Source organism: Mytilus galloprovincialis, chromosome 1, assembly GCF_965363235.1.
Source record: "Mytilus galloprovincialis chromosome 1, xbMytGall1.hap1.1, whole genome shotgun sequence".
Classification (NCBI taxonomy): domain Eukaryota; kingdom Metazoa; phylum Mollusca; class Bivalvia; order Mytilida; family Mytilidae; genus Mytilus; species Mytilus galloprovincialis.
In genome coordinates, this window is record NC_134838.1 from 79243020 (window position 1) to 79387198 (window position 144179).

Genomic DNA, 144179 nt, shown 5'->3' on the forward strand with positions numbered 1-144179 from the left:
CATTGTTGGGCTTGGTGCTCCCATTCAATTTTGAAAATTGTTGTAAATACTTTTCCTGAGTAATGGAACTTTGGCCATCAGTAATGAAGGCAATTTTATAAGCCAAAATGAGATACTATGAAGCTTTTATATTTCTTAAAATAGATTTACTTTGAAGCTTTTCTTTTCATTTTCAGTGAGTATCAAAGACTAGTATTCGGGAGTGAAAGAGTAGTGGGGGAGGGGGCAATGAGCATCCAACTTTCTGGCAAAGTTAAAGACAATATTGATAATATTATTTTGTGTGTTATGTTCAGAAGTTTTTGTCTTTTAGTTTACGCCTACACTACTTCCTTGTATTTACTTGTGATATTTTCCTACAATATCTATTTATTAACATTATTTATAATTGGTAGAGTAACGAAAAACATCAGCCTACACCTCCCACGATTTGTTTTCATAGTTATATTAATAAACAGGATGACTGTGTTATTTATAAACATGAAATTTACATTATTAATCATGTTTTAAATTTATGATACTTTTATTGTAGTTAAGATTTTTGTTGTGAATAATTATTTATTAGATGTAGCTCTATAGTATTTTTTTCACTTGTTTATCAATTAATTGGTAGAAATTACTAAAAGCATCATTTCATAATTTTGTATTTCATATTTAATTCTTGTGGAAAACTTGTCTATTGTATAAAGACAGAAAAATGCTGAGAAATAATGAATGATTTTAAAGATAAAGAAATACAAGTTTCCTACAAAGTTCAGAAACTTCCAAGCTAAGTAACTGCTTTATTGATTAGACATACATATCCTCAAGTGTGTGTGAAGTTTTTGGAAAAAAAATGCTGATTCTTATTGTAATAATACACATTTTTTTTATCTTGTTTATCATGCACAATTTTTGTTACATAATGCATGTTTTCAACTTATTTGTTAGTATGTCAGATCAGTCTTAGCCCTCTCAAATTTTACATATTGTTTTCTTATTGTGAATGGATGCCGGCATTTTTAATTGTTACATTCATGTTTAGCAGGTGTACATAGTCTACAAAAAAACTTAAGCTTAAATAATGAACAAAAAGAGATGTAGAAATACACCAGTGAGACAGCAACACAACAACAACAAAAATCTCATCAAAAGGTCAAAATAAAGTCTTCCAAAAAAAAACACCATGTTTATAAACATGATAACAGTGTTTTTCAATGTGTTCTGTTGTTCAATAAGTCATTGTGATATTATAATGTTTAGGTCTGTAGAATATAGAAGGTAAACCTCAATTGACCGTTTCAAAATCTAAAGGACTATGGGTAATTTCATTGTTTGTACCCAAAATGAAAATAACGTAATGACATTGGTTGAATTTCCATTGTTTTGGACGTTTTTAACCAATCACAACGTTTTGGTGTACATTTTTGAAAATATTACCCAGAATGCATTAGATTCTGAAACTGCGAATAGGCAAGAGAACATAATGAGGATTTAGGGAAACTACCCTATGCAGGGTTGACAATTTTGGATATCTCCCGAGTCATTCAGCTAATATGTTTTATTATTCCATTAAAATATTGACATTCAATTTGCCTTTACATGCAGTAGAGATACAGCCAACCATTGGACTGTACAATTTGGGAAGATTATTCACTGGCCCTGCTGAGTTGGAGAAAATAATCTGAATTAATTCACACCTCATGATATTTTTATCAGATTTATTCAGTTTAATATACTTTAAGGTTTAATAAAAACCTAATTTTGTGTAAATGTTTAAAGTTCTTTGCTCTACTGTATGGTCTTAATTTAATTATTGATTACAAAGTTTTCTCTAATTCTTCGTCAATTTATCCCTTTCTGCACCCATTGTATAAAAAAATTTAATCAACTTGTGATTGGTTTGATCTCAGTTCTTCATTGTTTAAAATCCAATTGTGATGTCGACTTTTCTTGTTTTCCTCTGAATTTCCTATTGTGAAGGCATGAAAAAAGGCAACCATGCCTGATGACGTCACATAGAAAGAACACATTTTTTTTGCAGATCAGTCGCAAAGAAAGAATAACTTTGCCTGCGTATTGTTTGAAGATCATTAGAGAAACCACCAAATCTCGTTTAATAGGATATTCATCCACTCTCGACAGTTAAATTTTAAATATTTAACTGTCTCGAGTGGATTAATATCGTACCACACTTGGTGCAGTGGTAGAATCTATATTTATTGGCTATTGGGTCATGCCATTCTTGTCAGAAAAGGGTAGAATTATACTAATATAAATCAACTACATATTATCAAAAGTTTATTCTTTTTATATTTTCTTTGTTTATATTGTTATTTATATTTTAGAAATTAAATTCTAGTACACTAATTTATTGATATGTTGTTGTTTTTCTTCTTTGAGAATAGGCTGTTTGCAACATCTAGCACATTATCTTGATCTTCTTTCACCTTAGCCAATGATATTTTATGACATTCGTACCACTAGCAGGCTCCCTTAAAAAATGAAATTGACAACATCATGGCCCACGGAAAAAGGGCATTCTTTTACTTTAGGGGTCCCAGTCCTTATATAGCTATACTAAACTATCCTTTACCTAAAACCTTACCCTAACCCATACCTAAACCTTAAACGTGCTTAAACCCGAAAACCTAACCCTAACCTAAAAGAGGGACGAAAGATACCAAAGGGACAGTCAAACTCATAAATCTAAAACATCCCTATACCTAACCATAACCATAAATGAACCCTTAATCTTAAGTATTGGGACGCTTAGTAAAAGTATAAGTAAAAGAAGGCCAAAAAAAGGATTAACAGACAGTACAGTCAACAAAACACTACAATACATTTACTAAATTTAGTCCTGGTATCTATGATGAGTTTATTTACTACTATTGGGTGTTGAACTCACTTAACTACGTGTAAAGGTCGTGCATGGTTGGTAATACTATACAATAATTAAGCAACATGAATATCACCCAAAACTGGATATGTTATCTGGGAGATATATTAATCAGATTGAGACATGCTGCAATTTTGCTGGGTATAAAAAGAAAATTAACTATTTAAAATATGTTTATATGTGTTGTTCCCATCATGTATCCTTTGGTGCAGCTTTTTATTTTTTTCTAAACGAATAGCATTCTTTAAAAAAAAACATTGCAATGCCGTATGATAAATTTGTCTTTTAAAGTTGGTCTGTCTAATTTAAGATTATTTTTTTTGTACACCAAATATTTTACGTTTTTAAAAATTCGACTTCAAGTTTTTCTCTTGATAAATATTATTCCAGAAATGTGCGTAAAACTCACTGAAATTGGTAAATTATGTTGTTCGATGAAACGATTTTTTGTCAATATAATGATATAAAATGATTTAATGCATGTAAAAAGGAAAGGAAAAATATGTTCATGACCTTCAAAATATATTTATGATATCAAACATCTGACTGGACATGAAATCCATGCTAATTTCATAGTTCAATTGGTTTCAAATTTGATTGATAACTAAGGAAATGGTTATTTGACTTGAAAGTACAATAAATTTAACATTATCTTTGATGTAGATATTTTACTTATTAGTTTTTTACTAATATTTTAAATTTATTTTTAAAAATAGCTTCAATATTGGATTTTTGCCACATAATTCATAGCATTCTATATTTGAACATTGCAAATGATTAATATCAAAATAATGATATGTTATATATATTATTGCCAATGAGACAACTATCCACCAGAGTTCAAATGAGATAAATGTTTTTTTTTTTTAGCAATAACAATATAGGCAATCCAATGACCCTCAATAATGAGAAAACCCTTCAGTAATGAAGACGGATATAAAAGGTCCTGACAAATGTGAAATAATTCAAACAAGAAAACAAACATATATGACCGATATAAACCAACTACAGTCTCAGTCCTACTGACTTGGGACAGGCAAAGAAAGTTGTGGCGTGGTTAAACATGTTTGTGAGAGCTCAATCCTCCTTCTTATTTGGCCAGTGGTGTTACATTTGTATGGTGCAACATAAGATCCAACATAAAGATAAAAATCAGTTGCAATTGTAATAGGCATAACACAAAAGATTGGTACGAGTATAACTTGAATTGGAAAGGTAACGGTGACCAATGTAATGTGTTTTTGTTTGTAGTTTTACAGGTTGCACACTTCATAAAGCCGACCTTGCGGATGACAATTCAAAAATGTCGTGTCGCCTAAAATTTACCAGTTGTGTCGACACAAGAACCACAAATTCAATCAATTAAAGTTCGGACATTTTTTTAGGGCGTATGCCATTTTTTTTTTTCTTTCATTTGCACCGATTTCGAATTTGCTCCTAATTGAATTAACAGTTTAATAAAATTAACGGTACTAATTTTCTTGCACCAGATGCGCATTTCGACAATACATGTCTCTTCAGTGATGCTCGTGGCCAAAATATTTGAAATCCAAAGCTTATATAAAAGATGAAGAGATATAATCCAAAAGGTCCAAAAAATATAGCCAAATCCGTGAAACATAGGTGAGTAAATACTGGCCATACATATCGGAAGGTCAGTGCTAATGATCTCGAGAAAGGTACACTTATTTCTACACACCTCAATCTTGAATGTCTTTGCAATTATCTGTCTGTAATATGTATAGATGTGGAACTTTTAAGTACTGTTCTAAATACTTTAATCAGTTATATACTTTACACGGATGTAAATATGGAAACTATGTACCTATAATTTACGCAGTTGTTGTTCATTTGGTCTGGGAACAGTATATCTGTTCCTGATTTAGTTTTATGTGTTTTATCTTTTGAATTTGTCATTTGATTAGGGACTTTCCTCGGAGTTCAGTATTTTTGTGATTTTATTTTTTGCCAGCAAAAGATGAACAGTGTTATGAAGTGATGGGGTAAATAATTTGCGATCTCTGCCGTCAAAAACAACTTTCATTTGTTACCGAGATTATACATATTGACTTTGAACAAGCAATGCATAACGCAATTTTTGGTGCTTTTATGCAATGTAGAATAGATTGTTGTTTTTATCTGGCTTGTAACTGGTGTAAGAAAATCCAGTCTTTTGGGCTGAGCACAGAGTATACAGACAAATTAAGTGACATTGGCAAATAGCTATCCCAATTTATTGACAATAATTTATACCGTTTGTACAACTGGCTAACGGAAGAGGTCTATTATGATAAATGAAAAATAACATTCACCTGTAAGTTACCTGTAATTTACCTGTAAAAAAATCGACGCAAATGAAAGAAAAAATCGGCGCAAATGAAATGCAGATCGGCGTAAATGCAAAACGCCGTTTTTGGGCGATGCAAAACGCCGTTTTTTATTGTCACTATTTTAGTTACAAGAAACACCTGTATTAAACAATATCAGAGGCATAAAATACACATTTGATATTGTATTATATCCCTCTGACAATATGTTCGCCTGAAATAGTTAATAACACCAAATGGATTTTTTAAATAATGTTTATTTGGTTTGTTAGTAAATACTCATTTTCCTCTTTGGCGTTAACAGAAGAGTCCGTATCAATATAGAATTTCGTGCAGGAAAATTGGTGCCTTTAAAGTTATTACTGCCACTGGTTTGATACTATTACAGGAGGCGGACTGTGGGTTTCCTAGGGTATCAACAACCCAGTAGCCGGTGCTTTGGTGCTGGCATGGAAAATACGGACATTGTTTCATTAAAGTTTGCATTTCCAAATTTCTAAATTTATTTGAAATTATTGAATGTACACTGTCAGTACTGATATCCCACAATCAAAGCTCTGATTCATTGTCCGGATTTGTCAACCCTTTTTTGTCCTAATTTTGATTGTTTTATCAGCTCTTATTTTTGTAATAAAATTGGACTTTCAAATATTTTGCTGTCGATCATTCTTGTAGAGACATTTATTGTCAAAATCCGTATATGGTGCAGAAAAATTGTTACCCTTCAAGCTAAGCATATTTCATAAACACAATCTTAATCTTATCTGGAACCACCTTTTCATATCGGTGCCTTTTAAAGCTGACTATGCGGTATAGGCTTTGCTCATTGTTGAAGGCCGTACGGTGACCTATAGTTGTTAATGTCTGTGTCATTTTGGTCTCTTGTGGACAGATGTTTTATTGGCAATCATACCACATCTTCTTTTTTTTTTATATTGCATGAAAAAAATACTGTATTTTAATCCTACAGAAGGCTTTTTATTTTCTTTATTACAGTAAAAAATATGCATCAGTATAAATGTGACGTCATGGTTGACACATATCTATGAACTACATATTCTAGATTAATCTTCACAATTAATTCAACACATTTATGAAAGCCTTTGACCTCCTTTCATGTATTTACACATTTTAAAAATTTTTTTTATACTTAATTTATATATCCTAAAACTTAAATAAATATGAAAACGCATGTATAATTTGTTATTAGAAATTGTTCGGTTGTTGTTTCAGCAATCTTTGAAGCGTACTCGGAAGTGTAAAATGTATCCCAAAATGAGTTATGCTAGATGGTTAATCTTGACATAAAATAAAAATATTTTATCAACAAATGTTTGTGGTTTTATGAATATTAAGTAAATAAATGACATACATTCAAAATAACAAATTACAACGATGTCTTAGAGGTGTTACAAGTATCATTGTTACAGATGATCAGATGATACGCACAAAAGGTGATACTAAAAGTTAATATTTTGTGTGATCTGATCATTGTCCCTTAGGTATCAATGTAACGTCTTGTCAAGGAGCAAATGACAGACATGCAAAATAAATGTGCCTCAGGGCTACGAACATTGACATATCCGAATACATCACTAACCATATCAACAACTATGGTAATTTTGGAACAAGACAAGGAGTACCAATAAGTGATCATTTATATATTCGGAATATTTTATGAGTGTCATTGTGTTGTTTTTCAAGGAATATTTTCGTTTTTAGGATCTATTGTTTTCGTATTTGAAATGTAGATGTGTTTTGGATTTAATGATTTCTGCTGATTTTGCATTTTAAGAATATTTTCAAAGATATTACATGTAGAAGAAAAGTCTATAATTGTCAGAACAGACATGTAAGTAATCTTGCACATAGTGTTTTACCTTTTAAATTTACATACATCATATATATATTATATGCATTTGATATAGTCTGAGACATGTGTATATATGTCTCTGATATAGTGTACCACTAATATAATGTCTAAATGTTGCATCAGCTAAGTTTCTATTTGCTTTTTAAGAATTCGTAAAACTATTATTGATTTTAATAGAAACAACCTTTCTTTTTACAAAGGGGAAATATTTGTATAGACAAACCACTATAAAAAGAAACAAACATAAAACAAGACACATACAAACATAAAAAAACAACAATTTAAATAGTCTGAAGAATGTAATAGGAAATGTTTTCTTCAATATAGTTTTTTGAAGTATGATTATTCAAAAGTAATAGCCAAGACGTTTTGGGTTTTGATTTTTAAAGCAAAGTTATAATAATAGCGCCTTTATTCTTAATTTTACACCAACATATAATTATATTAAATTAATAATTGAAAGGTAAGATCTATATACGTTCTTGTGTTGATATTTTTATTGGTCTTTTGATCTTTTGAAAACAACAATAAATCAGATGTTTTAAATGTTCATTATACCCGGAAGTTTATAACGCAATCAAAAATATGTCATATTGTAGACTTTGTGACGTGTTGAAAGAACTGATATTTCGGCATTGATAAATATTATATTTAGTGTCGGAAAAAACCTTAACTTGTTAATATCTTTATAATAATGATAAATCTGATTAATATGTTAAATGTGCATGGTTGTGTGTATGATTGAACATAATATATTGTATATTCCCATGCAGGTGTAAGTTACAACGTCTATAGTTATTTCTTTATATACGAAAGCGTCAAATTATTATAAAAAACTAGTTTACATTTAGAATAATTATTTATTATATATAAAGTTATATATTAAGAGTAAAAGTAAAAAAGGACCCAAAATAATAAAGAAAGAGGGAAAAAGATGATGACAAATTGAATAGTTGTCCGATGTACACAGGGCACCAACAACACCTTAGCTACTATGTCTTAGATACAAGAAATCAAGTTGTTAACAACTATTTTGAAAGGTGAAATATTTATTAAATAAAGCTATTATTGTAAAAAATGAAACGTAGTAGCACACTTTGAATATAGTAAACCTCTCAAGGAATTTGACATAAAATACAAATATGCGGGAATGTCCCTGAATGGAATGTGATTTGAAGTAATTTCCTTAACCATATCTCTGAACAAACACTAATTACAAGTATATCTACTTTACAATAAGACTAAATTAATCATAAATCAACGTTATACAGTAATATGTGTGTGATATATATGTCTATTATAATTTACTGGTAACAATTAAGATGCCACCTTAATGGATATTTTCTTACTAATTATATGATTTTAACTGAATAATGCATGAATTCTATTATAAAGATATTTTTAATATTATTTATCGTGATATTTGTTTCGAATTCATAATCAAGACCCTATACACCTAGCCTTCCTTTAAACTCTATATTCTATACATATGAAATTTTAATTTGTGCTGTTACACCACTATCCAAGAATATGAAAATGGTGGTTCAGTGTTCACAAAAAATGACATCCACATAAGAAACTAAAACCTCAGCGACACGATCCCCACAAAAAACCGGAGGGAATCTCATCTGTTCCAAAAGAGTCACTGAAGCAGATCCTGTCCCGTATATGGCACCCTTCGTGTTGCTAATATGAGAACAAAACCAGTGACAAGTCTAGTTCTGTTAGTCACATTCGAGGATTTTATATCACCACTTTGAACTCTAGGTTTGATAGCTTCCTTGTAATCAGTAAAGTTAAACCCTTATCATGGAAATTATAATAGAAAGCTCAGGAATGATTATCAACTGTGAGTTACTAGTATATAATCCGTACGCAGGTAATGCTGACATTTAAAAAAAAAATAGAAATGGAAAGTTCACAATCTAGAAACTGCGATAATCTCTATTGTTATTTAGCTTATTCCGAATCGACCCTAATTGTCAAAATATACATGTAGATGCAAGTCAAGATATACGACAGATTTAACTGTAGATTTGTATATTTTTTATTTAATCGAGTTCAATGGGATAAATCACCAAACTTTGAATTATTTAGTGAGGAGGAGCTTTCTATATAGCGGAACGTGAAGTTAAAGGTTAGGCCTAGCCTCTTTTCGTTTTTCTTAACAAGCTCCTGTACAAAGTTAGTCTGACAGGATTAAACGAACAACTAAGCAGAAAGAGGATCACAGTTGGTTCCCATGGAGTTGTAAATAATTTGTTGAAAAACACGTTCCCCAAACGTTACAAATAGCATTGTCAAATGTCTATCAAGATTCCTGATATCAGTTTCAGAGACTTTCCTGTTCGATGACGAAATAATTGTATCTGCGCTGGCCATTCTTTTTTATGATTTACAAATCACAGGGTAATTTTTTTCAAATTTGCCTTTTTAATTTTTAATTGGGTATACTAGTGTAAAATGTAGAACAGCGAAATATTTAAATAAAGAGACTTAGATCGTATGTACTTTGTTGGAGTATGTGCAATGACCTATAACTGCTTAAATCCTGGTCATTTGGTGAAATGGATTGTTGTCTCAGTGGCAATTTCACCTCACAGTATTACTAGTCTTTATTTTTAATACAGACACATGTATAAAATTGTCTTACTCACTTTATATTTTATTAATAAATGTATGAAAACTTGCGTTGGTAATTAATTATGCAGACATCTGCATTTTATAGGCATTTTTATGGTCTTGTTTAACAAATAGTAAATTTTGTACAGCTTTAACATAAATGACTGAAGATGGGCCATTATACTTACATATTTAATGATAGAGTTAATCATGTATTATAAACGGCAAATGTTTTACTTCAATGTTAACCGTTTTATTAATATTTTTCTACTTTTTAAAAGGACTACTTTCGTTTTGTAAGATAGCAAACAGAACCGTTTTTCTTTCTATAGTTTTCCACGTTTTAATTTGCTGGAATTGCATAAGCTTAGAGAGAGAGAGTTTGGTTACCATTAATTTATCAGGGCATATGAATTTAATAAAAGGTAAAGAAACGAATTTTCTTTTACTTCAAATAAATCTAAAAATCAATGATTAAGAACTAACTTGCACGGACGGTGTAATACACAAAGAGTCATGAAGATTTATGTGTGACTCTAAATCATGTAACACATCAATTTTGGCGACGGAAATTCCTGAAATAAAATTTAAAAGGTAACAAAAGGGTCATTCTAGTACTCTATTTATTAGTATATGTATATTTTGTAAATAAAAAGACTTGACATTGTTTTTTCTCTGTCTGGTCTTAGATTGCAGGTAAAAAACATAAGACTTTACATCTATGTCTCTGAATTTGTATACAGTATAATAATTTATGCTTTAAAGTGGTGACATTAATTTAGATTTGGATCATAAATTTTGTTTTGTCTATAAAATTTATTACAAAACAATTCAAAAAGGGTTCTATAGAATTTAATTAAAACATTGTTAAAAACAATATGCATGGATATAGTAACACCGCCAAATTCAAAATATGACTCTAAATAACCTTATCATCATAAATTGAATAATCAAGATGTAAAAGGTGATACGACAGGGGTGTCCACTTAATCGCCGGTGATAAAAGAAAACTGTTTTGTAAAGGTGAAATACAGAAAGTTCTACAAGCAAGTATCCACTGAGAAGTGAATATTCAAAGAATAATATGCATTAAAAGGCTTATATTGTAAGTTCCAAGTTTAACCAAAATAATACGAAAAAACAACATTTAGATTTCAACAATAAATCATGGTAAATTAGGAACCTCAACATATTTGTTTTTATTATAGATACTTATGGTTTATGTGTTATCTTTGTTATTCTGTCAGTAACAGTAGTGTACGCCAGGGCGTGTGATAATATACATGTACGATGTTCAATTGCCTGTGTAATAACAAATTATAGTTAGTTTCCATAGTGATTGACATGAAATATAACATCTTTATTACACATCTGTCCTGTCAATGTCACACGATGGCGTCAACGATTTAGTGATGTAATTTCTACTGGACCATTAATATAAGATAAAAACAATAATTTAGTTTATAGCTGTCAGTTGCATTATGCAAATGTAAACGTTATTTGTGTTCACATTTATGTTTTAGTTGATACTGGCTATATATGATTTTTATTACTTTTTAAAACCATAGATACTTTGAAATAGACATTTATTTGAAAGCGTGGGAGTCATAAAAAATATTAAATTAGGCATGAATTTAATTTCAATTAAATTAAATATTTTGAATGGAATCACGCTCAAGTTTTCATTTTTCTTCAACTTCCTAATTTGGTTGTTGATTTTTTTTTTGCGGAACAGACACCGCGTGTGACATATTTACTTATTATAAGTCTGGTGTCCTTGAGTGGTGGTATTTGTACCATATCTGTTAAGAGAGGCATTTTAAGGTTCATAAAAACTCATGAATACAAATTTGAATAATTAAGAACAATATATCAAGAGAGTCATGCAAAACTCTAGGAAAGACACACACTGTTGTTCTGAATATATATAGACAAAACTCCAGAGGCACCCCCACCAGGTTCTTAGAAAAAAAACTGCAAAAAGAGCCGTCCATAATACATTGTACATTGTATTTCACCTTAAAATACATGTACTTCGCTTTACGAGTCCCATTAAACATTTGGCACTTACGACGATCAACGAATTCACCTTGTTGTTCATGACACATTTGATCAAATGAAGGAAATGAAATTTTATGTCGAAGAAATTTCGTCATTTAAAAGGTGTCGTATCACCTGCATTTTCATGTGCACCAATTGATTGACGAATTGTGGGAATAAATGAATATTTTAAATATTTAAACCTAAAATTTATGTTCTACACGAATATATCGTTTCCTATCAACTATTTAATAGAAAGGTTCAATAACTGATAAGTTTTCGCCTGTCTATAAATGTTCATGTACAAAAGATGATTAAAGTATATTTAAACTAATGTTTGGTGTTCCCTCTGACAAGTTGAGCTTTAATTTGATTGTTCTAGTGAGGGTCTCTATGGATTTGATGCTCCGGAGCTTGAAATGCATTTATCGTCCTAACTTTTTGATCTATTGCGTTCATATGGTTTATGACTTTGCGCTAATGTTCAGGCGCGTAGCTACGTTTACGTCAAAACGCCCGGGCATACACTTGAATTTTGGTAAAAAGAATATTTTCATCTCAATATTATACATTAAGAAGAACTGGTTAAAATCATATTATAAGCCTTGCATATCTTTCTTCAATGGCTTGTATAATTGCAATTAAATGTAGTCGTGCTTCCCATGTATTTAAATAAACACAAACACGTTGATAGGTCTTAGGTTCTTTATTTCATCAGAATTGATGTTAATATTCTAACAAAAATGACCCTGAAATAATAACAATATAATTCTTATACAATTCAATCAGTAGTAATTATCAATTACTATAAAATCAATATATCTATATGCATAGAAGAAAACTGTTGATTTCCTTTGCCCTTAAAATAATAGTGACGAAATTTACTTTTCAATCAAAAGGTATCGTATTATACATTTGTTCATTTTCTGTCAAAGTCTGAATCTACTGTGAATTTTAATTACTTTCCCTTTGTTTAAAGCTATTCATTATCTGTTGAGATTGGCATTTTTGTCGAGTCTGCAACTTTTTAGTCTCGAAAGCGAGACATAGCACTCCCAAATTCCGTCGGCAGCGTCAATATCTTGGTTCAGCATGTTATGAAAAGTTTTTTTTAGATATCAATGACTGTCAACTGTTCATGATATTTTACGAAAGTTGGATATATATTTAATTTTACCGTATTTACAGTCTAGGGTTTTTTGTTACACATCAATTACATTGTCTAACCTTCATCGAATTTTATGAAAATTAACAGTAGTTTTTTTATGATTAATGTCTGAACCAAAATTTTAAAAGTGTTTTTGTTTTAATTTTTCAGTTTACGGACTTATCTTTTCGCAACTAACAGACGGTCTGTTTAATACAATGTACTTGAAATGATATTTTTTTTTAAACCTTCATAGATTGCCATGCAACTTTGGCAGAAGAAGATCATGAAAAAATATCTAAAGAAAATGTTTAATATTCTTAAATCCTGGAATGGACTGACAAATGGATTAATTTTTTCAGGCGAGATCTAGGTTTCTACGGAAACCTTTACGAATTTTCATGAGACACCCGAAAACTATCAAAATTAATGATTTCATGTCCATTAACGAAATTTGCACATGAAAAGGGGTCTTGATTGAGTGATTGCTTTACCCCATGGCTCCTTTTAAACATATTCAGAGTAACTGGTTCGGACATTTTCTCTAAAACCAAATCAACACAATGAATAAATTAAACATAAAAGATAAACAAAATAGACTCTAAAGTATGTTGCTATTGGTGAGTTTTATTGACAGAAATGGTATCTCATTCTTGATAACTCGTTCACTTCAGAGGGGCTTTGCCCCTCGAACCCACTACCAACAAGTGCTATGACCAGGACACGATGGGCCCTCAGACCCCTTGCCGAGGTTCGGGCGTACACTTACAAATGGCCTAGCTACGCCACTGATGTTGGTATCATACGCTTTTTTCTCAAACTTTTTGTTAATGTAGCACATCTCAATTACATCTAGTGATAAAAACGGGTTTCAACAACAAACAAGTGTTTATACTAAAGATCATTCTCTATATTTACACTAGAAAGTCTGCGAATAAATGATAGACATGTATATGTATAGACTAATAATCAACATACACATATTTAAGGAACAATGAACTTCAGCTTTAACAAAGGCAACTGTTGATGATATAACTTGACCATAAGAGGAACTGTCATAATAAAACAACACAGAAACAATTAGATATCAGGTTTAAAAGCAAATAAGTACAGTTAGGAGTAAAACTGTACCATATAATGCCAGATTTAAATTGTAGTGACAGCTACTGATTGCAAGCTTTTAATAACACTTATAATTATAATTCTAACACTATAATATCAACTGCTGTAATTCCACGTGCATTTTAGTCTGTAAGCTTTGATAACAGTGCAGCATTTCACGATGCTGGCTGGTAATGTCGCCTGTCGAATAAGTCCGTTTATTGGAAATTTTTGTGTTAAAATTCTGAATAACAACGAACAAAATTGCCAGACTCGACTGTATCTGCTCAGCTACGCAGGTTAAAGGTATTATAAGAAGTCCGAAGTTGGAAGCACATGTGAGGGTAGGGATGGGATAAGTTAAAAAAAAACGATTGCTCTTGTCCCAAAAGTGTACAATTATTTGAAGTTATTTCTAATTTGTCATTCAATATTAGGAATTGTTCACTTAATTCAGGGCAATGCGATTGTTAACAGGTTGACAATTTTATCCAATCGTATTTATTACACTGTCCTTTCCATTGTTGTTGAATTCTGTTGTACATCTTGTTTACTTCGATGTATAGTTTCCTGCTTCTCGAACTAGTATACTATGTTTCATTCTTTAATGTTTTAATAAAAAAATAGTAATTTTAATAACCTTTCTTTCTTTTAGGTGACCAAACTAGATAATGACCAGGTGGCGGTATGTGGTCAGTACAGCCTTTGCATTTCTTTTTCTCACAGGTTAGTAAATAAATAAAGCATTTTTTTCATGTCATTTAATTACTGCTTACATTTTATGAAACATAAAACATAAAACTAAAATCGAACATAATGATTTCAGGGATAGTATCTTGATTAACGGACCTTCACTTTAATGCTAGACTATTTGCTTTGCTTTTGTGCCAATTGGCGATGATTTCATTGGCGCCAAAATAATATTTCATTTGCGCCACAAACCATAATTCATGTTGCTAGACTAGTGGGATAAATTATTAACATCGGTTGTGCAATATGTGGTTGAATAATGATAATTAAAAAAAAAAAAACACTTTACAAAAGGTAAATTCTTTAGAAAAAAATCAAAGAGTTACAGGAAGTTCAATATGCTTGTGAACTAGTAATATCCTAATGACATTTATTTATCTAATGATTGTTTTCCCTTTTTTTTCATGCTGCTATATGCCAATCGCAATGATTTTTATAGTAACCCTTTCCAATCGATTCTTTTCGTTTGTTGTTTTCCTATTCAAAAGCAATATGAATTAAAAATGCCCTAGAAAATGTAATTCATCAGGTGTTGTCAAATATTTAATATGCATATTGTCATAAATAAAATTATTGTTGTGGTAAAAACAAAGTATAGGTGTTTTGCCATATTTTATTGGTTACCGTAGTTTATTACAATGATATTATGCAAATAAAAACAGCGTAAGTTATAATTGGTCTAATGGCAATGATAGTCACTATAAAGCCTCGAACAAAGCACATTCCATCTATTTACAAATAAAATGTACATGTCATGTTTGACATGTTATAGCTTCATAGGTGATTTCTAAGTGGGTGGACAGTTTCCTTGTCTTTAATGTAGAGAAGATTTGTTTTCACTCAAAATCTTAAAAACTCGATGCCATAGATGACACATATCAAGTTTATATTTAAAATTACTAATTGTGGATTGTTTTATTTATATTTTTACCTGAGTTTACCTGTAAAATGAATGCGCACAAATGTAATCGAAAGCTGCGCGCAAACGTAAAACATTTTAATCCCCAAATGCGCGCAAATGTAGTGCAGATTTTTCACCAATGAAACCAACATTTTATTGTAGTTGAAGACTGTTTATTAACCTATAATTTCTTTGCTTTTTTCTTGACAAATAATGTCTTTATAATTATAATTATAATTGACTATCAGTTTTTAAGAATGCTACTTTAAAAACCCATCATTTTAACAATTGAAATTATTTTTAAAAAGAGATAATAAATATCTAAACAAAAACTATCACAGAGATAGGCCTATACGCTATTTTTATTTAAAAACAAAACTGGAAAATAAAATTTTTAAAAGGAAAAGATATTTCTTTATTTTTTGTACGAACTTAATTGGGGAAATGTTTCAATTCAGTAGGAACAATAGTAAAATCAAATACGAACTTGAAGATATTTTTGTGTCGATTTTATTTTAAATAGATGTAAGAAGATGTGGTATGAGTGCCAATGAGACATCTCTCTATCCAAGTCACAATTAATAAAGGTAAACCATTAACGGTCAAAGTACGGTCTTCAACACGGTGCCTTGGCTCACACCGAACAGCAAACTATAAAGGGGACCTGAAATTACTAGTCTTAGTTTTAAACCATTCAAACGGGTAAACCAATTGTCTAATCTTTATAAAAAACGAGAAATGAGAAACACTTATGAACCACATCATCAAACGACAACTACTGAACATCAGATTCCTGACTTAAGACAGGTGCAAACAAATGAAGCGGGTTTAAACGCTTTAATGGTACCAAACCTTCACCCTATGTTAAAGATATTGAGAAATTAGGTTTCACCATTGAAAATAAAAAAAGAGGTAAATTACAAAACAAAGGATACAGAATTGAGAAACCCAACTTTTGGAAAGATTATTCAATATTTAAAAAAAACCCACTGTCATTGTGAAAGAAAGACAAATTTTGTCAGTTAGAATTTTGAAATAAGGTATATGAGAAAACAGTTTTTATAATATATGGTTTTTTGCTACAGTTTAAAACGTTAAAATGTCATTAACAATTCTTTATTCTCTATACGAATAATCTCCCCTTATATGACCAAGTTGAAAAATTAAATCAAACAAAAACTAATATTTGGTACACATGCACTTAATTCTATCGATAGGAAGGTCGACTATATCCATTTCAATTTATATGGATAGTCGATAGAAACAAGTGCCTGTTATTTGGTATCTAAATAGTCCTAATAATACAACAAATAACTTTTTTCTTCAGTGTAACCTGTAAATTATCTTTTTGTCTCAAAATTTGTGGATTAAAGCAAAGAACTGGACCGATTGTGTACTGCTATTTTACAATCCAAGATGGCAAAATATAAGTGAAATAATGTACCATAATTACAAAGCGTAATAAATGGATGTAAACGATCAACATCAATTTATCGAAAAATTATTTCAAAATATATTTAAAAGTATGTTAAATGCGTAGAAATCTATTTGAAATTTGGATATGTGACAAATTGTCAAGGTTGATCTGATATTAATACAGATAAGGTTCTAAAATTAGTTTGATATGACACTATAAGGATGTCCAATGCATTCCTATCATTACGTTACATATTGATGAACAGATAAAACGTGATAAATCCATAAAACAAATTATCCACATGAATAAAGAGTGCCTTGTAGATATGCTTTACACCTTCAATACGTATCCCGTTTAGCATGAATGAATGAATAGATTTATTGTTTTCTGTGTTCAAGAATTTATTGAGCATAATTACTGTTGCAATAAAAGAATTAATACAATTTAACATAAACATAAAAAGATGTGATATACATCATGTAGTTTCCAATGTGACAACACTCCACAAGATACCAAAGGACACAGAAATTAACCACTATATATATGTCACCGTATGACCTTCAACAATTAGTAAAAGCAATACCGCACAGTCAGCTTTAAAACATGCTTGATGACAAATGTAAACAGATGATTTTTCTTATTAATTGTAAAGTGCGTTTTTGTTTATTTTCTTATTATCGAAAACAACTAAAATATACTTAATATATTAAAGATTTATTAGTATATAAAAAATAATTAGGAAATAAGGTATAATGACACCACGAGACAACAATCCATAATGATCAAGGGACAAAAATGTGAATAATTACAAGCCATTGTTCTACTATACAAATGAGCAAGTTCCATAAAAACTTTAAAAGGTCCCGGTATCACAAAATATGAAAAATGAAGCACATATTGTTAAACAGATAGTAAGCACATGGAGTACTTTTAGAAATTTGAGTCCTTATACATCAATGGTATGAGACGGTCTGAGCACATTCGAGAATCATTTTTTTTTCTGATGTAATTTTAAAAAAAGTCTGTTATGTTTTTAGAAGGTCCCCTGTAAAAATTGTAAAATTTAAGCGATTTTTGTAATTTAGTTTTTTTTCTATTTCGACATTATATCAGAATAAAAATGATTCTCGAATGTGTTCAGACCTTCTCATACCATTGTTTTATAAAGATTCAAAATCATTTTAACCCAAATCTAAATTTTACAAAAATATTCACAACTTTAAATTATCTACAATATATATATATATTCTCAGTAGCAACTAGTCGGAATGAATATCCTTTTATGGATTAACTTAAAATGTGGAAAGTTGTTTAAAATATTATGATATAGACTTATAAATATTCCTTTTATAGTAGGTTTTGATTTTTGTTAAATATTCTTACCCATTAAAAGATACACATGCATGCGAAAATGACCAAGGCTCATTACTTGAAGAATATCTAACATGTAATGAGGGACATAATAGCTAGAACTGTAATTGTATAATATCCAACATTTTTGATAAAGTTAAACATGACACGAAAGAAAGAAAATTTCCATAAAAAGATTTGATTATAAATTGTCATTAGTTAGTTATCTGTATCAATAAAAGAAAACAATATAACAAAGTACGACATGAGAAATGAATCATGATATTTTTACCGGATATAATTTAAAAGAAAAAAAAACCAAAACGATGAAAAAAAATAATGTAAATATTATTTTATTTTCAGATATCATAAGATTATCATATTGCCAGTTTCCGAATGGACCAAGACCATTTGACCCCATTAAAAACTTTCGAAATATACCGGATATTCCAAGATTTCGTGGAAATGCCAGGATTGGAAACTTTCAGAGAACAAATTTAAATGTTGTGCAACAAAACAATCTTCGTTTCCAACAGCAACAACTTGAACAGAGACTTTTAGGCAGACGAGAGGCGGAGGCATCTGAATCTGACCGCGGTTATATTGGTGGAAACAATGTTCAGTCTCAGTTTCCAAATACTGGATTTTGCCGTGATGGTTGGACAGAAGCATCATTAGATGGTGTTGCTATATGTATTCGTGTAAATACAGAGCCATCAAAATGGGATGATGCTCAAGAAAAATGTAGACAGGATTATTCATTTTTGTTAAAACTAGAAGTCCCTATCAAAGTACAATCAAAATCCATCGAAGATCATCTCCTTTCACTTGGTAAGTTTAACATATAAGCCGCATAGATATTAGAAATTTTAAACAATATACCTGAACATTTTCTTTATACAAACAGAGAATAAAGTCACCGAAAAAATCAAATCTTACATTTTCAAATGTATGCATGGGTCTCGCACATCACTGCAGAGACATTAATTATCTAAATTCATGTCTGGTGCAGTACATTTGGTACCGTTTATATTATCATATATCCCAGATTTATGTTTATGATTAAAAATTCCTTACATAAAATGGCGTTTTGATGCAAAATTACACCACTAAAAACTTTCGAACTATATCAAGTGTCCAAGATTCTTTTAATGATAAAAAATTCTTTACCTCAAAAATCGTTGTTATGAATAAATAACATCAGCATACGTTTAGTATGTATGTCAGGATATGGTTTACAGAATAGAGAATAATAACCAATACACAAAACTGGAAAGGGAAAAGTTAGCAGGAAACAAATCAATATAGTTTAATGGGATTCAAATGTATAAAGAATAACTTTGTAAAATAAGAAAGTTAAGCAATAAAATACTAATTATAGAATTGAACGATGTACAGTATAAAAAAAACAACATCTTTATGGTGGTAAATGGGAATAGTTCATCAATTCCATGAGAATTTACGAAAACATTTCAATTGTTTAACCATTTCATGAGAATTTTACAGAAATAAAGTTATTTTTTGAAGAGAAAGAAAATTAATGCTAGTGTAGGTTAGACCTTCTTGTATGACCGTAAATGGAGTTACCACACAGTTGTTCTAGCATTTTCTACCTTTATTTCAGGTATAAAAAATGTTTGGACCGGTTTACATTCGGAGCATACTCATTTAGTTTGGGATGGCATCAGTCCCAGTTTAGTGAAGAGTGAGTCCAGGTATGGCTTCAAGAAACATTTTATTGCTACTCATTGAAATTACATAACCTATAACCTATACACACATTTTATAAGTTAACACAATTTCAAAATAATAGTAAAAATAATCATTTAATAAAATTTTACAACAAAACCGCATTTAAACATTCTAGTTTATACAGCAATGCAACACATTCCACCAGCTGCAGTGATTAACAATTTCTGCATATTACACATCAATATTCTTATATCATGTATATGTGTTCCCTTTTAGAAACCATTATTGAGGATCTTTGTATAAACCAAAAAAAAAAAAAAAAAAAAAAAAAATGGTAAAGTGTTTCACCTTAAATCTTTGAAATAAATTTTTAAAAAATATATTTTATTTAATACTCACATACATGCTTGCTGTTGGATGTGAACCAATGCTTCGTGTTGTAGACCGTACATTGACCTATAATGGTTTATATTTGCAAATTGTGACATGTATGGAGAGTTGACTCATTGGCTTTCATACCAAATCTTCTTATGTCTATCTAGGAGCTAAACAGCTTGCTTTGTGTAATCTGATAATTATGAATTAGACAATCCCTATACTAATCTAAGGACCAACACCAAGTAAGGCTTCAACTCGTTTAGTGCTTTAAATTGTTCTATGTTAAAAACATCAGGTTGCGAATGTTGCCCCTTATTTGTGTATATGACTTTCAAACCTTTTCATCCCAGGCATACTTTTAAAATTTATCCCTAAATAAGTTGATTTGAAAAATAAATAAAAAAATATTAATAAAACCAGATATAAAACAATCAGTCCTGTGAGCTCTTACAATCTGTGCTTTAAATACAGTATTCATTTGACTTTTGATATTTCCAATTCGTCGAACGCCTTGAATAAAACATCCACCCTCCCCCTTTTTTTTTATAAACTAACACAAATAAAATATGCATTCTTATTTTTTTTAAAAGGTTTGAGAAATCTCCATGGAAATTCGATGAAAACTTAGTACACAATGGAAATCAACTTTGTGGAGAAATTGACATCCAAAATAACTCCCATATAGTCGAAACTAAACGTAAAAAGCGTTCTATTGGAGAGAAGCGAGAAAAGCGAGCCCCAGAAGAGAAAAAAAATCGCAACCGGTTTCCTAGTTTTTATCCATCTCAAACACCAACACCAAGTTCTAATGAAAATATTAATAACAACTTTCAAAAAGAATTTTCGAAGCTAAACATTGTAGATACATTAAGAACTTTAAACAATGCACGTAGAATTATCAATTTTGCCAACAACAGAAATCAAGGATTTTCAAATCCTCACAACAATCCGATATTTAATCAAAGACAAGTGCAAAATAAGAGGTATGAAAACTCACAAAGAATTAGAATCAACCAGAAGTTCAAGGGGCCTTCAGTATCATCCAACAATTTTAGACCAGTCAATAACCAAAGATATTTAAACTTGTTGAAAATGTTACGCAGCGGTTCGACTCAAATACAGCAAGATAATACCAATAAGAATTCAGACAAAATAAACGTGATGAATCAAGACAAAATTCTTAGCGAAAACACACCAACAACCATCAAACCACCAGAAGAAAAGGATCAAACTGGAAATTTAAATATGGAAAGCCTTCAAAAGATAGGGGATCTATTTAACAAACCTAAAGCTATCGACGATGATGATTCAAAACTTAAATTTGATAAACTCAAAGAAAAAATAATGACTACTTCTGAAAATTTGCAATTTGTCTCCAATCTTAATTCTGAAATCAGACCGACCATGGAGACCATTTTTAATACCATTAAGAAAAGTGCTGATACAGATAACAAAAATCCACTGATTGGATCGTTAGAAGCCAACACTGGATCAGAAAAGAAGAAAACATCTATTAGTGATGCATTCGAAAAAATATTAAGTGAAGACAAACCCAAAATAGACATTGAAAACGATGATAAGAATAACCTCGGTTTAATTGATTTTGGCTTTGGTATGCCTTTAGCTATATCGAAACAAGATCCATCTAGAAGAATAAATATAAACACATTACAGAATCAACCGTTATCAGTTATACCTACGACCCAAGTACCAGACAACGAAGCAAGTATTACCAAACCTAAAGATGAAGACGAAAAGAAAATTACAGACTCAAATTTAAGCCCTGACGAAACGAATTTTAACCCGATCTTGAATCCACCATTGACCATCGTTAAACCCAAAATACCGTTGAAACCTCACGATCTAAATCCAAATCAAATTACTGGTGATCAGGAAATACATGACACAAGTATATTAGTAGATACAATAGAAAGACATATCGGTAAAGATGAAAGTGATATTCCATCTAAAGCTGAGCAGAACCAAATTGGGGTTGATGTAACAAACAGCCTGCCTGTTGACCAAAGAAAACAAGACGATGTAAAACAAAGCACTGCAAATATGGGTATACAAATTTCATCAAAGGAAAATATAGAGGATGATATTTGGCCATCACCAAACGAAAATCTAGGCATTATTCAAAAGGACCAAAAACAAGACATTAAAATGAATGGTAAGACAGATGAGCATTTACCATCAGACATAAATATTGACAAGGCACTTTCAGATATAAACAAAGTTCTTGCACAGGATGATAGTCATAATTTGGCTGTCACAAGTCCACCGCATCCGATTATGAAGGAAATCAACACCAAGGTTGTTAGAACCGATAGTAAAAGTGATAATACTGATGAAAATATACCCGAGTCTGGATCTATAGTAGAACAATTGCAAAGGAATGGAGCTACAAAAGGAAAGACAGATGATGCCAAATCTAGTCATGTCAAAGGAAAGGAAAAGGATGTTAACGACATGCTTCTTAACATTTTAGACGGAATTGACAGTAATACTGATGTGAATTTAAACGATGGAACTTCAATTGAACGACTCCGGAAAAACTTAGAAAGACAATTTATACAGCCTAACAACCCACTCCATAAGAAAACAAAATCAATGGAGAGTGTTACTGAAGATAGTATCACAACCAAGACAGTTGTATCTAATGATAATACTGTCACTGAAACAGAAGAAAAGGCTTTATCTAACGAAGGTTTGATAATACAAACACCACATCAAGAAACAACAGATGATCAAGGAGAAAATGAAAAAGGAACAAACATGAACAAAAATCTCCATGGTAAGATAATCGATGAAAAATTTGGTGGAAATGTTGGAAACATCCTTAAAATACTAAATAAAATGAGTGAAACAAAACCAACTGAAGTACCAGATCATAATATTTTTGGTAGTAGCGTTGTTCAAAACATGATGACAAATGACAGGGAGGCTGCAAGTATAGCACACTCAACGACACCATCGAAACCCAAGAAAAATAATGGCGTTCAAATGATACTGCCAACAGCAGAATCAAAAGCAGAAGAAAGCAGTAAAATTTCTCAAGATATCAAAACGACACCAAAAGGTATTGTTATCATTGAGAACAAATCAAATGAAGACATAAGCGCATCGGACATCAGCGTGTCTGCAGATGACAGTGATGCTCCTGTAAATGAGATACTTATACCGATTGATGATATGATAAGTTCAGAAGGTGATACAACTGTCATATTAAAAATTCCAGACGAAATGCTGGTTGAGTCTTTAAATCCAGATTTGGAAGACAAAACAACAGTTTTAACTGCTGGTGATTCTGATGATATGAATGTTGATGTAGACGATAAATCACTGAATTTGGATGAGATATCAATCAAACCTGTTGAAATAAGTCTGCAATCTTCTGGGTCTGTAGATTCAATATCAGTGAATGATGAGAAGAAGTCAGAACTAGGGACAAGTAGAACATTATCAGATGACGATATTGGTGGCACTAATAAACATGTACAATCAGTAGACGGCATCACGGTTACTAAAACAGATGATATAACTAATGAAAAAGGTGAAAACATTTTTACAGAAGAGGCAACACAATCGGAGGATAGTAATGAAGACGATACCATTACACAAACCCCATCTGACAGTGATGATTTTCTCGTAGAGATTGACCAAGTGCCTCCAGCTAATAGCAGCAAACTTGCATTGGAAGAGAGTGATTCAACTTCCATGGAACACACTGGTGATGTTGACAACAAGGAAAACAGAGATAAAATAGAGAAAACTCGAGATATAATCGAGAATATTCAAGACTCTTTTGAAGCAATTAAAATGTCGAACGATGGAGAAATCAAAGAATCGTCAGAAGGTAGAGAAGCAATAACAATTGTACCCGAACTTTATGAAGACGGTATTGAAAAAAATGTAGATATAACAGACAATATAAAAGAAAGAACTAACGATATAGCAGACGAAACCGACGAAACTTTCGAGAATGACTCAGAAGATGACATATATAACACAGAGGAAGAGAGGCTTTCTGAAGAAATTGCATCAAATGAAAATGTAACTTCTGAAGAATATTTATCTGACGAACTTGACTTGAATGAAACCAATGATATTTCTGGCGAATATTTGTCTGATGAAGGTGACTTAAATGAAACCTATGATATTTCTGGCGAATATTTGTCTGATGAACATGACTCAAATGAAACCGATGATATTTCTGGCGAATATTTGTCCGATGAACGTGACTCTACTGAAACCAATGATATTTCTGGGGAATATTTGTCTGATGAGAGTGACTCAAATGAAACGGAATATTTTTCTGACGAATATTTGTCAGATGAACGTGACTCAAATGAAACTAATGATATTTCTGGCACATATTGGTCTGATGAGAGTGACTTAAATGAAACAGGTGATTTTTCTGACGAATATTTGTCAGATGAACTTGACTTAAATGAAACAAATGATATTGAGATTTTTAATGGCGAACACGATATGGAGGATATCTTACAGGACACATCTGATGACATAAGTGAAATCAGTGATAATCAAAATAATAAGTTTGACGATCAGTTCAATGATACAGATGAAATTCCAGGTGACGATTTAGACGTAGATGTAGACGAAAAAGAAAATGTAGCAAAGGAAATCATCAGCGAGAGCGATGAGCTATCACAGGAAGTTGGTAGTCAAACAGATGAAAACATTTCAGATGATATACTTAATCACCTCTCCAATTCAACATCCATAGAAGTTGATGAAAGTATTGAAAATATTACAGATAGTTATGATTCAAGTGATGAAATACTTGTTAGCGAGGCTGCAGCACAGGATGACGCAATACATCAGCGAGAATTTCGTGATCTTGACCCGGAAGAAGATGTAGAGGAGTTCGTCCCTCCAGAAGATATAGTAGAACATATACCAAAACGATCTGAAAACATAGAAGATACAAAAAATCTGATTATGCGTCTTGGAAGTTGTGAAAAGCCAAAACCATCCGTGTGTTTCACACAGCCAATTACAGTGGATACAACAGGTACTTAAAGTTTAAAAGTATTATAAGGCCCTTTATCATTTGTTGTTATTGATAATTTTTAGTTTATGGTGATGATTTACTTAAATAATTGATTATATTGCAATTCTAAATCTTTATATTTGCGTATAAATTTGTTATATATTTGAACCAAAAGAACAGCACAATATCTGATAGATCTAGCATGAATGGTTCCGGTTTGTACACAGGAACGGATAACACTTCCCATAACATTCATTCACCGAGAACATCAAAAGAAGTAGAAAGTTAGAACAACATTAAACTCACTATACGATCTATCAAAATTTGTGAGACAACATTATTAAATGGATGTAATTTTTACAGGCAAAATAAAACAACAGTGATATACCTTTTTTCATATGTTACGTACTTTTATTATAACATATACTTTTTTTATTTCTTAGTATCTATGTGTGGAATTGGCTGGTACGGGAATGTTTTTGTTGACAAGTGTTTCCGGTACATATCAGAAGCAATGACTTTTACCTTTGCCAGAGATACTTGTATTCAAGAAGGGGGACAACTCGCCAGTGTTGACAACAGCTTTCTACGTAGATTTATCTTAACATCAGTAGCACTGGCAAGATACAATTCTAATATTCAAAGTAGGTGTCTATTGTTATTTGATGATATGATGCAAAATGAGTTATCTTTGTTGACATGTATAGTATAAAAGATGCCATATACTGACTTATTTGACAAAGACGCAATTGAATTTTAGAAATAAATTAAAATAAAATGAATCGTATTTCTCAAAGGTTCGGTGTATATTTCCGGATGAACCTTCATTAAGAACAATGAGAAGCGAAACTTTTTTGGATAAAACAATTAGCAAAAGACGAATTGATGCACGAGGAACAGCAAAAAAATGCAAAAAGAGTAAAAGAACATTAAAAAACAGTCACCTAAACGATTTAAACAACTAAACTAAAAAAAAACATTCACAAAGATCGCATATAGTCATGTTAATGAGTATGTGTTGAGAACTTATTTTGAACAGTTGACTTACAATTAGTTTCTTAAAATACCGTTTGTGACACAAGTTGTTTGTATTTACAATTTGACAAGGGAAAAATCGAAAATCATAATTATAATATTAAAACAAATTACAGAAATAAATAGATTGAACAATGCTGATGCTGATTAGCAATGCTTTATTATATCTTTCAGATAACATTATAAATGTTTGGATTCATAGTGAGACTCCAAGTAATCAGTGTCGTCAGTTAAATAACATAGGAGTGCAGAATGCTAACTGTTTGACGTTAGCTGAAGCAGTATGCGAAAGACCAAAGCAACAAATAAGTGAGTAGTCTTCGATAACCGTTATCTAGCAAAATTTGATATAGACTATGAAAAAGCAATACAATCATAAAGGTACGTTTTTATATTATTTCATTTACATTTACAAATTATGTTGAAGAGGTCAGGAAATTATTGATATGCAATATTTGTGTACAAGCGAAAAGTTTTATTTTTATTTATCTAAATGTAATAATAGAAAAAAATTTCGTTAAAAAAAGTATGGTCTGAATATCTGCAAAATAGTTGTTGATCATGATTTTAAAAACAATTTCATATTTTGTATAATATATTATATTTTAGAACCATTCAATGAAGGCGATCTCACTGACCACGACTTTGAATATGTTCAACCCGAGGTCAAACAGTTTAAGATGGAAAGTGCTGATAACAAATTGGAATGTCCTCTTAACAATGAACATCCCGAATTGCCTGTTATGTGGTATAAGGATGGCATCCCTCTAACACCAAAGTTGACAAAAGAATCAAAGAGTATCACATTTCCTTCACTCTCAAATATAGGTAAGATACTCGTTTTCCATCTACCCTTTGCTAGTATAAAAAGTTTCGTTCGTACTATTATTTTCATGTCCAACAGATGAAACAGTATCAAAAATTAAAATCTTTTAAACAATTTCTTCTATTTTACAAATATTGCAGTTTATTATGCATCACAATGGATTCAGTCAGTGACAATTTCGGGAAAATTCATATAAGAAACATGTGTTTTAATTGATTACATCCAACATTGAATCGAAATTATAGTTTATATACAATGTAAGATTTATGTTCTGAGTTAATCTTACCAAAATATTAATTATATTATTTTCTATATGTACTTTAAACTATAAATTTATGCAATTAAATAATTGAGCTGTTTAAAAAGCAGTTGTGTATTAAAATAACCTTAATTGCAAGCAGTTTTATTTTAAAGAATTATAACTTTATATGGAAACAACACATTTAGGAACAATATCGTCATAAGTCTTCTGTTATTATTCCTCACAACCTAGCTCTTCTAAAAGTAGAATCATAAATTATATCCTTGTAACATAGAATGAATGTATAGTTGCATAGCATTTCTCCCAGATGCTTGATTAAGACCACTTTGAACCTTTAGTTTGAATCTCTTCTTATCATGACTCCTATTTATTGGTTAAGTTATTATTAAATAAACAGAAATTAAGGGTTGCTGCACAACAAATTGCTAGCCTCTAATGACCATGTTTGAATAATAAAGAAAAATAGGAGTGAAATGTGTATAACAAAAGTGCAATTATAATGGCTTGCTTTCATTGAGCTTTTGCATAAGCTCATCAACATGATTTCCTAACCTTTTATATGACCTTTGAATTGTTTAACAGATGCCACTTTGACGTCAGATCTGTACCTTACTACAGACCTTTCACGGTCACTAGATTTCAGCGATGCAAACGACACAATAGAAATACTTCAAGGAAGGTATTGGTGTGAAGTATGGACAAGCAACCCATTTAAACGTCTAGAATCCAAGCCAACACTCATAAGATACTCTGGTAGGAATGATTAGAAATTTGCCACCTTAAACATCCTTGCTGGTTAATGTGTCAATCATTTAAAATGATGAATGAATACTTATCGTATAACACAGTGATTTTTACAATCATAACTATGAGATGTAACACTTGTTCGATAACATCTTTTACTTAGCTAAAACTATTAATTTGTGCCATTCAAAGATTCAGAAAATCTAAAATAGCAGGCAAATGTGTTGCTTCATTTTGAAGTTTTGAGGCTATGTTTTAAGAATTAATAGTTTTTAAAAGTATCTGTTTGTGACAAACTGTTCATCAATTTTTTTATAAACTCAAGAGGATTACTTTGAATTGACATTTTGAATATTTGTTTTTGTCTTTCACAGACAATTAATGTGATAAAATGATTGTACAGCGAGTGCAAATATGTAATACAGCCATTTCAACTACAAACAAAAAATCTTTATTTATTGCTTTTACTCTCTTACATTCTGAATGTTTTGTTGTACAATATTCTTCATAACAGCATTGTTAACTTATTTACAGATGTTATGTCATTTGTTGGTTTCCTGAATATACATCCGCTAACGGTGTATGAACGAACTGTTTACAACATGATGAATGAAAAATCTCTGTCAATCCTTAATGTGGTGAAGGATCTACAGACGATATATGACAGCATCTTGTCAGATATTCAATTGATTGTTCCTGAAGTTGTTATAATCAAAGTAAACCCAGATTTTGTTGAAAGGTAAGGCAGACAAATAAAATGTTTTACAAACCAGAGTGAAAGTCTGACTTGATCAGTTTATGTATTTCAGTAAACTCAGTTACACAAGAACATATGACAATTTTCGTTAAATGAAATGTTATAGGCACTTAAGTTTTTTTCGTTTTAATTCTTTCAATTTTTTCATGATTCCGCTTATAGCTGACTGTGAAATATGTGTTATTTTCTAATTTTTGAAAGTCGGACGATGACCTTTAATTGCTTAGATCTACATCATTTGAATTATAGTAGACAGTCTCATGGGCAACTTATCACGTTTCATTATTTTATAGTTTTATTGAAACCGATAAAATAAAAGAAAGTAGGCCACCCATGTTTTTCTTTAAATAGAGGCACTTTGAAATAAAGCATGATATATATTTTTATAGTGGGAAGCCACAAAGGCTGAAATTTTACACACATGTCACCATGTCCACAACCTATACAATGGCAACAGAAAGATCAATTAACCTACTGTTAAGGAGAGAACTGAGGGAGAATTTACAGAACACGTCATTTATGCTGTCCCTTCCAGGAAGAACACCAATTCATCTAGTCAGGTCATTAAAGTTCTACAGCACAGGTGTGTAAATTTTGTTTTTCATATTACACTTTTTCAATCAAATATAAACTTAATAAACACGAGTTTAAAAAGATCAGTCGGTAATTCATTTTTAGATATCATTTCCACTGTCTGGAATTAATTTACAACGAATTAACATAATTTATTTCAATTATGTTGCTTGTCCTATGGACTAATTTAAAGAAAAATAAACTTAACTAGTGGCTACCTTTCTAAGCTCAGCAACAGGATTATAAGTCAGTAATTCTTTTTCATAATATTTCAACTAACTGCGATTAAACTTAACTTGTATTTCCATAATTTATTCCAAATTAGTTGCATGTCCCATGGACCAATTGAAGGACAAAGAAACGTCACTAGTTGCAACCTTTCCAAGTTCAGCAACAGGATTAGAAGTCACAAGTATAGAAACATGTGGTTAGTAACACTATTTATCTTTAATCTGTAAACAATGTTTACCCTAGAGCATGGACACTGTTCATTTACCGGATACTTTAGACCTATTTGTACATATAACGTTTAAAATTGATGTTATATGTTACATTTAAAAGTTTAAAACAGTGAAGTATATTATTCAACATGCGCACATGCAGTAAATGGTAACTAATAAAGGGTATAATATAGCAAGCGGTCAATCAAAAACATAAGTAAAAAAAAACCAGACAGCACAATGATAGCATACATTTACAAATATATCCTTAATCAGCTGATTAATTAATTCGATATAAATAATCCTAATAAGGTGTATAAAGTAAAAGACATTAGCTACTTGATATATTGCCAGTAACTGCAGAAACATCATTATGTCACTACATCCTAAGGACCTGTTTACTCACGTGTTAGTTTAAAGAAAAATCCTTGGCATACACCGGTGTTTGTTTCAAAATGGTACTCTATGTGAGGGGATATTTAATTATGTGCACTATTCTTTTACACAGTAAGTTTCTAATACTTTCATCTTAATGATAAAATGTAAATCTACCGACAACAGTAACAATACATATTAAGCTAATATACTTTTCAGAAGGAGAAGTTGCAGGAAGGGCGAAATGTGACGGTGATTTCGAAACAGGGGCCCATTGGACCGACGTTCGAGTTTTTAAAACATGCAATAATAATGGAGATGATGATAGTGAGAACACAGATTCTTCCTCAGAGGAACAAGACGATGCCACTGTAATGGGTCATATAAGTAGGGAGAGAAGACTTAAAGAGCTAGCAGAGGTATGATACATATACAGAAAAATACGTTCAAGAGTAAATATCAAGGAAACGATTTTTAGTTACAATATTCAGAATAGTTGTGTTCCAACATGAGTGAATTTAGTATGTTTTCCTTTTGATTTTACTGTATATTGTTCTTATAAAGATTTATCAACAATATTTTAGGGACTTTCCTTATTGTATATACCTCGGAGTTCAGTATTGTTATGATTTTACTTTTGAATGTTTATCAGAAAATTACGTTAGTTTTATTTTGAAGCTGCCATAATATATTTGTAACTGTATTTTCAAGCATTAATTTCTTTTTCAAATGATAAGGCTATGTATTTGGTACGTCTGAAACGTTCTCTATCTAAATTGACCAGGAACGCTCAATTCCACAAATTTTAAAACTAAGGATACATGTAGATGGTTCAATACTTTAGGAGAAACGTAACCATAAAGGTAATTTAAAAATACCATACACCTAAGGGTAGCTTTGTCTGATTTTGTTTGAACTTTAATTTCTAATAATTTCTAATTTTAAAGGTTGATGTTGAAGATAACAATGCAGAAACAGTAATGGAAGAAACGGCAGAGATAATAGAAAATGCACAAGAAATCACCGCTGAGTATATCGACTACATAGCTGAAATAGTGGACAAAACTTCAGAAGTATCCCAAGCTACACAAATGGTAAATCTATACTTTGTTTTCGTTGACCTTTTTATATTGAGGGCATATTTATCCATCTTGTATTGCGACAGATCTCTTTAGTTCAATGCAGACACTATAGTCAGGTCTTATATACAGCAGTTTAATTCAAATGGAGATTTGCTATAAAAGGAAAGTCAGTCAAATTATTAATCAAACTATGAAACTATTGTTTGTAACAAATTATTTTAAAATGTTTTTGAAATTTTGATTTGTGAAGGGAGATAACTCCGATATCTTTTTGGTTTGCAAGAATTTGTTGTATTTAAAATATTTCGAATAACAGCCCATAATTCAACTAATATCAAATTGAACAAATTTCATCTGTATTTTGTATGCTTATTGTAGCATATTGCACGTAAAGATTTTATCATTTAGATTTTTTTCTATCTATTCTTTTTTATCAAATACATGGAATACTTCTGTACAAACTCTTTCTGTCAACAAAGTCTGTAACATATTGTTCTCATTATAATGTAAAAGAAAAATCATTGGTGATCATATTTTCTACATTTTTATATTTCAGTAACAAACAAACAATATTTCCGTTTCAATAATTTCATTTTGCTTTCTATGAAATAAACATTATAAATTAATTTGTTCGTGATTTCCTTTTCAATTCTCACATTTCAAGAATTAAATGTTACATTACTCACATTTCAAGAATTAAATGTTACATTACTCACATTTCAAGAATTAAATGTTACATTACTCACATAAATGCTCTGTAATAAATTGGAAATACAACAACTCATATAATTTCAGACAAGTGAAAACATTGTTAAGACTGTGGATAGACTTCTAGATATTGACGATGATGAGGTCAAGAAATCAACGAAGGCCAACAGGTATGAATTCCTATTTGTAATAATAAGATGATATTGGTTGAAAGGTTCATTACAGCAAAAAGAAAACACAGGATATAGTTAAGGTCGTGCAGGTGTTAAATGTTGATGTTGTTTAAATCCGTTCTGATAATTTACATTAAAAAATATAAATGTTGAAAAAATAAAAAAAAAACCTACTAAATGTCATCTAAGACGCATGTTTCAAACAAGAACTATTTTTACTACAGATGGTACATTTCATTTGATACTACTTTTGGGTTCTTAGAACTGTTATCGGATTAAAGATGTATATGACGTTTGAACAGCGGTATACTACTGTTACCTATATTTGACATCATTCATGAAAAGAACAAATAACCTGGTTTTATAGCTAGCTACACCTCTCACTTGTATAAAAGTCGCATAGAAAGCATTGTAAACACGCTTTTCGTATGTTCAAAGTTGACGTTTCCTGCCATTTGAAATACTTGGTAATTTGAACACCTAACACAAACATGACAAAATGTTTATAAATACAACTATTCTACAAACTTTTACTTACAAATAATGTGTTTTATATTATTCAGTATTATAAACAGTTTGGAAAAGGTGGCTGGAAAAATGGATCTTGATGTGTACGGACAATTTAGAATAGTTACTCCTAATGTTGCTTTAGAAGTTTGGGATTTAAAGTATCAGAGCCTTCCAATAATTGGATTAGCTGCAAGAGAAGATCAAAAGAAGAAAGAATTCGACGAAAGTAATATCATAACATTGTATAACAGATCTCAAGTGTATTTCGAGAATATAAATGCCGCCATTGAATTACCTCCTGAACTTGTTGAGGAAGTAATGACAGGTATGTCAACGTTGATTATAAATTACAGGAAATTTTATATATTTTTTTTAAAGGATGTGGAAACAGTTTAATGGATTTTATATTTCTATAACATAACTGTTGTAGTTTAAATCGAGTGTCTCTTTTGTAAAAGAAACGCGAGTATGGCGTACACAACCATATATATGGTTATCTTTGATAAGTTTTTATGACTGTTTCTATCCCAATGCATGTATGTATCGCGACAAAAGTGGTTTGGTATGACGTTACAATTTTTAAATTTTCACTCCAAGCACTTATAACAAGTAAATAGTGTATAAATGTTCATTCCCCATTTGAGAAATTGTATTTTAACATGCGTTGTTGTGAGCTTATCTGTAAATAGGAAACTGATAAATAAAAACATATTTTGATTTTGTGAATTTTAGAACAGGAATCCCGTTTGTATATGATGGTGTACAGACATGGCCGTTTGTTCCAAACAATGACAGAAGCACAGGTAAACCTCGAACAAAACCGAGAAGCACAGTTTGTTGATGACAGTGGAACTTTGAATTCCTTTGTTATATCAGCTAGTATTGGTGGAAAGAAAATTGAAAATTTGAAGAACCACGTGAAAACCATCTTCAAACCTCTTAAGGTAATGCTTTAAAGTTTTATTTACAATACTTTATGTTGCATAGCATAGTCAGCTTTAAAACATTGGTATTGCATCATTGCGGTTCGTGTTGCTCCGTCATATGTTTATACGTAGTGTTGTGTACAATGGTGGTTTTCTTTTTGTTGCTTTTTCGATTCTTGTTTGCCATGATTTCTTAGTCTACTTTAACCTGTGTGTTCTGACTCCACCTTTGGAGTGATTGAATGTTTGGACGATTTTACAAAAATTGTGGGTTTAGTCAATGTACCTACTTAAAATATATTTTATTATTAATAAATCTAGAAAAAAAGAATCGAATAGAAGCCCGATTAATTCGATTAGTTTGGGATTGTTACTAGTACCTGGATTGTTCTCTTTTAAATCAATTAACGAGTTTTTAACATCGATAAACTGATGTGGCCGTCGTCAAATTCCTTTTGCCAACTTGCCATACGACAGGTAGTAACTTGCATTCTTCTCTAGAAATTTACTTACATCATTCATGCAATGAAGATCTATTCAGATGAACTTAAACTGATACTGCTCTTAGGTTAGGTTGTTGTCTCTTTGACACATTCCCGATTTCCATTCTCAATTTCATTTCTATACTCAGCTACACATGGACCATATGTTTTTCGTTGTCGATTGTCTTTGTTAATACGATATCCCGAGTGGTCCGTGTTTCTGTGGTTTGTTGTATTGGCTGATATATCATTGGTGATTCCTGTTACCATTTTTTATGTATTATTGTCTCCACCAATAATACACCTGTAACATACGTCAGTTTAGTTCATAAAGTTTTAACTGCATGTCGGGATAAACTTGTACTTATATTATATCAAGTGGCATCAGTCTGTCTCTTCAAGTGTATTGTTACACAATTCAAAGATACGTGTTGGGTTGAATGCGGTATAATTTTCCTGACAGACAAAACTGAGAAAGCAAATTAATTATTGTTACTATGCACTTTCAGAATATATGTTTGATGAACTCTTTTATAAATTGTTGAAGTAAACTGTCCTTAATTTTATAAACTACTAATTGTGTATTTCAATAAACCCGTCATGAAAAAAAACTTGGTTAAATGTTTGTTAGTCAGTTTGTTTAAAAAATGATTTAATTTTGATCAATATTTATATGTATTTCAGGACGTTAAAGGAAAAGAAAAGACATGTGCCCACTGGGATTTTACATTGAATAACAACCGTGGAGGATGGTCAGCCAAAGGATGTGTGTATAATGGAACTGTAAATGGGAGAGATATATGTCTTTGTAATCATTTGACCAACTTCGCAGTTTTGATTGTAAGTTTAAGGACAATTTTAATCTTTAGTAAAAGTTAAAATACTACTATTTAGTTAATATATAATACTTATCAAATGTAAGAAAACCTTTATCAAGTACATGTACTATTTACCATATAGGTACTAGAACAAAATGAGGATGTTATCATAATCAATAGTCAGAAAAATCAAGAAAACCATTTAGTATATGAATGTGTATCACCAGTAGTTTTTGTGTTTGATATTCCAGGACTTTTATGGTCAAGCAGAGCCTATTCCAGAACATCATGAGATATCTCTCAGTATAATTTCACTGATTGGTTTAAGTTTGTCTATCTTAGGACTGTCACTTACCATCATCTCATATGCCTTTTTCAGGTATGTTAATTATGTATCTTCATTCTCTCTCACTTCTGATTTACATAACAATTTAGATAAAAATCGGATAATAAGGGTTCCTTAAATGCAACTGTTACATTATTAACTGCAACTGTTAACCACTGTATATCCTTTGCTCTCAAATGTTTGGGTTTAAGCATTCCTAACAAAGTAAAATTCAAGAAAAGCCCATCGGAGGACAAATTTATAATGTGTCATTTTCAGTCATTTCGTATCTTTCAAATACCAATAATAGCAAGTTGTTCCAGCTACAGATTGCTTTCTTAAAGTGTATACTTCATCTATCTAGCTGTGAACATAAAGACATGTAACATCATATTCATATTAACATACATAATTGTATTTAAATACTTACAGGAAATTACGACGAGGACGTGCGCAACAGACATTATTTAACTTGGCCCTTTCGATGTTGTGTTCTTGGGTTGTATTTCTAACTGGTATTCGACAGACCCATAGTTTCTATGGCTGTATTGTTGTTGCCGTTTTACTGCATTACTTTATCTTATCGTCGTTTATGTGGATGTTAATGGAGGCATTTTTGCAGTACCTGACATTTGTGAAAGTTCTCGGAACTTATGTCACTAGATATAGACTAAAGACAGTCCTGGTAGCATGGGGTAGGTTGATTTGGCTAGTTCATTATTATATTATATCACACTGTATGGTAAACAACTTCTTTTAACTGCTTTCATGTGTCTTTATCAAAGTTCTTAAGAACTGTTTATTAAGAAATTAGTTAAAATATATAAAATATACTCTAAATTATAAGATTTTATGTTAACATTGTTTTGTAATAATCATAACTATGACTATATATGTAGTTTGCCTGTTGTTACACATGCAAATATGTTTCTTAGTGTTTCTTAATACAGTATATTGTTATTGTAAACTGAAAAGGTAAAATATCTGATTTTTGTGACTTTTATAATATAATTAAAAGCATTTATAATTAAAGGAAAAACTAAGATATTATACAGTTATGTAAATATTAAAAATTATATATAACTATGTTTCATAGCCAACTGAATACTCTGTAAGTTAAAATATATATCAACTTCTTTATTATTTTCATAACAGGTCTACCATTAGTTCCAGTAGTCGTTGTATTAAGTATAGACTACACATTATACTCTGGTGGAAGTAGATAGTAAGTATACCATTGTTCTGTTTTGGGGTCCATGTTTTTTATCTAAGATCTTATAACACAACAATGACCATCCGCTGTGCAGGTGGTATTGTCGTCGAACCATTTACTGATAGTACTAGAATTCTCCAAAATGGATTTTTATTGTTGGAATTAATTCAAGGCGTAAATAGCTTTTATAAGAAATGTATCACAGAGTTATTAATAGAAAAATATATGTATAACAACAAAAATATGACTACATTTCAAAAGGGTTGTTAGTTTAATTTTTATAGTCATAAAAAGAGCAAAAACATATAATATTTTCATCTCCAAAAAGCCAGAGTTCACAAATATGAGAAAAACCAGCTAGTTCTTGCAGTTGCAAAATAGCAGGAATAAATGTAGTATATGGTAGATATAGCACATGTTAAATATTAAGATAATATGTAAAAATAAGTGTGTTAAAATGTTTCTTTTTTTAGTTTTTAATGATCTTAACAGTATACATAGTTATTATAGTTATTCTTTTCTTGTTCTTTTTTAGTTGCTGGATGTCTCTAACAGCTTTCTATTACTCATTTGCCATTCCTGTTGGATTGATTATACTATGTAACCTGACTGTATTTGTGGTAACAGTCATTAGTATATGCAGGAGACCAACTGGTTTACGGACCAACCAGTCGAAATCAAAAATGGCAATGGCCAATTTGCAGGCTGCTATTACAAGTTTTGTTTTACTCGGTATGTGTTTATTTGAATATCATCTTATCATATAAAATAAAGCGTTTATTCTGCAATTCATTTCTGGTTCTTTAAATTTATTGAGTTGAGTAAAATAAGACGAAAACATGTAGCAGTGCATATAATTATGCTTCAGTTACACAAAACCATCATCTTAAAATGTATTTAACTTTTATTATTAAGCTAGATTAGATTCTAGAGAAAATATATAATTAAACTTAACTGAAATATATTTTTTTTGCATATAAAAATGCTTTGCAATCTGACTTATAGTTTTTGTAATTTTTCTAAAATAAATATTTTGTTTGTTTCAGGACTGACATGGTTTCTTGGTTATCTAGCAATATCAGACGCTCGACTTCCATTTCAGTATGCCTTTACTATCCTTAATTCATTACAAGGATTTTTCATATTCATCCTTTTTGTCTTACGAAAGAAACGTGTACGAGACCAATGGCTAATTTTGTGTTGCTGTAAGGTTCCAGAACAAGAGAAAGCATTACGATCATTGTCGGCATCAGGTTCAATTCCAAGTACCGGAAGTGCAAGGAGTAGCTATAGCGGAAGGAGCGAAAGATCAGACAGTACAAGAACAACAACAAGTTTTGTTAACGATTCATATGACTCTTTATTTTTCCCGTTTAAGTCATCAAGACCAACTCTTTACTACAGAGAAAAGTCGAACAGTATAACAAGTGAATAATATGCGTTTAAATATGCTTCTAAGTGCGCATATGCACTTGTTATTGTATAGAGTTCAGTGGTGGATCCAAGATTATTTGAAGGAGGTTCGTTATTCCAGAAAATTAATGGAAAATACCCAGCGAAGCGTGGTGAAAAAGTTTGAGACATTAGCTGCTTACCAATCATATCAAACATGAGATATTTAATTTTTTTTAAAGATAAAAAAGTATGCACTCTATGCCCTATTCTGGATCCGCCACTGAAGTTAGTTATGTCTTGAAGGCTGGCATTGTAGGGTATATCTATGCTTAGCAACGTGTTTATCAGGTTCAAACATGTGATAGGAGAGTGATACCGTTACAGAATATATCACTCAGTCCAGTTTTCTTATTTTTGTCCTACTTTGTAAGACTTGTATGTGTAAGAAAAAAGTTTAAAAAAAAACATATTTAACCATTGTCTCTTGTGATGTTGTATTATCATTGGTGCACTTTGTGTATATGTAAACTATTATAAACTTTTAGTGCTAATATATTTTGATATATACATCACATGATATTGTCTCATGATAAAGAGTCGTCTCTTGTGGTCTCATGAATATTAAATTGCACTCTGTTAAAATACAGTTGTCTCCCTGTAAATATAAAATTGTCTCCCTCTGACTAATTTTAAATATTATGTTATTGTGAGATAAAAAATCTCGACTGTTTATACCAGCATTCGTATATCAATTTGGATAACAATTTATTATGCAATTAATTTATTATTCTTGTAGTTGTGAATGTGAAATAAAAATAAAATTACATATTTGTCCATTTTAAATATAGACAAGAATCATATGAGGCTTGTAAGCAACCATCTCACTTTATGATGAGTGCATATACAAAAAAAAAAGAGTTAAATACATTAATTTACCTTTGGTTGTAAAACATATATTGCATCTTCTTAGATACGCAAAAAGATGTAAAGTTGGTGGTCATCAAAGAAAAGTGTGAAGTTGGATTCATATCTGATTAAAAAAATTTAACAACTAGAAATTAAAACCGTTTGTAGAAGATAACCATGAAAAACTATGCCCAAATGGAAAAAAAAAAACAACACTAAACAGAAAACAAAAGATTGTGTAACACAAATCCCAATTAAAACCCGGAGGTAAACTGAGTTGCTAAGGAAGTTTAAGCAGTTATTGCATTGTTAATGAGTTAAGACCACTGGGTCAATGCCACTTTTGATTGATATGTTTCTGTTCTGTAACAGTTTATAGAATGTTGAATTCCTCAAAACACTGAGGTTTGGTTTCTAACCTTAAGGATAGATTGTATAAGTCATATTTGGCACAACGCATCGTATAGTTTTGTTCTAATGCTCTTCAAATTCAAATTAAATTGACCTACCAACTGTTTCACTGATGAGTCTTTCGTATACGAAACGCGTTTAAGTATATACCAAATAGTAAGCCATGTTTCCCTGCTAAGTGGTTTTCTATAAATTTGAAAAAGGTAACTTTAAAATTGTTCTGGAACGTTTTTAATATGTTACTTATCAGCTGTTTAAAATCAAACACGTGATACATGTATATATGTTTATTTAAGTAAATTAAATGCTTGTATAACTTGGCCTTAGACATATATCATAATGTTCATTTCATATTTTATTTTCTTGAATTATTTAAAATTTTATTTTATAGTTTATAATTTTAGAGTTAAAATGTCAACCAACACATTTTACCGTTATCTAGAATCTAATTTTCAAACAAAATATTTGAAAATATTTAAAAAAATGTTCTGCTTTATGCGTATAACTCCTGCACCATAGTCCAAAACAAAAGATCATTGCTGTTCTTCACCTACAGGCAGAGTAAGTCCTTCAGCGTATTAAAAAAGCTCAAACATATCTAAAAATTCAGGCAGACAGATACCATAAGACAATTCGTTGAACGACCCAGTAATCCTCCATCTGAATTTTATAAAACCGATAAATACGGATTTATATCGACGAGGTGCTATCAATAATTGGCATAAATATTGAACAATGGTTAACATAGTGAATCGGAAAATTGTATAGGATAATACATAAGCAATAACAGATTTAGACGACCACTGATACAGCAAGGCATTTGTTTAAACAAGTTGAATAAACATAATGTATGACTAGAAAAAAAAGTTGAAATGGACAGCATATTTAAGATAATTGTTCATGAACTTGCAAACCAAGAAACAAAAGAAAAGCAGAAAACCTCAAAAGTTATCTTAAAATAAAAACACAATAGCTACAAATTTGGAAAAAAAAAACAAACTCAAGCCCAACTTTCTGCAACCTTATACATGCAATGGAAAAAGGGACACGAATGTTCACCAATTCAGCCAACAGGATGGTGCATCTCTATATTGTAGCCTGATGGGAATTTTAATACACGGTCGATAATTTACTTTAGCTATTTGTCCAAAATTAATTCTGTGCATGACTTTAAAACACATTCTTTTGTTTTTTTTTCGATCTTTATTTAAAGTTATTATTTAAAATTATATCCCTATACGATAACTTTACTCTGTCATTGATATAAAAGTGCATGCAGATTCAATAAACATGCTAAAGACGTTGAACCAACCATTTTTTTTTTCAAACGTCCTGTACCAAGTAAGGAATGTGGTAGTTATCAGATAGTATGTTTCTTTTTATGTTTGTGTTTATTTTTTATGCAGTTCAGTGATTCTGTTGTTTCAAAGTTTTCCTCTTATAGTTGATGTGTTTTACTCCGTTTCAGTTTGAAACTAGGATTTGTTTTCGTTCAATCGATTTATGACTATTAAATAGCTGTATACTTCTGTTTCCTTTATTTAATAATTACTATTTTTATGTCTTATTTTCTTCAATTTGGTTTTCATGGTTTTTATATTGATCTTTTTTAATGTCCTTGTTCCTCGATTCTATGATCTAAACGACTTTCTGACTAATCTAGACATGATTGCCCTTTAGTATTTTCTTTCTTTTTATTTTCGATTCATAAACAAAATTATCAAATTATCAGAACCATGATCAACAGTGTTCAAACATTTACAGTGACTTGACTGTCAGTGTTGCTCTCCACCATTTGCAACTTATTCAAAATTCTAACCAAATTGCAATTTGTTTTATTAAATCAAATTGTTCAACTGGTCAGAAATTTGAACTAACTGCTGTAGAAAACCACAGCCATGTCATGAAAGTGCAAGGTGATGAAATAAAACATACTTACAATCCTATAAGACTTTAATAACTCCACTTTAATGATGTCGTGACAAAACTAGTCTGTCAGTTTGTATAGGTATATTATAGTCATTTTCATGCTGAAGGAACTGTTATTATTTTGAATTGCTATAAAAATGTCCAAACTAAGCTTTCATATAGTCTTTCTTTCTAAAAGTATTCTATATTCAAAAGAAGCAGATATTATGTGAATTAAAACATTTCATATTCAGTAAAATATGTGTAAAATTGCAATATGCTTGTAGGAAGTTTCCATGGGGAGATAATCATTTTTTCTTTCAAAAAGTCTTTATTCAAAAGAATAATATTTTAGGTTATCTCCCCATGGAAACTTATCAATACCATATTGTTATTTCACACATATTTTACTGAATATATAATATTTTATTTAAAATGATATCTGATTCTTATGAATATAGAATACTTTTAGAAAGAAAGACTATATGAAAGCTTAGTTTGGACATTTTTATAGCAATTCAAAATAATAACAGTTCCTTCAGCATGGAAATGACTATAGTATACCTATACAAACTGACAGACTAATTTTGTCACAACATCGTTAAAGTGGAGTTAAAGTCTTATTGGATTGTAAGTATGTTTAATTTTTCACCTTGCATTTTCACATTTTTACTGAACAATTTGTTCAATATTTCGACCAGTTGAACAATTTGAATTAATAAAACAAATTGCAATTTGGTCAAAATTTTGAATGAGTTGCAATTGGTGGAGAGCAACACCAACAGTCAAGTCACTGTAACTAACCAGAGAAAATTTAAATACAAACATCAATGAACTGTTATACCAATTTCAATTGTCGTTCGGTATCAATACTCAACGTGGAAAAAAAACCTTTTCCAAACTGTTAGGTGAAGATGATTCAAAATAGTTATTGATTGAAACAAGAAAACATAACATAACACAAATATACAATTATATTAACTGAGCATATGTGAAGGTGGAGATTTGGAGTAAATGTCAGTTAAAACTAACCGGAAAAAGCAAAAAGGTAGCAGTCTTCTGTCGTAGTACTATATGTCTGGATAAATAGTATAGTAACGAATGAAAACAAGCTGGATCATTTGATCTCTGAATGTATTTCCACTTGGAGGAAAAAATTCAAAACGTCTTTCAATTATCAAGGCTTTTATGTATTTTATGTAGTTCTCAAAAGAGCTTTAATCATATATATGAACCAAATAATTAGCAAATTTTGCAATACATGCAGTTTTGTTTAAAATTGAAAGAAATAAGTAATATAGATATTCTTAACTTAACTCGCTTTGAATTCAATACGGATATTATCAATTGTTAATTTATTTTTGTTTACAACGTCTACCGATGCGAACTTGTACATTACACGATATATGCACTAGTATCAACATCGTGTATCTCTATTTTCTTCAAAAGTGGGACCAAAGATACCAAAGGGACAGTCAAACTCATAAATCTAAAACAAACTGACAACGCCATGGCTAAAAATGAAAAGGACAAACAAACAACAGCAATACGACACAACATAGAAAACTGAAGAATAAACAACACGAACCCCACCAAAAAACTAGGGGTGATCTCAGGTGCTCCGGAAGGGTAAGCAGATACTGCTCCACATGTGGCACCCGTAAGGGGAAATGCAAAATAGAAGTCGAAAATGAATATATGTTCTAACTCACCTTTCGGAAAAAGTTTTACTGAAGATAGGTATTTTTAGACAACAGATCAGTAAAACAGTAAAACATGTAAATAAAAAAATCATTTGCAATCTTCTTTTTATTTTCATACCATCTATGTCCTATAAACATTTAACTGAGTTCAAAAATTGTCAACTTTTAATAGCATGTCAAGCGTTGTACTTATATTGTTAGTTAATGCAGATGGAAGATCCATGACAACACATTTCAAGAAAGGGACAGGCACTCTTTTGGTGAATACTTGGAAAGTATGTTTTTTTCAATTATTCGATGTGCATTTGAAAACAGACTAACAATTTAGTAATATTTCTAATTTTGTACACAGAAAAAAAACCAATATAAATTCTACAGAAAATAATATACAATATATAGTGGTTGTGTAAGTTATGATTGATAGGACAACCCTGCATAACACCACATTTTACTTATATTTGTACAGTAAAAAAAATAACATTTTTTTTTCAGAATTCAATTTCCTGTTTTATAGGAAGAAAACATACGGTGACCTATAGTTGTTAATTATTGTGTCATTTTGGTCTCTTGTGAACAGTTGTCTCATTGGCAATCATACCACATTTTCTTTTTTCTTTTATAATTTTTTATAACAAAATCTGATACAAACCAAAAGTTCCTTGAAACTGATACCAAAAATTGTTTGAATAACAACATATGTTCTCTGTTTGGAGATACTATTTTTCAACAGACTATGCATATTCCCATATGAACAAACCGTGCTTTTACTGTCCATTTTTTCTTTGATCTTGTGGATGGGACTAACTTGTCAATTTTGTCATACAACTTCAATTTTGATATTATGCTTTATTCCTCAAGTGGCCGGTAGGGGCATGTCATTACATTGTTAAATATATAATCTTGAATTTTGAAGTAAATTTCAGGTGAAAAGGGTAGAAAATATTGTATGTCTGCAGATGTGAAAAAAAGAAAAATCACAAAAATACTGAACTCCGGGGAAAATTAACAATAGAAAGTTCTTAATCAAATGGCAAAATCAAAAGCTCAAACACATCAAACAAATGGATAACAACTGTAATATTCCTGACTTGGTACAGGCATTTCTTTATGTAGAAAATGGATTGAAACTGGTTTACAGCTAGCTATATTTCTCACTTGTATGACAGTCGCATTATCAAATTCCATTATATTGACAACGATGCGTGAACAAAACAAACATACATAATAGGTAAAAATGTCAAAATAAGGGGTATAGATGTCAAACATAATTCATATTTTCAGTTGGAGTTGATAAAGCTTACTGTAATAGTGATATAATTTGCCCCCAAAGTAGTACATCACACTGTAAAACATATTATTAAGACAGCACAGGTGCATTTTTGAGATTTGCGTTATTGTCTGTAGGAAATGCACCATGAAATTGTGTTCTCGGACCAGATGTAGTTAAGTGCAATGAAATCTTGAATTAAACAAACATGTGATCAAATGTATCTAAGTGTCCTGAATTTACAAAATGTATCATACTTTCCTAAAAACAAATACAGCCACATTTGTCCATTTGTTATGATAAACCTTAAAACTTTACAAACTGCGAAAGTAAGTCTGTACACAGAGTAGTTTTTGAGGTGATAATACGGCCATATTTGCTCATTTGTTATGATGAAATTTAAATGAAAAAAGAAAAAAGAAAGAATAATATATACGAATGAATGGATAATGGATATTTACGCTTTCAATTCAAATATACTGCTTACAAAAGGTTTAGATGTTAATTTTAGTGTGATACATTTCTTTGTAATCATATTGCACTAACTATATGTGGTTAATATTATTGATGAATAACACAAAAATTATAAACTTTGGATAATTATTCTATACAAATGATTGAAATGAAGACCATCCCATAAATGACATCTATATATATGTACAAATGTATATAGCTACCCTTTCAGGGCATTCACCTCAAATGTCACAAATAACTAATATGCTGTTAAGTCAGTGTCTTGTGACACAGCATTTTTCGTAATATAAAAAGAAAATGAAATATGTTTGGTTTATATAGTTAAAATAATGGGATAACAATGATCTCAGAATCTAATATTGAAGAGACATCTTTAACCGTTTTAAAAGAATAAAATTGATTCCAATATAATTATGTACCCCAAAAAAAAATTGAAATTATTTCATAAGGTGCTCGGAGGATAGGAAAACGATTTTTAAAAAGATTTGGGTTTAAGGAATGATGACAGAATTTAAAGTAGTTCAGTATTTGTGATTATTTTAAATATAGTGGAAACATACAATAATGTACTTAATTATAAATATTTACAAATAAAGAAGGAAATAAAAAAAAAACATTCACGACTCTGATTTGTTTTTTTTTTTATTAAAAAAAAAAAAACAAACTCACTTTGTCTTAATAGACCGCAGTGGAAATCTGATTTAATCGAGAATGATTCAATTTAACCAGTACTGATCTTATATCCGTTGTAAGAATATAATGCATCCTTACAACATAACGGGTACAAATAGAACATAGTTTTCATCTAATCCGTTGGTTGATATAGTGCAATGTTTGATTTTGTCAGGTCTCCTTGATTTTGGAATTTACCTTGGAGCATGGTAGTTTTGTAGCTAATTAAGGAGCTACCATTTGATTTTTAGGGGGGGGGGGGGGGGTGGCTAGGATAAAATTTGAAAAAATAGGCAGGACAGGAGTTTTGAGTTAAAAAAAAAAAGGCAGGATGAGCAATTTGGCAAAAAAAAAAAAAAAAGGCAGGATGACAATTTATGTAAAAAAAGTCAGGATAAACTAATAAAAAAGGCAGGACCGAATAGAGTGAAAAATAAAAAGGCAGGACAGAGATTTAAACTAAAAATAAATGCAGGACAACATTTTTCATTCAGCCCCCCCCCCCCTAAAAATCAAATGGTAGCTCCCTTATGCCCTGTATTTCCAAACACACTTTTTATGGTAAAATCATAAAGAAAAAAGAAAAATAATAATAGTTATCACCATCTTGTGTGCAATGTCAAAGGTTAATATATAGGTACAGACAAGAAATAATATGAAAAAGGTCTTGTGGTACGATTACCAATGAGACATCAAACAAACAGAAACCAAATGACGTAGACGCCATAAACTACAAAAGGTCATTGTATGGCCTTCATCAGTTACCATAATTCATACCTTATACATGTGTTATAGCTAAAAAAAAACCCACCGATATGGGAAGAATTAATATTACACTTTGAAAACAACTGAAATTTAGAATCCTTACTTGGAACTGAGACTTCATGAACGCGGAAGGGTTAAGCGTGTTTTTTTAGATCTCAAACCTTCTCTAAACATGGTTAGAAATGTTACATTACTTTATCAGAAAAAAGTGTAAACATCCGTTGGAAAAAGGCTTCACTTATCATGTCTGCACTACAAAAAAACGAACAAAGAGATATGCAACAAAGTATTCGTAATTGCTGAAAGATAATTGAAATCAATTTCACAAAAAAACCCGAGTACACTCATTATATTTTCTTTTAGACTGAAATTCAGTATACGACTCTTAAATAAAAAAAAAAAATTGGGTGTGGGGTGTGGGGAGTATTTCAGTTAAAGATTTTTAAATTTGGATCCGAATAACTAATTTTGTTGCTCTTAAAATAAGTTGGAATCTATTACATGGTTATACATCCAAAATGACGTTGGTAGTTAATCTGTGCACGTGGTAATAATTTAAAACGGCATAGTGTTATACTGAAAACCAATGTACAATAGTTGTCTTCAAAGTATATGCTTATTATCATATGACAGCTCGATAAAATTGTTTAATCAAACGAATGAAGATCCCAATATTTACCACTTACAATATTTAGTTTAGTTTACGCTGTGTGAGAGAACATCTTCTTCAGAAGAACTGATAACAGTTTTTTTTAAAGGTTAAGGTCAATGGTCATAGTTTATAATGTAGAATTATAAGACAAACACGGACAAAACTGTACAATTTCCGGTATCATGTTGTTTTACACATTCCAAACACTTGTACTAATTATTACTTGTAGAATCAACATTTTATAAATACGAATTCACTGGGTAATTTCCCGTTTTAACTGATGTAGGTCGAGTAATTTGTCATCAAAAAGTTGACTGAAAAGAGAAGATGACATCATAAGCTTAGCTTCGCTGTGTTATTTCTTTTTTGTTTCAGCGTTTTTGTTTTTGTTTTTTTGTTGTTTTTTTTTTTTTACAGTTTTCAAGGTTTTTTTTCATGAACTTACAATCTGTTGTAAGTGTCAAACATCTTTTTTGTAGACGAACGAATAAGACCTTATCAGTCGAATTCGACACGTGTCAATCGGAAGATCGTGTAATGACCCTATATGGTGTTGTTATGTTGACGTTTACATCACATTCTGACATTTGATTCTTAACTTTTATTTATAACATTCGATTAACCTTCCTCTGCGAACATTTTTCCTCGCGAAGCTTTAAAACTATTACAATGTAATCAAACTACTATTATACAATAAAAAAATAAACGATAGAATTAATAAACAAATAAACAAATAAACAAAAGAATAAATAAATAGAATGTAAATTTTCCTGCTTCTCATAGTATCCCATTGATCGTTACCATTTCATTTTCATGTAGATCACTTTTATAATAGGTTCTGGTTGTATTCAAAAGTTAATGGACTACATGTATTACAATAATGTTTCAATAACTATTATATGACGTACAACATGCAACTTTACTTTGTTTTTAACTTCTTTACCTTTTCAAGAGAAAATGTTTTAGCCCCAGTTGACTAAATTTTCAAAAGAACATGTGATAAAACGAATTTACAACATACAATATTTATCCAGATTTATCTTCAGAAGGAACTCTTAAACCTAGATATTTATAAAAAAGGAGAAAGATAACGAAAGGGTCTAATTTACCGGTACAAACAAAAATTGTAAATCCTTTTTTTTAGAAAAATTAATCACCACTTACAAATTTACCAAATATCCATATTTTTCTGTCGTATTTTGAAGTCTGTTAACAAGATATTGAGATGTGGCATGATTGTCAATGAGAAAATCTATTAATCAGACACCAAAAGGTGACTGGGGAATAAAAATATGGTCACTGGTCTTCTTCCAACCGGCAGTAAAACGCTTGCCAAAGTGGGGCGTCCGTTTGGCTGTGCTGGATGTTCAAATTTGCAACCGCTTCCGGTCCTGAACATGCCTGAAATGTTTGCATCTGAACGTTATTTAAAGCAACCAACAATCAATCAAAATCGAAGTATGGGGATGTAAACAACCTAAAACGTAAAAAGGACCTATACCATATTATAGTACTTTATGAAAGGTTCCGGTACTAGTATGACAAAATATGAAACATATAAAAAAAAAACAACACTATTTATGCAAAAATATGGGCGATTTAAACATGTTAAAGATGTTCCACATAAAAATACATCCATTTTACGCAATACACTCAACTTTTAATTAGTATTTGTCATATTAGATGTTATACATGTAGCATCATTGTCTTCAGATATACGTACATATTGCAGTTTATTGTCACGTGATTAAACATGTCACCTGAGTCATCCATCACAATTGGTGTGTCTGTAAAATAAACCAGAAGTGTATTTATTGTTATAATTTTTGTAGGATGTCTTGTTTGTGTCTAGTTTGGGCTTTATTTTTCGTGTTCACTTTTTTACAGGTAAGCATATGCATGGCTATTTAATTCGTTTTTATTTCATTTTGACGACCAGACGAAGTGGACCTGTATGACATTCTCTTTTTATATTGTATTATTATTTCATAAAACAAAGGTAAAAATAGAAATACATGAACGCTTCCTACAATTAATGTTCTTTTTTTTTCTGTGAAAAAAGACTATGACATTAGTCGAAGTAAACATATTGTTAATTTGAAGCCCAAAGAAAATGCATATGGATATGACACTCACACTAAAGGTTTGGTTGAGGAACTTCTAGACGAGACTATTATATATATTTTTTTTCAAAAATGATAAACGAAAGTGTTTGAAAATAACAAGACTGTATGATACTTTGCGTCTTTAGTTTCAATGTAGACTAAGTTGTCTTCATTAGAAATATCACTCTATTAACAAACAGACACAAAACAGCGTTAAACGAACTGGAATGGAAAACTAAATACAATTTTTTACAAATTATGATCACTTATTTTGAGAATTAATTTCGTCGTTATGACCTTATCATATATATGCTTGCTCCATGTCGAAATAACAGATAAAAATTGTGAAAATTTGTGAAAATTTTGAGAAAAGGTATGATGAAGAATTGGTATTAATTATTATTACAGTTCTATATATTGCCCTCTTTAATTACTTATATATACGATGACAGATTTTATGTCCTGTCGCTAAAGTTTACAGGTCTAATAAAAGGAATAGTCATTTATATTCAGAAATATGACGTGACCTTTTAGAACCTCAAAGTGTACACACAACCTCGTGTGACGTGAAATATCGTATAAAAACTTGGAGGACTCCTTTAAAATGAACTTTCTGAAAATATAAAAAAAATGAGATGTTGAAAATTAAAAGAATCTGCAAGCGGGTGTCTTTGTTGATCATACCACTCTGCAAATTAATATTAAGACTCGTAACAAATCCGGTCTAACATTATGAATACGAGTTGACTGGTAAATCAGTCGATACATTAGTCTGGAACTGCGAGTATAAATTTGGAAATTTGTTCGTATATATGCCATAACTTTCATTTATATAATGGATGTCGGAAAAAGAAACTACAGCAGTGTTTACTATCTACATAAACTGACTATGATTATAGTGGCATTTTGATTTTACAAACTTCTCTTGAAAAGGTGCAGTTGCAACAATGATTAGATAGAAAAAATAAAGAATAGACTAGAGAATGGAAACGAGAAAGCTTTTACAGAGACAACACCAGGGCCATAGAGAAAGAAAAATCAACACAAGGGCACCAATTGGTCTTTAACGCAGGGTTAAAATCTTGAACTCGGTGGCCGGCTTCAGCTCGCCCCTCAACAATAGTGTATACTAGATAAGCGAATGAAAGCAACACTAAACTCTGAAACATACAAATGAACCGCAATTGGAAGAACACACACGATTTACAAAGGCTAGAGGTTCTTGACTTGACAGAGGCGCACAAAAATGCATCAGGGTTAAACATGTTTTGTTTAGTTTTTTTTTCTATCAACAATCGTTCGTTTTATCAATACGTGTTCTTCATAGCTGATACATGTAGTTCCGTCAAAAATGGTACACGATAGACCAAATATTGTACCGCCGAAACTCTTTAATTTTGATTGATTAACTTGACAGAAGTTTTTCAACTCCGTAAACAAAAACGAGCATCCTTTTTGCAATTATATTAGGACGCTGCAGTATCCTATAGCATACGTGTAATTGTATTTCGAGCTTCAAAGGGATATGGTCTCCCTATATCAGTACCTTATATCCCCATGTGCCTGGCAGCTCATGGAATATATTACTCTGACATAGAGTATGTGTTCCATTCTCCCTTAAAAATCCCGCATAAAATGATATCGTCAATTGGTCAACACTATACTTAATATAGAGATGCATACAGGAATGCCGTTCTACTTGCATGTATTTCACAATAAGTCTTTATTGTATTATAATCATAAAGAAGAAAAGTTAGGGAATTATTCGTTAAGTCTTTTGATTATAATTAATAAATTATTTCTTTTAATGTTTGAGTTGAGGTTAACAGATATTAACCAACCTTCAGGAATGACTTCGTGTTACGTTTCAATAGATATCATTGTTTCCTCATTTAGAAACTACATTATAATTCTATATTTAGCGACTTCATATATAATATCTCTTGAGATCAAAGTCAAACAGTTTACATATTCCAAAATTATGGTAATATCATACAATGGCAATTGATCCGCTCTAATTTAAAGATAATAAAATGTGCAAGTTATCAAGTAAAAAATAGGTCTTCAGAAATAAAATATGAATGAAGGGAGATTTGGGGTATACATGAAGAAACAAGAATTCATCAAGCCAACAAAAAGGCATCTAAGTCCCTAAAAATGTTTCATTCGTCGGTCAAGCCCTGACCATGACAGTTTAAAATTAAGAATTTATCCAATAACAAGATATTTTCAAAGTTGGAAAGCGACAACCACTAGTATCATATTGATATAATGCCCACAGTAGAAAAACTGACGGAGAAATAATCTGAAATACAAAAGGAGAACAACAAATACTAAATTTTTCTCATACGAAGATAGCAAAATCATCTTTTTTTAAATTTTGGATAGTTATCTCTTTTAAAGAATGAAATTACAAAAAAAATGTCTAGATCAAAAGTCCAGGGCTAACCAGTGTTTTGTCTTACATTACACAAAAGTTATTGTAAGTGTCATTTCAATGCTTTACACGATGATCGTTATCTAATGTAACTTGACGTAGATGACACTAGTGTTGTTGATGTCTATGTGAGTATATGTTTACTTTCATACGTCGGTTAAAGGTCAACCTGTAACATTTTGTTTAACGCCTATAACAATCACCCCTGTTGACTCTTCTATCTAGACTGTTGATGAAGACATTTTTTAATTCAAGATTGTTTTAAATTGGTTGTTATTGTCTCTCTGTCTATCTCTCTCTTGTAAATAAGAAAAATCTCAACAAGAGACTATTTAAATGTCACAGAAGTTAACACAAGTCATCGTACGGCCTTTTACAATGAGTAAAACTCATACCGCATATGCAAGGAGCCAGGAGGTGAATTACTTTGAGATTATTTAAAGTAATTAGAGCATTTTGATCAATCATTATTATTGTGTTTTCACTTCTGTTTCTTATATTTTCAACGATCTACTTGAGTTCAGAATTTTAGGAAAATACCCAGGCAAGATAACTCAATAAGTGATAAGAATTTGGTAATGAACATTTGGTTTTTCATGAAGTTTATATTATGTTTTGTTTGGGTATTCCTCTGGTTGAAATAAGAAGGAGATTTGAAATTACACCCCAGCTCCTTTGTTCTAACAGGGGTGAACTAAGCCGGATCACCCCAACCAGATCACCCCAGTTTGAGTTTCTTTGTTATGCATGCTTTCCTTTGTTCTGTAACATTTTGGCGGGAATGTCAAATTCACTATAAAACTTATAATTAAATATACAATTATGTGGAAAAGACTATCAAAATTCACGTAGAAAAAATCCAGTGTATATGCTGGGATTCGAACCCAAGACCTTTAGCATATCAAGCCACGACACAACCACTACACCAGGACGACTGGATACGAACTATCAGTAATTTAACATACTTAATAAAGGAAGCGATATACTTTTATAAGTGGGGCGAGTTGGCAGACCTTTATTCAGTGGGGTTTAAACCCTTTTCGTTAATAAGTGAGTTGTCAGTGATTGTTCAGTTTGATTTTACACTTTTTCAAAAGTGGGGCAAGTCGGTAAACAAGAGTGGGGCGATTTTTTTCATAAAGTGGCGATGATAGGTTGGGCCGATTGGCCAGTGGGGCGAGTTGACATTGTTTGATATCTACTCATCGTGTTCGGGGTCAAAAAGGGTATACATCATATAGTAATGTATAAAGTATATTATAATGGTTGTGTGGCGTTCTAAACTAGATTTTATGAATTGTAAATGGTTTTTCGTCTAATATAAAAACAGCTGGGATGTAAAATAGTTATCCCACTCGGACGGTGTGTCAGTGTTAGATCACCCTCTGGCCTCCGGCCATCGGGGTGATCTTACACTGACACACCGCGTCATCGTGGGATAACTATTAATGTTTTTTTGGTTTAAAGCGGTCACATGTTAATGCGGTTGAACACTTTCAATAGTTGTCTATATTGATATTTTTATGTAGGTTGTTGTCATTCAGGATTTTGGGTATGTGTGCAGATCTTTGAAAATCTCTAATATCTTTTTTTTAAATGTTTTTACACTCGGAACGATTTCGAGCTTGATGTCAGATGAACTGTTAGTTTACTTTTTGAAGACCAAACAATAACATCTATGTTTTTTCGTTGTTAAGTTGCTGACTTGTTTACATAAAAGTTAAACCTCTTACATCTCTTAGTTCACATTGAAGCTAATGAAGGTCGACTAGTTATTTGTTAAAACAAACAAATACTGTCAAAATTAATGATAATAGACGACTTTCCAGATTCATTTTTATGAATGAACTACTGCGGTTGACCTAGGGTCATTGTGGGAAATACCCGTTTTTGGATATCGTGACGTGAATATATTTATGCGTAGTACTAACGTCATATTTTTCCTGAAACGATGCATTATTTGGAAATTCGTGTATATGTTTGCCCACCTCAAAGTTAATTTAACAAAAATGAGATCATATCCCTCCATTAAAAAAGAACTTAGCTAAACTATACAAACTCTACTTATCAACCGTTTGGGCATACAGGATTTACATCAATTTTGATTACAATGTGATCTTCAGCACACATTTCTTTGCTGTATAAAGCATGCTCATTGAATGTGAATATAATACATCTCAACGTGAACGTTTGTGGATGATATTGTATCACTAACAATGTTTCCATAAATGATTACCAAAAGTGTCCTTTTCATTCTCTACGTGTAGATATGCATGTAGGTACCGAAAGATGAAATGAATAAAAAGACATCCTGCCTAATTATGCAAAAATTAATTTTAAAATCGAAGATTCATTCAATTTCTTTACCGGATAGAAATACAAAATACAACTTTGGGAGTGTTGTTATTGTTTCGGATTCATAAAATAATATTTATTGTTTTGGAAATATAAAGTAAGACCTCCATTTCTTGTTATAATCTATTTTATGTTAAAGTAACATTAGTTATGACAGAAACATGACGTAATTATGTAATAAACCGTACTGTAAAGGTAGTCATACATGCATCGTTTTACATAAATATTTTATATGTGCATATCAAACCAGTTATACATAGATCTACATACTGCTTGTGAATTTAAGTCTTTAACATGACTAATTATTTTGTGAAAAATGAAATGATGAGGTTAAACATTTAAGGAAGAATGTCAGAAATAGCATATATTTATATTCAATGCATGCATGAGGTTTTATATATATATTGTTCATATTGCGGAAACACACGCAATTAGGGTTGCTATAGTGACGTACGAAGTCTGTGACTCCCAATTTTTTTTCATCATATTTTATTCCTAAAATCATGAAATACCATCAGGAAATTTTCAGGAAAAATCACTGGTAGATATTAATCAGCTGTTTTGTCTTAACTCGTTCCGGATTCACGTTTTACTTTTATTCAAGACTTTATACAAGGGTCTAGATGAGGTCCTTAATTTTGTCATTATTATATATGGTAGACAATCCTTATGTCCAAGCTACGATAGTAGAGGGGCATTATGTTTTCTGGTCTGTGGCTCCGTTCGTGCGTCCGTTCAGGTTAAAGTTTTTGATGAACCTGAAGTCCAATCAACTTGAAACTTAGTACACTTGTTGCTTATGAAATGATCTTTCTAATTTTAAAGCCAAATTAGAATTTTTAACCCCAATTTCACGGTCCACTGAACATAGAAAATGAAAGTGGGAGTTTCAGGTTAAAGTTTTTGGTCAAGGTAGTTTTTGATGAAGCTGAATTTCAATCAACTTGAAACTTAGTACACTTGTTGCTTATGATATGATCTTTCTAATTTTAAAGCCAAATTAGACTTTTGACCCCAAATTCACGGTTCACTAAACATAGAAAATGAAAGTGGGAGTTTCAGGTTAAAGTTTTTGGTCAAGGTAGTTTTTGAGAAATTGAAGTCTAATCAACTTGAAACTTAGTACATATGTTTCCTATAATATAATCTTTCTAATTTTAATGCCAAATTAGATTATTACCCAATTTTTACAGTCCATGAAACGTGGAAAAGGATAGTGCAAGTGGGGCATCCGTGTACTTTGGACACATTCTTGTTCCCTATGTTTTATAATTTGTTTGTTAGTCTCTTTTCTTTGTTTTATCATCCCTTTGTTCTCTATTTTTATTCAATTTTTATTTATCCTTTAATGTTTTGTCCTGTTTTGTTTTGCAGATTTTTCACATGTTTTGCATTATTCTTTTTTCGGTTCATCCCACCAATACTCTATTAAGTTGACCTTTAGATGTCTGTTAGGTTTCCGTGATACTAGGTAACTGTCTCATTGACATATACCTACATTTCCTTTTCAGTTATTATATATTACGGTAAATATTTGACATGAAATATATATTCAATACAATGGACCTAGTTTTTGGTAAACTTCCTCTATGACAGCCATTAAGCTATTAAGTTGACCACAATAGAATATATATATATTATATATATATATCATTAAAAAACACATTTGGCATTATAAACATTGCGATTAAGCTCCCTCTAAATAGTTTTTTGTTATAGTGCTTGTGGCATAATTTGTGTTTTTAGAAGACGTGAAACATGTCTAAATAGTTTTTTTGTTATAGTGCTTGTGGCATAATTTGTGTTTTTAGAAGACGTGAAACAAACATGCATCTCATTTACTGTTTGTTTTGTTTGTTGGAATATTGTTATTTTCTTTTAGTACAAAGAACGCATAGTATGAGGCATCCGATTGTCTTTTAGAGTTACGCTTATTGAAATAAAAATTTAACCTTTCAGAAGATACATTGTATCTATATCTATAGACGAGGAGAGAAAATATCAACTGCTAATTGGAAGAAAAGAGGGGTTCAATTCTTACTGGTGGCGGTTGAGTTTATGGACTCCCCAGTATTGCTTGTGGTTTCAAGCAGATGACTTCAGTATCGTCTTAAATTTAATGAATTATATAAACTGTATAAGCTGCTCACGTATCGGACATTCATCAAGATAAGCTCGTTCGTCAAAATAAAAGAAATCTTTATGAAGACATAACGTACGTCTGGCGTATCATATTAGCCTGGTATCTTTGTTAAGATTTTAGCTCTATATGTCATACAATGTTAAATCCCTACAAACTTAACATACCCAAGGGATGAAAAAATGATTTATTTAATATACAAGCATCAAATGCAGATGCATGTAATTGTTAAGTGTCCACGTCTGTTCAACCCATCTGTAGATAAAGTATTATCACCCAGTTATTCTGAAGCACGGATTCAAAGATATTCTACGGATCTCCTTTTTTCGACAATTTTAAGTACAAGACGGAATGATGCATCAACAGTGAACTAGACCCATTAGCGGCCTTGTTCTGTTTTCTGCTCCTTGGTAGGGTTGTTGTCTTCTTAATTGACATTTTCCCGGTTTCTAATATCTATTATAAATTATAAATACAGTACATTGTATGTCTTAATCTTTCTTTTTTTTTTTTTAGATTTGTGCTTTTTTGCGTTTTACATGAAAGTTCTTTTAACGTGTAATAAATTGCTATCAAGAATACATATATCTTAGTTTTTAGTCATTCTTGTTATTATTAATGACTCATAATAGTTATGGCATGTTAATTACATATCATATAAACAACTTGTATATTTTTATATTTATTTTATTTTGACAGATATGATATTTCAAGCATTGAAAAAATAAAATAAATAAATTTAATCATAATTATGTACAACAACCAACAATGAACATTATTTGTTGGTAATAAAGTAAAGTGCTTATTAATCTATTATTGTGTTACTGTGACCTTATTGGGTCATTAAAAGTTTAGTACACAAGATACGCCCCTTGGTATTGATGTTTCATCATCATTTATCATAATTTTATAGCACTTTTTTTATGAGCTCTTGTCTAATCATTTTAACCTATCTAATTGCAAGATCTTGTCCGGAAGTAAAACACTTGCTACATAGCCCGGCATTTGTTTGACTGTGATGAATGCATACAATGATATTCACCAATGGACGGATACGGAGTTGGGTAATTAAATCCGAGTGACTTGTACAGGTACCCTTGTACAATGCCCTTGTAATGATTATTTGAGGGATCAGTGAAACCTGTACTGAATCAAATTTGCTGCCCTTATTCAACATCCACACTGTGAATGTACCTTTATTTACTGGTGGCAAATAAATCTCCTTCATTAGAGACACTTTTTATTTTGCTGAATTAGTTTTTGTCATGCATATGTATGAAATATTTGCCACTGGACGTTAAACAAGCAACACTCAAACAAACAAACTGGTGTTTTTGCTTAAGTTTTAAAGAGATTCGCAAACGCAACCAAAATATCATGATTAAGTTTAAGGAATAGAACAATTTGAAATTTCAATGTTTACAATGCTAAATTCCAAATTCTCAAACGCAGTATTAAAACATGTCAATTCGTTTGAATTCAACAAAGAACAAAGGGAAAAAATATACATGTAATAGACTTATAATTCATCTATAATATCTTAGACTATCACGTGATATCTTAATAATTGATAAAAGTGCATGATTTTATAGCAGGCTAATTGATCTTTGAATACTAATCATGAAATTTCAAAATAGAATATAATAGAATTGGCTTTTATATTTATAATAAAAGTTATATTAGTAATAATGATTAAAATAGTAATAAATATTCAGCTTACAACACAGAAAACAGACACATACATAATTAAGAAATGAAATGGAGTGAATTTGAATTGTAAAATTCGTGGTCTATCTTTTTAAGCGATCTCCACAGTAAAGTTTAAAAACAATGTTTTTGTTTGAAACATTATTTTACTAATACAGCATATACCTTTGGTCGTATAAATCATTCAAGAGTACACGCACGTGTCATTTGTATAAAAACGTGAAAATAAAAAAATAAGGCTTAGATGAATAATGCATTCATGATGCCATGTTTATCTTTGTCTGTTAGACAATTGTTTACTCCTTGCATACAGTAGGAGTCAATAATTTATAAACAAAACATAAAGAAATAAAATATAATATTAAACTGTTAATAAAATAAAAAAATCTGTTGCAATTATTTGTCAGTTTAACATAACAATTGTAATACATGGTTTAGAAAATTCAAATTAAAAATGGTCGATTTTGTTTAGCGATGTTTACGTGTGTTGCATGATGAATTTCAAATCAGCTGGGATATACAATGCTAATCCATTATGTTGCGATTTATTGATAATACCTCGATCAGCAAAGCTCAAAATCAAAACATTAGAAAGCACGAGGTTTATGAATATATAGAAATATAAAGGGTACATAACAAAAAAGGGACATCGAAAGAACAGCCAAATTCATCTAGGATCAGCTTTGGCTAGGGAGTTCTAAATATTTAATCTATATTAATTTTGCATTTCAGACTGTGTTTAGCAGTGGTATCGTAGAAATCCGATTATTGAAATTCATAAACTCTGGAGGCGTTGGTTCTAATGGGCATTGCTGTGATGGAAGGGGACCGTTCTGCTTCAGTGACTGTGATCATAAGTTCAGAGTGTGCATAGATAATTCAGATGGGTAATACATACATAACTTTTTATGTCTGCAAAATGCATTAGCCATATAATATTGGCATATATTTTTATCATTTTCTTTGAAGTTGAAATATAAACTACTGTACCATATCCTGAGCGCACTTACGTAATTATTGATGTTAGTCCTGCATTCCAAACCTTACTCCATACATTTGTTACCCTTTTAGCCTATCAGTTAACGATTCTACAACCTGAAGGTACGTTTATTTTGGTATTGCATAAGCCGTGTCTTCTTTTACTGTAAATGACGTGAAAAAACTAAATCCCTAGGATGTGTGTTAATGATTTTAGTCTCTGATGCATGATTTTTTTATTGTCCATTGTTATGGCTTTTAACAAGTTTTCAGTAAGGGAGCTACCATTTGATTTTTATGGGGGGGGGGGGGGGGGCTAGGGCCCATAAAAATCAAATGGTAGCTTCCTAACTGTAAGTACCCTCAAATCGTACTTTCCTGTTTATTTGAACTGTTGACACAATTTGTGATGCAATTTAGTTATTCCATGTTTTGTTATTTTGTGTTATTATATTTCTTTTTACTGTTTTTTTTTAAAATAAGTTACACCTTTGATAAGACATAAGTATTTAGTATGACGATAAATTTACACTTCTGTAGTCATACTGTGAACACACAAATTATTAGTTTTGTAAAATATGTTTACTTCCGTACCCTTAACAACCACACAATTATGATTTTTCATTTAATCTGTGTAAGTTGTCTTATTTTACGCCATTTTGTCCTATTTAGAGTTGTCTTTTTATCACAGTTCCTTCATGTACATCTTTGACATTGTATTTATATTCTGCTGTATGATCAGGTTGTTGTCTCTTGGGCACATTTCCCATTTCCATTCTCAATTTTAAATTGTGTCATATGTCAAACTTATTCGTTCAGTGTATGTTTACTTGTTTTTGTTCAAATCTCTTTTTAATCGATTGGTTCCTTTTATGTTGCAATGTTACACTACTATCCAAGTTTAGGAAGAGGATTGGTGCCTGTTAAAACGTTTGACCGTCTGCTTTTTTAATGCATCTGTCCTAAGTCAGGAGTCTGTTTTTCAGTGGTTGTCTTTAGATTTGCTTGTGTGGTTCATGAGTGTTTCTCGTTCTTTATTTAGAATAGAACGCTGGTTATCCTGTTTGTTTTGTTTTACACTATAGTTATTTTTGGGTCATTAATAGCTTGTTGTTTGGTGTGAGTAAGGCTCCGTGTTGTAGGCCGTACTGCGAATTATAACTGCTTTTTTATACATTGTGACTTGGATGAAAAGTTATCTCATTAGCAGTCATACCACATCTTATTTATATCAACTCCCTAAGTGCACTTCCAACAAACATTTTTTTAATTTTGACATGTACATTTAATGAAAAGTGGTCTGATCTTATAACTGATACTAAATTTTTATTATCATTATACACAATTATGAAATGTGGAAGTGTGATATTTATGAATATATGACATCAACATAAATGGAAATCAAGTCATCGTTGATGTGAAACGTGTTGCTAATATTTTAGAAAATTATCTATTTTATACAAAGTGAAAAAAGGACAAAGTTAATTCTGAAAACAATCCCGATCTTTGACCTATGATAACAAATATTAAAAAAATAATCAATTAAATCCAAGCCACAATTTATAAAAGTAAATCATTATAGGTCAAGATACGATATTTAACACGGAGTCTTGGCTTACACCAAACACCAAGCTATAAAGGACAAAAAATGTGTAAAATGACTAGTGTAAAACCATTCAAACGGCAAAAGCAACGGTATAATTTCAATATATAAAATACGAGAAACAAGAAACACTTATGAATTACTGATCATAATGTTCCTGACTTAGCAAATTTGCAAGCACACACAGCGGGTTTAAACGTTTCAATAGGTTACAACCTTCACCCTTACCTGAAACTATAGTGTAGCATCTTAAAATTGAAAATAGAAATTGGGAATGTGTCAAAGAGACAACAACCCGACCACAGAGCAGACAACAGCAGAAGGTCACCAACAGGTCTTCAATGACATAGAAAGATAGACACACTATAAAATATCAATTGAAATTGCTTAATATGCAAATATCTAATTTAATTAGTCGTGTAAACCATGCTTAAAGTGAAACGTAAGATACTTTTGTTTGTACAGGTAGAACTATAAAATTTCTCCGTATCATGGCTAGACATTCGGAAAAAGGAATTCTGTGAGAAAAATACAAAATCACACGATAATAAGCCAGATGTTCCTTTTCATTCCGGAGAAGGAATTTTTAATTGAGGATCGATCGATCATATGATTAAAGCAGGTAAAACATGACGGAAATGGTAGACAAAATAATTTGCATAATTTATATGACTGTTTCTTTTCGTGAGAAGGTCAACTATGATGTTATGTAATAGAGGAAGGTGGCTCGGGCGCCTATTGTGACCTTTAACTTAATGCAAAAACAATCACAAGCTTATATGACAAACTATGATACCCCTCTTCAGCATTCCTCTCAATGGGCATCTTGCTAGTATGCACTAAACCGTGGTGTAAACTTGAATTTCTAACTTCTTACTAGATAGTCGTCGAACTTCACACTGATATAAACAAGTTTCGATGAGTTTAGCGGTCAAATAAATGACATATAGTCTTACTGAAATTCACAAGCTTAAAAAATGCAGAACATGTCTAAAGTTACAATCAAGGTTTCACGAATGCATTTTACCTGTTTTAAACGCAAATGTAATACCGTATAGCGGGTTATTTTCGCGGGGTGTACATTTTCGCTTATTTTCGCGGATAGATTAAAATCGTCAATATAAATTCCGCCAATTTAAAAGTGCATATTCAAAGGTATGGATTAAAGTTTTGAACCCCCAAAATAATAACCGCCAACATATTTCGTATACCTTATTCAATGTAAATCGCGAAATTTTACACCCGCGAAAATAACCCGCTTTACGGTAATATGATTTATCTTGTCTTCGTTAGATTCATATATTTTACATTGTTTCTTGTTTAGACCAGAAAATATCCATACGTGTCCATACTACCATAAAGATTCAGGAGAGATCCGGAACAGTAATACTGTGACATTTGGATCGTCTATAGCTGGTATACGTAATCCTATTAAAATTCTCTTTGACTCTTGGCCGGTAAGTATATAAATAGAGCCTTAATTTTGCTTAACAAAATCTTTCATTTGCGCCAAAAACTATACTCCATTTGCAATTTTGACACTATCAACAATAACGGAACATTAATGGGAGCAGCAGAACTATTGAGCTCACGAAACAGCGAACTCTGTTTTTTTCTGCAAAGTGCATGTAGTTTTAATGTGCAGAATTTCTCTAGTCACATATAGAATGTTTGTGTCTTGTAAGCAGACCTGATATGTTTTGTCCTACAATAGACCTAGACTTTGTGCGATTTAGAACTTGAAATATGCTGTGAAGGAGAGTTGTCTCATTGGCACTCGTATTGTTAATATCACGTCCTAATATATCTATGTAGGATTATTTTAATGCTGACAACCGTATATTGATCTTGCAATCCAGATTATTTTTCAATAAAAATAGCAAATATTTGTTGTTTCTAAAATTATTTTACTTTAAGGTAGGTACATGTTTTAGCTGCAAGCCTTGCGGTAAAAAAAAGATTGACCATATACACACATGTAGATTGACAAAACAAAAACAGTTAAATGATGGCTGTTCATCTCATCATATTTCACAGAACTGTCTTAATATGGCAGTTATAAAAAAAAACTTGTTTATTTTTTTCATGCTTTTGACGTTACAGTTTCGTCATAAATGGCATTACATATAGTATTAACTCATTAATATTATTATATATTAACATACATTAGTAATCTTAGCATTATGTTGAACGGACAAAAGAAATTTCTATATTCTTATCTATATTTGAAATGTTATGAGCCTTAGTATTATCATACTTTACCATGTTAAAGTTCCAAAATCTAAGAAAGCCAATCGCCAGTTTGAAAATGAATTAACATTCAAATACATTTAAAGATATATACATGTATATAAAATGCCAAATTTCAAAACCTTGTTTGGTTTTTAATTAAAAATGTATTCAATCTGAAGTAATATTTGTGCTTCTACTTATGATGTGCAATCAAGAATTATTATCCCCTACATTCAAAATGAAAAAATAAATGTGCTGATACAAAAAGAAAGTGTTAAAGATTGATAGACGAGCAAATCGACACCCCAAACATTATTGAGCGCTAAATACTGACCTTATTATGTCTTAAAATGTCTATCAAATTGATAAATTGTGAAAACTATGTTCAAAGTGAAACTTTTATACTTTTGGGTTTTTTTTTCAGGGAGAACTAAAACTGAAAGTAGAAGTGTGGGATGTAGATGACAATAACAATGATCATGTAGATTTCCTTAGTGGTGTGTTTGGACTTAAAGCCGCCAGATCTCAACTTGAGGCCCCGGTAGCAGCATTCCAAATAAGGAAAAGAACACTGTGAGTTGAAGCTTCCTTTACACTTGTTATCCCTTTTGTCGTAGGAAATTAATTTCACCATCCTTTTTAGCTAGAACCATTGTCAACGGATGGTAAATCATATGTGAGAATACAAATATCAGATTGTAATAAAATTGAGAATGGAAATGAGGAATGTGTCAAAGAGACAACAACCCTACCATAGAAAAAACAACAGCAGAAGGTCACCAACAGGTCTTCAAAGTAGCGAGAAATTCCCGCACCCGGAGGCGTCCCTCAGCTGGCCCCTAAACAAATACATACTAGTTCAGTGATAATGAACGCCATACTAATTTCCAGATTGTACACAAGAAACTAAATTAAAATAATACAAGACTAACAAAGGCCAGAGGCTTCTGAATTGGGACAGGCGCAAAAATGCACACTATTTCATTTGAACTTAAAAAAAGCTTTTCGTATATGATAAGAACGAACATATAAACATTTAAAAAGTCATTTGGGGCCAAAACGAATTGATTTGTTTGGTTGTGTTTGTACCATATCGCGAAGGAACCACTAATAGTGTAATAAATAAAATTTGTAAAGAAAAAAAATGTTTTTATTCTTGACAAATTTTTCGTACCCTCCAGCCTCCTTAATAAACTCAACAAATGAATTTGTAAAGACATTCAAGTGACAGAATTAAATATAACAAGTAAAATATTCGTGCAAACATGTAACATGATATTTCCTTTCATCCTGCTCAATATTCAATGTTTTTAAAAAGTTTTTTATGTTTTGCAGGCTAACATACAATGTTAAGGTTTATTGTGATCAATACTATTTTGGAGAGTATTGTGATATATTTTGTAAGCCGTCTGATGGAGACTTTGGGCATTATACATGTGACTCGACAACTGGAATGCAGATATGTGATCCAGGTAAACTTCTAAAAATAGATGTGTAAATCAAAAACAGTAAATCTGTCCACCTACCTGAAATGAAGCGAAAATGTATGTATCATATAAAATAAATTCATGTAGGCATTTCACTCAATCTCGTTTTCGTAGATTTTCAACTACATATAAAAGGGCAACCTAAACAGTCAATAAAACAAGACATGCATGATATATGTAAAAGCACAACGCATACTTTTCAGATAGATAACAATCCTTTTTTGTCAACACAGGCTTGCTCTGTTTGATGGGATGAAGGAATAGCAAACAAACAAATATCATATTCAAAATGTATGAATTGAAAGCTGTCATTTATTATTAAATTGACAAAGAAGCAACACAAAACAAAAATCCAAGTTTTGATTACTTTTATCTGATCCTAGTGGCGTTTAACATATTCAAATGAAACCTTTTACCTTTATGAATGCCTTAGAAACAATAATGATTTTTTTTTATCCCTGTGAATTAATGTATATTGTTAAAAAAAACCATAATATATTGTCCCCTTTTACAGGTTGGAGTGGTCAGTTTTGTGATGAAAGCAATATAGACGAATGTCGGACGGCACCTTGTAATGCAACTCAAAAATGTATAAATACTCTGAGTAGTTATGAGTGCGTATGTCCCGATGGTTTTACAGGTATTATTACATAATTTGAATGCCACGATATTAGATGGTATAAAGAAAATAGTGAAAAATGTCCAAAAAGTTTCTCATCTTGTCTTTCAACAAATCAATTAATAAATGATTAGGAAAATTTGAGAAAATTAAGCGATAGAAGTAAAAGACATAACATTCCTTGAATATGAATTGGATATTTATGATAGGCAAATTAAAAAAATAACACAATCAAATTGAAACATTGATTTATGCAAAAAAGTACAACGAATATGGACTTTTCAATACGTCTACAAAATTTGTTCCAAACAATAGATGGGGTTTATAAGTGTTTCTCTTTTCTCGTTTTTAGCTCACCTGGCCCGAAGGGCCAAGTGAGCTTTTCTCATCACTTGGCGTCCGTCGTCCGTCGTCGTCCGTCGTCGTCCGTCGTCGTCGTCGTCCGTCGTCGTTAACTTTTACAAAAATCTTCTCCTCTGAAACTACTGGGTCAAATCAAACCAAACTTGGCCACAATCATCATTGGGGTATCTAGTTTAAAAAATGTGTGGCGTGACCCGGTCAACCAACCAAGATGGCCGCCACAGCTAAAAATAGAACATAGGGGTAAAATGCAGTTTTTGGCTTATAACTCAAAAACCAAAGCATTTAGAGCAAATCTGACAGGGGTAAAAATGTTTATCAGGTCAAGATCTATCTGCCCTGAAATTTTCAGATGAATCGGTCAATCGGTTGTTGGGTTGCTGCCCCTGAATTGGTAATTTTGAAGAAATTTTGCTGTTTTTGGTTATTATCTTGAATATTATTATAGTTAGAGATAAACTGTAAACAGCAATAATGTTCAGCAAAGTAAGATCTACAAATAAGTCAACACGACCAAAATGGTCAGTTGACCCGTTTAGGAGTTATTGCCCTTTATAGTCAATTTTTAACCATTTTTCGTTAATTAAAGTAATCTTTTACAAAAATCTTCTCCTCTGAAACTACTTTGCCAAATTAATCCAAACTTGGCCACAATCATCTTTGGGGTATCTAGTTTAAAAAATGTGTGGCGTGACCTGGTCAACCAACCAAGATGGCCGCCACGGCTAAAAATAGAACAAAGGGGTAAAATGCAGTTTTTGGCTTATAACTCAAAAACCAAAGCATTTTGAGGAAATCTGACATGGGATAAAAATGTTTATCAGGTCAAGATCTATCTGCCCTAAAATTTTCAGATGAATCGGTCAATCGGTTGTTGGGTTGCTGCCCCTGAATTGGTAATTTTGAGGAAATTTTGCTGTTTTTGGTTATTATCTTGAATATTATTATAGATAGAGATAAACTGTAAACAGCAATAATGTTCAGCAAAGTAAGATCTACAAATAAGTCAACATGACCAAAATGGTCAGTTGACCCGTTTAGGAGTTATTGCCCTTTATAGTCAATTTTTAACCATTTTTCGTAAATTAAAGTAATCTTTTACAAAAATCTTCTCCTCTGAAACTACTTGGCCAAATTAATCCAAACTTGGCCACAATCATCTTTGGGGTATCTACTTTAAAAAATGTGTGGCGTGACCTGGTCAACCAACCAAGATGACCGCCACCGCTAAAAATAGAACATAGGGGTAAAATGCAGTTTTTGGCTTATAACTCAAAAACCAAAGCATTTTGAGGAAATCTGACAGGGGATAAAAATGTTTATCAGGTCAAGAACTATCTGCCCTGAAATTTTCAGATGAATCGGTCAATCGGTTGTTGGGTTGCTGCCCCTGAATTGGTAATTTTGAAGAAATTTTGCTGTTTTTGGTTATTATCTTGAATATTATTATAGTTAGAGATAAACTGTAAACAGCAATAATGTTCAGCAAAGTAAGATCTACAAATAAGTCAACATGACCTAAATGGTCAATTGACCCCTTAAGGAGTTATTGCCCTTTATAGTCAATTTTTAACAATTTTCATTAATTTGGTAAATTTATGTAAATTTTTACCAAATATAGTTCTCTGTTACTAATGGGCAAAGTTCATGATAGATATAATTGTAAGAAGCAAAATCGTTCAGTAAAGTAAGAACTTCAAACACATCACCATCACCAAAATACAATTTTGTCATGAATCCATTTGTGTCCTTTGTTTAATATGCACATAGACCAAGGTGAGCGACACAGGCTCTTTAGAGCCTCTAGTTATATAGATTAGACCGTTTGAATAGTTTTACACTAGTCATTTTTGGGGCACATTATAGCTTGCTGTTCGATGTGAGCCAAGGCTCCGTGTTTAAGACCGTACTTTGACCTATAATGGTTTACTTTTACAAATTGTGACTTTGATGGATAGTTGTCTCATTGCCATTAATACCACACCTTCATAATTTCTATTGTTCCACCATCTTGATCATACTTAGTCTAGTAAACATAAATCAGATGTAAATCAGACATTCCCCTACCGTCATATCACATACTGAAAATAAAACTTTCCTCGACCTTGATTAATATTCTGGGACCAACCTAGTTTCTGTATGGAAAAAACCTTATATTAAATGCCATATTCCTATATAAACAGAAAATCTCCGACTGATATATTATTGTATGAAAACAGTCATTTTTGACTCTTTAAAGAGGGACGAAAGATACTAAAGTGACAGTCAAACTCATAAATCCAAAACAACTGACAACGCCATGGCTAAAAACGAAAAAGACAAACAAACAACAGCACACACGACACAACATACCTTACTGGACAATTTTAAATCTCGGTCTATTTCTGAAATTAATTCTAACATACTCTTGATTTTTTAACCCTGTATGCCAACATTTCCCATGTGAAATTATAAAATTGTTTTGTATAAACATTGAACGACAAAATTTCTTCCTAGTATGTGACGTATAAATTTTCTGACGTCAGTCACGCGAAGCAATAAATGTGTGTTTATAATTTGATAGATACTTTTGTGCTTTTTTTGTAAAATTGTTCCTTTTACAATTGTAACACAGTGGTGACTGGTGTACCCATATTTTGACTATTTTATTTATTATGTCTGTTTTGTTCACGCATCGTTGTAAATATAACGGAATTTGATGAGACTTTCGTACAAGTGAGACCAGGTTCAATCCACTATTTTCTACATTTGAAAATGCCTGTGCAAAGTCAGTAATAATACAATTGTTGTCCATTCGTTTGATGTGTTTCGTCATTTGATTTCACCATTTGATTAAGAACTTTCCGATTGAATTTTCCTCTGAGTTTAATAATTTTGTGATTTTACTTTTTACTGGAAACAATATTTATAGAGCAATCGCAAGAAATTTTGCTCGACACGTATGTTTTGTAATGAAATAGTAATGGTCCTTATATTTATATCCAGTATCATATTATCATGTGCAGAGAAAATGCATGATTCTCAACATTTCCTTGTTATTAATATCTCAATTAATGATGAGTTATTTTTTTTATCTTGCATCATAATGATACATAATTCACAAAAAATATTTTGTTTCTTTACAGGATATAATTGTGATGAATCTATTAATGCCACATGTTCCCCTGATACATGTATGAATGGAGGCACGTGTAATATAGTTAGGGGTTACGTAGTTTGTGATTGTCCCCATGGATTTATTGGTCTGACTTGTAACATGGAATTCGATCTCTGTGCCGATATAAGCTGTCACAATGGAGGAACATGCGTGATAACTCATGCTGATTACGAATGTATTTGTCCTTCAAGATTCACGGGAGAATATTGTGAACATAAATCTGAGTCAAAGATCCTAAGACTTTTATCAACACCCTTTACAAATGCAACCATCGAATCTGCTTCCTCTGTATTTAATTCATCTGAATTGATACCTATAGAAGAAACTGCTACAAATGCAACCAATCTAACGGTTGACACTGTAAAAAATACAACAAATATTATAAAAACAACAGAAACAACAGAAACAACAACACATTTAACCAGTACGACTGTGTCAATAACTTCAACAGTCACACAAAACATACAAACAACAACTGAGACAATTACTAACCCGTACCTTACTGTGAGAGGAAGAGTAGATAGAAATAATAGAGAAAATGTCGGGAAAGGAATTAGAAGTTTATTGTATGATTTAATTAAAGTTGAAGAACAACTATATTTGACTATTCAGTACAAAGTAAAAACAACATCGGTAGGGTAAGTTCAGATTTAAATTCGTCTCACGTGCTTTACAAGAACTCATCACTGAACTAAAATATGTCGTTTTGTACGTTATAACATTTGTTTTGTCAAAAATATATATCTAATTTAGCAATCTGCGTTCTCTTTTTATGCGAATAATAGAATGTTTCGGCTGGACAAGTAGACAGGTGTTTCTACGACGTACTGTCAAATCATTCATTTGTTGATAAATAAAATTCTGATTTTTTTCTTCAAGAAACAAATGAATATATGTAAGAAAAAAATTATACATTTTCTTATTTATCAGTGGTGTTTAAATCCGACACATGAAGGAACTAGTTGACAAGGACTTGCAGAAAAAGTTACAAAGGCTGTTTTATCATTCTGTGAACGCAATACTTAATTTTTAAATGTATTTTGTCAAAGAAAACTGTTAAACATATGCATATGATTGATAAATTACTGGGACGAAGAAAGAACACGAGTTGGGAATTAAAATGAGGTGTTTTCGTTTCTGTGTTATTCTGGATTTTCTATGTAAAATTTAATTCTTTGTTTGCTGCATGGTGAGGCAATGTTTTTTTTTTTTTTTAACAAAATACAAGATATAAAAGCGGTCTATTTGTCTAAACACCTTTAGGTCAAGCCATTTCTTCTATCAAAATCCTCAGACATACGAATGGTTAATAAAGAAAATACATGATTAATTACTCCAAACTTTGTCATCCCTTTTCTTCATATGAAATTTAAGTCACGAAAGATTGAGAACAGGGCTTATACATTCAATACATTTTTATAATCCCGATCTTTTTCAAAATCAACCATGTTATCAGTACGGAAAACACTTTTTCTGGTCCAATTACTGTCTTGTTAGTATATATTTCGGACTGTGCCCTCCACTCATAATGACAATTGTGTTTAAATCCAAGATCTGCCACTTCTAATGTTGAACAGCAAGAAATAGTAAGATTATAGGTTGCAGCATAAGAATCACAGCTAGCCATTAAAATTACCTTTATATTCTTATCCTACCAGATCGCGAAACTACCAATTCAGAACATCTCAAACAAGTTTTGATCGTAGTGTTGGTCTTTGTACATACATTTTCTCGGAGGCGTTATCTTTTGTTGGATTTAGCGAATTGTCTAATAACTGTTATCATTGTTCTAATCAATACAGCGAGGACATAGTATGTTGATATATGAATATTAAAAGTGACAAAAGTTGAACATATAAGATTTTCCTACACATTCAGAGTGAAAGAAATTAGCCTGCTTTTGTCAATGTTTACACCCAATAATATGTACAGTGAATGACAATTTTTTTTACATTGAACTACCTCAAAAATTACACAACCCCTAAAATTACTTTATTCTTGAAATATAGCTTTAGTATCATATCGCTTTATATGATGTTTTTGTTTGTATTAATCTTTGCTTAGACATTTCATAAATAAAATAAAATAATTTATTCTGAGACATTTTACACTTTTCACCTTTTTCAATCATGTTCTTAAAATGATCAAATTATAATCAAATATTTTTCCTTTTATTTTCATCAGAGACATAGTCAGTGAAATAATAATAATGTCAGCCAAGGATGGACATCATACAGTAAACAATTCACTTATACAACATGTATTTGACGATACACCACAAGAAGTAATTGAAAGTCATATACATATGCCAATAGTACGAGAGAGATCTTCGATTGAACACTTACACGAAGTTGATCCACATGTATGTATTTATTCATCATAATTCTTGATTGCAATTGATAAACATAGTTACGTTCCTGAATTTAACACCTTGCTAGATCACGATGTGACAGACAGTCCGCCTTTTATAGTGATCTTAAAGTGTTATCCGTTAAGCTTGTTCTAAATAACTTTTGCTTTTTGAAAATAAATGGAATCCATTTACACATATTATACCATCATTAGTTAAAGTAATATGTCATAAGTTTCCCTCATTTTATACTACAGTCAAACATGATTAAACCGGACCCTGAATAAACCGGTTTCCTGTCCATTCCGGCCGAAAATGAAAGTCCCATATTTTTCCATTCAAAATCTTTGTTAAAATACCCTTTGTAAACCGGACCCTGTATATTCCGAATTCCGGTCTAATTATGAAGTCACAATACTCTTAATTACATTAATTATTACCTGTCAAAACCAGTTTGTCTAATTAATTTCAGTGATCGATATACAATCAAAACATATTTGTTTATACAACATGGCTTTTCGTGATAATCAATTAGTCAGGTGTCAAACTGTGAACCTACAATCGTACAGTAGTGAGCTGCATTATTTATTAAAACATTATAAACGTGTCAATTAAACGAAAAGACACACCGAATATATCTCGGATTGAACTTACGTTTTAACTTAGATAAACAAATTAAAATCGCGGAGTAAGACATTCACATCGGGATTTCGAAATCCTGGGTCCCCTGTTGTGAACCCCTAAACAAATGACCTTGATAATGAAAAACACCCGGATGACAACAATCAATGGATATTGTACACTGTACGACAACGTTTCGAAAGTGATGAAATTACGTTTGAAAATATTCTGGCTTTTTAATCGACCATTCCAACATTTCAAATTATTGATCATGGGAGTAAATCGAAACTCTTGTCCTACAATCCAAACAACGCGAGCATTATGATGCAAATGCAAACAATGAAAAACGAATTGAAAGTATTTTAATTTAAATCAGATATAATTTACAATCAGAGAGAACTTTTATATGCAAAATGTCGGACGTCACTAATCATTAACTTCCGGTCAACACGGAAACCTGAATAAACCGGCTCACTGTCCAAACCGGCCCTTTTTCATAGTCCCGTAGCCGGCCGATTTATACAGGTTTTACTGTATCGGTAATTGCAATTTATCACATATTTTATATAGTCCTATTAATTTTGGGAAGTGAATATATTTGTAAGTTATATTAACACACTCATCATATATACCATAATTGTGTGCGCCAGATACGAGTTCGTCTACAAAAGACTTATCAGTGATGCTCTGATAAAATAGATTAAGCAAAATACGTACGTTAAGAGCATTGCGGTTACATTTGATCACATTTAAGGACCCAGTATATTATTATGATTATAATTCATTACAGAAAAACAGTTTTATGCATGTATACTGGTATGTTGTGGTCATACTAGTATTGGTTGTTTGCTGTTTAATAATAGCTGTTGGAATATTTATATGCTTTAAACATAAAAAGTAAGTACCAATCACTAGTATGTGATTTTATATCTTCTTTTTTATATATACATGTACAATATTTATAAATGAAAATGCACATGGTAAACCACATACAAAAATCAAAAAGTAAATAACTATTATTTCAATTACAATCATTATTATAATAATGAAAAAAAAACTAACAGGATAAACACAACAGAAAAACATCAAGCACATTTTTCTATTATTACCATGAACACATAACATACTTTGCAATAGTCATTTCACCAAAAAAAGAATTCGAAAATAAAATAACGTTTGCACGACACATCCAAGATATTGACAGGATCTTAACGCATTGAAAATTTCAACCGTCCGAAAAGTACGTACCCTTTAATTGTTGTGAATCACTTCAGTTTGTTACACCATTTTTTAACAAGATTTTATTTCTGTCACTATATAGCAAGGTTTGCTGTGTCATTCCTTCGTTTATTCTTGAAAATAAGTTCATGTTTAATCCATAACATTACTTATGATTTGTTTTTCATAACATCTCTAGATCTTGTATTTGTTTTTTTTTTAGATTATCTGAACCTAACAATAAAGAAGAAGTACCCAATCAAAATTCAGGAATTAGTCAACCAACTTCTTCATCACAGTCATTTGAGAATTCACTGTACTTTGAAGTGAAGAAAAACAATACGCCGCAGAGTCATACAAACTTAGCTTATTCATCAGTGCCATAGAAAGGGAATTGGATAATAGTGCTTAAATAAGATAATTGTTTTCTAAGTTAGTAAATCGACATAAAGATACGCCTTTCATTGCCAGTTTCGTATTCCATAAAATATTTTGAAAGACATCGGTATCACAATTGTTTTAATATAATAATTTCAAAATTATCTAGATATAGACGATTGTTTTCTAAGTTGTTGCTCTTTCATGACTTCGAGCGATGTCCTTTATTTGAAGTAAGGAATCATTAGGAAATCAAATGATATTCATTTTAATTTTTGAAAAAATGAATAAATCCGTCAGAAATTTAGGGGCGCAGATATAAAAATTATTTGATATCTCAAATTTAAATGTTATCTTTGATTTTAAAGTGTGCTTTTAAGACAGTGTATTACAAAATATAACACTTTAAATCAATAAAGTGTCTACCCCGGGAAACACCCCTACCTTGATGTTAGATTATTCTAAATTCTCAATATATATCCGATTTAAATTTAAAAAAGAGTTGGAATATTGCATTGATTTATTTTATTCCTTATAGTGTATTTGACTTTCAGTTTTTATTATTTTTATTATCTGATTTGAGATAATAGAAACAATCTGCCTAACACAGTTTCTGCAAATATTGTCAATAGTAGTTTGTGTTATTATCTGTTGTTTTTAAAGGTGTGTTTATTTTTTTGTTTGAGAATTAAATGAAATATTTTACAACATATCATTGTCTGTACATCACTTCATCATTTTTCTTCTTTATATTCATACTTGTCGAGATTTAAAACATTTATTCTAGTGGACCTATATGAAGATATATAGGTTTCAATTTTACTGAAATTTGATGCCTCTGTAAAACTTCTTTCAATTCTTTTACAAAAGAGAGAAGAAATAGGCCAGGTATGTAAAGTTACCAGTTTTTGTTCTAGTTTCACCCAGACTTACGAAAGTATATTTCCTTCTTGTTTATTGAATTATACAGTACACCTACAAGAATTCATAGCATATCTGTTTTCAGAACATTTTATTTTTCATATTGATTATGTGTTACATATTATGTACCTAAAAGATACCATTTCAACTCATCCTGTACGTATAATTCCATTGCATCAAGATGTATTTTCTTCTAACAGTTAACTCCCAACTAGCTACGTTACGAACATTAGGTAACACATCACATGGTGTTCTAGTGTAAGGGAGATAATTCGAACCGTTTAATATTCGAATATCACATTAAAATTGATTTCATTTATAGGTCATCACATACATGAACTTATGATATACGAATGTACTTTTGCTTTGCTTCATAGGATTTCTAAATGTTACAAAAATAATATAAAAAAGGACAAGTTCGCAACTGTACTGTTAACTGATATATACAGTTATTAATGATTTTGATCAATGGTGTTGTCTGTCTGTATGTTAACTTTTGTTTCGCTCTTAATAAATGGAAAATGGTACGCTTGTAATGTGAAATTTGATTTAAAAGTATTCAATATTCCTACATTAATACAGATAAAAGGAAAATTTGAGTCATTCTATAATATAAAGATATTGGTTTATAAAACAAAACTTATATTCGGAAGTGATACATATAGCTATTAATTACAACAAAAAACGATTAAGATTGAAAAAGTTTGCAATGCGGTATTTGAGGAAAATTTGGAAAACCTTATAACCATTACTAAAGAAAATATAACTTATGACTATGAAATCTGTTTAATCCTTCCAAATACATTAGTTCCCATGAAAACACAACACATAATACTAGCTTTGTTTTCTGTCTAGTAGCTCCGAAAATGTTTCATTACCTTTTCAATCTATATTTTTTCGAAAATATTTATCTGAAATGATGGGAAACGACCAAATATTCAAAAACCTTAACAGAAAAGTATGAACATTTAGTAATATTGTGTGCAAGTATATCATAATCAGTAAGGTAGAGTATACAATTAAATCAATTGTTCATATTGCAGTGTTGCCTTTACATTGTTTATTAACTTCACGAAGGCTGGAAAAAGTTGACTGCAACAATGAATATAAATGATAGAAAACAATGAATTGTTGTTCAATTGATAATCAAACAAGTTACAAAAGATTGAAGTGTACATGCACATCATAATGTGAACTATTCAATTTGTAGCATTAAAACTTATGACAAATAGATGAAATGACCGGCTTATGGCGATTCACATGTATGTTATTGACTACGTGAAACATATTGTAATGTTACAGTTATGTGCTTATGCATGTTTTGTCTGTAAACGTTGCTTAAACGTTTCACTGTATAAGAATTCTGTCTCAAGTAACTGTTTATTAGATAACGCATAAAAACTTACTAGTTATATGATTTATTACATGTAATTGCGAAAAAAACAAATTGATGTGATGTGTGCAAATGTTTTACTTTTTTATATAAATATTATTGTAAAGAAAGTTAAAAATATGTTTTGTTATTTTTTTCACCTAATAGTGATTAATCCGTGCGTTGTTTTTTTGTTGTTTTTTGTTTTAGATTTGTCACCTAACGGGCTTTAATCTGAACCATTTTCATTTAATAGAATTTAATCTGGTTTGTAAGTCGTATGTTTAAATCATTAAATTATTATCGCAACAGCTGTTTGTCATGGACTGTTTTATTGGGTGTTTAATGACAAAAACAGTGCACAAGGGACTGCAACACAAATGTTTATCATCATAACACATTTCGAATGGATTTTAGGCATTTCTATTTCAAACAAAAATGAGTTCCATTGATGTTGTAATTGATTTTCCAATCCGGTGTTCAATTCATTTACCTGAGTTGGGTACACAAAAAGAAAAAATACATAAATACTTAAATCGGAGGAAAATTCAAAACGGGAAATCACTAATCAATTGGCAAAATAACAAGCTCAAAATCATCTAACAAATAAATAACAACAGTCATGTTCTTGACTTGGTATAATTAGTAAGCTATTTTCCGGGAATTAAATGCTTCCAATGCACTTCAACAAAAACACTTTAAACTTAAACCTAGACATAAAACAAATAATGCAAAGGTGTTTAATGATGGATATATATAAGATCAAATAACAGTACTCAGTCCTAACCCTTATCATGTTAGCATATGTTTTCTGTTCTTTCTACTAACCGTTATCAAATTCGGAAAGAACACCACAAATTTATTAAGTATCATATCAATTAACAAGAAAACAGAAGTGTCTTGGACCTTTCATACACATGCTAACTGGAAATAAACAATGACAATTTGTGATTACAAATGAGACATATCTCTAACAGAGATTAATTAACTATAGGTCACCATACGACACATTTAACAAGCAGCCATTTCAGTTAATTCTTACTAGATGCTGTATAAATGTAAGTGACACATATTTTGTTTTACACTTTCTGACAGTAGATGTATTCTTTAAGTAAATTGTAAATCCCATTGAGTTATATGTACCCTTTTGTATCATTTACTGGGCTTCAAATACACACACACACAAACAATACTTGTTTCAAAATAATGTATTCAAATTTAAATTTGATCTGATATCAATGACAGTCAATAGTAGTTTACCGATTTCAAATATCGTAAATTCATTTCGAATAATCTAGAAAAAAACAGAAAGTAAAAGAAACATGATGTTACTCATGCAGTTCAAATGAAGCGAAACTAGGTGCGTCTATATCATAAAACCCTCATTCCGTCAAAACATATAAAAGGACATCGTTCATATGACTTTTCTTGTACCAAAATATATAAGACCGCGAAAATATCGCTAGCTGTCCATTCGTTTGATGTGTTTGTGCTGTTGATTTTGACATTTGATTAAGGTCTTTCCGTTTTGAATTTTCCTCGGAGTTCAGTATTTTTGTGTTTATAAGTTTTGCGTAGTGAAACACATCCATATTGTATCAATTAAGTATTCAATGACCGTAAAACTTATGTGGCGTAATTTTCAGTTATTCATTAAAATAACCCAGTCAGGGCATTTTCATACCCCTTTAAACGAAGTCAGTATAATGTGAGCATGCGCTTGAATAGTGTATCAGTTGAGATTTGAAGACACCATATGGACAAGCGGGGGTTTTGTATTTCCAAAAACCGGATGGTGAATTATGAAAAAGAGGACATAGTAGTATTCATACTGATAGGAAGATCTAAATTTTTAAAACAAAAATTATCCACGGTGCCATGCTTGTATATTTTGTACGCCAGATTCGCAGGAGGTAAACTTTAATACAGTGTTGATATTAACATGATTAATAACCATTGAAAACAAAAGCTGACACAAATCTGTTAAAGGCAATGTACGCCTCGGGGAAAGGTGGCAATCGGTAGAAAACCCTTGATATTTCCAAAAATAATAATAAAAAAAATGAACAAATAATTGACTCAAAACACCTATGCTTCTGATATCTCTCGGGTTCACTTCAATCATTGACAAAACGATTTTTAATCTCATTAAAGATACCAGTCTTATAATAAAGCACGCGTGCTTAGTCGACAGAACAACAATAGGGAAAGAAATACAACAGTTGGAAACCAATACCAAATTAAAATTTGAAGAGTATTAATAAAACAAACATAAGTATTTTGAATAATTGTAATAGATTGTGAACAGTTAAATTGCAACAAAAAAAATCACGTCAGCATTAGGCTGATAATACCCTCTGAGACAGAAGGAATCATTAATTTGTCCATAATTGAAATGTTTAAAACACGTCATCGTGGCAAGGTGAAGTTTCGTTATGTCTTTAAAAAAGTTTTTTTAAATATTTTTTGCTGTATATGAGTAAACACAAGGTATTTGTTAATATTAGAAACTTAAGGAAAAAGGTCGAATATTCAAGTAAGAAAATAAGTTATGATGCCCCTGAACTTTTAATTAATTTTGTGTTGCTTAAGATTCACTGGCTTTCAAATGTAGGTCTTTCGCGTTTATCGGTTACTTAGAATATAAACCATTTTCACTTCATCAGAAAAATGAATTTGGCTTTCAGAATTATCTTTCTTTGAATACAAAGTAATATCCGATTTTATGGCAATAAAGCAAGTGTAATGAGATCCGATACATATAATTCATGTAATACAATATTTATGTCGAAATCTGTTCATTCTATTTCGATACCCCAATTGCAGTTTTTCAGTCACCGAAAAGTAGTTAAAACTAAATGAAGGATCACTTTAGATTGATGCTGCGACATTAATGTCACCAACTCGAGGAAACAACACTGGCTCTCTGCCAACTATTTCATTCACAAATGTCATTGAAAAAACATTTTGCAAGTTATCTATGGTAGAAAGGGACAACAGAGTACTACTAAACATTCACTACAAATGTTCAAAAGCCGCAAATACTAAACATAAATCACATACATATGTCCTTATGACTCTCTGTTACACCCCTGTTACAGGTAAGAGGAGGATTAATCCAAAGGAATCCGAACACGTTTTCAGTGTGCTTGTTTGAAGTGAACAACCATTCATTTAAATTAGTGGTTGACGATGGTTGCTGGCTCCTGTAAAAAAACCAACAGAGCCTATGAAGAATACAAAACAGTACAAGTCTTTCTTATACTGTTGAATGTCGTCCAGTGACAAATAGTTCCTTCAGTCTCTGATAGATAGTTGTAACATTGACAAATATAAAAAATCTCTTTGTCTTTATAAACGTGTTATTCAGATGAATCTTAATAATTAAGATGTTTAATATTTTTGAATTCTTAGATAAAAACACAACATAGAAAACTAAACGAGCAACACAAACCACACTAAAACCGGAAGTGGTAAAAAGTGCTCTTAGATAAAAAGTAACATATTTTTCTTGGAAATAAGACGTTTATTTTAAATGCCTTTTTCTGATAAAATGACGACCTTTTGTATGTTTTTTCCTGCATTGTAAACATGTCTGATCAATACGTGCTGAATGTAAAAAATAGAATTTATGCTGTATTACATGTATAAGATAATCATATTCGAAATGTCTGCTTAAACATTGTGGTATCTATTAAAAGGATTGCTAAACAGACGTTATGTTTAAATTCAACCTTACCTACATATCTCCATTCGGAATCAAAGCAGAAAGGGATACTGTTTCAATGGGTACCTTAAAAACGATTCAAATGATTTTGAATCTTAAAGTGATATATTGATATAAATCGTATAGATTAAAAGAGGGACGAAAGATACCAAAGGGACAGTCAAACTCATAAATCTAAAACAAACTGACAACGCCATGGCTAAAAATGAAAAAAGACAAACAAAAAAACAATAGTACACATGACACAACATAGAAAACTAAAGAATAAACAACACGAACCCCACCAAAAACTAGGAGTGATCTCAGGTGCTCCGGAAGGGTAAGCAGATCCTGCTCCACATGTGGCACCCGTCGTATTGCTTATGTGATTACAAATCCGGTAAATAGTCTAATTCGGTAGGTCACATTCATGAAAGGGAAGGGGATTATAGTTACGACGTAAGGAACATATCCGATATCATTTGTGAAACGGTTATTCCATAACGGTCAACCAACTCGTGATGGCGTCCGTAAAATTTACGAAGGGATGATTTCAACTTCACCATTTGGAACTCTTGGTTTAATAGCTTCCTTGTGAGCAGTAACCCTCTATCAAGAAAATCATGATAGGATATGCAAGCACAGGAATATCGTATCAATTGGGGAATATTTACCCCGTATGCAGGTGCTGCTGGAATGTTGCTACTTAGAAATAGAAAGTTCACAATTGGAAAGCTAAAATCATCTCTTTTGTCGTAAAGTTTTGTTTTCAATCGACCCTCATTGTCAATTTCTAGATGTAAGTCAAGATATGAAGCCGACCTAACTGTATCTGTAGTATCCTTTATCTTCAATTCGATGTGATAGATGCGTTCCACATAGTTACCAAATTTTGAATTGTTTAGTGAAAGAACGTCATCTATATAGCGGAAAGTAGAGTTAAAGGATATTGCTAACTTCTTATCTTTCTTCCTTAGAAGTTCCTGCATGAAGTCAGCCTCATAATAATAAAGAAACAAGTCGGCAAGTAGAGGGGCACAGTTTGTTCCCATTGGGATGCCGACAGTCTGTTGAAAAACACGTCCTCCGAACGTTACAAATATGTTGTCAATCAAGAAATCAAGCATCTTGATAATATCGGTTTATGAGAATTTTTTGTTGGAATCAGAGTGATTCTTTACAAAGTATGATTTGTCCTTCCCTAAGACAAGATACTTGTATCTACGTTGGCCATTCTTTTTTATGAAGCAAAGTAATACCAACTCTTTCAATTTGTCTTTTAGTTTGGAATGTGGAATACTTGTGTAAAGAGTAGAAAAGTCAAATGTTTTAATACTGTTACAAGATGAAAGAGAGTTAGATTGTATGTACTCTAAAAGATCTTTGGAATTTTTAAGTATCCACATCTGATTCACGCCACCTCTAGAATAGGCAGTTTCACAATAACTTTGAAGCCCGTCTTTGATTGCTGATGAAATAGATGTTAATAATTTAGAAAGAGGTTTCGTGGAGCACTTGGAAGACCCAGCAATATACCGTTGTTTGTAAGGACACTTATGTAGTTTAGGTATCCAATACAGTGATGGAAAATCCAGTTCTTCATCTTTGGTTGAAATACCAAAGGAACAAAGAACAGACCTATGATTATCCAGGATTTCCTCTTTGGTAAGTGTCGTGAGGGTATATGTTGAGTTTCCAAGTGAATTGTCTATACCTAATTCGTTTATCAAGCAATTAATGTAGTGACTTTTACAGACAAAAACGATGTTATTTGGGGCTTTGTCTGCGGGGACAACAACATATTTATCATGGAGGTCGGATAAGTGTTTAGCAACATTTGGGTCTTTAAAGATTGACGTAGCATGGGCATTGATGGACCCATTCAGTTTCTTGATTCTGATTTGTATTAACGACCTCACTGCCTTAATCCATTCGGATAGAGTGTCTACGTCTTCCTTTTCACGTTTAGCCCATTGCCTGGCATAATCCTCGACTGAGTCCATCAAAATTTTAAAGTTGTATTTCCAATTGATGGATTTAGGCTCATGATATTTCGGACCTTTCGATAACACATTTCGTAGAGAAGTGTTATTAACAATGTTAAGGTCACCGGTAATAACATGGCCAGCAGGATTATATATGAATTGGGAACTAGCACAAGTGTAATCAGGAGGTTTAGACTTGAAGTCGTCAATATCGAGATTCTGCAAAACGCGTTTGTAATTGAAAATTTTAGTTGCAATAGGTTTGGTATAGGTATAAGAAATTATTGGTACAGACTGGTCTTTGAAATAAGGAGGTATTTTCGATTGAACTAATTTAAGATGAAGGATATTGCCTAGGTAGACGCCATCGAGACCTTTGTTGGCAAAGGAAAGATTTAGAAAAGATCTTTTCTCTTTTTCATCTTTTCCAATGCGAACTGGCTTGACAAGTCTGTGACTTGAAATATCCGAAATTATAGCCTGAAGTTTGTATTGGTTTGAATGAGGGTTTGTAACCGTGGATTCCAAACATAAATTGAACAGAGAATGAAGTTTTGAAAGGGGTAATGAATAAAGTTTCGTGCGAATGTGATGAATACCTAACGGCTTTTGTATGAATGACAGCAAGTCATTAATAGAGACATCATGCAGAGAAGGTGATGTATAATGACGATGACCATGATTGCGTCTACGTCGAGGAGTCGAGTTGAAAATATTCATCACATTCACCGAGTTACACGAAAGACTAGATAGAATACCTATACCATCAATTTTGTCATTGCAGCCATACGGTGTTGCAGTTCCCAATTGTCTAATCCAGTAGTCTTCTTTTTGTCTACGGAGAGTCGTTGAAAGATTAGGATTGTTAGAGCTATGGTATATCTTTTCGATAATGCGAACTGTCATAGAAACGATGGAATGATCGGGCTGATTGAAATGCTGGTATAGAATGTCGTTAGCATTGAGGTTAATGTCTGATCTATGACCGCACATACGTTTTTTTAGCCTTCTTTTCGTTTCACCGACGTATACCAATCCGCAAAGGTTGCACTCTAATCCGTAGACGACATTTATCGATTTACAATTCAGATCATCGTAGCTTCTGGTAAAATATGACTTCTTGGTCAAATTGCTAGTGAATTCAGCATCTGTAGGTATTAGTAGTTTACCGATGTCCGCATCGTATAAACCATTACGAAGATACAAATTAAAGTAAAACAAATACAACGACAGAATCTGAAAGAATCCAAAAGAAGCGTGATTATTTTGCTTTGAAAAGGAAAATTCATCTTTCTATACATGATTTATGCATTACCAACCCTTAGTCATAGAGTCACATAAGTTAACATATCATAACAAATAAATATTCAAATACGATGATTTTGTTTAAATTTCCCCTGATAATCAAATGCAGACTTATCCATCTTGAATCTGAGTACACAAATGTGAAAAGCTTATTCATTTTTACGGAAAGATCATTAAATGAAAAATGTAAGTTCACTTACATTAAGATGAATATAATCAAAATTGATTACGATGCAAGTACAATGGATTATTTTAAAAGCAAAAGTACATTATTTATTTTAGTCATAAACAATGATGTTTTTGGTGTGAAAGAGGTATATTATGTAAAATTTACAAAATTATTGTCAATGCCAATTTAAAAAACAAGAAGAAGGTAGGCGTTCTACTATACTTTATGTAAATGATACCTCAGCTGTTATGCTTGAAAAATGAACTGGATGGTAATCTTATTATGAGTGTTATAATTGATCATGTTGATGAATTGTCTTGGCATGTAAATGACCTGTTAATAAATGTCTTTGTACAGTACTAGTGTCCACTGACGATAAATGTAACAATAGATAATTGATTGATCAGTGTTAATTGGTTATGACTATATGGAAATACCAAGGTAATCAAACATGGACACTGATGTCATAAATTTAGTCAATTTTCATCATTGGTACATTTTAATACATCATCTGTATTCTTTGTAAAAAAAGGAACTTAAATTGGTATAAGATTCTTGGGCATTTGTGACGATAGATGGTTCAGGTTTTTTTCTGTTATGTATCAGACAATTTTTCTTGCATATTGTTTGTTTTTGTTTGGCAAGGTGTATGTGAATCGACACAGCTCATTTGTATCATAAGATGTTTATATTAGTCTTCTCGATACGTTACGTGGAATCCTATTTTTTATATCCTTTATGTGTATTTTTTCATTACAAAGTTGTGGATTTTGAGCGTTTCATTTGAAGATTAGTTTTATATGCATTTTATAGTTATCGAGCCATTTTCATTAACGGAATGTTATTTGGGGGAGGGGGGTTATGCTCGGTAGAGTCCCTTGCTTGCATGCTTAGTATTCGATTGCTTTCAAAATCTTCTATCAAGAGGGTATGAAAATAATTCAAGAAACAAGTTAAGTACAAATTGTTAAAGTTTCGTTATTATTTGCAAATTACATTAGAAATATAAATTAAATAGTAGTTCACAAGTTAAAAGCAACATGGCAGAAAAGATTGATTTGTTGTCAAATGAAAACAGTAGATAATTTGCTGCAAATTATCGTACTTTTTACTTAATTTTTAGACACAACTAATAATAAACTAATATTAACCAAATAGAAGTGAACATTTTTTGACATTTTCATGTGCTCTTTGTATAATATCTTCATCTGACATATATTTCAATAAAGAGATAAGGATGAACAATGTCCACTGGTTGAATAACTAGGCTTCTTCAAATTTAGGTTTCTCATGTGTAATATTCTGTTCTTGTTTCTTTACGAATGTGTGTAGATGAAGGCAAATGCGAATTGACTGCAAAAAAACCCATATCTTATAATACTTTGATGTAACCTTCAGTGTAACTATTGAGAGATGTAGTATGATTGCAAAAGAGACAACTATCCACCATAGTTAAAATCAATGGGATGCAAGTAATTATAGACAACTGTACATCCTCCAACAATCAGAAAACCACATACCGTATAGGCTGCTATAAAAGATACTGACATGAAAAATGTCAATGTTATTCAATTCAGAAAACCAAATGCCCAGTTTATAACAAATTATGGAAATCAAATATGAAAGACGTCAACTCACCAAGACAACTGAACCACTTAACTACATGCTCTAAACACAAGCATATACAGAATTTGTAGGAATTAACCATATTTTAGAGCACCAAACAATCCTTTAAACTATTTTAGTGGTGTTAAAGGTGAAAGATAAGAACATACTGTAAAAGTCAGCTGAAATGGACTTCACTAAACAAATCGGCACAGGGCACAAAAAAACTATAATAAAACAAGACACTCAAATTACATGAAAACATATACTCGCATCTACTGAAAGCTAGTTATAAGCCAATTACATTTAATGATCAATCATGTTTTATCGGACAACAGTATCAACATTGACCATTAATTACATATCTAAAGGATCTTATATAAAGACGTCATATTCAGTCTGAGAAAACATGTGTAATGCCAAAACATAAGTAAATAGTAATGACAAGTCGAAAATAGGTCAATGATAATACCAAGAAAAAACAATAAACGAAAGGTTCAATTCTGCACCCGTGAAACTAAGAATACGATATGCCGTTTCGATAAGAACTTTGCAAGTAAAAATACTATTCCTTATTCAATATTTGTATATATGAATGAATTTGGTAAATATTTTTATAAGTGTATGGTAACGAAATCCTTGACTAGATGATTTATCAGTTATACAAAAATGCCGTTCATGGCAATGTAAACAGCAACTACAGACGCGGACATAGCGAATAAGACGTGACATATACAAACCGTAAGAAGGTACCACAGATCACAAAAGGAACACCACCGTTCTTAAAGTGAACATTAAAAATTGGACAGGAAACTTCGTCTCTTTTTTATTTAATGAAAATAATTATATTAGTGCCTGTCCCAAGTCAGGAGCTTGTAATTCAGTGGTTTTCGTTTGTTTATATGTTACATATTTGTTTTTCGTTCATTTTTGAACATAAATAAGGCCGTTAGTTTTCTCGTTTGAATTGTTTTACATTGTCTTATTGTGGCCTATGATAGCTGACTATGCGGTATGGGCTTTGCTCATTGTTGAAGGCCGTACGGTGACCTATAGTTCTTAATGTCTGTGTCATTTTGGTCTTTTGTGGATAGTTGTCTCATTGGCAATCATACCACATTTTCTTTTTTATAACATCTAGAAAAGATTATTTTTTGCTGTCTGTACATGTGTGTGTTCCCAGAAAATACTGTGGTATGTTTTCATCGCGTAAGACTTTTCTGAGGACTACTTTTCTAATGCTTATTGCTTCAGCTTATACCTTTATTCAGGTTAATTGCTCTATTATGGACTATTTGCAATAATAAGTCTGTAACATTTACCATATGTGAAAACACTTAAAGTGCATAGTGTGACATGTAGTATGCAAAAGTCAATTTTATATTGGTCAAGAAGGCGTTGGTATGTTCTAGATATATCTTGGGCAATAGTATTGTCTGACGACAAGCAAAACAGATTGAGGTTAGTCACGAAATCAATCATTTTTTACCCTAAATAGACAATAATTTAATGAATATTCCCCCTAAGAATATAAATTAAAATACCAATCTTCCATTTTGGTATAACTCTTGAATAAAATGACACGAATGCAATACAAACGTCATAAATGTTATAACTTTTAATCGGCATATATTTCTGTCTAATACTTATTCTGTAAATTGAGAAGAGCAGAAACATGATTGTAGACATTATATGTTCGCTTGCTATAAAGTGAAATTATTGAACAATTTCCTTAACTATTTTAATTTTAAAGATGATGAATAAGCCCATATAATATCTACACTTATTATGTAGACTTTGTATTTTGTATCACTATAATGGCATACATGCAAATGTATGTCGAAGCTGAACTAAAATTATCATTTAAGTTTTATTTGGGATACGACTAGAAATAATATCAAGATGTCATTGCTAGTGTATGTTTCGTTCCCAAAAATATCGCCAGTCCATTCGTTTGCCCTCACCTTTGTGCTGACAAGAACTTTACTCATGCCAATTATTTCTTTATTTGAAACAAAGATAAATTCTTATATTTGTTTGAAAAGTGCAAATTTAACAAAGACTAATATTGAAAAACCAATGGTGGTATTACACCTTTAAACAATTCACTCTGTATTGTCGTTTATTTTTGTCTTTGGCATTCCTTTCTAATCACCGACATATACCAACCACGCAAAGAAGTCGTGATTGAAGTGTTCAGCATATCAGTACTTCCAACATCTAGACAACAATAAACATAAAGTTTACTCGGGAATCACATTTCAATCCGTCTGACTATTTTATCGGAAGTTTTGAAACAGTGACAAGCTATGGATGTAATGACAAAATTTCTGTTATAGGAACTCTTTCTAGTCCACGATAAATTATTTAATGCATTTCTTATTGGCGCAGACATAACCATTGTCATCGTCTTCAGGGACCTTCCGTTTAGAATTTTCCAGTATTTTTATGATTTTACTCTTTAGACATCAACACATCATCGTGATTCCTCTTTATATGAGCTTCCTTCTAAAAATTTGCCACGGTCAAGTTCAACGCTTTTACAACCCTATGAAGTTACAAAAGCAAGCATTCAATACTTATAATTACATTTTTTAACTTGGGTCATGAAAACACAAGGGTTTTATTTAAATTACCAGGGCACTTTATTGTTGGGCCTCGTGTCATCATCATTGAATTTTATTGTGTTATGAAGTTGATTAAGGAATATCGCGAGATTGCAGCGTAGCTAATCAGAATAACGTATTATAATGAAACATAATCTCATGTAATTGCTTTGTTATAAAAGCAAAAAAGGTGTCCCTGTTTCAACAAGCTAACGATTTTTTTGACCACGTCTACGATTTTAGTTTATCATCTACGTCGTCTGTCTGCTGAGTACCAAAGGTGACCTATTTTCTAATTTGAATTTTACCGAGTGTGAATTTGCATTGATCAACGACCTGTATCGGTATTTATGCATTCAACATTCATGTACTTAGTTCAGCTAAAAAGTGTGTTTTGTCTTATCGTTTTAGGTTTTTATTCTGTATTTTGGTACATATCACATATGTTGTATTATTTAGTATTGTCAAGATGATTTTTAGTCATAATAATTATGACTTCGTCACATCTTTAATTTAAAATAACCTTTCAAGACCGTCATAATCATGATAATCATAAAAGTTTTTGAACTAGTATTGTAAAAATAAAAGTGATTTTTTAATCTCGTTCATTATAATTGTATACATCACTGTTTGTTGTATCTGGTGCTGTTGTTAAAGGGGGATTTTCGTTGCTTTTCTGTGGTGTACATTGTACACGTTTGTAATGTATTTTATATTACATAAATTTTGTTCATGTCTCTGTGTGGAGCGTCCATGTTTGTTTGTACTGTATACCTCCCACGTCGATATTTTTCACAATGTCGTATAAGCGGGAGGTTTGACTAGTCACACAACTTGGTTCAACCCATCATTGTTTTGCGAAATCAGCCGGCAGTTGTTATCAAATAGTCGGTTTCTATAAATGTTGCCGTTTGTTATGTTATAAATAAGTGTTTCTGTGTTTCATTTGTTTTCCACTTATGTTTGTGCTGAGCGTTCGTGTGTTTGTTTGTACTGTATACCTTTAACGTCGTGTTGTTATTTTAGCGATATTTTTAACAATGTCATTAAAGTCGGAGTTTTGACTGGCCACACAACTTGGTTTAACCCATCATTTTTCTCGAAACGTACCGGTAGTTGTTATCAAATAGTCGGTTATTATACATGTCGTCGTTTGTTATGTTATAATTAAGTTTTTCTGTTTTCCACATATAGTTGATGTATTTCCCCATGTATGAGTTTGTAACCCGGATTTGTTTTCTTTCAATGGATTTATGACTTTTGAACAACTGTATACTATTGTTACTTTTTTCTATAACACAAGTTCATAGTTTCTCAGCATCTTAGTATATGTGTTTGTGTACATATTATTTAGAGGCATATTTTTTTGCTGATATTGACGCTTTCGTAAAACCTGACTGCATTGGTCGACCTTTATCGGTTCATTAATACTAATAGACATGTTCATATTGCATGTACATAGTACGTTTTACATCCTGGTGGATTCTATTTAGGTTGTGACGCCATCTGTCGAATGATATCCGCAAGTTAACACTGATATTCAGGAATAGACAGACTTATTGTTTATTAGTCATCATTATTCCAAATCATGGGAATGTATGTATATGTTTTTTTTAAATTTATTAAACAGTTAATAACTTATTGGAAATTTCAAACCTTTGTCTGTAAGCTGTAAGTTAGACCAAATTGTGTATTCTTAGTTTTTCATCTTCCTTCTGATCCTCTTTTAAAGTTTGTCAAGGATTTTAGACAAGGATTTCAAATTAAAATAATACGCAAACAGAATGAATCATCATATAGATGTCCTAAAGCATTGTTTGTTTGAGAACAAAAAACAAAATTAGCTTTTGATTATAACCTTATAGTTTATAACAAGTATAGTTAAGAAAAAATCTTGAATGTCGTTAAAACCTACTTTATTTGAAAATCAAATGCACTATAAAATATACGTATTATTTTGTTTCCCGAATTTTTAATTATTTAAGTATAAGTAATGCAATAACAACTAAATATTGATTTCCAAAATATGATATGCACATATATCCTGTCGATAAAGTTCAAGTCTTTTTGACTACTAAGTAATGAAATACGGTATTTATCTATTGAATGTTTTATATTTAAAAGAACAAAATATAAGGCAAACAAAACCGTGTATGTTAAAATCAATGATCTGATCTAAAATAAATAAAAAGAAGTTCGCTGTCAAAGTAAATTTTTATATCTCTTATCACTTACATTAAAATGTCGTTAAAAGTCGAGATTTAAAAGAATGCTACAAAGTTCCAGCTAAATGAGCCTTAAAAATCGACAAAAAGAAGATATGCAAATGCATATAAGATAATAAATGTCAAATTAAAGTTTAAAAGAATAATTTCCAGGGCATGGTTAGAACATGAATACATTAAGTAGTATATTAGAAAAAAACAAATAATATGGGGTAACCATTCATAACACCAAATCAGTTATTGCACAGTGTTTTTAATTTTGAGTGCAAGCTTATAATACAATATGTTATCTCTAATATTAACATAATTAAGAAGGGTTTTCGTACAGCATGCTATTGAAATCTTCAAGCTGTTAGACAGAGTCTTTCAAATGTTGTCTTTACAATCTGATAAATCTTTTCGCATATCTAATACTAATAAAATATAATGTTAATCAAACTAAAACAAACGACATGATGATTAATTTCTCTTGTCTGATATCTCACACAATAGGTCAGAAGTGTACAAGTGTTTATGTGTTTTATAGAAAACAGATAGACACAGCGACAAAATATAGAGCAATATATCTGACCATTTCGATAGATCAGATTAAAAACAGGTGAAAACAAGAAATTAAAACAAAAAACAGACACAATATTCTGTATTATTTCTATACAGTACGTGTATTTTGATTACTTTCCGGGATTGAATTTTTTCATTATGGCTTTATCAGCTCTTCAATGAGGATAATGATTTAGAATTGCAATATGTTTTAGGTCTCAAGCATCATTCAAGAGACCTTTCTATTATCATGACTTTTTGATGCATGTCAAAAGTTAACTAATATGTTTAATTTTATACAAAAGAGGGGTAAATATCATTATGAATTTCACAAATTAGGTTGTCAGAACATAATTATTGATTGTGCATTGCTATTTTAAGATATACAGAAAAGGCCGATGCAACCCGGAGGTTATCAAGGAATGTAAGTCAAAGTAAATCTTCTATAGAGTTTTTTGTAATGGTAAAGCCAGTGGACGACAATGTTTACAAGGTCCTCGTGGACTGTACTACTAAGCGGAAAAGAGAACTTCGAATGCATTCCTGGCTGGAACAGAATTATCAAGAACAAGCTCCACGTCATTCAGGAACCATTGAGAGTATGCCAGGGGCAAAATACGTGCTTAAACTAAATGGTAATTTCAAGGCTGTCTCAGGGAGTTCCACTGCGAGTTTGATATTTTATCCAAAAGAAGATAACTACATAATCTTTGAAGTCACGGTGTTAAGCCCTTCAACAGCCTTTGTGAATGTTTTTGGAGTAAAAACTACATTAACGCAAAATGAGATTGAGGAAAAGCTCATTTGTTTGCCGATCGAATTGACTGGCATTCCTGTTGCTAGAGCACAAGTACCTATTCACGTACAAGCATTTTCAGGTAATGGAGTATTATTCATATTTCATATATCTACTATATTATACTAGTATTCTCGTTGTAAAAATTGTTTGAAATATTACCTTAATTAGAATTAAAGCATGCAAAGCATTCAAAGTAACCATTTAGAAAAAATGATTAATGGTATCAAATTTTCAAGGCCAATGTGTAGTCTTTAAGCGAACTGAGGCTTTACTGTCCTTAACAGTGAATTGAATTATAAGAATTGAGTCTTATTCACTACGGACACTAAATTTTTTATCAATTAAATTTCGATAGAAGAAATTTCAACATAACAATTGATGCTTAAACCTTGACGATGAGACTAGTTCTGATTGTATCATAAATAAGGTTGTAAGTTTTCACATATTTTCATGTCGATGACTTGTTTAGCTATACGGTGCAGTTTTATCGATGCAAGTTGGAGGCCGTACGATGCCCTATATTTGATTATATTCACGTTATTGCAAAGTATGATTGATTAACAATTGTTATACTTTTGACTCGGAACGATAACACTGAACGTAACCCTGAAAAGGACGGAGTACAAAGTTTGCATGCTGCACTAAGTCTATCATGTCGTTTCTAATAAGTTATGATTATTTTTGTTTTTGGAAATATATTTAATTTGCTATAACAATATAATAAATCAAAACAAAATCGTTAAAAGTAGAATTCTTAATTTTCGAGACATAAGATATTGAATCTGGAATCACGAAGGATTGTTTTTAACCTTCATAGATGTTTACCTTTGTGATTAGGTTTCACCAGCAATAGTTTCCTGAGATTGATATGTACACACTTAGAAGATGAATGGACAACATTGGCAATTCTTCTTGGCATGGATGTTCGTACTGTTGAGATTTATAGAACCAACGTCAACCTTTCTGATTCGGATAAAAAGTTCAGAGTAAATATATGAACCTACTTTATTTTCAATATTTTCGTTCAAATCAATGTCCCTTTGTCAAATCTCTAATGTGACGATAAAGGAAGATGTGGTATGCGTGACAATGAGACAACTCTCCATCAAATTTATAAACGTAAACCATTATAGGTCAAGGAACGGTCTTCAACATGGAACATTGGCTCACACCAAACAGCAATCTATAAAGGGCCCCTAAAACTTACTAGACTGTGTGAAACCATTCAAACGGGGTAACAACGGTCTAATCTATATAGAAAAACAAGAAACGAGAAACACTTATGAACCACATCAACAAACGACAATTACTGAACACCAGACTCCTGACTTTGGGAACAATTGCAGCGGAATTAAACGTTTTTATGGTACAAAACCTTCTCCTATATCTGAAACAATAGTGTAGCATCACTACATAGAAAGACACACTATTAAATTCACAATTGAAATGGCTATCTCGGATTATTTTCGCTTGTATTTAATTTTCGCTTTGTTCGCGGCAGCTGCAGAAACGCGAAAGTTTTACCCCGCGTAAATTTCCCTACATATTCCCACTTTTATCCAAATTTGAAAGGTTATGTAGTATACTGTTAATTATGGAGTATTTTGTGTTTTTCGACAGATCACAAGAATGTGCAAATTTTTTGTGTACTTTCGTTTGGTTTACTTGTATTTTTTTGTGATCAATTTGTATTACTTCCATCGATAACAATGCAATACAGTTTAATTTTTGCGTGTACTTTCCCATTCCGCGAAAATTATACACAGTGAAAATTTAACTGGCCCATTTTGTAATGAAATCGCGAAAAAAAGCCGACGCGGAAAAAACACGATATACGGTAGCTCAATCAAAAGACGAAGTAACACAAATTATCATACACTGACAGAATACATTTGATCTACGCTACAATGTAAATACAAAGTTAATAAAAATAAAGGAGGAATAATAAAAGTAAAAGTATTATACCGCTGAGAAATGCTAAACAATTATAGAAAAACTTACGTCATTAGCAATATCAAAATTATACATATTAAATTAATTTTGTTGCTAAGTATACTTCTTAGTCTGCCTATTAAACCTTCCGTTTGGGAATACCAAGAAAATGTCTTGAATATCAATAAAACTATTCTAAAACTAGGTACAGATGCCGGAAGTACATGTGTCTTTTCCTCAGATTCATGCCCTGTGACATTTTGCCACTCAGATATGTATTTCGTTTTTATAAAACGGACTTTCAGTAATATGATGCTTAATCCTAATTGAAGCAGGAACCGTTATGTTACAACACTACATTAAAAAACTTGTTAAAATCATTTTGACAGGGCATTACTCATCAGATGGACACAAACCACACAATTCAACTTACAAACAAAAAAGTAAAAACACAAATCTATTTTTTATTTGTTTGGCCTTCAAGTCCTTACTAATTTTACTAACCATTTGACAAAATTTGGGGTTCTTCGTTTGTTTGCATTAGCGGCCATATTGCCTTATCCTGACGACAGCCATTACCTGTTGATAATACATTACATAAAATAAATTGCAAATATGACAATTCAGTAGTCAAATCAACAAGTTCTCCGCATAAAAGTTAATTGTGCATGTTTATCGCTTTTACTTCGTTTACAAACTTCGATTTTGACAAGGGATTGTCCACTTTTTTTAGTCCACATTCAGTGAAACACATTCAATAGTGAAATTTTAGTTCATATAACTCTAATCCTATCTACTTTCGTAAGTTTTCGGCCAAATTAGTTTCAAAACTTGATGATATATATTCTAATTTCGTAAATAGTCAAATATGAGGCATTCTTTTTTCAATTACACAATATATTTGTAAATTTCTGCCAAAAAAAAGTTTTCAAACACACAAAAGTTTTGTGTCTATCTTCAAAGTCAATAAACAAGTAGCAATGGTAACCTTTTTCACAAAAAACGTGTTCTCCCGATTTCAAAATATAAATTACAAAATCGATAATACTCAGGCTAACTAAATAGTTTACCTTTTTAATATGCGAAAAACATCGACCACTGGATCCACTGGTCCAGCTTCCCTGTTTACTTTATCACCGGACGTGAATCGGTCAAGGTTTGTTTGTAAATGTTTCCCTATTTCCTATTTTATTCAAACAAAAAAGTAAAGAAATTCAAAACGGAATGTCCCTCATGAAATGGCAAAATCAAAAGCTCAAACACATTAAACGAATGGATAACAACTGTCATATTGCTGACTTGGTACAGACATTTTCTTAAGTAGAAAATGGTTGATTAAACCCCTCACTTGTATGACAGTTGAATAATATTTCGTTATATTGAAAACGATTTGTGAACAAAAAAGAAGAAAAAATATATCGAGAAAAAATATCACAATGTTTTGTACTCGTATACATAATTTTACTAATTATTTTCATTTATTTTATATATACTCGTAATCCAGAACACATACAGATCAGACAAATTTTCGATAAAAAATTTAAGAAAATTTTTGTTTTTGTCTAGGCAGAACAAGATCAGAATAATGTATTTATTAGAGACAAATATACACTAGAACGATTGTTTGCATTTATTTTTTGCTTTTAACATAGTTAGCAGTGTATCCATGTAAGCAGATCTTCAAACAAAGCAATGTAAGAGTGTATGGTCATTGACAGGTAAACAGTGTTTTTAGTTTTAAACATATTTATTTATAGTGGATTGGGAAACAAGTTTTACAACTTATATTAATCCCTTTTCACTTTGCAGGTGCGAGTGCTGCCTTGTTCTCCTTTATCTTGAAAATGTGTTTGTGATATTTTCTTTGTTACAGACACTCGAAGTATGGAGAGACACATGTAAACAAAAAAAGGACTTTGGAGTAAACCAAATCGCTTTAGCTGTTCGCATAATCGGAAGAGAGGATCTGTTGGAAATTATTCAAAACGAGATCGAGACATGGTTATTATATTATATAGTATTTGCAATATTGTTAAAAAGCGAAATGAAAAGCACAATACGTATAAATTGAACAGAATTCCCATTTTCATTATAATTTCCTAAAATATTTCGGAAAAGTGAATGTGTCAAAGTTAAAACAAACTTTTCTTGACTGTTTAAAAAAATCATTTTATGTGCTAGAAGTAGGGCAAAGTATAAACAGACATACTTACACTATATTTTCTCGCACAAAAACAAAACAAAACACATACGTGCATACATAGAAAGAGAGAACTGGTTGAATAAAAGGAAATATTGGGCATACGGCGATGATACTGCAACCAAATGGAACTAATCTTATATAAACCAAATAAATATCTGGATATCAAACGTAATTAGACCAATGTTTAGAAATTTGTCATTTTTTTTGATCGCCTTGAGATTAAATATTAATAAATCTTACAGAGATTTGACAGATAGTCAACAAAACCATATGATGTTAACGTTAAAAAAGTAAAATGAAAAAAGTAAAATACCTAAATTACTGAGAAGAAAATGCAAACCGGAAAGTCCCTTATCAAATGGCAAAATCAAAAGCACAAACACATCAAACGAACCGATAACAACTGTCATATTTCTGACTTGGTACAGGCAAGAAAAAAGAAAAGAGACGTTGTCAAAAAGTATGTTATGTATACAAAGTGTTCCATATCTGACTTGTAGTATGTGTAGTCATGTGACTATTTGCAGGCTAGAAGCCAACAAAGACCAACAACATAATTTTATTGATTTTTACCATTGGGCCAAAATCAATAGGATAGGATTGACTTTAGCGATCACAGATACTGGTAAGATGGGATTTTTACCATTTAATAACAATTCTTTGTAAAACCATACTATTTAAAGAGGAAGTTGGAAATGCGAGTTCCTAGCATTCGGCCATAGTTTGCAAAATTACTCATCTAATCATAAACATTACTGGAAGACATTTTTTTATGAACAAAACATGTGTTATCATAGTTACGACACCAGTCAATTTCGGCTCTGTTTTAAGCTTTTTTTAAGTCAAAGAGACTATTTTCATTGATCAAACAAAAGAAAACCACTATATATTAAATGGAATGTATTCCCGTTCATGCAGAGTATGCTTTTTTGATAATATTTTTGCTACATCTCATGAATTCCAGTCCTACACATTTTCAAGAATATATCGCAAGAAAATGTGCTTGTTTCAGAAAATCTAAAATTTGAGAATTTTACATTTGTCAGCATAATTTATGCTAACTTTCCTAAAAGTTATCGAAACAAAACAAATTAGAATTTTAATTGTGTTCACTAAGTACATTTGGATATAGCATATATATTCAGAAAAAATAAAATAAATGGGGTCACTATGGATTACCCCTTAAAAATCATGCTAAAATTAGCGTGTATCAGTATTTGGTTGAAAAAGCCAACAAACTCAAGATACTTATTTAAAAAAATATATATTTAAAGGTTGAACATGCATAGGTTGCAGTGATATGGAACAATATGTGGTATATAAAATTTGGAAAAGACATATCAAAGGTCTGCCTCTATTTTCGTTTGTATAGCAACAATGTGTTACCTTTGTAACAGATATGATTGTATAATCAAGCAATCTATATAAATAAAAATGTGAACCAGAATAGCCTTTACCTTTTCATATTGTGTAAGTTTTCCATACTCTCAATCCACTAGACTCCAATAGGAAGTTATATAGGAAGTTGGGTAATTCCTGGAATTGATTTAGTACTATTGTTTTCGCCGTCCATTACAGTTACTGTGTATACAAGTTTTAATCTAAATTGCCAATTTATTCTTACATCTATGACATACAATACAGTGTTGATATGATAATGTCCCCGTCTGAAAACACAGGGTCTCGGCTAGCAGATTAAAATTTTGTTTATGAATGTTTTTTTTCAAATGTGTTTTCGTAATTCCTGTCTATTTGTCGTACATTGGTAACGTTTTTATTGTTGGCATCAATTTCTCTTTGTTTTCTAGCAATGTTCAGTTAACTATCCATATCCCTGTACTAAAAATTTTAAATCTGCTAACCGAGTCTCTGTGTCTGAAAACAAATTTACCACATAAGAAACATAAGTAAAGTGTTTTTGACTTAATTGCTAAAAAAGGGCAGTGCAAAGGTGGCATCACTTGTGTACCGTATGACACATATGTCAATAGTTATCAAAGGTATCATGCTTATAATTTAATACACCAGGCGCCCGTTTCGTCTACATAAGACTCGTCAGTGACACTCAGATAAAATATAAATAGAAAGCCAAACAAGTTTAAAGTTGAAGAGCATTAAATAGTAGACCCAAAATTCTAAAGAGTTTTGCCAAATACGTCTAAGGTAATCTATGCCTGGGATAGGAAATTCCTTAGTATTTCGAATAATTCATACTTTGTGCAACGGTAAATTTTTTAAATTGACCATATCATTTATATGCATGTCAAGATACTAGTAGATGTAAAAGATGGATAAAAGAAATCAATGTTTTGTCACTGAAGTGATGTCATCTATTTCATGGTGTAAGTGTAATACCACCAAAACATGGTACGTCATATCCTATTTCAAACGAAAAAGGGTCCAAAAAAATATTTCTTTGAATTAGAGAGTTGTCAAAAATTTATCTGCATTTCATTGCCGAGTCATATACATATATATTCGGTGTTTTAATGCAACATACCTTTTTGTGTTGTGTTTCTATAAAATAGTTTGGAAAACTTGAAGTTACGTGGTTTCTAAAGCTTGTGAACAGGAAACAAGGGTACACATTTGATTAGTGAACTTCTAGTAATGGTTATTATCTAATAAGCAGTGAAGTATTAAGTGAAATATTGTCTGTCAAAAAGTCTGAAATTATAGATTAACAGTGCAAGGACTCGATAATATATATCAGCATTTCGTGTTTATTTTTATCTAAATGCCATCTAGTCAGCCATCGAGATGACTTCCGAAGACGGTCGACGGTCATATAATCCTAAATATGAATAGATAACGACTATGTGCAATTGAATGTTTCTTTGTATGTTTGATTTCATGGTATAGGTTAAAACGATAATTTTTTTTATCGTTTTTAGCTGTTTAGGAAGATTTTGTGTGGATCGAATCAGTCAACGAAATGGTTTACCCTTGTTTCAGTTTTAATGATGACTGTATGTTTCTTTCAATACTTTAATAGCCGAACACGCTTATAACATGCGTTATCAAGCTAAGGAGTAAATAGAAGGTCACATGGATACGGATTCACACGAGGTCGAATTATTCACTTCCAAGTGAACAATTCATTTGCGATGTTTTTGAGCTAGTTTGTAAAAAATTAGACCAAACTAACTGCTTGTAACGAAATAATATTTCAAACTTCTGCTTTTATTAATACTTGACACACAAAAATCGTATTCAATCTTTTATCTAACTCGTAGTTAATACCCCTTTATATATATTGTTTTAGTTTAAAAATGACTTAATTGTATCTGCAAAGTTTAAATTGTTAGCTCTCAGTTTACTTGCACACCTGTAAAAAAAAAGATTATGGTCAATATCAACCTCTCAGCATAATCGGTGGTTTTTTTTTTCATTTCAAAAACCAAAGACCACTGGTTTCAAAGCGATGATCGTAACTGCAATTACAATCATCCCAATACTTTAACAGCTTATTTTCAGATTTGCATTATGTCAAGAACATTTATATATGCATTGCCATTGCATATTGATTTCCTAAATGATGGAAAAGCAACCAGAAGAACGAAAATCAAGATATAGAAAAAAGACGATGATGATGGTAACTTTGTCTATTATTGATAATCGTAATTTGGACTTGTTTTTCATATAAAGATGATCGTGACTTAATTTTTACGATAAGTTTCTTCCCAGAAATGAAAATTACCCCCAATTCTTGTCCGCTATATTCGGATAATAGTAATTGCAGCTACGATCATTACGTTGACACCAGTGAAAAATACTGATAATGGTAATTTTTGAATATATTTGTTATGAAGAAAATATGCTTCGCACCAGGTTAAAGGCGATTGAATGTTTCGAAACATATCGAAAGGTTAAACTTTTGTCCATTTCACTTTAATGCATTATTATTACATCATTTAATTTCAGAAGATCCAATGCCAGTTTCAGATCAGTTCTTGATGTTGCTAATTAATAAGTTTCCATTCGGTAAATGTGGGACCATCAATGATATTGGATTACAAATGGGGTTATCAAAAACCGACAGAGAGAAAATACTAAAAGATGTCATTAATACAAATCCTGAATATCGGCTTTTACGGGTACATAAAAGTATAGTATACTATAGTATATGGTACAGTATGAGTTTTGTTCAGTCTTGAGGGCTATAAGTACTGGGTTGTCTATGTTGAATCTTAAAGTTGTTAACTTAGACAACCCAGATGTCTTTAAATCGATGAAATAATACACGCAAACTATGATAGTCTATATGACGGTACGAATTATCTCCATAAATATTCCAAATAGTAATATTTGTAGACAGTACGAGTTATATTCGGACCGAATTGCGTTGCAATCTAGCGACCTGGTTTGTGTTTTATTGGGGAGATTACCAGAAGGACATGTTATTGGTAAAATATACATATACTTTTTCAGGGCAATCATCGACATCTTTCAGAATAGCGGGGGTTTGTTTTGCGGCTTGCCATGCAAAGGTACTTGTGTCAGAAAAATAAATTCCTATAAATATGTTAAGGTATAAAAAAAAATCCGAGGCCAGTGCCTGTGATGACATGCGCATTAGCAAATGGTCCCAAAACACTATGAAAAGTCATGAGTCAATTGAATATTGTTGTAACGAAGTACTTTTTAAAAGTTATAAAATTTTTGATCTGAGCGTCACTAATGAGTCTTATGTAGACGAAACGCGCGTCTGGCGTATTAAATTATGATCCTGGTACCTTTAATAACTATCTACACCACTGGGTCGATGCCACTGCTGGTGGACGTTTCGTCCCCGAGGGTATCACCAGCCCAGTAGTTAGCACTGCGGTGTTGACATGAATATCAATTATATGGTCATTTTTATAAATTTCCTGTTACAAAATTTTGAATTTTTTGAAAAACTAAGGATTTTTGTTATCCAAGGAATAGATTACCGTAGCCGTATTTGGCACAACTTTTTGGAATTTTGGGTCCTCAATGCTCTTCAACTTTTAACTTGTTTGGCTTTATAACTATTTTGATGTGAGCGTCACCGATGAGTCTTATGTAGACAAAACGCGCTTCTGGCGTATTAAATTCTAATCCTGATACCTTTAATTAGTATAGCCATTTGCTAGATATACTCCCCCCCCACCAACACCACCACAAAAAAGGGCAATATGCATTTCTTCTCAGTTTATTCATTTCATTTAGATACGTTCAAAAACATATTTCTGATAACGGTTTTTAATTTTAATCAAGTGTAACTGTTGTGAGTCAGTATGTGTATGGCTGCACGATTAAGGCGTACGGGAATAACGAAAACATTTGTATCCGCCATCGTGTTTTTTTTTGTTTGTGTCCGTATGCTGAGTAAATATTAGTGTTGTCAACCGTTACGGTTAACCCATTAAACGGTTAACCGTTTGAAGGACCGAATATCAAATACCAAAAACGCTAACCGGATAACCTGACTTTTTTCAATTTTAATAGATTTGATATAAACTAAGTTTGTTCTATCTAAAAATTATCGTCGTTGCAATCACAAGTGTAAGCATAGTGACGTTGCTCTCTTGCATAGCCCAACCCTTTTTTGGGAGGAACCTTAAATGACCTTTAAGCGCAAACATTCGAAACATATTTTAATTTTGACTCAATGATTACTATTTAATTTCCAGATAGGCGCTGTCAGTAAAACTATGTTTTAAAAAAAACAAAAAACATTCTAACAGAAAAAAGATAAGTCGAGTATCATTTTGTAAATCGGTACTATCGAGCATTACTCGAGCACTCGTTGATATCTCTAAATTTTTGTGTGGCTTCTAATGATTCGCAATGGATAACTTACTACAAATTCAACGTCTGTTATCAAGATTGACAGTGTTTGCTTTCAGTTATACAAAATGGGAACTTGTCAAATAATATGGACGAGAAATGTTAACCCTTCCTGATACATCTTATAACTTCTGGTTTTCAATGATATGAATTTAGTTTTGCTATGAGTTTTATGTAAAATTGCATCAGATCTGCACGTGGTTGATGCAGATCGGATGTTTGCAAGCTATTCATTACAGTTTCCTTCATATGATCTTCTTATAGTTTTTGCTTCATATGGTCTTTTCTAGTTGGTTTAACCAATTATCTGTTGAAAGTATATTGTTCTTAGTTATTTTAGATGATTGTGGAAGCAAGAGAAAAGATAGATGGCATTCCAAAGACATTTGCCGCATTAATGAAATCGCTGGAGGTGCTGAAGCTGGATGCTGTCATGAAGTGGGCTCTATCGACAACTAATAAATGGTAAATAGAATAACATTAGACTATGAGCATGTATTCACCACACCGTAGTCGGAAATTTTACACAACAAATGGCAAAATCATAGGTATTTTTTTCATAGGATTTGCAACACATGACGTCGGTCCTTCTGGTTAAATTACTTTCCTTAGTTGTAGATTGAAAAATATAAAGTATATAAAATTTGTTGATAATCAAGTGTTTTTTCGGTCTTGGATGAAAAACTAATGTGCCTTTGAAAACTTCTATTGGCAGATATATACAAATATGTTGTGTAGTTTTAAGGAAAAATGCTTAAAATTTTACAATTAATGGAATGGGGCGTGTTCAATCCTATTTTAATGGCTGTTGTCATAATAAGGCAAAATGGCCGTTATGCAAATTATCAAAGTACTCCAAATTTTCCCATGTTAAGAATTCCGAAGAAAGCACAAAACGGATAAACCAGAGTTGTCACATAAGCCATTGTCAACAATTTTGCAATATTTTGACACTGTACAACAATCGGTTTGGGGAACGAGTTGTATGTTCCTGCGAAGGAAGTTAGAATTTATCAAAAAATACCAACATGATTTAAATACTTATATGGCCAGGCCGTTAATAACCAAACGAGTTGATATTCATATGGTCCGACTATACGCATATGAGTATACGCATATGGTCATGGTCCAAATACTCAAATGGTCCGGAGCATATATATCAACGGTTTTATTGGAAGCGAACGGATACGTTTGCATCATTGTTTATGTTGCGATTTTACTTTACAGTCCCCGTTAAAATGTTGTCGCTTTGTTTTCATGCGTAAATTATAAATTGTTGGCTAAAACACTAGTTTGTAAATAGTAGAAAAATAAAACATGGATTTGTAGTCGCTACAAAAAAGGAGAAAATTAAGCTTGGTGAACCTCGCCTTTCTGTTATATATTCCACAATACTCGAATTTTGTATTTGTAATTTAAAGGACGATCGTAAGGGGAGGTGTTCCCATAAGTGATTGACTACTACTCGTAAACGGAAAGCTACACCAATTACCACAATATGTTATACACCCGAATTGTTAAAAATTAAGTTACAAGAAATATAGTATTTTGTGACACCTAAATTACCTTTTTAGCAATTATTACATGGACTGTCTTTTAGAATAGTTCATTTAAGACTATTGGTAAATTATAATGCCTAACATATATGGTTTACCTTGTATATTTACAATAATAGATTTTGGGAAGATTATTTTAAATTGAGCGTTCTTAGATGTTTTTAAAGCCCTCAAACTTTACCCTGTTGGTCCATCGCTCTTTAGCGTGATACCGGTCTACAATCGTACTTTTATTAGCAAACAAATAACAATCGCACTTTAGCGAGAGACACCATCGTACTTTAGCGTAGACCATCGCACTTTAGCGTGACAATCTCACCAATGGGTCTTCAACAAAGCAAGAAAATCCCGCACCTCGAGGCGGGCTTCAGCTGGCCCTTAACAAAAATGTGTAATAGTTAAATTGAAAATGAACGTCCCACTACACTCCAAAACATATAAATGAACTTAAACTATAAAAAAAATCATACAAGACTAACAAAGACTAGAAACTCCTGACCTGGGGCAGGCGAAAAAATGCTTCGGGGTTTAACATGTTTTGTGAGATCTCTTCTCCCCACTATACCTCTAGCCAGCGTAGAATGAACAAACACACAGCAATACGCACAGTAAATTCATTGAAAATTACTCCGATGTCAGAATAGAGAAAAAAAGAAATTAAGCAAAATAACAATGATACATAAATGAACAAAGGACAACAAGGTGTGACTATCATGCCAGCTCCAGACCTCAATTAAAGTGATTAATATATTGCATCTTCATCATATGATAATCCAGACCATTCCCTTCCGTTAGGGGTGTAGTATCATACCATCATAACATATATGAGAAGTGCATAACCCGTATCATTCCAATAACTAGTTTTAGAAGAAATGTGTGTATTTCCGATGCAAAGACTCTAAGGATCAATATTAATACCAAAATATGCAATCATAATGACATGACAACAGTATCGTAACTATATCCGTACTGAAAAGGTCTGTTTAAAGATTTGGTAAGCTTTTGAGTTGAGCACCGATAATTTTGTGCTTTGTATAGAATATTACCATAACAGAATGTATGTGAAATACCCGAACGTATAAGATATATGCATGTTGATTTATATTTACAAATGATGTCCTCCAATGATAAAATTAAGGTAATGTTTTGACTAGTTTGTGATATTGAAAACCCTGGTGTAATAGTTTTATTTTGTAAAACAGGGATTTCTTTCGTTAAAATTAAATACATTGTAACATACACAAGCGAATCGAACTAGTTGAGATATACTAACAACAAAAGATGGTGCCAAGTGAACTTCATGATCTAAAACTGGATAATTAACAAAAGGAAATGGAAAATCATCTCTTTTATAATACATTTTGGTATTAAGCTTCCCGTAAAAGATTTAAATATCAAGATCCAGGAAATGACAGTCCTCATTGTTAGTATTAGCTTTATTTAAAGTCAGTTAAAATCCTTTTAGTGTACATACTGAAGTAGTCATTATTGAGAGCCAATATATCATTCAAAAATCTGAAAGTGTTATTGAAATGTTTGTATCAGATGCTGTTTTGAACTGTTTCTGCTGAGTTTTGTCATAAATTGTAACTTATAACAATACAGAAACAGGTCCGCAATAGGTTGTGCACCGTAAGTCCCCGTTGGAATTCCAATAACTTTACGACACACGGAATACCCATTGCGAACAAAAATGTTATCTAGTAAAAATTCAAGGGCAGCAGGTCCGATTGACATAGTTATTTGGTCGTTACTAAAAAATGACCTTAAATATTCTAGACGATCCGGTACATACCAATTTTGCTGGTTGGTCCCTTTTTTAGACTTATATATTTATATATATATATATGTAATTTGATTTGAGGGGCATTATCTGTCAATGTAATTTTTTTCAATTATAATTTTCAATCAATAGGGTTTCAACTACAATAAAGGACAAATCCCAAGCTCCATTCAGACAAGAAATTATGAATATTCTGCGCAACTTGGAAGGAAATGATAAAAGTAACGCAACCGGTTTACAGCGCAAGTGAAATATACAAAAAAAGATTTTGATATTGAAGTAGTTAGAAGCACCACCATATGCAGTTATTGTTGATTCGAAATGTGTTTTGAAACATCATATCAGTGTTGTTTGCAGTAGTGTATTGTATTGTGTTGCATAGTAGTATGTCCGTTCTAAAATTTTGTTGTTTTTTTCAAATTTACTTAATAAGGTTACAATTGTAAGTTTTTAATCTGTGTTCTCATATAAAACCACATTGCACGACTGTAATATCTGATGACTCTAACTTGGTAATGACATATATGACAAACATAATGAATACGAAACGCTTATGGTCACTTCAGATGATATGTGGTAAATTCATTTGGTTTTTGTTGTTACGTTTACAAAAATCGTATGTATTCATTCGATCTCGGCGTCTGAAGTATTTGTGTACATTAAGGTTGTTATAGATGTTGACATGAAACGTATAACCATTCCTATAGATAAGGCCTTTATATAGATATAGGAAGATGTGGTGTGAGTGCCAATGAGACAACTCGCCATATTTATCGCTGAACTGATGTTGTTGCTGCTAAATTCTTAATTTTACACATTTGCTTTGTGTGGTACAAATGAGAAAAATGTCCGGAACGTTCGATAAAAAAATCCGGATAGTCAACTCCGTCAAACTTTATGGTGTTCTCTACTTTATTTTATAGTCTATTTAGTACAAATTATATAATTTCTTTTGGATATGTCAAACATATTACATACCAAATAAAAGGTAAGAATTGGCATATATGTTAAAATTTCAAGCCGCCAGTGAGCCAATAAAATAATCTATATGGCAGTCAGATTTATAGTATAATGATAAACACTGTTACATCGTATCTAAGCTAGATATTTTTATCGTTTCTTTTGGATATTTTAGGAAATGTGTTTATAAACAAAAAGTAAGAACAAGTATATACATTTCTAGTCGTCAATTCACAAGCTATAAAATTTGTATTTGACTTGTATGTTACATATCTTATTTGTTTATGCAGTTACATTCACGTCTATACTTACAATAGACCCCAAGAGGTTGACTGCCAAATGTATGGAGATTTGATCATCAGGGGTTTTCCCATCCAGGAGTAAATTCAATGTTAAAAATTGTCGACCATTTATTTACATTGAATGTTTAATTACGTAGTCACGTAAGGAAGGTAGGGTATCACGCTCTCTATACTCCATGAAGCACCCACAGGTTAACCTAATACAAGGCGATATTACAGTCGTTTACCCTCATATTATTTTTCTAATGGCAAATAAAATGTTCTGCTCTCCATCCTGATTGACCTTCTTATCAAAACCTATACCTATTGTAGTCATTGTTGATTTGTTAATTTAGTTTTGCTTGAATAAGGATAAAATATTTGCTCATATTAATTACTCAAAGTGTCAGTTTATTTTTCTATTTTTGGTCGTATTTTATATTTCTCAAACACAACAGTTATGTAAGGTAGTAGATATACCATCTCTAGTTGTTTTACCCTCGCGGTAACGACGACTCTATATTATTTAAAAATGTCAATGAAGGTGCAATATCTTTTAAGGTAAGGAATTTGGTCATTAACAATGTAGCCCCGAGCTATGTGAAAAAAATGTCATTTAACGCCAATAATTTCAATTTCAAGATTGTTATGACTTCTTAGTGACATTTTAAAGGATATTTCCATTCGCAAGTTTCGTGCTTATATTATCCTATTTATCTGACAATCTGTATAATATATAAATGTTTCTGTACTAAACATATTTACGTATTGTGTTACTTGCATATATTCTTATGTACACGTTTGAAAATGTATTTGTTGGATTTTTAGCTATTATAAAATTATGCTTATCTTACATTTTGTTGTCTTATAGACATTATGACTTTGCCTTTAGAATTGTAAAAACAACAATTTAAATTAATTTGATTCTAACAATAGTTCAATCATAATTTCTACTTTAACGTTTTTGCATTCTTGATGAATCTTTAAAGGACGAAACTCACGTCTGGTTTTCTAATCCTGGTACCTTTGATAACTATTTCTAAATTTTAATCCTGGTATTTATGATGAGTTGATTTAAAGGGGTGCATGATTTTGTATGTCTCTTTTGATAGTTGCAGTGGTGATCAGCTAGAGGTGTGACGTACCTTCTATCTTGCATTTACACTTTAAAAAGTTACAATGGATTCGAGCCTCATTGACGAATATTATGTAGACGAAACGCATCGGGTGTACAACTTTATAAGCCTGATATCATTGCTGAGTTTAGTTTTTGCAAGAAGTCATTAGAAAAAAGGTTAAACAAAAATAGCGAACTCCGAGAACTCCGAGATAGATTAAAGTCCATAGCACCTAACAAAACTAAATGCCGAACTACATAAACCATCGAAACGAATAGGAAACAACTCTCATTTTCCTTTGACTTGTTACAGGCATTTTGCGAGGAAAATAATAGGTCAAACCTTGTAAAAATTAAGCAATTTCCAAGATATGAGGTTAAAAACATATCTCCAAAATTCCAACGTTATGTTTGTAAGCAATTTAAAAGCTTTAACACTTGTTGATTCTCTTAAAAACTTGGATTTTGAAATTCGTAAAATCTTCTTTCAATGAACAGGTACGGATTCTTTAAAGGAGTTTAAAGGAGAAAATACTTCAAAGATGATCATTTTGAGATTAAAGTCTGATTGAGCCGTTTGTATTTCCGACATCACAAATGCAGCTTTGAGTCCATTTTTATGGATATGTCGATTAGACAGGGATTTCATATGAATAAGCTATATAAAAAAAAAACCATATGCCTCACTCAATTATCATGAAACTACAATGTATGTCGTTTATCAAACATGGATCAGGTAGGAATCTCTTCGCACAAATAAGAAATGTGGAGAACAAGACATAACACCGAATCTGATATAGAACAACTCTACTCAAAAGGGGGGGGGGGGTATACACTGTAAGAAATTTGTTCATCTTGCTGTTATTCGGGCCATCTGTAACTTTTGCTACACATTACCATGATTACTGTCAGCTTCTGTATTAAGAAATTAGTATGTTTTTGGTCTTGGAATTGGAATTGTTAAATGTTATTGTGTCGTTTGAAGAATATCTAGATATGTAGAACAAGTAAATTGTTTTTTGCAGTACTTTGAATTATATGATACACACTGAGCATAGAATTTATAATAACATTTTCCTCAGATACAGTATAAAAGATTGAATGGTTATTTTGAGATATATCTTATGATGTTGTTTTGTATCGTGCAAGCGATTTCCATTTTTTTTGACAGTCGCTGACTGTTTAACAATATTTTAAATCTTTATTTTGTTGACGATTCTGGTAAAAATAAATATTTGTATGATTTCTTAATTCGTTACTCTGTATAAATTGTTGACGTTCATCTGAATATATGTGCTTCAGTTCGGAGATGTATTCTTATCGATGCAGAGGAAAGAATTCATTTTAAATTTACGCTAGGGTTCTGGTTCTTTTAAAGTTTGAGCCTAAAGAAGGATTGGATCACAACACTGAGACCATGTACAAATAAACTCATCATAGATTCCAGTTGAATTGAAGTTTTGTAAATGCGCCAAACACGCGTTTCATCTACAAAAGACTCATCAGTGACGCTCGAATCAAAAAAGGTTAAAAAGACCAAATAAGTACGAAATTGAGGAGCATTGAGTACAAAATTCCAAAATGTTTTTCAAAATACAGCTAAGTTTATCTATTCCTGAGATTAAGTATTTAAAAAATTCAAAATTTTATTAACAGTCAATTTATAAGTATGATCATATCAATGATTATTCTGTCAACACATTGCCATGCACTTTTTTCATTCCTCCAGAAGGTGCCAAAATAAACTAAGTTGGGAAACAGGTTTGAGAACAGGTAAAAATTAAAGTGAGCATTTTTAATTGACATGGGCATTAGATGGACAAAAGATACCTGACAATAATTGGTTATTTAAACAGTGAACCTGAGTGGACCATTTCAAGGTAAACTCAACTGTTTGTTAATTTTATTACCTTCTGCAGAGACGAAAAAAAAATGTACGGCAAAATCCAGTTAAGTTATGAATTTTCTAAATCATAAAATGCATTTGAATTCTATTTATCTAGGGAATGCTATGCCTTAAAACTTTTCCAGATGCACAGGTTTGCCTGTACTCAGAGAAAATTTTGAGGTGAAAATACGGCCATTTTAGCCATAGGGTCCACATGAACCTTAATAGATTACTTTCATGTTTAAATATGTGTTTTTCAATGATAGATATCGTTCTGTCATTGATACCCATTGATACACTCTTTTTATTACATGATAGTTTTCAATTTATGAATACTCGTTCATATCTAAACACTCGATATTTAAACCATCACAACTTCTCAATTGTTAATTCAAGATTTATGAGTCTTTCTGTAGCCATGTGCATTACGAAGTGTTCGAAGTGCAATAAAATCAAAACATCAAAGATATAATAGGGATTTGCCATGTTGTGCATATATACAGGGGAAACTTCGTTCAGAAAAATCCGGACTTATGGTTAAAATCTACAGACTTGAATATAGAGATTTTTATTATAAATTTTAAACATAGTTTACTCATTTCTTTGATCTTATATCGTTTATTTTTGCAAAATGTCATAAACAACTATTCAAAATGGCGCTATGGTAACATTTAAGGGAGACTCGGAAAATACTGAAAAAAAATAAAACGAGAGAAGCTGTGTTAGAAATAAAAACGTGTTAATAAAATTCAATAAAATTACATTGTCATGTAGAGGTGGCGAACCCTTTCTATAATTTATGTGAAAATATTGTAATATCAAAGTGCTTGCTTTCATTTTCGTATACTCGAATTTTCAAATCTTACAGCTTTAGTTTATGGAATTTCGAAAATGGCCGCCAGATTGCGAACTGACATGATATTTATCGTGACCTTTTCACACCATGAACATGATCATATTATATCCCACATGTACAAATTTCATAGGAATCCATTCAGTACTTTGGGTTTTTTTCTTCGTTTATATTTGGATTGTCAGTTATTGTTGTTAGTAAAGAGATGTGATGACCGTCCGCAAGAACTTGCGGTCATCCGATGTTCAGTACTTCAGTACTTTGATTCATATCTTTAATATAAAGAAGGGTTTTATATTTTTTACAAATTTCTTATTATCCTTATTCTATCTTGATTCATTTTGAGAACTCAAATCGTATCAATGACATACTGCACATTTAAAGATTTTAAAGAGTTAGCTGGCAATTGTTTCATGGTGCCTTAAACGGATGAACAAGAGGGTTCCGAAATTCCAACAATACAAAACATGACAAGTGAAGTTTCTTAATTTAAAATCAGTAGCAGGAAAATTACAGAAGAATTTAAGCCTTCCCTTTCCTGTTAAAGTCTGTCACAGTTTTCTTTTCGTTATATAGGTGATTTTTTTAAAGAAATTTGACTAAATATGTTACGTCGATTTCAAGGGGAACAAGATTGCATCAATTCAAGATTGTTTCCGAACTTTGAGGATAACTTGGATTGAATCATATGAACCTCATGCCTCGCTTTTTAAAATAAGATTGCTCAGAATAATGATGTGCAGCAAATCCCTTTTATGAACATTTGGCTTAATTGTGTATTTAGCTTTATCCTGCAATTGGGTGTCCTACTATACAGATACAGCCCTACAGATATCGCTATGCTGTATCTGTATACTATACAGATATCGCTTTAAAGCTCCACCCACTGTCGGACTGAGTATTGTTTTAACCTGTGTGACCTCAGAATGTGTATTCCAGTTGCATCCCAATGACGATGACAATTGTCGATTTCAAAACTTGAATGTGTATGATTGTGTTACAAAATCAACCATGTCAATTTCAGCATGCATGTTTAGTGAATGTCAAGTCTGAATCGTAGGACAACTCGTACACTTCTGTTTTAAATTTGACAATGTTTTGTTATTTGTTTTTACTGTTGAAATAAGTTGTTATGTTAAAATAGATAATTATTCATAATGAGCGATGTATTATTATTGACCCATTCAAGATTCTTTATTGCGAACCCGTCTTCAGCGTAATGTGTTATTTTGATATTACTACGCGGGCCTCAAGGGATTACAAATCGAAAATAAATGCTAAATATGTTAGTTTTTTGTCTTTCAAAACACAAACAATATACAGAATTAATTGCAGGATAAAGACAATAACTGTTTAGTGTCTTTAAATATCAGCAGATTTGTACTCGGCTCGAAACAGGTGTAGTAGCTCGCTAAAAGCTCGCATACACCTTGTTTCCTAGCCTCGTACAATTACAGCTGATATTTAAAGACACTAAACAGTTATTGTCTATATATTTATCGAACCATTCGCGTTCATAACTAAACGCATCGAAGCTTACCGTTTATACCGTATATCCCGCAATAATATTCATTGAATTTATGACTCTCCGTTTGGAAAATAGATGTTTCTAATTTATACGACGATAATCGTTGAAATATTGAACAAAAAGATAAATTCATATCAACAGCAGTGGAATAATGTCAGTGTATATAATGAGCGAATCCAGTCAGTTCATTTTCACTGTTGTACGCGAGTATGTGCATTGTAGAATAAAGCATCATAAACTTTATTTGTTTACGTTTTAAAAATACCAAAATAATTGATTTGAAACTAAATCTTAACATATTTTCATTTCTTTTTAATGTAAAATAACAGTATCAAAGTTCAAATATGTGTTATAAAAGCAACATAACATAGAATATCAGTTATTAAAAGCGATCCATTTTCACTATAGATGCGATGAATTATCACTGTATGACATTCATTTCTGATGTAGAATTTTCGAAAATGCGATGAATTTTTATTGTAGATTAATGTAATAATTAGACTTGCAACAAATGAAAAACTTCTTTGATTACTTTAATAGTTATATCTATTCATAATTTGTATATGTCTTTAGAAACTGGCTGGCCATTTAAACGTTTTCCCACAGTATTGACATTTGCGAACTGTTAACTGAAATGTTTCCCCGCAACGTTTTTTTTTCTTCCGGTTCGTATATTGCTATGATGTCGTTATCGTCTGCGTCGTCCGAAGACCCATTTGGTTTCCGGACAACTTTAATTTAAGTGAATGGTTCTATATCAATTTAAAAGAAAGTTCAATACCACAAAAGGAAAGTTGGGATAATGTTGGGGATGATGGTTCCAACCGTGTACGAAAAAGGGACATAAAAGAAGCAGGTTTTTAGTTTCAGGATAATTACTTGTGTATAAGAATTTTGATTGTTCTGAAATTGTACCACAGTGTTCAATACCACAAGTAGAATGTTAGGTTTCATTTTGGGGTTATGGTACTAACTGTTTAGGAATGAAGGAACAAAAAGGGACAAAAACAATCATGTTTGTAGTTTCCGGATAATTACTTGTATGTACGTTTGTGGATCTTTTTCGCAGTATCACAAAGGGAAGACTGGGATTTTGTTCGGGGATAGTTGCCCAAAACATGCAGAAATTAGTGGCAAAAATGTTGAATTTGGACCCTATGGGCCAATTTAAAACCGGACCTAAAATCAAAAATCTTACTTCAAAACCTCATTGAAATTGGTCAAGAAATGATTTATAAAAAATATTAGAAAGTATTGTTGTTTTTATCCCTTTTTATCCCATTCTTTTTCGATAGACATGCAAGATGTACGTATTCAGTGATGAAGTTTCAATGCATTGGATAAATATAACTACACTTTAAATAAAGATTCTGATAAATTATAAAAAATTCTATGACATGCTTCTTCTGATTGGTAAATAGACCCATACTCGAAATCTAATGATAAAATTTGTTTGCACATGCGTATAATGACTACTGCAGAAACATGAATTTTATCAAATTGGCATGCATTTGAAAATATTTTGCATTAATCTAAAACCACTTTCAACTTTGAAATGATCCACGTATTGTTATATTATGACAACGGTGTTTTATTTGAAATAAATATTAATTCTATTGAATTTATTAGAGTGTTCAATCAAACTTTTCATCTCAAAGTCAGCACTATCAAATCCTTGTCTTACTTTAATTATTGTTTGTGCAAGTCGGGTGAATTTGGAATTTAATGCATAAATAAAAAATTAGTAAAATTCATACAGTGAAAATGCACCGCATATACAATACTAATGAATCGCTCTACAGTGAAAATGAAAGTAAAGTATCATTATTCAACAGTAAACATGACTCGCATAAAGATAGCATCATAGTGGAATTCAATACAATATGGGCAAACTGAATAACAAAAGCTATTCTACGTTATACAACATTAATAATTGTGTTGTAATGAATATTTTTTTTGCAATTACATCTTTCCTGCTAGTTTTTAATCACCTGCACGATTTGTTCGTAAAACGTCCTAAATATTCACCTATTTCGGTATATATTTCACGTATGGATCATCTCTCGGCTCGATTAAAACCCGTTCTCATCTCTTACTTTGTATAACTTGTATTATGTATTACTAAATATAATACATGCGAACAATTTCTTCATTTTCTTCAAAAATCATAAATTTTTCGTCTGTTTATTTACCATTCTACATCAGAAATGCATGGCATATACAATGAAAATGGTATTTTAGGATCCACACTTTACATACACTGTAATGTATTGATTATAAATGTACTTTGTCGGTAAACGTGAAATTTATTTGTACGAGCTTAAGAAACAGGACAAAAAACGAGGCTTGCCGAATTTTCTCCTGTTTCGCAGCGAGAACTAATACATTTTATATTTCTGACAATGTACATTTATTGTTTACAATTTACACCTGGGGGCCGTGTCAACAAAGCTGTCCTAGGACTAAGATATGTCTTAGGATGGTCTTAGGACACGTCTTAGTCCTAAGTCGGGTTAACGAAAGTCTCCTAAAATAAGATATGTCCTAAATTTGGTCCTAAAGTTAGGACATACAATTAGGTGTCTTAGGATAGTCTTAAAGGTTACATCGTCCTGAAACGTAATAAAAACAACAAATATGGCATAAAGTCAATACTAAAAATACTAATACAATAAAATTAATAAAAAAAAATATTGTTTAATGTTTGTTAAAGATTTAATGGTGTTATATTAAATTATTTCGTGGTGCCTTTTTTGAAGCCTAAACAATACTATCATCATAAGCAACATATTTTCAAATATGGGAAAAAGTTTACTTCTTTTTTACCGAATCCTGATTCGATACATGTAATGAAATCGAGTGGACCTAAGGACAAAACTAGTTTATGTACTAAAACTGCAGCACGAATATCACAAAGTTTTGTGACCATTTACTTTTGTTGTCGTATTAAATTCATTTATATCTTTTATCACATTTAATAACGTATTTATTAGTGTTCCGTAAAAGCTTTTATTTTGCGTTGATTGTTTTCTATATAAGAGTCATCCTCCCTCTTTTTACATATATGTTCTAAAATACAATTCAATCTATGTCATACAAATCTCTACATATATTTTCAATTAAATAAATGTGTTAGGATGGTCCTAGGACCATCGTAGTTAGGACTATCCTAAGACAGCTTTGTTTTACATCCTAAGACATGTCTCAGACACGTCCTAAGACCATCCTAAATAATGTCCTAAGACCTATCGTAGGACATGTCCTAGGGTACTTTCATTGACACGGCCCCTGGTATTTGAGCATAAGTTGTTTAAATCTTAACCATTAATTGTCTCTGATTTTTACAATTATTGAAACGCGGACTAGAAGAAAACCCCAAAATGAACTATTACTCGGAAAGAAATATCCATATTACCGATTGATCAACATGGAAGCGAGAAGCAGGAAAATTTATTTGTACATGTACAAACAAAGCAAAAAAAATGTTGTTTACCTGTTATTTGTATACAATAACTAGCTAATTGCATGATAAAAGCGAATGACTTAATTGAAACAATTTTTTTTTAAACTGGTGAAAAATTAAATGGGGTAGAAAAATAAATAGATATGCACATCACTTATAAAAAAAATAATAGAAGAAAACAATTACAATTTACTAGAATATGTATTTTTTTGTATCGTTCTTGATGACACGGTTCGAAAAGTTACCGGACCAAATACGGATAAATGAAAGTCATTATCTGGAGTTTCAAGTTGCGGGATTTAATTTCAAGTATGGCCAGTGAAGGTGAAACAAGGCTGATAACCCTTCATTCAGAAGAAATATGTGTATGCGTCATTTTTGTTGATTATAGGATAAGGCAGTTTTTTATATGAAAAAAATAGTTTTTTTTAGAGAAATTGCAGCTTTTCGTTACACCCTTCCACCTGTCTGATCCCAAACTGAATCAAATTTTTTCAACATCCTTGTTAGTTTTAAAAAAATATTTTAGATAAGAGGGGCGGGTCACCTGACCATCCCTTTTCAGGACACCCACCCGTCTCAACACGCCTTGTCAGGGACGGAGGAAATTATAAGTCTTAGGAAGGTTATTCAGAATAATATTCACAACTGTTAAAGGAAATAAACGAAAATAAAATCTTAAACATTTTGTAGGTTTCCTTAGCTGCTACATCACATTTGCAGCATTAATCTAGTACACATTTCTCGCTAGATGAAAACCCTACTGGGAGGGTAATAACAAATCTCCCTAGTCTCTTGTGAAGAGTTGTCACATTGGCATTCGTACCACATCTTCCTTTTTATGTCGTATTGTTCCTTTCGGTTGCACCTCTTGAAAACTAGAGTCGTGTCTGTATATTTGTTACAATTTTCAACAAGTAAAGTGAACAAATTTTCAAAGCATGGATGCATAACGCACACTCTTAAAGTAGAGCAAAATAATTTCCCATAAAATTAGATACATTGTATGAATATAGCATTTTTACACCAATCAATATAATTAATATAAAAATCCACAGTTTGTTAGAATGGTCAAACTTTTAATTTTCTTTATTTTCAAAATGCATATCATTGATGCGTTTTGTTTTAATCTGTGTCAAAAAAGCGTTTATCAGAACGTAATAGGTGTTTGCACATAACGTAATAGATGTTTGGACATAATGTAATAGGCATTTGCACATAATTTACATGGTGTTTGCACATAATGTATGCGGTATTTGCACATAACGTAATAGTGTTTGCACATAATGATGTAGTTTTTATACATAACTTCATAGGTATTTGGACATAACTTAATAGGTATTTGCACAAAACGTATTAGTTGTTTGCACATAATGTAAAAGGCATTTGCACATGACGTAATGAATGCTCACAGAGAGTATCAATTGTTCGGCAAAACGCATATGAATTATACCATGATGTATTGTGTTTTTCACTGGAGATACATATGTATCAACACAACATAATGACAAAAGACTATAATATCATGAGATTTACATAGAACAAAGGTGTACCAAAACAAAATCTTTAGAACATTTGACATAACAATAACACTTGAGACAGGACGCAATTATTAACTGAATAACAAAAAAGAAGAATATACACAACATAGATAAAATATGAGAGAACGTAAAGGTGGTTGATCATAAAGTTTCGAAGTATTCACAGAATATATATTAGTTACAGCATAAAGTAATGCATATTTTACACAACAAAGTTTAGCAATGACATATCATACAATTGTTTGACCAAACAAATTAATAATTTGACATAACACAGAGGTGCCGTCTCAGGAAATAAAGGCATCTGCACATAACATAAAGAAGAAATGACAAGAAGTAAATGCAAATCGACAATACACATTAAATATTTACACTATAAGACAGTTCCGACGTTCCATACTTATCAATCTGGGGCCGTGTCAACGAAGCTGTCCTAGGACTAAGACATGTCTTAGGATGGTCTTAGAACACGTCTTAGTCCTAAGTCGGGTTTACGAAAGTCTCCTTAAATAAGATATGTCATAAATTTGGTCCTAAAGTTAGGATATACAATTAGGTGTCTTAGGATAGTCCTAAAGGTTACATCGTCCTAAAATGTAATAAAAACAACAAATATGGCATACACTCAATACTAAAAATACTAATACAATAATTAGATAAAATTAATAAATAAAAATATTGTTTAATGTTTGTTAAAGATTTAATTGTATTATATTAAATTATTTAATAATTTTTTTTGAAGCCTAAATCATAAGCAACATATTTTAAATAATTTAAATATGGGGAAAAGTTTACTTCTTTTTACCTTATCCTGATATGATACATGTAATGAAATCGAGTGGACCTAAGTACAAAACTAGTTTATGTACTAAAATTGCAGCACGAATATCACAAAGTTTTATGACCATTTACTTTTGTTTTCGTATTAAATTCATTTATATTTTTTATCATATAGGTTCTAAAAAACAATTCAGTCTATGTCATACAAATCTCTACATTTATTTGTAATTAAATAAATGTGTTAGGATGGTCCTAGGACCGTCGTAGTTAGGACTATCCTAAGACAGCTTTGTTTTACATCCTAAGACATGTCTCAGACACGTCCTAAGACCATCCTAAATAATGTCCTAAGACCTATCTTAGGACATGTCCTAGGATACTTTCATTGACACAGCCCCTCTTATTCTGTTACTATGACCTTATTAGGTCATTAAAAGTTTAACACACATGATTAGTTCCTTTATATTTATGTTCCATCGTCGTTTATCATATTTTAGTGCACTTTTATATATACTATTGGTGAACTCTTGATTAATTTACCAGTTTATTTGACGACTCCTATCCGGAGGTAAAATACTTGCTAAATATGGGCATTTGTTTATACTTCGAGGAACCATAAGAAGTCATGGGCGTTAGGAATAGGGACATTAAATTCGATTACTACAGTACATCATTTACCATTGGCAATCCAAATGTCTTTCCTTCCAGATACTTTTAATTATATTGCATGAGTTTGTGTCCTGCATGCCGTGATTTATTTATAATGGTTAAATAAGCAACAATCAATCAATCAAACTGTATCCTCTGCAAAAGTTCTAACAGATTTGCTAACATAACCAAACTGTCATGGTTAAGTTTTTGGAGTAAGACAACTTAAAAGTCCAATTGTTACAATGCCAAAGTCAAAAACCTACCGATGAAGAATAGAAACCCGTAGAAACGTCTGAATTCAACAAAAAAAAAAAAAACAACAACAAAAAAAAAAACAACGTGATACATTATAATGTTAGATAGTTTATCTATCCTGTCTTAGTTTGTAATTGGTAAAGGCACACTTTTTACACGTATGGTTGTTAAGCATGCGAACTGTTTATTTACAAACAACGAATTTTTCATAATAAAAATGGCCAATGTAATTATAGAAATGTTTTTTTAATCGTTTATAATAATGAAAAATATCCAGCTTATACAGAAAAGAAAATATATATGAAATGAAATACATGTGTGCTCATTATTTATGCTCATAATGATGATACAAATATTCTGTCATATTTTCGTGAAGTGAATTTGAATTGTAATTTTCCATTGTCTATCTTTACGATCTCGACTGTAAAAGAGGGACGAAAGATACCAAAGGGACAGTCAAACTCATAAATCTAAAACAAACTGACAACGCCATGGCTAAAAATGAAAAGGACAAACAAACAACAGCACACACGACACAACATAGAAAACTAAAGAATAAACAACACGAACCCCACTAAAAAACTAGGGGTGATCTCAGGTGCTCCGGAAGTTCAAAAACAGTGTTTTTGTTTGAGACATCATCTTACTAGAACGGAATAAACGTTTTGCTGTATACATCATTCAAGAGTACATGCATGTGTCATTTATATAAAAACGCAAACATTGAAAAATACGTTCTAAATGAATAGTACATTCATGACGCTATGTTAACTTTTGTAAATTAAACTTTACGCACAGGATTCAACAATTTATAAAGAAAACAAAAAAGCAATAAAATAACATATAATTCCAGACATTTGCTATACAGTTCTCACACTGTATTCGAATTAAAGATATCTGCAAATCCGCAAAAAACACATAACCTAAGATTGTTTTACCTGAAAAAAAACCAACAAAAAACGTTTAGATGTGTTTTTTAAAATGAAAATAAAACTTGATAAATTTCGTGATTTTGAAGAGCTTTTCTAGATTTTACCTTGATCAAGAACGGTCAAATCTAATCATTAGAAAGCCTAAGAAGCATATTCACAGATAAGTTATTAGCTATATATAACCAAAATGGACAAAGAAAGAACAGCTAAATTCATCTAGGGTCAGCTTTGCCTAAGGGAGTTCCAAGTATTTCAATCAATAATATTTCTTGTATTTCAGACTGCGTTTAGCAGTGGTATCGTAGAAATCCGATTATTGAAATTCATAAATTCTGGCGGCGTTGGTTCTAATGGGCATTGCTGTGATGGAAGGGGACCGTTCTGCTTCAGCGACTGTGATCATAAGTTTAGAGTGTGTATAGATAATTCCGATGGGTAATACATACATTACTTCTTATGTCTGTAAAATGCATTAGACATATAATATAATCATATATTTATCGTTTTTCTGTTAAGTTCATGTTCATGTGCAGAACTTTTTAGTCACATATACATTGATTGTTTGTGTCCTATATGAAATTCATTCTTGTAAGCAGACCTGATATGTTTTGTCCTACATTCGACCTAGACTTTGTGCAATTTAGAACTTAAAATATGCTGTGAAGGAGAGTTGTCTCATTGACACTCGTACCAGATCTTTTAATATCTATATAGGAACATTTTAATGCTGATAACCGTATTTTGATCTCTCTCACATTGACGTTTGCTTTATTTCTCATTTAAATTGTCGGGATTATGCATATTTGCCTAAGACCTTTAGTTAGCTTGCAGTTCAGATGATTTTTCAATAAAAATAGCAAATATTTGTTGTTTCTGAAATTATTAACTTTAAGGTAGGTACATGTATGAGCTGCAAGCCTTGTGAAAAAAAGATTTACCATTTACATATATGTAGATTGACAAAAAAAAAAACCAGTTAAATGAGGGCTGTTCATCTCATCATATTTCATTACACTGTCTTACTATGTCAGTTATAAAAAAAACTTTTTTTTTTATGCTTTTGACGTTACAATTTCATCATAAATGGCATTACATATATTACTAAATCATTATTTTTATAATATACTTTAAAACATGTATCAGTTAGCTCAACACTATGTTGATCGGAAAAAAGAATTTCTATATTCTTATCTATATTTGAAATGTTATGAGCATAAGCATTATCATACTAAACCATGTTAAAATTCCAAAATCTAAGAAAGTCAATCGCCAGTTTGAAAATGAATTAACATTCAAATACATAACGATATGTTCATTTATATAAAAGGTCAAATTTCAAAAGCTTGTTTGTTTTTTAATTCAAAATGTATTCAATCTGAAGTAATTTTTGTGCTTCTTCTTATGATGTGCAATCAAGAATTATAATCCCCTTAATTTAAAATGAAGAAAAAAACATGTGATAATACAATAAAAAAAGTGTTAAAGATTAACAGACGAGCAAATGGACACCCCAAACATTATTGAGCGCTAAATACTGACCTTATTATGAAAATGTCGTTCAAGTGTATAAATTGGGAAACCCATGTTCAAAGTGAAACTTTTATACTTTTGTTTTTTTTCAGGGAGAACTAAAACTGAAAGTAGAAGTATGGGATGTAGATGACAATAACAATGATCATGTAGATTTCCTTAGTGGTGTGTTTGGTCTAAAAGCCGCCAGATCTCAACTTGAGGCCCCTGTAGCAGCTTTCCAAATAAGGAAAAGAACACTGTGAGTTGTAGCTTTGTTTACATTTGTTTCCAATTTGTCGTAGGAAATTCATTTCACCATATTTTTGAAGTTATAACTACTGTCAACAGATGGTAAATCATATGTGAGAATACAAAATATCGGATTGTAACACATTTCATTTGAACTTAAAAAGCTTTTCGTATATGATAAGAAAAATCACAAAAATACTGAACTCCGAGGAAAATTCAATTGGAAAGTCCATAATTAAATAGCAAAATCAAATGAAAAAACACATCAAACAACTATCATATTCCTGACAGACATTTTCAAATGTAAAAAATTGTGGATTGAACCTGGTTTTATAGCACTAATCCTCTCACTTCTACGACAGTCTCGTCAATTTCCGTTATATTTACAACGATGCGTGAACAAAACAGACATAATAAATAAAATAGTCAAAATATTGGCACAGCAGTCAACACTGTGTTACAATCATAAAACCAAACAATTTAAAAAAAAAGAAGCATAAAAGCATCTATCAAATTAAAAACACATTCATTGCTTAAGACACATTCATAAGGACGGAACTAGCATAATGATTGATACTGCGATTGGATAACGATTGTCAATGATTTGAGTACATAATTGTATCAGCGTCATCTCTTATTCTTTAGCGTTTCTTATTTAAAAAATAACGTGTTGGTAAGATTATGAGATTCTAATTCATATTTGTATATCAACAATGAATATATCGTCGTTTCAAAGAAATACAAAAATCAAATCATTAACATGAATAAGTTAAAACATAGTTAAAATCAAATAATCTCAACAAATACACTTGTAAAGACATTCAAGTGACCTAATCAAAGATAACAAGTAAAACATTCGTGCACACATGTAACATCATATTTTTTTCGTTCTGCTCAATCATCAAAGTTTTTAAAAAGTATATATTTTTTTGCAGGCTAACATACAATGTTAAGGTGTATTGTGATGAATACTATTTTGGAGAGTATTGTGACATATTTTGTAAGCCGTCTGATGGAGACTTTGGACATTATACATGTGACTCGACAACTGGAATGCAGATATGTGATCCAGGTAAACTTCTTAAAATAGATGTTAAAATCAAACACAGTTAATCTGTCCACCTACCTGAAATGCAGCGAAAATGTATGTATCATATAAAATAAATTCATGTCGAAATTTCACTCAATCTCATTTCGATAGATGTTCAAAGACATATAAAAGGGCAACACATACAGTCAATAAAACAAGACAAGCGTTATATATGTTAAAGCACCACATCCTTTTCAGATAGATAATTGCTCTGTTCGATGTGATGAAGTAATGACAAACAAACAAATATGTATGAATTGAAAACCATCATTTATTATTAAAATGACGAAGAAGCAACACAAAACAAATATCAATCAAAGTTTTGATTACTTGTATCTGATCCTAGTAGCATATAACATATTCAAATAATTACGTTAGATGTATGTTTCATTATAATACTTTATTCTGATTGGCTACACTGCAATCTCGCGTTATTCCTTAGCCAACTTCATTACGAAATAAAATTTACCACTCATGATGACACGAGGTCCCATAATAAAGTGCACAGGTAAATTAAATAAAAACTTAATAAAAATTTCATGATCCTAGCTGAAAAAAGTAATTATAAGTATTGAATGCTTCTTTTTGTAACTTCATAGGGTTGTTAAAGCGTTGATCGTGCGCACATTTTTAGAATGAGTACAAAATGTACTTCGGTCTACGCTTTTACACCCCAATGAAGTTACAAAAAGAAGTATTCAATTCTTAAATGAATCATTTTTCTTTTATGAATGTCATAGAAACAATAATGATTTCTTTTCACTGTGAATAACGTTTATTGTTTATAACAATAATATATTGACCCTTTTTACAGGTTGGAGTGGCCAGTTTTGTGATGAAAGCAATATAGACGAATGTAGGACGTCACCTTGTAATGGAACTCAGAAATGTATAAATACTCTTAGTGGTTATGAGTGTATATGTCCCGATGGGTTTACAGGTATAATTACATAATTTGAATGCCAGGATATTAGATGGTATAAAGAAAATAGTGAAAAATGTCCTGAAAGTTTCTCATCTTGTCTTCCAAAAAATCAATTGATAAATGATTATGAAAATTTGAGAAAATTAAGCGATAGAAGTAAAAGACATAGCATTCCTTGAATATGAATTGCATATTTATGGTAGACAAATTAAAAAAAAAATAACACAAACAAATTGAAACATTGATTGATGCAAAAAGTTACAACGAATATGGACTTTTCAATACGTCTACAAAATTTATCCCAAAAAATAGATGGGGTTCATAAGTGTTTCTCTTTTCTCGTTTTTCTATAGATTAGACAGTTTGAATAGTTTTACACTAGTCATTTTTGGGGCCCATTATAGCTTGCTGTTCGGTGTGAGCCAAGGCTCCGTGTTGAAGACCGTACTTTGACCTATAATGGTTTACTTTTGCAAATTGTGACTTTGTTGGATAGTTGTCTCATTGGCATTAATACCACACCTTCATAATTTCTATTGTTCCACCATCTTGATCATACTAGTAAACACAAATCAGATTTTAATCAGACATTCTCCTACCGTCATATCACATACTGAAAATAAAACTCTCCTGGACCTTGATTATTATTCTGGGACAAACCTAGTTCCTGCATTGAAAAAGCCTTATATTAAATGCCATATTCCTATATAAACAGAACATCTCCGACTGATATATTATTGTATGAAAACAGTCATTTTTGACTCTTAATATACCTTACTGGACAATTTTAAATCTCGGTCTATTTCTGAAATTAATTCTAACATACTCTTGATTTTTTAACCCTGTATGTCAACATTCCCTATGTGAAATTATAAAATTGTTTTGTATAAACATTGAACGACAAAATTTCTTCCTAGTATGTGACGTTTAAATTTTCTGACGTCAGTCACGCGAAGCAATAAATGTGTTTATAATTTGATCGATCCTTTTGTGCTTTTTTGTAAAATTGTTCCTTTCAAAATTGTAACACAGTTGTGACTGGTGTATCCATATTTTGACTATTTTATTTATTATGTCTGTTTTGTTCACGCATCGTTGTAAATATAACGGAACTTGAATTTGATGTGACTTTCGTACAAGTGAGACCAGGTTCAATTCACTATTTTCTACATTTGAAAATGCCTGTGCAAAGTCAGTAATATGACAGTTGTTGTCCATTCGTTTGATGTGTTTCGTTATTTGATTAAGAACTTTCCGATTAAATTTTCCTCGGAGTTTAATAATTTTGTGATTTTACTTTTTACTGGAAATAGTTTTAATAGAGCAATCGCAAGACATTTCACTCGACACGTATGTTTTGTAATGAAATAGTAATGGTCCTTATATTTATATCCAGTATCATATTATCATTAGCAGAGAAAAGGCATGATTCTCAACATTTCCCTGTTCTTAATACCTCAATTAATGATGAGTTATTTTTTTATGTTGCATAGTAATGATACATAATTCACAAAAATATTTTGTTTCTTTACAGGATATAATTGTGATGAATCTATTAATGCCATATGTTCCCCTGATACATGTATGAATGGAGGCACGTGTAATATAGTTCGGGGTTACGTAGTTTGTGATTGTCCCCATGGATTTATTGGTCTGACTTGTAACATGGAATTCGATCTCTGTGCCGATATAAGCTGTCACAATGGCGGAACATGCGTGATAACTCATGCTGATTACGAATGTATTTGTTCTTCAAGATTCACGGGAGAATATTGTGAACATAAATTTGAGTCAAAGATCCTAAGACTTTTATCAACACCCTTTACAAATGCAACCATCGAATCTGCTTCCTCTGTACTTAATTCATCTGAATTGATACCTATAGAAGAAATTACTACAAATGTAACCAATCTAACGGTTGACACTGTAAAAAATATAACAAATATTATAGAAACAACAGAAACAACAACACCTTTAACCAGTACGACTGTGTCAATAACTTCAACAGTCACACAAAACATACAAACAACAACTGAGACAATTACTAACCCGTACCTTACTGTGAGAGGAAGAGTAGATAGAAATAATAGAGAAAATGTCGGGAAAGGAATAAGAAGTTTATTGTATGATTTAATTAAAGTTGAAGAACAACTATATTTGACTATTCAGTACAAAGTAAAAACAACATCGGTAGGGTAAGTTCTGATTTAAATTCGTCTTACGTGCTTTACAAGAACTCATCACTGAACTAAAATATGTCGTTTTGTACGTTATAACATTTGTTTTGTCAAACATATATATCTAATTTAGCAATCTGCGTTCTCTTTTTATGCGAATAATAGAATGTTTTGGCTGGACAAGTAGACAGGTGTTTCATCATTCCATGAACAACAAAAATTCCTACGACGTACTATCAAATCATTTATTTGTTGATAATTACAATTCTGTTTTTTTTATTCAAGAAACAAATGAATATATGTAAGAAAAAAATATACATTTTCTTATTTATCAGTGGTATTTAAATCCGACACATGAAGGAATTAGTTGACAAGGACTTGCAGAATAAGTTACAAGGGCTGTTTTATCATTCTGTGAACGTAATACTTAATTTTTAAATGTATTTTGTCAGAGAAAACTGTTGAAAATTTGAATATGATTGATAAATTACTGGGACAAAGAAAGAACAGGAGTTGGGAATTAAAATAAGGTGTTTTCGTTTCAGTATTATTCTGGATTTTCTATGTAATCTTTAATTCTTTGTTTGCTGCATGATGAGGCAATTTTTTTAAAACAAAATACCATGAGATATAAAAGCGGTCTATTTTTCTAAACACCTTTAGGTCAATATAAAAAAGAAGATGTTTCTATCAAAATCCTCAGCCATACGAATGTTTAATAAAGAAAATACATGATTAACTACTCCAAACGTTGTCAACCATCTTCTTCATATGAAATTTATAGTCACGAAAGATTGAGAACAGGGCTTATACATTCAATACATTTTTATAATTCCGATCTTTTTCAAAATCAACCATGTTATCAGTACGGAAAAAACTTTTTCTGGTCCAATTACTGACTTGTTAGTATATATATTCGACTGTGGTAATGAAAATTCAGTTTAAATCCATGATCTGCCACTTCTTATGTTGAACAGCATCTCAAACAAGTTTTGATCGTAGTGTTGGTCTTTGTACATACATTTTCTCGGAGGCGTTATCTTTTGTTGGTTTTAGTGAATTGTCTAATAATTGTTATCACTGTTCTAATCAATACAGTGAGGATAAAGAATGTTGATATATGAATATCAAAAGTGACAAAAGTTGAACATATAAGATTTTTCCTACACATTTAGAGTTAAAGAAATTAGGCTGCTTTTGTCAATGTTTACTACCAATAATATGTACAGTGAATGACATTTTTTTACATTGAACTACTATAAAAATTACAAAACCTCTAAAATTACTTTATTCTTGAAATATAGCTTCAGTATCATATCGCTTTATATGGTCAATACTTGTTTGTGTTTGTATTAATCTTTTGCTTAGACATTTCATAAATAAAATAAAATAATTTATTCTGAGGCATTTTACACTTTTCACCTTTTTCAATCATCTTCTTGAAATGATCAAATTATAATCAAATTTTTTTCCTTTTATTTTCATCAGAGACATAGTCAGTGAAATAATAATAATCTCAGCCAAGGATGGACATCATACAGTAAACAATTCACTTATACAACATATATTTGACGATACACCACAAGAAGTCATTGAAAGTCATATACATATGCCAATAGTACGAGAGAGATCATCGATTGAACACTTACACGAAGTTGATACACATGTATGTATTTATTCATCATAATTCTTGAGATAGTTACGTACTTGAATTTAACACCTTGCTAGATCACGATGTGACAGACAGTCCGCATTTTATATAGTGATCCTAAAGTGTTATCCGTTAAGCTTGTTCTAAATAATATTTGCTTATTGAAAATGAATAAAATCCATTTATACATATTATACCATCATTGTACATTACTCAAAGAAATATGTCATAATTTTCCTTCATTTTTTACTATCGGTTATTGCAATGTATCACATATTTTATATAGTCCATTAATTTTGGGAAGTGAATATATTTTTAAATTGTATTAACACACTCATCATATAGACTATAATTTTACAAAAGACTTATCAGTGACGCTCTTATAGAATAGACTAAAAAGCAAAATAAATAACTTGAAGAGTATTGAATACACATTTAATCACATTTAAGGACCTACTATATTATTATGATAATAATTTATTCCAGAAAAACAGTTTTATGCATGTATACTGGTACGTTGTGGTCATACTAGTATTGGTTGTTTGCTGTTTAATAATAGCTGTTGGAATATTTATATGCTTTAAACATAAAAAGTAAGTACCGATCACTAGTATGTGATTTTATATCTTCTTTTTTGTATATACATATACAATATTAATCAATGAAAATGCATATGGTAAACCACATACAGAAATCAAAAATAAATAACTCTAATTTCAATTACAATCATTATTATAAATTATAATAATGGAAAAAAAACTAACAGGATAAACACAACAGAAAAACATCAAGCACATTTTTCTTTTATCACCATGAACACATAACATACTTTGCAATAATCATTTTACCAAAAAAAGAATTTGAAAATAAAATAACGTTTGCACGAAACATCCAAGATATTGACAGGGTCTTAACTCATTAAAAATTTCAACCGTCCAAAAATTACGTACCCTTTAATTGTTGTGAATCACTTCAGTTTGTTACTCGATTTTTTAACAAGATTTTATTTCTGTCACTATATAGCAAGGTTTGCTGTGTCATTCCTCGTTTATTCTTGAAAAGAAGTTCATGTTTAATCCATAACATTACTTATGTTTTGTTTTTCATGACATCTCTAGATCTTGTATTTGTTTTTTTTAGATTATCTGACCCTAACAATAAAGAAGAAGTACCAAATCAAAATCCAAGTATAAGTCAGCCAACGTCGTCATCACAGTCATTTGAGAATTCACTGTACTTTGAAGTGAAGAAAAACAATACGCCGCAGAGTCACACAAACTCAGCGTATTCGTCAGTGCCATAGAAAGGAGATTGGATAATAGTGCTTAAATAAGATAATTGTTTGCGAAGTTAGTAAATCGACATAAAGCAAATGACTATTACGGCCAGTTCCGTATTTCTTAAAATATTTTGAAAGACATCGGTATTGCAATGGTTTGAATATAATAATTTCAAAATCATCTAGATGTAGACGATTGTTTTCCATTTTTATTTAAAAAAAGGAATCATTTGGAAACCAAATGATATTCATTTTGATTTTAAAAAAAAAGAAAAATTCGTCAGAGGTTAAAAAAAAAGTCATTTGATATCAAAACTCTCTGTGATTTTATAGTATGCTTTTTTCCAGTGTCTTACAAAATTATAACACTTTTCACTAATACAGTTTCAAACCACGGGCAACACCCCCTACCTTGATGTTAGGTCATTTTAAATCCTCAATATTTATTAGATTTAAAATTTAACAAATAAATGAAACATGGGTTTGTTTAATTTTCTATTGTTCATTTGACACTCAGTTCATAATTGTCTTAATGTTATTCTGGTATCTTTCACCCCCTTTTAAGAAATTGGAAACACCGGTAAAGTTACAATCTGCATAACACATTTTCTGCAAATATTGTCAATAGTAGTTTTGTTATTATCCGTTTGTGTTTTATTTTTGTTAACTTTGTTGTGAAAATTGAATGAACTATTTTACAACGTAGCATTGGCTGTGCATGACATTACCCTTTTTCTAATTAATTTTCATACTTGTCGAGATTTGAAATATTAATACTAGTAGACCTATATGAAGGTATAGGTTTCAATTTTACTGAATTTTGCTGCCTTTTTCATGTCCTTCTTATAATTCTTTTGCAAAAGAGAGACGAAATGGGCCAGTCCTCCAAAGTTGGCAGATGTTTTGTTTTTGTACCATCCAGACTTAACAAAGTAGATTTCCGTCTTGTTTATCATGTTTATTGAAATATACAGTACTTCAACCAGAAATTATAGTATATCTTTATTTAGTACATGCTTTTTCATGTTGTTCATGTGTTGCATATTTACTTTAACAAATATCATTTCAACTCATCCTATACGTCTAATTTCTATGCGTCTAGATGTATTTTCTTCTAACAATCAATTCTTAAGTTACTACGTTACAATCATTAGGTAACACAGAAAATTTTGTTCTAGTCTAAGAGAGACAATTCGAACCGTGTAAGATACGATTCTCACATTCCAATTGTATTCATTTCTTTGTTATTACTTACATGTACTTATGATTTACGAATGCACTGTATTGTTGCTTTGCTTTATAGGTTTTCTAAAAGTTAAAACAAAATAATATAATGAAAGAACAACTTTGCAACTGTGATGTTAAATGATAGATATAGTTAATGATAATGTTGATCTATAATTCTACCTGTCTGTATGTTAGCTTTTGTTTTGCTTTTAATTTGGTTGGAAAATTGTACTCTTGTAATGTGATTTTTAATTTTTTAATTTTTCATTTTCGCCGAATTGATACAGATAAAAGGAACATCTGTTTCATTCTATAACATAAATGTATCGGTTTAAAAATAACAACTTATATTCGTAAGTTAATCAAGTAGTTACTAATAACAACAAAACGATTTAGAGTAAAAAAAGTTTCCAAGGCGGTATGCGAGGACAATTTTGAAAATCTTATAACCAGTAATTTAGAAAATATTACTCTTGATAAACTCATCATAGATACCAGATTAAATTTTGTATTTACGCCAGACGCGCGTTTCGTCTACAAATGACTCATCAGTGACGTTCGAATGCAAAAAGCTATAAAGACCAGATAAAGTACGAAATTGAAGAACATTGAGGACCAAAATTCCTTAACGTTTTACCAAATACAGCTGAGATAATCTATTCCTGAGATAGAAAAGCCTAAGTATTTCAAAAATAATTTTTTTTGTCTGGTAGCTCTGAAAATGTCTCAATTATCTTTTCGACTTATATATTTTCGGAATTATTATCAGAAATAATGGGCAACGACCGAATTTTTCTAAATCTTGATCAGAAAAGTGTGAGCAGTGATATTGTGTTTAAGTATACTGTAAACAGTATGGTACAATGTAAAATTAAATCAATGCTTCATATTGCATTGTTGCCTTCTTAAATTGTTTATAAACTTCACGAAGACTAGAAAAAAGTTGACTGCAACAATGAAAATAGGTGAGGGAAAAACAATGAATTGCTGTTCAAAATGTATATAAAGCAAACAAGTTATAAAAGATTTAAAGTGTAGTACATGAATGTACCTCATGAAATAATGTCAAATATTCAATGAGTAGCATTGAAACTTATGACAAATAGAAGAAATGGCCGGCATAGGACAGTTCATATGTGTGTAATGGACAACGTGAAGCATATTGTGTGTTTACAGTTATGTGCATATGAATGTTATGTCTATAAACGTCGCTTAAACATTTTACTGTATAAGAATTCTGTCTCAATTAATTGTTCATTAGATAACGCATTAAACACGTACTAGTTAGATGATTTATTACATGTAATTGCAAAAAACAACTTATGTGATGTGTGCAAATGTTTTACTTTTTTAAATAAATATTATTGTAAAAAAGTTTAGAATATTTTTGTTATTCTTTTCACCTAATAGTGATTAATTCGTACGTTTTTTTTTCTTTTTTTAAATTTTTTCACCGAATTGCGTTCAATGTGTACGTTTTTGTACCATTTTCATTTATTTGATTTGGTTTGTAAGTCTTATGTTTGAATCATATATTATTATTGCATCAACTGTTTGTCATGGACTGTTTTATTGGGTGTTTAATGACAAACACAGTGCACATGGGACTGCAACACAAATGTTTATCATCATAACACATTTCAAAAGGATTTTAGCCATTTCTATTTCAAACAAAAATGAGTTCCATTGATGTTGTAATTGATTTTTCAATCCGGTGTTCAATTTATTTACCCGAGGTGGGTACACAAAAAGTAAATTCATATAAATACTTAACTCAGAGGAAAATTCAAAACGGTAAGTCACTAATCAATTGGCAAAATCAAAAGCTCAAAATCATCTAACAAATAAAAGCAGTCATATTCTTGACTTGGTACAATTAGCAAGCTATTTTCCTAGAATTAAATGCTTCCAATGCACTTCAACAAAAACACCATAAACTTGAACCTAGTCATAAAACAAAAAATGCATAGGAGTATAATGATGGATAGACCAAATTACGTATAACAGTCTGTACTGATTCCTAACCCATCACATTGGGTATCATATCAATAAAGAAGTAGCTTGGACCTGTCATACACATGATAAATTGAAATAAACTATGACAATTTGTGATTACAAATGAAACATATCTCTAACAGGGACCAAAAACAATAGGTCACCATACGTCAAATTAAACAAGCATCCATTTCAGTTAAATTTTACAAGATGCTGTATAAACGTTAGTGAAAAATATTTTGTTTTTACACTCTCTGACAGTAAATGCATTCTTTAGGTAAATTGAAAGCCCCATGAAATTATATATATACCCTTTTGCATGGTCAGTCTATTTTAAATCATTTACAGTACTTCAAATTCAAACACAAAAAAAAAAACAGAACTTGTTTCAAAATCATGTATTCAACTTTAAATTTGAACAGTTAATAGTAGTTTACTGATATCAAATATCGTAAATTCCTTTCGATTATACTAGACAAAAAAAAAGTAAGTAAAAGAAACACGATTTTACTCATCAGTTCAAATGAAGCGAAACTAGGTGCGTCTTTATGATAAACTTCTACTGCTACGCAAGATACAACCGCCGTTAATTTCCTCATTCAGTCAAAATATATAAAAGGACATCGTTCATATGACTTTTCTTGTACCAAAATATATAAGACCGCGAAAATGTCGCTTGCTGTCTATTCGTTTGATGTGTTTGTGCTTTTTTTGTTTGTGATTTTGTCATTTGATTAAGGACTTTCTATTTTCAATTTTCCTCGGAGTTTAGTATTTTTGTGGTTTTAAGTTTTGCTTAATGAAAAACATCCATATTGTATCAGTGAAGTATTTAATGACCGTAAAACTTATTTGTTGTCATTTTCAGTTATTCATCAGAATAACCCTGCTAGGGCATTTTCTTCCATAGAGCATACCCCTGTAAACGAAGTCAGTATAATGTGAGCATGAGCTTGCATAATGTATCAGTTGAGATTTGAAGACACCATAGGAACAAGCGGGGATTTTGTAATCCGAAAACCGGATGATTAATTATGAAAAAGAAGAAATCGTTACGTTGAAACAAATGATAGTCGTCAATATATGTCCATACTGATAGGAAGATATAGATTTTCAAAACAAAAATTATCCATGGTGCCTTGCTTATAAATTTTGAACGCCAGATACGCAGGAGGTAAATCTAAATACAGTGTTGATATCAACATGATTAATAACTATTGAAAACAAAAGTTGACATAAATTTGTTATAGGCAATATACGCCACGGGAAGGTGGCGATCGGTAGAAAACCCTTGCTATTTCCAAAAACTAAAAAAAAAACAAAATGAACAATTAATTGACTACAAACAACTATGATACTCATGATACAGAAGTGCTGACTACTGTGCTTCTGATATCTCTCGGGTTCACTTCAATCATTGACAAAATGATTTTTTAATCTCATTAAAAATACTGTGCTTAGTCGACAGAAGAATAAATAAACAAAGAAAACAGTTGGAAACCAATACCAAATTAGAATTTGAAGAGTATTGATAACTGAAAGGTTGTGCTAAATTTTGCTAATACTTTTTCACGAGAAATAAAAAAGAAAATACCAATGATGCAAATTGACTAAATTTATGACATCAGTTTCCGTGTTTGATTACCTTGGCATTTTCATGTAGTCCTAACCAATTAACACTGAAGAGTATTGATAACTGAAAGGTTGTGCTAAATTTTGCTAATACTTTTTCACGAGAATTAAAACGGAGTTAGTATATTGAATAATTGTAATAGATTGTGAACTGTTGATTTACAACAAAAATATTCACGTCAGCATAAGGCTGATTGTACCCTTTCAGACAAAACGTTTGGCCAGGTATCATCAGTTTGGTCATAAGTGAAATTAAACACGTCATCTTTTCAAGATGAAGTTTCGTTATGTCTTTAAAAAGGTTTTTGTAAATTTTGGTTTGCTGCATATGAGTAAATACAAGGTATTTGTTAACATGGTGAACACTAGAAGGAAATGCTAGTAGGTAGAATATGCAAGTAAAAAATATCACACAGCCTGAATAATCTACCGTCACGTTTGCCCGAGAATCTTGTAACCATTTCTTTTAAACATCATATAGGAAAAACGGTACTATTAATTCTGCCATAGGCAACAAAACTTGAAATTGGCTTTATAACTATAAAATGCATATATTTTTTTCAAAGCTGTTTTTTTTAATAAATCTTCAAAACAAACCGCTCAAAATCCACAACTTCTTAATGCCAACAATTTCATAAAAGACATAAAAATTTGTATTCTACGTGATGTATTGAGAAGACTGATATAAACAACTTACGAAACAAATGAGCTGTGTTGATTTCCATACACCTTGCAGAACAATAACACGAAATTTGAATATAAAATTGTGTCACACATAACAAAATATCACACAGCCTGAACAATCTACCGTCACGTTTGCCCGTGAATCTTGTAACCATTCTTTTAAACATCATATAGGAAAAACGGTACTATTAATTTTGCCATAGGCAACAAAACTTACATTTTCTAAATTTACCACTTTTTATAATAAAAACCTGGATAAAACATATATGTGTGGTATTAGTACTTTATTATTCTGTTCTAAAGTTGAAGCCAAATAGAATCATGACCAAATATTTTATGATGTATCCTCTGACCTTTCAATTAATCTTGTGTTTCTTTAGATCAAATGTCTTTCAAATGAAGGTCTTTCGCGTTTATCGGTTACTTATAAAATAAACCATGTTTATTTCATCAGAACAATGAACTATGTTTTCAGAATTATCTCTCTTTGAATAATAAGTATTATCGCTATTTTTTATCTTGATGATCTACTGTTTCATTAGATACCTTAAAACGATTCCACTGATTTTGAATCTTAAACTGGTATTTTGACATATTACGTATAGTTTAAGGCATTAGTAGTTTACTGATATACGAATCTTATAAACCTTTACCATGTTTACGTGGATACAAATTAAAATTAGACAAATACAATGACATAACCTGAGAGAATCCAAAAGGAGCTGGGATGTTTTGCTTTGAAAAGGAAAATTCGTCATTCTTTATATGATGTATGCATTGTAAGTTCACTTACGTCAAGATGAATATAATATAGGTATATTGTGAGAACCTTACTCTGAGGAAGCTTACAAAATAATTTTCACAAAATTTGGAAAACAAGATAAAAAAAAACAGAAGGCGTGACACTGTACTTTATGTAAATGATACTACAGCTGTTATGCTTGAAAAATTAACTGGAAGGTAATCTTATTATGAGTGTTATAATTGATCATGTTGATGGATTGTCTTGGCATGTAAATGACCTGTTAATAAATGTCTTTGTATAGTACAAGTGCCCACTGAAAATAGATGTAACAATAGGTAATTGATTGATCAGTGTTAATTGGTTAGGACTACATGAAAATGCCAAGGTAATCAAACACGGAAACTGATGTCATAAATTTAGTCAATTTGCATCATTGGTACATTTTAATACATCCTCCGTGTATACATTAGGAAAAACAGTGGTATGACATTTTTCCAACATTAGGTTGGCCTTTTGTGTACTCAAGGCAGGCGTAGGAAGTCAAATTAGGAGCGCTGTGGATGGTAGGGTTCAATGATTTTTTTACATGTATCTTTAAATAACTGCAGTGTGTACATTTATAATATAAATTTTGAAACCCATTGAAATATTTTCCAAAGAAATATTCGAAACGTTTGCGTAAAATGACGGTTAATAGCATGGATAACATAAACAAGCTCCGTTGGAAGTTGGTCATGATACTATTTGGCTTCAATTTTAGAACATAATAATAAAGTACTAATACCACACATATATGTTTTATCCAGGTTTTTATTATAAAAAGTGGTAAATTTAGAAAATGTAAGTTTTGTTGCCTACGCCAGAATTAATAGTACCGTTTTTCCTATATGATGTTTAAAAGAATGGTTACAAGATTCACGGGCAAACGTGAAGGTAGATTGTTCAGGCTGTGTGATATTTTGTTATGTGTGACACAATTTTATATTTAAATTTCGTGTTATTGTTCTGCAAGGTGTATGGAAATCAACACAGCTCATGTGTTTCGTAAGTTGTTTATATCAGTCTTCTCAATACATCACGTACAAATTTTATGTCCTTTATGAAATTGTTGGCATTAACAAGTTGTGGATTTTGAGCGGTTTATTTTGAAGATTTATTAAAAAAAACAGCCTTGAAAAAAATATATGCATTTTATAGTTATGAAGCCAATTTCATTTTTGGACTCACTTTTTTTTTTCGTTAGAGCTTCTTGTTTTCATGCTTGATATTGTTTTGCTTTCTAAATCTTTTATCATGGGGTATGAGGAAAATTCATGAAACAAGTTTCGTAAGTATAAACTTTTAAAGTTTCGTTATTATTTACAAACTAAAGTAGCAGTTGAAAATTAGATAGTAGATCACATGTTAAAAGCAAATGGCAGAAAAAAATATTATTTTTTTTTTAAACAATAACAACAGTAGAAAATTTGAATCAAATTATCGTACCCTTTCCTTAATTTAAAGATACAACAAATGTGCTCTTTATATTATATAATCTTCATCTGACATATATTTCAAAGTTTAATATAGAGATGAAGATGAACACTCTCCACTGAAATCATCTCTTTTGTCGTAAAGTTTTGTTTTCAACCGACCCTCATTGTCAATTTCTAGATGTAAGTCAAGATATGAGGCCGACTTAACTGTATCTGTAGTAATCTTTATCTCTAGCTCGATTGGATAGATGCGTTCCACATAGTCATCAAATTTTGAATTATTTAGTGAAAGAACATCATCTATATAGCGAAAAGTAGAGTTAAAGGATATTGCTAACTTCTTATCTTTCTTCCTAAGAAGTTCCTGCATGAAGTCAGCCTCATAATAATAAAGAAACAAGTCGGCAAGTAGAGGGGCACAGTTTGTTCCCATTGGAATGCCGACAGTCTGTTGAAAAACACGTCCTCTGAAAATCGTTCATCAAGTGAAAATCTATCTGCCCTGAAACTTTCAAATGAATCGGACAACGGGTTGTTGGGTTGCTGCCCCGAAAAAAGTAATTTGAAGGAAATTTTGCAGATTTTGGTTATTATCTTGAATATTATTATAGAAAGAGATAAAATGTAATCAGCAATAATGTTCAGCAAAGTAAGATCTACAAATAAGTTAATATGACTAAAATGGTCAGTTGACCCCTTAAGGAGTTATTGTCCTTTATAGTTAATTTTGACCAATTTTTCGTAAATTTTTGTAATCTTTTACAAAAATCTTCTCCTCTGAAACTACTTTGCCAAATTAAACCAAACTTGGCCAAAATCATCATTGGGGTATATTGTTAAAACAAATGTGTGGCGTGACCCCGCCAACCAACCAAGATGGCTGCCATGGCTAAAAATATGACATAGGGGTAAAATGCAGTTTTTGACTTATAACTCAAAAACAAAGCATTTAGAGCAAATCTGACATGGGATGAAATTAATTATCAGGTCAAGATCTATCTGCCCTGAAATTTTCAGACAAATCGGACAACCTGTTGTTGGGTTGCTACCCCCGAATTCGTAATTTTAAGGAAATTTTGCAGATTTTGGTTATTATCTTGAATATTATTATAGATAGAGATAAACTGTAAACAGCAATAATGTTCAGCAAAATAAGATCTACAAATAAGTCAACAAGACCAAAATAGTCAATTGATCCGTTAAGGAGTTATTGTTCTTTATAGTCAATTGTTAACAATTTTCATAAGTTTTTGTTAATTTTTGTAAATTTTTTGGAAATATTTTCCACTGTAATTACTGGGCCAAGTTCATTATAGATAGAGATAATTGTAGCAACAAGAATATTCAGTAAAGAAAGATCTACAAACACATCACCATCACCAAAACTCAATTTTGTCATGAATTTATCTGTGTTTATTGTTAATGTGTACATAGACCAAGGTGAGCGACACAGGCTCTTGAGAGCCTGTAGTTTTTACATGTATCTTTAAATAACTGCAGTGTGTACATTTACAATATAAATTTTGAAACCCATTGAAATATTTTCCAAAGAAATATTCGAAAAGACTTCAAAATTTCAAAATGTTTGCGTAAAATGACGGTTAATAGCATAAACAAGCTCCGTTGGAAGTTGATCATGATACTATTTGACTTCAATTTTAGAACAGAATAATAAAGTACTAATACCACACATATATGTTTTATCCAGGTTTTTATTATAAAAAGTGGTAAATTTAGAAAATGTAAGTTTTGTTGCCTACGCCAGAATTAATAGTACCGTTTTTCCTATATGATGTTTAAAAGAATGGTTACAAGATTCACGGGCAAACGTGAAGGTAGATTGTTCAGGCTGTGTGATATTTTGTTATGTGTGACACAATTTTATATTTAAATTTCGTGTTATTGTTCTGCAAGGTGTATGGAAATCAACACAGCTCATTTGTTTCGTAAGTTGTTTATATCAGTCTTCTCAATACATCACGTAGAATACAAATTTTTATGTCTTTTATGAAATTGTTGGCATTAACAAGTTGTGGATTTTGAGCGGTTTGTTTTGAAGATTTATTAAAAAAACAGCTTTGAAAAAAAATATATGCATTTTATAGTTATAAAGCCAATTTCATTTTGGGACTCTTCTTGTTTCGTTAGAGCTTGTCGCTTTCATGCTTGATATTGTTTTGCTTTCTAAATCTTTTATCATGGGGTATGAGGAAAATTCATGAAACAAGTTTCGTAAGTATAAACTTTTAAAGTTTCGTTATTATTTACAAACTAAAGTAGCAATTGAAAATTAAATAGTAGATCACATGTTAAAAGCAAATGGCAGAAAAACATATTATTTTTTTTTAAACAATATAACAACAGTAGAAAATTTGAATCTAATTGTCGTTCCCTTTACTTAATTTAAAGATACAACTCATGTGCTCTTTATATTATATAATCAGCATCTGACATATATTTCAAAGTTTAATATAGAGATGAAGATGAACACTCTCCACTGGTTGAATATATAATTAGTTTATGGCCTCTTCAAATACAGTTTCTAATGTTTATTTTCTGTTTTTGTTTCATTCAGAATGTGTGTAGATGGAGGCGAATGCGAATTTACTGCAGAAAAAAACTGTATCTTATTCTTATATGTAACATTTGAAACAACTATTGAGAGATGTTATATATTTGCCAAAAGAAACCATAATCCACCCTAGTTAAAATCAATTGAAAGCAATCAATTATAGACAACTATATTCCCGCAAACAATAAGAAAACCCATAACCGGATATGCAGCTATAAAAGGCATCGCCCTGTAAAAAGTGAAATCATTTAATTTAGAAAAAAACTGCCTAGTTTATAACAATTTATGAAAATCAAATACGAAAGACGTAAACCCAACGATAACCACTGAACTACATGCTACAGGCACAGGCACACACATTATGTGTAGGGATTAAACATGTTTTGGAGCGCCCAATCCTTCCTTAAAAGAGGGACGAAAGATACCAGAGGTTCAGTCAAACTCATAAATCGAAAATAAACTGACAACGCCACGGCTAAAAATGAAAAAGACAAACAGACACACAATAGTACACATGACACAACATAGAAAACTAAAGAATAAGCAACACGAACCCCACCAAAAACTGGGGGTGTAAACTATTTCAGTGGTGTTTAAGGTGAAAGAAGATACTTTAAAAGTCAGCTTAAATGTACTTCCCTAAACAAAATTGGCACAGGACACAAAAACAACTAAAATAAAACAAAAGACACAAAGTACATGAATAGAAATACTTGCAATTCAGCAGCTACTGCAAGCTAGTTATAAGCCAATTACAACTAATAAACATATCATGTTCTTTCATACATCAGTATCAAGATTGATCAATCATTACATATCCGAAGTATCTTTTTTTTTTAACAACAAATATATTTTTTATTCTAAAGATGTCTTGTTACAATTATAGTTCACTGTCTAAGCGCCAGAGGAGTATTCCTTTGAAAAAAACTTCCGAGTTGCCAGGAACATACTCAGAATGTAATGAACAATATTACATAAACTATTACAATATATGCAAATTATTCTATTAAATCAATTTCTTCAAATTTATGAAAAATACACTTTGAGAAATTATTTTGCTTTCATTCATAATCCTTCTTAATTCCTTTATAAACAATTCATACACATCTATATATTTCAATTTTTGCCCTGAAACATAGTATGACTTGAAAATGCAAAAACTTAAAACTGTTAAAAAGTAGGTAAAACCATAATAACCTTTATCTGATATTTTGTATCCAAAAACTAATTGTTTAACTGATATCTTATCTTCAAAATTGAGTTGTGCAAGAACATTTTCCACTCTATCCCAAAAGTCTTTTAAAAAAGATGATGTTATAAAGAAAGGAAAGTAATTTTCCTCTTCTGTTTGACAAAAATTACATTTACTATTAGTAGAAATTTTCCATTTTCCATCCGAAGTATCTTATGTAAAGGTAACATAGACAGTCTAAGAAACGCATGTGTAATGACAAAACATTAGTAAATAATATCAACTAGATGTATAATTATGAGTTATACTTATAACTGTACATACAAAGCAAATCTATGGTTATACCAAGAAAAACAATATACAAAGAGTTGACTACTGCACCCGTGAAACTAAGAATGCGATATGGCGTTTTCATAAAAACGTTTCAAGTAAAACAAAGATTCCTTACTCGTTCGTGGCAAAATAAAGAGCAACTACACGGACAGAGCGGATAAGACGTGACATATACAAACCGCAAGAAGGGACCAAAGATCACTAAAGAAACATCACCGTTCTTAAAGTGAACATTAACAATTGGACAGGAAAATTCGTCTCTTTTGCCGTTACCTTTTAAAAGAGTTTACATTTCAAACTGAAAAATACACACCTAGAAAAGACAATTATTGCTGTCTGTGTTTCTAGACAATACTTTGGTATTTTCACATCGCGTAAGACGCTTATGTTCCCTACTTTTTCAATGCTTATTGCTTCAGCTTCTACCTTTATTCATGTTAATTGCTCTATTTATGGACTATCTGCAGTAACAAGTCTGCAACAGTTTACATATATAAAAACACTTAAAGTCCATAGTATGACATGTAGTATGCAAATATCTATTCTCCATTGGTCAAGAAGGCGTGAGTATGTTCTAAATATGTCTTGGGCAATATTATTGTCTGACGACAAACAAAGCAAATTGAGGTTAGTCACGAAATCAATCATTTTTTACCCTAAATAGACAATAATTTAATGAATATTCCCCCTAAGAATATAAATTAAAATACCAATCTTCCCTTTTGGTATAACTCTTGATAAAATGACACGAATGCAATACAAACGTCTTAAATGTTATATTTTTTTCTCTTCTTTATCGGCATATTTTTCTTTCTATTACTTATTCTGAAAATTGAAAAGAACAGAAATATGATTGTACACATTATCTGTTCGCTTGCTATAATGTGAAATTATTGAACAATTTCTTAACTATTTCAATTTTAAAGATGATGAATAAAGCTCATATAATAACTACACTAACCATGTAGACTATGTATTTGGTATCACTATGATGGCCGACATGTCGAGACAGATCTAAAATGATCATTTAAGTTTTATTTGTGACACGACTAGAAATAAAATCAAAAACACCTACATTATAATTACCATCAGGTCGATCTTATTGTTAGTATATGTATCGTTCCCGAAAGTATCACCAGCCCATTCGTCAGCACTCACTTTTTTGCTGACAAGAAATATTATTTATATGTTCCTTAAATGTAAATCAACTAATTATTACATATAAAATATTGAAAACGCTAAGGTTGCATACGACGTATCTTCCATATATTTTCGTAATTTTAGGTAAAAAGTTATCCTTAACTTTGCAATATTTGATTAGACTTAAATACTGTTTTGACTCCAGCGCTTCTGATCGCATTGTGTAGACGAAACGCGCGTCTGGTGAACCAAAATATGAGTTTTTATAGTCAATATGTATAATTGTAATTATGCCACAATCCAAAACAGAACCAACTGGTTTGAAGGTTCCTTATCATATCATTAGCGGCGATATGAGACTAGTGATAGCATATATTTTTGTCACTCTCCCCCCGTATTTGGAAACGGACAAAGTTTAATATTAATAATCATCCTATGTCTGAATTACTCAAAACAAAAGTCCCAATTATTTGTGTAACGAATTGCATTTGTTTAATCGATATATGTTACTCAAGTTGATCATGTTTGTCTTCTGTTATATATAATGTCTTGATATGATTTGTTAAGGAAAAAGTGGAAAATATGTGATGTCAATATTTTGCAGATGATTGATGGAATACTTTTTGCCCAATCTTTATTTATTTTTAATGTTAGTCCTTTCGTCGTTTTTCTTTCTTTCCCTCAGTTATGCTATACTTTTTTTCGTGACGTGACTTACTTGGTATTTATCATTTTGATTGTTCACTAATAAGGACTGATTGAAGTTTATCTCTACAAAATATCATTCCCGAGTAAACAATTTTTTTTATTATTGGCTAGATTTTTGAAATACTTATATGCTTAACATTTTAATCACGACTACTGTGCGTGGTTGGTATATGTCGGTGAATAGAAAAGAATGCCAAAGACAAATATAAACAACAATACAGAGTGAATTGTTAATAAACATTTCACTCCGTCTGACTATTTAATCCTTTCTATACAAATTGTTATCCTAAAATGATTTAAGCTACTGTTAACAATCCTCATTTTGCAACATGTTGCCGTAGATAACTCAGATGTTAACTGAATTTAGAAGTTTTGAAACAATGACAAACTATGGATGTAATGACAAAATTTCAGTTATAGGTACTCTTTCTAGTCCACGATAAAATTTTGAATGCATTTCTTGTTGGTGCAGACACAGCCATTGTCATCGTCTTCAGGGACCTTCCGTTTGGAATTTTCCTCGGAGTCCAGTATTTTTATGATTTTACTCTTTAGACATCAACTCATCGTCATGATTCCTCTTTAAATGAGCTTCCTTCTAAAAATGTGCACACGGTCAAGGCTTTTACAACCCTATGAGGTTACAAAAACAAGCATTCAATACTTATAATTACATTTTTTAACTTGGGTCATAAAAACAAGATTTTTATCAAGGGTTTTATTTAATTTACCAGGGCACTTTATTGTTGGACCTCGTGCCATTATCCTAAAATTTTATTGTGTAATGAAGTTGATTAAGGAATAACGCGAGATTGTAGCGTAGCCAATCAGAATAACGTATCATAATGAAACATACATCTCATGTAATTATATTGTTATAAAAACAAAATAGGTGTCCCTGTCTTAACAAGTCCACGAATTATTTTTACCACGTTTACGATTTTAGTTGATCTTCTACGTCGTCTGTCTGCTAAGTACCGAAGGTGACCTATTTTCTAATATGAATTTCCGAGTGTGAATTTGCTAATTGCTGTATTGGTATTTATGCATCCAAGAATCATGTACTTAGTTCCGCTAAAAAGTGTTTTGTCTTATAGTTTAATGTTTTAATTCTGTAATTCGGTACATTGTATTTGTCAGTATAGTCTAGTTGATTTTTAGTCATGATAATTATGACTTAGTCACATCATTAATTTAAAATAGCCTTTCAAGACCGTCATAATCATAATAATCATGATAAGTTTTTGAAATCGTATTGTAAAAATAATAGTCATTTTTTTTTAATCTAGTTACATATAATTGTAAACATCACTGTTTGTTGTATCTGATGCTGTTGTTATTGGGACATTTTTTGTTGTTTTTCTGTGGTGTACATTGTACAGGTTGTAATGCATTTTATATTAAATAACTCTTTCTCCATGTCTCTGTGCGGAGCGTCAATGTTTGTTTGTACAGTATACCTTCCACGTCGATATTTTAACATTCCACTCAATATTTTAACAATTTCGTATAAGCGGGAGGCTTGACAAGCCACACAACTTGGTTCAATCCATCATTGTTTTGCGAAATGTGCGAAGTTGTTATCAAATAGTCCGTTTCTATAAATGTTGCCGTTTGTTATGTTATAATTTTGTGTTTCTGTTTTTCATTTGTTTTTAACTTATTTTTGTGCTGAGCGTTCGTGTGTTTGTTTGTACATCGTGTTGTTATTTTAACGATATTTTTAACAATGTCATAAAAGCGGGAGGTTTGACTGGCCACACAACTTGGTTTAACCCATCATTTTTTCTCCATATATACAGGCAGTTGTTATCAAATAGTCGGTTTCTATATATGTTGCCGTTTGTAACACTTTTTTTTGTGTAATTCGGTGTTTCTGTTTTTAATCCACAAATAGTTGATGTTTTTGTTTCTGTATGAGTTTCTAACCTAGATTTGTTTTCTTTTAATGGATTTATGACTTATTAACAACGGTATACTACTGTTACCTTTTTTCTATAATACAAGCTTATAGTTCAGCAGTATCTAGATATATTTGTTTGTGTACATATTATTTTAGAGGCATAATTTTAGCTGACATTGGCGCTTTCGCAAAACCTAACAGCATTAGACGACCTTTATCGGTTCACTAATACTAATAGTCATGTTCACATTGCATGTACAAAGTACTTTTTACATCCTGGTTTATGCTATTTAGATAGTGACGCCATCTGTCGAATGATATCTGCAAGTTAACACTGATATTCTGGAACAGACAAACTTATTGACTTATTGTTTATTAGCCATCATTATTCCAAATCATGGGAATGTATGTGTATGTTTTTTTTAATTTATTAAACAGTGTATAAAATCCGTGTCTGTAAGGTGTAAGTTGGACCAAATTGTGTATTCTTAGGTTTCATCTTCCTCTGATCCTTTTTTTCAAAGTTCAAAGTTTTTTGTCGTTAAACAAAACAAGTGTTTTTAAAAAAGCATTTCAAATTATAAAAAACGCAAAAATAATGTCCTAAAGAATTATTTGTTTGAGAACAAACAATAAAATTAGCTTTTGATTGCAACATAATAGTTTATAACAAGTATAGTTAAGAAAAAATCATGAAAGTCGTTGAAACTCACTTGATTTGAAAATCAAATGTACTATAAAATAAACGTATTTTATATCTGTAAGCAATTTAAAAGCTTTAGTCATTCGGGCCATCTGTAACTTTTGCTACAAATTACTGTCAGCTTATGTATTAAGAAATTAGTATTTTTTTGTTCTTTGAATTGGAATTATTAAATGTTATTGTGTCGTTTGAAGAATATTTAGATGTGTAGAACAATCAGTTCTTTTTTGAGGTACTTTGAATTATATGATTCACACTGAGCATAGAATTTATCATTACATTTTCCTCAGACACAGTATAAAAGATTGAATGGATATTTTGAGATATATCTTATGATGTTGATTTGTATTGTGCAAGCGATTTTCATATTTGTTTGGTAGCCGCTGACTGTTTAAAGATATTTTAAATCTTTATTTTGTGGACGATTCTGGCAAATATTAATAGTTGTATGATTTCTTAATCCGTTACTCATTATAAATTGTTGATGTTCATCTGAATATATGTGCTTCAGTTCGGAGATGTATTTTTATCGATGCAGGGGGAAAAAAGAACATTTTAAATTTACGCTAGGGTTCGGGTTCTACTAAAGTTTGAAACTAAATAAGGCTTGGATCACAACACTGAGACCACGTACAAATAAACTCATCATAGATTCCAGCTGAATTGAAATTTTGTAAATGCACCAAACGCGCGTTTCATCTACAAAAGACTCATTAGTGACGCTCGAATAAAAAAAAAGACCAAATAAGAACGAAGTTGAGGAGCATTGAGTACAAAATTCCAAAATGTTTTTCAAAATACAGCTAAGTTTATCTATTCCTGAGATTAAGTATTTCAAAAATTCAAAGTTTTATTAACAGGCAATTAATAGGTATGACCATATCAATGATAATTTTGTCAACACGGAAGTGCTGACTACTAAGCTGGTGATAACTTCGGGGAATAAAAACTCCACCAGTGGTGGCATCGACCCAGTGGTTGTAAATAAAGTCATCATAGATACCAGGATCGAAAGTTTATCTCTGCGCCAGACGTGCGTTTCATCTACAAAAGACTCATCAGTGACGTTCGAGTCAAAAAAAATTTAAAAGGCCAAATAAAGAACAAAGTTGATGATCATTGAGTACAAAATTCCAAAAAGTTTTGCAAAATACAGCTAAGGTTATTTATTCCTGAGGCAGAAAAGCCTTAGCATTTCAAAAATCAAACTTTTCAAACGGATAATTTATAAGTATCACCATATCAATGATAATTCTGTCAACACGATGGTTCTGACTACTAGGCTGGTGATACCATCGGGGATTAAAAACTACACCAGTAGTGGCATCGACCCAGTGGTTATAAATAAACTCATCATAGATACCAGGATTGAAATTTTGTATATGCACCAGTATCGTGTTTCGTTTATAAGAGACTCACAAGTAACGTTTGTACATGTATCAAAAAAGTCTTTAAAAAAGCCAAATAAAGTACGAAGTGAAAGAGCATTGAATACCGAAATTCCAAAAAAAAAAAAAGTTTTCAAAATACAGCTAAGGCTTTTCCTGAGGTAGAAAAGGCTTAGTATTT

At 31.2% G+C, this 144179-nt stretch overlaps 4 protein-coding genes across 4 annotated transcripts; all 4 read left to right on the top strand.

The window, feature by feature from the left end:
• The first annotated feature begins 6825 nt into the window (after nucleotides 1–6825).
• On the top strand, nucleotides 6826–38966 carry LOC143085176 (uncharacterized). The gene is made up of 23 exons (XM_076261402.1): nucleotides 6826–7060; nucleotides 14647–14717; nucleotides 18773–19240; nucleotides 20034–20124; nucleotides 21070–25517; nucleotides 25940–26140; nucleotides 26706–26840; nucleotides 27141–27359; nucleotides 28202–28372; nucleotides 28898–29102; nucleotides 29510–29703; nucleotides 30019–30120; nucleotides 30728–30927; nucleotides 31456–31602; nucleotides 32386–32468; nucleotides 33035–33306; nucleotides 33714–33925; nucleotides 35074–35229; nucleotides 35459–35586; nucleotides 35965–36227; nucleotides 36688–36757; nucleotides 37281–37477; nucleotides 37792–38966. The coding sequence occupies exons 2-23, from the start codon at nucleotides 14663–14665 to the stop codon at nucleotides 38178–38180; spliced, it is 8406 nt and encodes a 2801-aa protein (XP_076117517.1). The 5' UTR covers nucleotides 6826–7060; nucleotides 14647–14662; the 3' UTR covers nucleotides 38181–38966.
• Nucleotides 38967–48650: 9684 nt separating this feature from the next.
• On the top strand, nucleotides 48651–72659 carry LOC143085191 (uncharacterized). The gene is made up of 10 exons (XM_076261425.1): nucleotides 48651–48785; nucleotides 58375–58529; nucleotides 61548–61680; nucleotides 62880–63028; nucleotides 63791–63927; nucleotides 64457–64582; nucleotides 68050–68719; nucleotides 70266–70443; nucleotides 71843–71949; nucleotides 72494–72659. Exons 1-10 carry the CDS (start codon nucleotides 48732–48734, stop codon nucleotides 72654–72656), a joined length of 1872 nt encoding a protein of 623 aa, XP_076117540.1. The 5' UTR covers nucleotides 48651–48731; the 3' UTR covers nucleotides 72657–72659.
• Nucleotides 72660–87815: 15156 nt separating this feature from the next.
• On the top strand, nucleotides 87816–121223 carry LOC143056410 (uncharacterized). Its single transcript, XM_076229837.1, has 10 exons — nucleotides 87816–87913; nucleotides 89464–89960; nucleotides 90719–90867; nucleotides 93687–93814; nucleotides 94544–94641; nucleotides 97941–98123; nucleotides 100171–100268; nucleotides 119041–119189; nucleotides 120115–120251; nucleotides 121084–121223. Exons 1-10 carry the CDS (start codon nucleotides 87906–87908, stop codon nucleotides 121221–121223), a joined length of 1587 nt encoding a protein of 528 aa, XP_076085952.1. The 5' UTR covers nucleotides 87816–87905.
• Nucleotides 121224–122773: 1550 nt separating this feature from the next.
• Nucleotides 122774–128910, top strand: LOC143085201 (uncharacterized). Its single transcript, XM_076261435.1, has 4 exons — nucleotides 122774–123389; nucleotides 124860–125037; nucleotides 125509–125615; nucleotides 126163–128910. Exons 1-4 carry the CDS (start codon nucleotides 122779–122781, stop codon nucleotides 126323–126325), a joined length of 1059 nt encoding a protein of 352 aa, XP_076117550.1. The 5' UTR covers nucleotides 122774–122778; the 3' UTR covers nucleotides 126326–128910.
• The last annotated feature ends 15269 nt before the right edge of the window (nucleotides 128911–144179 follow it).

Excerpts from the sequence above, each read along its gene's own strand:
- LOC143085176 (XM_076261402.1), top strand. The coding sequence starts at position 14,663 with ATGACCAGGTGGCGGTATGTGGTCAGTACAGCCTTTGCATTTCTTTTT. Across the intron at positions 29,103-29,509 it reads AACCCAGATTTTGTTGAAAG|TGGGAAGCCACAAAGGCTGA; the intron begins GTAAGGCAGACA and ends ATATTTTTATAG. Across the intron at positions 33,926-35,073 it reads CCATCTTCAAACCTCTTAAG|GACGTTAAAGGAAAAGAAAA; the intron begins GTAATGCTTTAA and ends TATGTATTTCAG.
- LOC143085191 (XM_076261425.1), top strand. The coding sequence starts at position 48,732 with ATGTCTTGTTTGTGTCTAGTTTGGGCTTTATTTTTCGTGTTCACTTTT. Across the intron at positions 48,786-58,374 it reads TCGTGTTCACTTTTTTACAG|ACTGTGTTTAGCAGTGGTAT; the intron begins GTAAGCATATGC and ends TTTGCATTTCAG. Across the intron at positions 61,681-62,879 it reads TTCTCTTTGACTCTTGGCCG|GGAGAACTAAAACTGAAAGT; the intron begins GTAAGTATATAA and ends TTTTTTTTTCAG.
- LOC143056410 (XM_076229837.1), top strand. Across the intron at positions 90,868-93,686 it reads ATTCGGATAAAAAGTTCAGA|ACACTCGAAGTATGGAGAGA; the intron begins GTAAATATATGA and ends TCTTTGTTACAG. Across the intron at positions 93,815-94,543 it reads CAAAACGAGATCGAGACATG|GCTAGAAGCCAACAAAGACC; the intron begins GTTATTATATTA and ends GACTATTTGCAG.
- LOC143085201 (XM_076261435.1), top strand. The coding sequence starts at position 122,779 with ATGAATGGAGGCACGTGTAATATAGTTCGGGGTTACGTAGTTTGTGAT. Across the intron at positions 125,038-125,508 it reads TACACGAAGTTGATACACAT|AAAAACAGTTTTATGCATGT; the intron begins GTATGTATTTAT and ends AATTTATTCCAG. Across the intron at positions 125,616-126,162 it reads ATATGCTTTAAACATAAAAA|ATTATCTGACCCTAACAATA; the intron begins GTAAGTACCGAT and ends TGTTTTTTTTAG.